This window comes from Bicyclus anynana, chromosome 1 (assembly GCF_947172395.1).
Source record: "Bicyclus anynana chromosome 1, ilBicAnyn1.1, whole genome shotgun sequence".
Lineage (NCBI taxonomy): Eukaryota > Metazoa > Arthropoda > Insecta > Lepidoptera > Nymphalidae > Bicyclus > Bicyclus anynana.
In genome coordinates this window covers 9,193,090-9,337,268 of record NC_069083.1, presented here as the reverse complement: position 1 = coordinate 9,337,268, position 144,179 = coordinate 9,193,090, and the positions used below count along the sequence as shown (strand labels likewise).

General features: G+C 35.9%; 8 protein-coding genes and 2 long non-coding RNA genes across 13 annotated transcripts; 5 read left to right on the top strand and 5 right to left on the bottom strand.

Moving 5' to 3' along the window:
- Positions 1-27,712: 27,712 nt before the first annotated feature.
- LOC112053473 (uncharacterized) lies at positions 27,713-32,435 on the bottom strand. Its single transcript, XM_024092885.2, has 6 exons — positions 32,228-32,435; positions 31,409-31,571; positions 30,176-30,420; positions 29,049-29,207; positions 27,880-27,969; positions 27,713-27,805 (listed from the first exon to the last, which is right to left on the bottom strand). The coding sequence occupies exons 1-6, from the start codon at positions 32,312-32,314 to the stop codon at positions 27,713-27,715; spliced, it is 837 nt and encodes a 278-aa protein (XP_023948653.1). The 5' UTR covers positions 32,315-32,435.
- An 877-nt stretch (positions 32,436-33,312) lies between these two features.
- LOC112053465 (cilia- and flagella-associated protein 161) lies at positions 33,313-42,424 on the bottom strand. Its single transcript, XM_052881780.1, has 8 exons — positions 42,413-42,424; positions 38,481-38,570; positions 37,475-37,547; positions 36,965-37,124; positions 36,381-36,465; positions 35,647-35,805; positions 34,515-34,604; positions 33,313-33,568 (listed from the first exon to the last, which is right to left on the bottom strand). Exons 1-8 carry the CDS (start codon positions 42,422-42,424, stop codon positions 33,464-33,466), a joined length of 774 nt encoding a protein of 257 aa, XP_052737740.1. The 3' UTR covers positions 33,313-33,463.
- A 674-nt stretch (positions 42,425-43,098) lies between these two features.
- On the top strand, positions 43,099-45,101 carry LOC112053464 (cartilage-associated protein). The gene is made up of 2 exons (XM_052891182.1): positions 43,099-43,561; positions 43,632-45,101. Exon 2 carries the CDS (start codon positions 43,839-43,841, stop codon positions 44,928-44,930), a length of 1,092 nt encoding a protein of 363 aa, XP_052747142.1. The 5' UTR covers positions 43,099-43,561; positions 43,632-43,838; the 3' UTR covers positions 44,931-45,101.
- A 1,114-nt stretch (positions 45,102-46,215) lies between these two features.
- On the top strand, positions 46,216-50,579 carry LOC112053461 (zinc finger protein 532). 2 transcript variants are annotated; one of them, XM_024092870.2, is made up of 3 exons: positions 46,216-46,438; positions 46,899-47,042; positions 47,122-50,579. In XM_024092870.2, the coding sequence occupies exons 2-3, from the start codon at positions 46,912-46,914 to the stop codon at positions 48,929-48,931; spliced, it is 1,941 nt and encodes a 646-aa protein (XP_023948638.2). In that variant the 5' UTR covers positions 46,216-46,438; positions 46,899-46,911; the 3' UTR covers positions 48,932-50,579. The 2 variants fall into 2 exon arrangements, with proteins under 2 accessions (XP_023948638.2, XP_023948637.2); XM_024092869.2 differs by having other exon boundaries at positions 46,220-46,387.
- A 573-nt stretch (positions 50,580-51,152) lies between these two features.
- Positions 51,153-53,441, bottom strand: LOC112053470 (uncharacterized). The gene is made up of 3 exons (XR_002887388.2): positions 53,237-53,441; positions 52,885-53,117; positions 51,153-52,350 (listed from the first exon to the last, which is right to left on the bottom strand). It is a non-coding gene; the product is annotated as an uncharacterized LOC112053470 (long non-coding RNA).
- Positions 53,442-55,814: 2,373 nt separating this feature from the next.
- Positions 55,815-58,705, top strand: LOC112053462 (E3 ubiquitin-protein ligase RNF4). The gene is made up of 3 exons (XM_052881549.1): positions 55,815-56,037; positions 56,157-56,389; positions 56,923-58,705. The coding sequence occupies exons 2-3, from the start codon at positions 56,249-56,251 to the stop codon at positions 57,217-57,219; spliced, it is 438 nt and encodes a 145-aa protein (XP_052737509.1). The 5' UTR covers positions 55,815-56,037; positions 56,157-56,248; the 3' UTR covers positions 57,220-58,705.
- A 231-nt stretch (positions 58,706-58,936) lies between these two features.
- LOC112053459 (uncharacterized) lies at positions 58,937-61,577 on the bottom strand. The gene is made up of 3 exons (XR_002887385.2): positions 61,044-61,577; positions 60,571-60,735; positions 58,937-60,293 (listed from the first exon to the last, which is right to left on the bottom strand). It is a non-coding gene; the product is annotated as an uncharacterized LOC112053459 (long non-coding RNA).
- Positions 61,578-63,104: 1,527 nt separating this feature from the next.
- LOC112053472 (patj homolog) lies at positions 63,105-82,496 on the top strand. The gene is made up of 16 exons (XM_052887537.1): positions 63,105-63,649; positions 64,569-64,725; positions 65,284-65,456; positions 66,292-66,421; positions 66,877-66,989; positions 67,470-67,606; positions 70,517-70,665; positions 71,331-71,408; positions 71,976-72,177; positions 74,207-74,362; positions 75,034-75,176; positions 76,467-76,652; positions 77,160-77,308; positions 78,172-78,307; positions 79,294-79,460; positions 79,882-82,496. Exons 1-16 carry the CDS (start codon positions 63,560-63,562, stop codon positions 80,035-80,037), a joined length of 2,322 nt encoding a protein of 773 aa, XP_052743497.1. The 5' UTR covers positions 63,105-63,559; the 3' UTR covers positions 80,038-82,496.
- LOC112049616 (long-chain-fatty-acid--CoA ligase ACSBG2) lies at positions 82,497-119,986 on the bottom strand. Of its 3 annotated transcripts, none has more exons than XM_024087577.2 (16): positions 119,845-119,986; positions 107,101-107,194; positions 104,684-104,888; positions 102,756-102,890; positions 101,020-101,221; positions 100,256-100,357; positions 97,007-97,156; positions 95,440-95,549; positions 92,338-92,478; positions 91,422-91,487; positions 90,038-90,256; positions 88,745-88,979; positions 87,075-87,215; positions 86,607-86,732; positions 86,174-86,294; positions 82,497-85,692 (listed from the first exon to the last, which is right to left on the bottom strand). In XM_024087577.2, the coding sequence occupies exons 1-16, from the start codon at positions 119,875-119,877 to the stop codon at positions 85,616-85,618; spliced, it is 2,157 nt and encodes a 718-aa protein (XP_023943345.1). In that variant the 5' UTR covers positions 119,878-119,986; the 3' UTR covers positions 82,497-85,615. The 3 variants fall into 3 exon arrangements, with proteins under 3 accessions (XP_023943345.1, XP_023943347.1, XP_023943346.1); XM_024087579.2 differs by lacking the exon at positions 119,845-119,986 and adding an exon at positions 119,457-119,690; XM_024087578.2 differs by lacking the exon at positions 91,422-91,487.
- A 5,291-nt stretch (positions 119,987-125,277) lies between these two features.
- Positions 125,278-143,177, top strand: LOC112049608 (Golgi phosphoprotein 3 homolog sauron). The gene is made up of 5 exons (XM_024087562.2): positions 125,278-125,729; positions 125,817-125,964; positions 126,774-126,872; positions 127,999-128,174; positions 132,099-143,177. The coding sequence occupies exons 1-5, from the start codon at positions 125,544-125,546 to the stop codon at positions 132,345-132,347; spliced, it is 858 nt and encodes a 285-aa protein (XP_023943330.1). The 5' UTR covers positions 125,278-125,543; the 3' UTR covers positions 132,348-143,177.
- Positions 143,178-144,179: the final 1,002 nt, after the last annotated feature.

Here is a 144,179-nt window from a genome sequence, read left to right as displayed (position 1 = left end):
AAATCACATAACAAGTTACGGATTTAATCTCGTACAAACTGCTCCGAGTCGATACTAATTGAACTCCGGGTCAGTTGCACACATGATGCGAAAATTACACGTATTGTTATGAAGTAATAAATGCAAAAATTTTAATTTGAAACTGTAAAGGTTCTTAAAAAATGATCATTCAACTAGTCTATTTGAATGGTCCTTTACAAGGCAGAACTTACTCAATAGTCCTTATACGAGAGGGGATTTGAAGGATAGACCCACCTCGCTGTTCTAGGTTAGGTTAACGGACTAAGGGAGTAAATTTGTATACGCACCCAATGTATATCTGAAGTGGCAGTGGGCAGGCCACATAGTTCGAAGAGCCGATGGACGTTGGGGTCCCGCACCGGAAAGCGCAGTGTTGGTCGATCCCCCACTAGGTGGACCGAAGACATTAAGCGGGTTGCATAGAGCCTCTGGATGCTGGCGGCTCGAGACCGTTTTGTTTGGAACTCCATGCAAGAGGCCTATGTCCAACAGTGGACGTCCATCGGCTGACAATGATGATGATGAATGATGATGTATTTTGAATGCAAGGATAGATAAATGCGTGTTACGTGGATAGTCGGAATAATTTGAATTACTTTGTATGAAAACATAAAAAGTTTTTATTTTTTTAGTTAAGAAAATATTAGTTATGCAGTTCGCCTTCTATAGGTCTCGTCAATACCTTGAAGTTATGGGAAATACTCCAGAGCACCTTGTATAGCCGTGAGAGCCGTGATAGCCCAGTGGATATGACCTCTGCCTTCAACTCCGGAGGGTGTGGGTTCGAATCCGATCCGGGGTTTGCACCTCCAATTTTTCAGTTGTGTGCATTTTAAGAAATTAAATATCACGTGTCTCACTTCCACACACTTTCTCAAAAAAAATCGTGAGGAAACCTGCATACCAGAGAATTTTCTTAATTCTCTACGTGTGTGAAGTTTGCCAATCCGCATTGGGCCGGCGTGGTGGACTATTGGCCTAACCGCTTTCATTCTGAGAGGAGACTCGAGCTCAGCAGTGAGCCGAATATGGGTTGATAATGAAGACCTTGTATAGCTCAAATTATGAGCTCATCGTACCGAAAGGATAACATTGTTACAAAATCACGACAAAAAGGTAGTTGCAAGGGTTACGAGTAATTTGCTTTTTTCTGTATACGAGTATTAAACAATAGAGAAAATACGTCAAGCGCGGACAATAGCGTTGATTGTAGCTTACTAAGCGCAATGTACCTACGTGTAGCTATAGAACATTTTCGCTAAAGAATAAAATTCCGCTGCTTGTTTTTCAAAACAAATGAACGAAATTCCACAGTATACATGTCAGCTTTGAATTCATGTCAAACGAAATAATATTACAAATAAATAATCGGTCAAGTTCGAGTCGGGTTCATGCACTAAGGGTTCCGTACCATTTTATATAAAAACAGCAATATAATAACGTTTGTTGTATGGGAGCCCATTTAAATATTTATTTTATACTGTTTTTTTAATATATATGCTAATATTATAAAGCTGAAGAGTTTGTTTGATTGAACTCGCTAATCTCAGGAATAACTGTTCCTATTTGAAAAATTCTTTCAGTGTTAGATAGCCCATTTATCAAGGTTATAGGCTATATATTATCCCCATATTCCTACGGGAACGGGAACCACGCGGAAGAAACCGCGTGGTGTCTGCTAATTTGTTGATAAAGCAGCAACAAAAATACATCATCTTTGAAAATTCAATTGAAAAATGACGGTTCATGAGATACAGCATGGTGATAGACGGATGGACGGACAGACGGACAGACGGGTAGCGGAGTCTCAGTAATAGGGTCCCTTTATATACAGAACCGTAAAAATAAGAAAAATAAAAAGGATCTAAATGAAAGAAACGTAACGCAAATTGCCAATAGACATTTTTGTTTCATCATTAATAACTTTACTAAATTCCAAATCGATCAAAACTTGTATTTTAGAACCGTTTGTAAATCCATTGAATTTAATCACTATTGAGTCACTCGAACTAAATAATGCTTAATATTCTGTTAGTTGATACGTCCGTAGGATATTACAAGTTAGATTACTTAAGTGGTTCTCCTCTGAGTACGGAGAGATTGGGGAGTTTCCGATACTAAGTAACGTAGATATTAGGAATAACTTTGTGATTGAATTTGTAATAAACTATCAATATACCTTGGGGAGTTATTGATGCACAAAACCATGGTCTGAATGTACTCGTAATAATAAAGTAACTTTAAACTTTGTTCTACTCTTTGAAGTGCACGAAATATGTCCCTATTTTACAAAGAAGTCTTTTTTTTATTCTTTGCAAGTTAGCCCTTGACTACAATCTCACCTGATGGTAAGTGATGATGCAGTATAAGATGGAAGCGGGCTAACTTGTTAGGGAGGATGAGAATCCAAACCCCTTTCGGTTTCTACACGACATCGTACAAGAACGCTAAATCGCTTGGCGGTACCAGCCATACCTGGACCGATTAAGAAAACCTCAATCTGCCCAGCCGGGGATCGAACCCAGGACCTCCGTCTTGAAAATTTACAGCGCACACCTGTGCCACGGAGACCGTCAAGTCTCATAGTCACATTAGGTTGTCTTTTCCAGTAAAAAGTGAAGTCAAGTCAAGTATCTCCGGAGAAGATCCCGCCGTTAAAAGAGAGGCCTGTTTATTTCAATTCCAATTTTTTTTTTATTTCAAAGTAGCAGCAATTGATAAAAGTAAACAAATTTAAAAATTACTGTTTAAAATCTTAATATTCACATGTCTCCTTATACAATTTAAAAAAAAAAGTCGTATGAGCGTGAATTTGTCTACTACTACAAGCTGTTGTTTGAGCATAGAATAGCATGCTTCGGACCGAATTGTTTTTTTTTCGGCCACAGCGACCAAAATCATGTTGAGATTAACCGTACGAAGGAGATATTATAGTGCACAAGTGTGTGCGCTAGCACAGATGCACTCTCTATTCCCTCACTGTCATAGTCCATTGGGACGGCAGACCAACACGACCGGTGAAAGATCAGGCGCAGGACCGACGGCTTTACGTGCTTTCCGATGCAAATAAACTTACACCGCTAACTTCCTAACTCCAGGCTGCTATTATGATTGTTCTTGTCAGAAAACTCTCAATGACGTATATTTCTTTGTCGACCTGACCCGGGATTCGAACCCCGGACCTTGTCCGTAGCTAACCACGGAACTAATGATATGATGAGGTTTAAGCATAGTAATAATGTATAAATACAGTATACTAATTTAAAAACAATCCCTTATCCCTCTTCTGCAAACTGCAACACTTATTAAATACTCAAGAGGTGGATTGAGAAATTGCAAATAAATACCTATATTGTATTCTTTCCAAACCACAAAATTCAATCTAACAGTAAATGATAGATAGTTATTAGTCCTTCGTTCAAATGAAACCCGGTTCGTCTAACATCAGACAAACCCTGTAGAGGTAGCCCTTCTATTGCGAGGCTGCAAAAGCATTCACTTTGTGTCACACGGGAGTCAAAGGGCTCATTGAAAACAGACACTCCTAACGTGACATATGGAATGCATTGACTGTATCTAGCTTTCAACTTACATGCCTTTCGATCAATACATAGTCGAATTCAAGCTTCCTTTGAACATAATAATTGTTACGAAAAGTTTAGGTTATAAAAACGATATAGGTAGACAGTAATGTAAAAAAATATGCGTTTGGGGACCCCCATCTAGAACGGTGTTCTTCTTCTTCGATATTAAATATAAATAGAGAATCAAAAGTTATACCTATATAAAAGAAATCCCTTGTATCTAAATTAAAATTATAATAACAATGCCCTTTGAAGCTAGCCTAAATGTTACACATACATACAAAAACAAAAATAAACAAAAAACATTCTAGTGAGTGTATAAATAAAGCTTGCACAGGGTCGATTACAGAACCCGATTGTCGATTGTCGATTTTTTAAGTCGATTAAAAAGGGATTCGTGCGATAATTTTCTATAGTTCATAGATAAAGAAAATTTCACATAATCTTACTTTACTGACTGTACTGTAGACGTTAAAAATGATCTGAGAAATTCTTTAAAACATATCCAGATAATACCGGGAAAGACAAAATATCGTTTACACGGAATATGTGGGAACCGCGAATCTATTTTCAAGTAAATTGCACGTTGCAATGGCAGGGGATACCTCGACGGCGGCGCCAGCAATTTTAACTCTAATAGGACCCCGTCTTCCCTTTGAGACTCTTTCACGCAACGCTTTGTCTGAATTATTCATACGTTCCGACAGATATTTGTGAAATCGAACGTCGAGAAAATTATAGACAAAGGTTGTACAGACGATCTGAAGCAGCTCCTTCATTGTGTTTTTTTTTGTTTATTTAACTTTCACCTTCTGAGTTTAAATGCGACCCGCTTCATACAGAAAATAAACTCTTCATTATTCTTTATAATCATTAAAATATTACTGCCATTATGCTGCTGAATATCGAGTTCGAAGTACCGGCGACCTATATGTGGCTTCTGGAAACTAACTTAAGTCGGGTTTTAGCACACATTAATTATTCTCTTTTTTCGATATGCCATAATTTTTTTTTTTTTTTATTTTTTTTTTTTTTATTTTTTTTTATTTTTTTTTATTTTTTTTTTTTTTATTCTTTACAAGTTAGCCCTTGACTACAATCTCACCTGATGGTAAGTGATGATGCAGTCTAAGGTGGAAGCGGGCTAACTTGTTAGGAGGAGGATGAAAATCCACACCCCTTTCGGTTTCTACACGGCATCGTACCGGAACGCTAAATCGCTTGGCGGTACGTCTTTGCCGGTAGGGTGGTAACTAGCCACGGCCGAAGCCTCCCACCAGCCAAATTCCTTCAATACTAATTTGTTTTTTTGAGAGGTAACCTTAGTTTCTCTATTTTTGAGGTGTTTCTTTAATATCTCGTAAATAACTTCACTTTTAGTAATTTGTTTTCAAGCTAACATATTTTGTAAGCATTTCGCGATTCAGTTTTTACAATCCCCTTAAACATAAAATTAATCAGCTATCCATTACGACGGAGCACTGCCATCAATTTATATTTTGTAACGTGAGTATCATTGACAAATGAACTACGTCACTAATAGCACTGCAACCAATGAACCGAACATTCAGAGCGCTGTTCGTCATTTATTGGAGAGCAGATCGAAAAGCGCCACTGTTCAGCTTTTCAGATTCCAAATGTATACCTGTTACAGTAACATGTGTATTGAAATGAATAGTTACCTGTTATAGTAATGCCTCTTTTACACGAGCGGCACGTTGCCTACGGCACGTTGCCCACGGCAGCCGTCGACTTGTCAGCGTCAATGATCTGATGCAACTGTCGTCGACTATCTTTATAAAAGAGCCAGTTGCAAAATGGATTCCGAAAAAGATACATTGTTATCTCTTTTTTCTATTCTGTAGAAATATACTTAAACAAAATCGAAAAAGGTACATTGTTATCTCTTTTTTCTATTCTGTAGAAATATACTTAAACAAAATCGAAAAAGATACTTAATTATGTTCATTTTGGACATGCAAACAACGTGATGGATATTTTGAATTCTATCCACTCTTACGAAGAAACGAGCAAAAACTTTTCAATTATTTTCCGATAATACAAAAATTAGCAATTCAACATCAATTCCGTCACAGGAGATCATTTTTTAAGTCCATAAAGCGTGCTTTCTTGAACTATTTGCAGGCTATCGAAAAAATTGCGGACGTTACACGCTAAAACTGCAAGCGTCGATGGCTGCCGACGGCAGCAGTTGCCTCTACCGTTGGCTACGAGCCGCCTGTGTAAATGAGCCCTAACATGTGCATTAAAATGTACCTGCAGGTACATGTTACAGTAACATGTGTATGTATAGGTAGTAGGTTCCTGTTATAGTTTCAATACACAGGTTGTGTATTGAAAATCGGGGCGATGATGAGAAAACAGTGCACCGAGCGACGCTGTATTATTGTATTTAATACTCTGAAAATTAACAAAATTTGGTGTAAAATTACTTAAAGAATTTTCCAAAATTTTTCGATCCCCTTGGGTCTTCCAGTAAGTAGGTAGGTATCATACATCATTTTCTTTAAAGCAACTAATTTATTTTAAACTTTAGCTATCTGATAAGCCGCTGTAGCAAAGACTTTTTTTGCTATCGACAGATCACGTAATAGCTTAACATCTAAAGCGGTTTTCTTGTAACTTGTAACCAACAAATTCATCATAGTTCACGTTTTAAGTAATCCCTACTTATATTATAAGTCATTTTAATTTCCGAGAGAACAAAGTGAGCTGCGGAACTACTAACAGTAATAAACAACTCTCAAAGGCGGTCATGCGAAAGGGAATCCTCATTTCCCTCTGTAGGTGACGGTGCGGCGACGCGGGTAGTTATTTGTAATAGTAATAAATTTTCCGACCAAGTACCTACTCGAGTAAATTGCGCCCAAAGTTAACGGTTTAGAATATTAGCAACAATGTGTTTTACATATCTATACCAATATTATAAATAGGTGATATTATATTATAAAGAGCTCAGGATCGTGATGTTTGGAAGTCCCTACAAAAGGCCTATGTCCTGCAGTGGACATAGGCCTTTTGTAGAGCTGATATGATGATGATGATGATGATGATTATTAGTGTATTGAAAACAGAAAGATAGACGCAGCGGAGGATGTGTTATACTATATGTATGTATCCATAGGTATATGATAGGTGTGTATCCATAGGTATATGATAGGTATGTATCCAAAGGTATATATCCAGAATATCTATACTAATGTTATCTATACTAATCTATACTAATTTTATAAAGCTGAAGAGTTTGTTTGTTTGAACGCGCTTATCTCAGAAACTACTAATCCGATTTGAAAATTTCTTTCAGTGTTAGATAGCCCATTAACCGAGGAAGGCTATAATTTAATTTAAGTCTAAGGCTATAATTTGTCCCCGTATTCCTACGGGAACGTGAACCACGCGGGTGAACCCGCGTGGCGTCTAGTAGTAGTAGATAAAAATGGAACGATCCTATATGTGATGAAAGGGCACCCATAGAATTATTTGCTACAAGTAAATACTTAATTTATAATCATGGTTAAGTGAAAACAATGTGTACATGTAACTAAAAATGATATAACCTTCGATAGTTTTCTTACTGAATATTTTACATAGTTCTCTTGCCTCTACTTGACTCAATATCTAATAATAAAATAAGTAATCCAGCGCCCTGAGTGTAATATAACTTATGATAAAATATCCCTAAATCCATGCATCGAAATGGATGGTAATACGCACTATCGTACCGAAAACGTGTCAGTTGGGAAAATATAAGATACTGAATGAAAATATACTTTTCTTCTGAAAGCCCTTTCGTTATTACAGTATATTTACATGTATAAATACTTACTCGTATTTAAAGTTTAAAAACATACCTTAAAAATGTTATCTGTGCCAAGTATCTACTATCTTTATAATGTACCTAACATTTTAATAATCCTAAAATACTTAGATATTTAGTATAATTTCAACTGATGAATAAAATGGGAGTTTATAAACTTAAAAATGAGGTATTAGGACTATTGTCTTGTGTATGTTTGTTAGTCTAGAAGTTTTTTTAAATAGATTGCCAGATTTGGATGGTTTTCTTACTTTGGTTGCTAAATAGTAAGAAGAGTGGACATAAATTACAAAGTCTTCGAATTAAAAAAATAAAAATAGTAAACAATAATTATAATAATAATTAGCTATTTACAAAAATAAAAAATGAAAAAAATAAATGTCAGATAAAATAAACAGCAAAAATTTATTAAAACTCTATTTTTTGAGATTAATTTTCTAAAACAGTTAAATATACAAGCACAGGTTCGCAGTAAATGAAAAGCAAGAAAAGCTTTTCACGATGTTAAAATTAGTGTTGTGCTAAAATATACAAAACCATTTTAAAAAGCACTCAAATCTTTGCATAAGAACAAATTAGTTTGTTTTCCTTTAACTTGAAGTCGCCAAAAGCTTTCAATTCAATTTAGAATTCAAATGAAGTAGGTGTGGAAATTTTATTAACTAACTTCCTTACACTTCCCTTTTTATATGGATTTCTGTGTGCACATTCCTTACATTTACACATTTGGGTAATAAAAAATATTTGTATTTAGGTAAATCAATACATTTGTATTGTTTTCACAACATTTTCTTTTATGTGTTTTTAAACAATAACAACTCAATATAAATTAAACATGAATAGTAGAAATAGTTACAAAGACATTCATGAATAGTTAAATACAATTAATAGCAGAAGGAAATAATTATTTATTAAATAAATTAAATTTCTAAGTAAAATATTTCTGCGAAGGAGCAAAGGCTCGCAATTAATTTGTAATTGGATTAAAATATTAGCACTCGCGGCCGTTGATATTGAATTTTTGATTTCCATCTTAATTAGCTGAAAATAATTGTAGGTAGGTAGACGGTTTTATAAAATATCTAATTAAATTCGGACTTTGAAGATTTTCTGGGAACAGATAAAAATATTAAAGTATAGCTATTTACAATACCAGATTATTTTGGAGTGTCTACCTACCTACTTCACTATAGTAATAAATCTAAGTTAATTCACTGTATTATTTTATAGAGAGCCGTTGATAGCCCAATGGATACCTCTACCTCCGATTCCGGAGGGAGTGGATTCGAATCCGGTCCGGGGCATGCACCTCCCACTTTTCAGTTGTGTGCATTTTAAGAAATTGAATATCACCTGTCTCAAACGGTAAAAGAAAAACATCGTGAGGAAACCTGCATACTATTGATTTTTCTTAATTCTTTGCGTGTGTGAAATCTGCCAATCCGCATTGGGCCAGCGGGTATCCTCTCATTCTGAGAGGAGACTCGAGCTCAGCAGTGAGCCGAATATGGGTTAATAATGATTGTTTTATAAAATACTGTACTGTATATTACATGTATATACCTAATAATGCCACCGACAGAATTTTTTTCTTTTTGTTTTTTTGTTTGTTTGTATTGAATAGACTCCGAAACTACTGAACCTATTTGTAAAATACTTTCACTGTTGTAAAGCTACACTATCCCCGGGTGCTAAAGGCTTTATTTCATCCTCATAATTCAACGGGAAATACAAACACTATATACGTACTCCATACTACTATGATCACTTCTCTGCTGCTTGAGGAGGCTTCTTTAATAACTCCTGCTCCTCAACAGTCAATCTTTATCTTGAGATCCAGATGCGATTGTGGTGGCGATAAATGTCAACAGTATGGATTGGAATCCTATATCAGATGAGCAAAATGTATACACACTTCATCTATTCTCTACATTCGAATCCTACTAGTATCAAACCCTATGTAGGTAGTTCTTTAAAAACCATCTCTTATACAGTACAGTGGAAATAACCTCTTTAAACTGTTGTATTACATAGATAGATTCCCATAACTGAAACAAAATTTTGAACTTGTAATATAGTTGCCGCCTGTTTTATACATAGTATCCACAGTACACACCAATAACAAAGGGTGAATCTAAACAAGAGAACTTTATTGCATTCGTAGACAGTCATAATAAAATGTAGCGCAAACTTCTACGCCCTGACATTGTGCTCAGCCTAGCTATGCTTAGCTATAAGCAACAATCTCATTCGTTTAATTTGTTTAACTATTGATCTATATAAATTGATCACAAAGAATATATGTTAGGTTCTTCCAACACAAATCTACTAACCCATCAAAAACTTTCACGTTGACATATAATTAAATTAGTCATCTGCAAGTGACTGAATCGAACATTTTCACCCAAACGCAAAGCGCTTCAGCCCTTGGCTTACTTTACCTTAGTTTACCTTGCAATTAAAATAGGCTATGATCATAGAAATGACAATGAAAGAATGGCGATTAGGCACACAATTTTTTTACTTATTCACTAGTTAAAAGCATCAATATAGCCTGAACAAAATGTGAACAGTCCATATATAGAGCCGTGAACTAGGTGGCGGTGCGGGAGGCAGAGGTAGGTATCCCCGCCCTCTATTTGCACACGTTTGAATGTCATTGTCGGGGTGCTAATTGCCCACGACTGTGCCAGACGCCATGCCTCATGCCTCATGCATTCACTAAAACCTATATTTAATTTAATTGAAATCTCGCTTTCATTTTGCTTTTTCATTGTGAACGCAATTTGGTTAAAAACTTTTTTACAATGTACGTGTCTGTACTTAAGTAATACGTACGTAATATGCTATGAAGTATTTTATGTATTTTTGCTCCTTTGTAAATAAAGTATTATTTACTGGGAAATAAAGATTTTTATTTACGTCCTATAACATTCAGGGATACTGTTACCGATAAGTTTTTCACAAGTCACAAGTTTTTCTTCATTATACATATCAGTCGCTAAACGTCCATTGCAGGATTTGCTTTATGTAGGGACTTCCTAATACCTCGGTCCTGAACCACCTAAATGCGATTCTAGATGTTATCGTAATTGAGTTTTATTATTACTAATTTTCTACCCAAAATATTTTTTCCCCTATAGTTGTGTTATAATCAATCAATCACCAAAATCTCAGAACCTCATAGCGAGTCGATAATTTATGTATCACAAGACTATTAAGCACCTATTTTTTTTTATAATATCATTCGCAATTCCATCTACAGATATAAATAGGTATATTGATATTTGTCTTTATTTTTTAAAAGGACAAAATTGCATTACATTCACAAATAGGTATATTCCAATCAAGAAGCAGCCCAGACGTCGCTCTATTAAATAGCTTCGACATATCCAAAGCAATTTCATATTTCCGGCAAGCTTATTAAAGACTTCCGTGCGTTGGTATATCTAAATATTTCTCGAATCGAAATATTATATTCGATTTGCGCTTTACCTTTATAACAACTGTAATAGAGTTTGGAATGTTATTGCTAGATGACCATTCGCAAAATTGATTTTCAAACCAGTTCTCATTTTTATTCTTGGTAAATGAAAAGATTTTTTAACTTATTTCACAATGATGTTAAATACTGTTTGATTTATGAAAAATGAGGCGCTCAAAAGAGGAAATTTCCACATCTCAATATTAGGTGTGGTCAACCAAAAACGTTATTTAAACAAATACTGCCTAAATATCTACAATGCCGAGTTGTGTGTTAAGGAAGTGTAAAAACTATATATACATAAATAAATAATGGAATTGAAGACAAAAATGTGCATGTGTGCGCTCGGTTTTTCAGCCTATTGTTCGGATCAATTTGCGGTGATTTTGTATAGACGTAACCGATCTATAGTATAAAATTATCAGTGTCATTTCAATTTCAGAATATTGTGTCTAATGTGTAGTCTTAGAACTTGTAATATATATCTAATAACAAAACTGTGAACTCTTGAATAAGGCTTCGTCTTGAACGTAATATCTCTTATTAAGTGTAATTATAGTATACGGAAGTAGGCAAAGTTGCAAAGGGTAAGGCTTGCAACTTCGCAGGTTGCGCGGCGCCGTACGCCCTATTTTCTGCGGCAGCTTCAAATTAATTTTTCCAACCAGTTGACTTTGAATGTATTCCTGGCTTGACTTTACTCTACTCAAAAGCAAACTTTTCGTGTTCACTTTAGTTTTGCTTTCTTTACAACTCTTAGCTTTACTCGCACACTTCTAGCAGTGTCATTTGCAAAGTGTATTTTGTTTTTGTACAACCGAAATTACTTGCTTAAGTACTTGTACCTACTAAAATGTACTTTGTACTTAAAACATCACTGTTTAAGATCATACTTCCACATAACGCCTCTATTCAAAATAATTCAAACTTAGTATTTTTAATAAATTAAAGAAGCTCATTACATTTATTAAATCTAGCAGAATATTTTTAGTCCATTGATAAAATATTAAAACAGTAGTCTTCTCAAAATGAATATATATGCAATATCGGCTAAACTAGGAAAACCCTGAGAGCTTTAAGTTTAGGAGAAAGTACAAAAATAACGTATAAGCCGAAAACACCCCACTTGGAAACCAAACAAAAGGCTTTGAGGCATAGCAATGAAGAAAAGAATTAGTGTTCACGTTTTGAATTTCATTTTCAAAGATTTAATCACATTAAAGAGATTGTTAGATAATATTTCTTGAATTAATATCTTAAGCTGACAAAGTTACCTTAGAAAAGGGACAGTCATAATTTGCATGCAAGTTGTCATCCGTCCAAACTTGAGACGTCATTAAAACTTATTACGCAGAAAGTTCCGTTGATAAAAACAGAGGGTATTTCAGCGAGGGGAAAGGGATTTACGAGAATCTTAAAATGTTATAATTATAAAGTGTGACTGAGAGGAATATGTATTTTACTTACGTATTTGCTGCGTTTAATATTTCTGTATATATTTTTTTTCAAGCACATTATTTTTAAGAAGTACTGCCAAACTGAAAGTATTTTTAGATTAAAACATTCATATCAACAAGTATTTTTAGATTAAAACATCATTCAACATCAATAACAAACGTAATTCTGTTTTCTGTATAGTGTAGTGTTATTTTGTAGTGTTTTAAATCATTTTATAAAAAAGCATGTATCTAAAATTATGGATTATGAAGTATTTTAGACACGATGCAGATCAGTGGACGCATTTGTATGACTTTCTATACAAAGAATATCCATTCAAAGGTATACGCGATGGACTTACAAGACGTAGGTCCTGGGTTCTATCCCCGGCTGTGCCGATTGAGGTTTTCTATTGTTCAAGGTATCGCTGGTGGTTCAGCCGTGGCCAGTTAACACCCTACCAGCAAAGACGTACCGCTAAGTGATTTAGCATTTCGGTACGATGTTGTTAAACCGAAATGGGTGTGGTTTTGCATCCTACGCCTAACAAATTATTCCGCTTATATCTTAGATTGCATCATCACTTACCACCAGGTGAGATTGAAGTCGACATGAAAATAATGAAAAAAATACGTACGATGCGGACCTGTGGACGCCTACTATATACCTACCAACCTGTATTGTGATGGTGTAACATACTATAGTCTGGCAAGTTCGTTGATGACACTCCCATAATATGCGGGCGACGGGGGAAAGACTGCGTGGGTGTGAAATCGGGCATGCAGGGAAGGGAGTTGTATCAGTCTTGGGTTTTTCATTCATCGCTACACGTCCCCGGCCCGCGCGGACCATCGCGAACGTTACGAACGAAGTTTCCAAGCTTTAATAGTCCCCCTGTCATAAAAGGAGGGAGGTTTAGCCCTGTAGTGATGATACAAAATGGCGGATTAGCTTATTAGCTTCACTCGAAACAACTGTACCATGAATCATTACAATCCCTTCGCTTCTGTTAGTTATAGATCGATGGGTTTCAAAGCGGTGCGGACACAGCGAGGATTTCGCTAGTTTAGCCTTAATTAGCGGGCTCGCTAATGGCTGCCAGTCAGCTTTTACCGCGGCTCACAACTGCTGCTCGAATCTCGTTACAGTAGCGCAGCTGTTCTACAATCTATGTTAACATAGAAACTGTAGGTATCGTTTGTCAAAAGATTATTATTAATCCAGTTCCTCGCAACGTTTTTCCTGTAAAATAGTCTTCATTAATGGTAAGGGCAGTCGGACTCATCACTGAGGGGTGGTGGTTCGATCCCCGCCCCGTTTGTCTATTGTCGTACCCACTCCTAATACAGTCGTTCCCGACTAGTTGGAGGGAAATGGGAATATTGGTCAAATTTAAAAATATGGCAAATATTCTTTAAAAAAAAAAATCTTAAAATGCACACAACTGAAAAGTTGAAGGTGCGTGCCCCGGTTTCGAACCTACGCCCTCCGGTATCGGAGGCAGAAGTTATATCCACTGGGCTATCACTGCTCGGTCGGTAAAATAGTATTCAGTTATAATTTTTGACGGCCTCCGTGGCGCAGTGGTATGCGCAGTGGATTTACAAGACGGAGGTCCTGGGTTCGATCCCCGGCCGGGCCGTTTGAAGTTTTTTTAATTGGTCCAGGTCTGGCTGGTGGGAGGCTTCGGCCGTGGCTAGTTACCACCCTACCGACAAAGACGTACCGCCAAGCGATTTAGCGTTCGGGTATGATGTCGTGTAGGGGGTGTGGATTTTCATCCTCCTCCTAACAAGTTAGCCCGCTTCCATCTTAGATTGAATCATCACTTACCATCAGGTGAGATTGTAATCAAGGGCTAACTTGTAAAGAATAAAAAAAAAAATATATTATAGCTGTTGCTATTGACGCGATCTTGCTCGACTATACTTAGAAGTTGTTTTTCTATTCCTCAATGATTCCTATTTCCGAGTAAAACATCCTCCTTATGTTTTCTTTTGTAGACATGAAATGACTGACCCAGAAATATTTCAGGGTCGTCCATAGAAAAAACAAACTCCCTTGCGCGATCATAATATCAGGAAGTATAAAAAATAAGTATGTAGGTATCTATTTCATGTTTGTATAATTATAACCATAATATATCTATTTGACTAGAATTTTAAATACTGGTTGTCGAGTTTTCATGCACATTTCATTCCGTATAGCAAAATATTCAAAAATCCTAAGACAATTCATTGTCCAAACATACCATAGCTCTCATCTAATTGGCATAGGCTAGCTACGGCATTTTCTATAAATTATTCTGTATTTATTCATTCAATTTCCCTAAACAACTTCCTGTATAATTAATTTTATAGTTGTCAGTTGCTCCGTCTGCTCTGTTTAGTCTAGAAGTTCGCGACTAATGTCTAGCACGGTAAGAAGTTTAATCAACTTTCAGCGGAAGATTAAGCAATGAATGCAAATATATTTATACAGGATGTTGCTAAGTATATCCCATAACTTCAACTTCACTTATTGGAGGAGATATATTTTGTTTTAACTAAAAAAACTTTTTATGTTTTCATACAAAGCAATTCAAATAATTCCAACTATCCATGTAACACACGCCTTTCCTTGCATTTTAAAATACATAATCTATGTATTTTAAATGCAGACTGTCGATATCGAAGAGATATTGCAACTGGCACTCCGCTCTTCACTAGTAAGCTACTTCATGATATTTATCAATGAAGTTCGGCTAGGTCATATAAGGATATAAGGGATCATATAAGGGACACAATTTAAGATCTGTAAACAAAAGAAATATTTTTTACTCCGAAAATATTCATTTTAGAACACATGTTCCTTAGACATTTTTAATTAATTTTCCTTAAATAATATAACCCTAGAGTTATGGAAAATACTCCCGAGCACCCTGTATAGACGCAGTGTCCGTACTCGCAGTCTGTGAAGTTGCAAGAACAAAGGATGCGAAGACTCGGAGCAAACAAGTTGTAGTAAGTTAGTACAAAGCTTGACGCCTGCTGCATTTCTCTGCCGCACTCGCCTGCTAAATGCTGTTAACAAATAGTCAAATAACTAAATTACTAAGTGATTACCTACATTGTGCTCTAGATTTAAGTTTTAAAGCCTCGGTCGCGTAGTTTCAACTTTTTGTAAAAAAGCACGAAGCGCGGGAGGTCTTTTACTATCATTATAATATTGACACAGATTATTAACTGGAAATGATAGTTAAAAACTTTAAATAGTTTAAAAAACTAATAAACACTCTTTTAGCACGCACTAAAAATTACAAATATTGGATTTGTATTCCTGACAGCAAACCCTTTCATTTGATATCCATATCATGGGGGTGGATTTCAAACAGCCAGTCCGCCATATTGGATTTCTAATAACGTGTCTTGTTTCGTAGCTAGTCATGTATTGTCATCAGAGCGTGTGCAAAATATCATCCTAATCGAAGGTCGGGAAGTAGTGATAGTGTAGTAAGTGATTCCAAGATTTGATTTTCTTACATACATACAAGTGAAGCTAATATAAGCGTGTTGAAAAAAAAACGGCGCTGTTTATTGCTACTCGTATTTTGGAAGACAAATTTCTTTTTTTTTTCCAATATGCTAGAAAATTAAGAACGATAATGTGAAAACGTCACCCCTAATATCAATTTTGGTAGAGGCTGAAGAAAGTGGTATAAAAGTGTGTATAATAAAAAATAATGACACCTAAAAAAATCCAATTTAGTTATTTAGTAGGAAGTAGCATAACGGGTATATTGAAAAAAAAAAGTATATTGGTAACTAACGGTAGACCGTGACTTTGTTCGCATGAAATTCAGTTTTCCCGCCTGATCTAAGGATTTTTCCGGTTTAAAGAATCAAATGTTGCTCAATAATCAACTCTATCTTCCAATATAAGTACCATCAAAATCAGTTTGACCATTCTAGAGATTTGCTAAAGACAGACAAAAATTAAAAATAAAGTGTTTTAGTGTTGTGTTAACAACTATAATAACAACGCTTGAGAAACACAGCTTTCTTTTTAAATCACAGGCACACACTTCAATTATATTTATATACTAGCGGACGCCCGCGACTTCGTCCGCGTAAATTTCGATGTCAACTTTACTACTATCTCTACCCTGCCCCTACCCTACCCTACCCCTACCCTACCACTACCCCAACCCTACCCTACCCAACCCTACATCTACCCTACCCCTACCCCTACCCTACCCTACCCTACCCTACCCTACCCTACCCTACCCCTACCCCCACTCTACCCCTGCCCTACCCCTGCCCTACCCCTGCCCTACCCCTACCCTACCTACACCCTACCTACACCCTACTCCCATCCTACCCCTACCCTCCCCGTACCCTATCCCTTTCCTACCCCTATCCCACCCGTACCCCTATCTCACGCCTATCCTACCCCTACCCTACCACTTCCCTATCCTACCCGTACCTCTACCCTACCACAACTTTACCTCTACCCCTACCCTACCACTACCCTAAACCCGGCCCTAAACCTACCCTACCCCTACACTACCCCAACGCTTCCCTACCTGTACCCTACCCTACCCTGTAACTTCTCTATCTTACTCCTACCCTTAGCAAAATCGGTCCAGTCCTTCGAGAGTGGTGGTATGACCAAGAAAAATAGAGACTTCTATGCTAATAATATAAAGAGGTAAAGTTCGTGTGGTTGTAGGAGGTAATCTCTGGATCTACTGGATCGATTTGGAAAATTGTTTTACCAATAGAAAGCTACGTTATTTTCGGGTGTCACAGGCTATGTTTGATCCTACTTGGCTATGTTTGATTTGACTACGTAAATGAAAGCGCCGGGCGTCATATAGCGGAATTTCTGCGTCTTTTAGAAATTTTGTATTATCTCCGAAACTATTTAAGTAATTAACATACTGTAAAGGGCAAATCTTATCTCCATAATATCCTTGTGATTATTAAATAATTTATTTTAATAAGGATTAAAGTTTAGTTGTATAAATAATGACGTAAACCTAAGTATATAAAATTAATAATGTTTAAAACACAAAAGGTACTATATCTGCTAATATATAGAAGATAGATATATGGTGTCGCGGACTTTTTTGTAGAACTTTTAAAGATACATAAAGTTTCCATACATTAATTTCAATTTTACCCAATAGTTAAGGCAGCGCATGCGAATAAGTCTGTTTAAGAGGATTTTCAGTCCGACCTGTATGACAAAAACTGTGATAACTCGGCTAATATATATGATACCAATATAAAATATAGCCTATAGCACTCCCCAAAAATGTAGCATTCTACTGGTGAAAGAATTTTTAAAATCGGACCAGTAGTTCCGAAGATTACCCCATTTAAAAAATGTGACAAACTTACAAACTTACAAACTTTACCTCTTTATAATATTAGTATAGATTGTATTGATATAGGTAGGTATAATTAATTCATACGCTAGTGCTTTAAACTAATTCAAAATACGCAAGCACTAATTCAAAGTATTTCGTAGAATTCAACATTCGGAATTTTAAAACTGAATGGAAAATCTACGTGCGACAAAATGAAAATTCACTTTTAGTTCCACATTGGAACGTGACCACATAATATAACTACATCACTACCGTACACGTACGTAGGCGTAAATCCGCAAAGTATCATATTATCATATTCTATACTAATATTTGCCTGTATGTACATTGTACATAATCATATAAGTTACTAATAAAACCTTATTGTTACCTATGGACTTATACCCACATAATCAACTTATATCAAATGAATATCTAATCGACTGATTTTTTTTTCATTTATTTATTCTTTACAACTTAGCCCTTGACTACAATCTCGCCTGATGGTAAGTGATGATGCAATCTAAAATAGAAGCTAGCTAACTTGAAAATGATGGTTATGAAAATCCACACCTGATCGTACTAGAATGCTAAATCGCTTGGGGGTACATCATTGCCGGTATGGTGGTAACTAGCCACGGCCGAAGCCTCCTCATTAGGGATGTAGTACCTATCTACGAATGTGTGCTCTCACCCACGCTATAACATGTTAACTTATTAAAAGTCCAGAGAAATACAATCAATCAATAAATACTAGATACTTACCTAATACTGTTCCAATCTAAACAAATAGATACCTAGTAAGTAAATAACTTGGTAGTATCAATACAAAATAATTTATTCAATGAATAGTACATACCTAATACTATACTGTCCTAATACTATACTGTCCCAATATAAACAAGTACTAAGTAAATAAGTAGGTAGGTAGTATCAATACAAATTAATTTACAAACATTCAATAAATAGTAGATACTTAATACTGTTCCAATCTAAACAAGTACTAAGTAAATAAATAGGTAGGTAGTATCAATACAAATTAATTTACAATTATTCAATAAATAGTAGATACTTAATACTGTTCCAATCTAAACAAGTACTAAGTAAATAAATAGGTAGGTAGTATCAATACAAATTAATTTACAATTATTCAATAAATAGTAGATACTTAATACTGTTCCAATCTAAACAAGTACTAAGTAAATAAATAGGTAGGCAGTATCAATACAAATTAATTTACAATCATTTAATAAATAGTAGATACTTAATACTGTTCCAATCTAAACAAGTACTAAGTAAATAAATAGGTAGGTAGTATCAATACAAATTAATTTACAATTATTCAATAAATAGTAGATACTTAATACTGTTCCAATCTAAACAAGTACTAAGTAAATAAATAGGTAGGCAGTATCAATACAAATTAATTTACAATCATTTAATAAATAGTAGATACTTAATACTGTTCCAATCTAAACAAGTACTAAGTAAATAAATAGGTAGGCAGTATCAATAAAAATTAATTTACAATTATTCAATAAATAGTAGATACTTAATACTGTTCCAATCTAAACAAGTACTAAGTAAATAAATAGGTAGGTAGTATCAATACAAATTAATTTACAATCTATCTATATATATAAAAATGAATTGCTGTTCGTTAGTCTCGCTAGAACTCGAGAACGGTTTAACGGATTTATCTTATCTTGGTCATGAAATGTTCGTGGAGGTATAGGGAAGGTTTAAAAGGTGAGAAAAAATCAAATAATTTCCGGGAAAACCCTAAAAATTGCCCTTTTCTATTTCCCATACAAACGTTTAAGAGTCAAGCAGTAGGGGTAGGGTAGGGTAGGGGTAGGGTAGGGTAGGGGTAGAGGTATAGAAGGGTAGGGATAGAGAATAAGTGCACTTATGTCAAAACAAAGCTTGACCGGGTCCGCTAGTCATTCAATAAATAGTAGGTACTTAATACTGTTCCAATCTCAACAAGTACTAAGTAAATAAATAGGTAGGTAGTATCAATACAAATTAATTTACCAGACCAATTCTCAAGAATAAAGAATGTAACACAATATAGCTACGAACAGTAAAGAGATAAGCCATCAAATAACCCACATTCAATTTGCCGCCACTATCTGAAGCGTCTGCGAAAAGATTAACCTATAAGCTTCAGACTCTGTGCGTACGGCGTAACCCCCAATCTAATCAGAAAGCCTGCCCTACTCTACGAATCTTTATTGGATGAATATTTTTGTTGTTTTTCACTGGAATATTTGAATCAGCTTACTTCCGAATGTAAATTTTGTTATTGCACAGAATAAATGTGATAAAAGATGGTACTAATATTAGGGAAAATAAAGTCAATAAGTCCATCACCTCCCATGGCCTCCCATGGCAATACAGTTATTAGGGCCGAACCGGAGAAAGGCGAGCCGAGTTCGGTTCTTGAGGCGTGTTACAGGGACGCCTTTTACCCTACAATTTATTTCCTCCAGCTCAACCACTGGGCCTTAAGCAGTGGTTCTGGGTTCCATTTCTAGCTTGAGTTAGTTTGGTATTTTCATATTGTCTTTGACTCAGGTCTGGTGTTAGGTATTGGCATAGGCGTATATAGGGGGAAAGGCCTGGTTGCGCCGAGCCCACTCTAGGATTCTGGGCTACCGATATGGAATTCTATTCTTAATTAACCAAAAAATAAACAGTTATTCATCATTAACGACCCATATCCGGCTCACTGTTGAACAAGAGTCTCCTCTCAGGATGAGAGCCGGGAGAGAGAGAGATTTTTATCAAACATGTATAAGAACACTCTCGCATAAGTCACCTATACTACAAAAAATAACTAAATTGAAATTGTTTTATCCGTTCCTGAGCTATGGTGCCACAGACAGACTGACAGACAGATAGACACGTTAAACTTCCCTCTTTTTGCGTCGCGGGATAAAAAGGCTTCGCTAACAACATAATAATACTTCTAGAAATAATCCTTTTACCCATAACCCCAGCCGGTAATTTTATGCCATTTGAGTTTCATGTGAATTTACTATAACCGATTAGATTTTAAGAGAACGAGAATTGGATGGTTTCAAAACGAATTTGAATTCAATTTGAATTAGAAACAGGAGATATCGTGAGCGGATCATTTTAGAATACTACCGCTCTACGGCCGTAGCATTTGTAGCGGAAAATTAAATTGTAACCTCCACCTCGTTATACGTTTTAGGCGTCTATTTGTTAACCGCGCAAACAAAAAATTAATTAAAACACTCGTACCTATTATTTTTTATTTGCAAACACAGACAAAAGGTTTAAGTACAACTAGCGGACGCCCGCGATTTCGTCCGCGTGAAAATTAGTTTTTCACAAATCCCTCGGGAACCACGGAATTTCCCGGGATTAAAAGTAGTCAATGTTAATCCAGAGTAAAATCTATTTCCATTTCAAATTTCAGCCAAATCGTATATCAGTGGGTATACGGGGATACAATAGCCTATGATCCTCACAAATAACGTGGCTTTCTATTGGTAAAGAATTTTAAAATCTGTTCAGCGGTTCCAGAGATTACCCGCTACAACCTCACAAGCTTTACCTCATTATAATGTATACGTATAATAATAACTATATACATAAAATAATAATGTGATGAACTTTTAAAACAATATAAATTTTAATAATTTATACGATATTTAAAATTATCTGGCACATATTATCGTCGGCAAACAGCTGAATTTAAAAGTATTCAAGATTTTTTTAAATTCCATAACAAAGGATAAATCCAAACTAATTAGAAACATCATACCTATCTTATTTTACAATAGGTTCGTTTTTCTGAATGAAGAATCGCGTTACAAAGACGAGGAGGGGAACTTTCCGCATCCTCAAAGGGATTTTCCAGACCGATTGTTGACGTTTACGAATTATTTCAATAAGAATTTAGAAGCTATTAGTATTTTTTTATAATTAAAAAAAATATGAAGGAAACTGGCAATTACTTTTTTTTTAATTACATTAGTAAAATAGTAAAGAAGTAGAGTAAAATTTTCTTTTTAATTAGTAAAAGTCAGTGCTATACAAGTCGTTCCTGAAGCTAAAGGTTTGTAGAAACAATTGCTGTAAACTACCAATTCCAGCAAGTTTATATGCCTAGTTATAGTTATATGTAGATTATATGATTTATGCGAAGGCGAAGGACTGCAACGAAGCTATACTTTATAAAATTTAAAAATAATAAAGTAAAAAAAATAATAATAAAAAATCATTTTTTTTTACTTTACCTTCCAAATGATCAAACCAATGATCTAAACTTCATAATTGCTTACCGTACCTATCCATGGCAAAAGCATAAGCATGGGCAATTAGTCAAATTGACTGTCTATCTGGCCATCCAATAGTGTACAACATTGAATTTTTTCAGAATATTTTAGTATATCATTAAATACTCATACACTATGCCGTAGCCTCAAATTATGTAACACACGTTTGGCCATATATGGTACATATACATAACATTATGTAGTGAACGTGCCATACATACAAAATGCTGATTATTATAAATGGTCGGATTAACTAACAAGGCGCCCAAATCGAAACTGTTTCATGCCTTATAAACTGTTATCAACTGATTCCTCTAAATCTTTAATATAATAAAATATTCCATTAGATAATATTTACTTATATTGAATTATTCAAGAGCTGTTAAAATTTATTTTTAACCGACTTCCAAAAAGGAGGAGGTTCTACGTTCGGCTGTTCTTTCAGATCAATGTTTCAAAGAATTCATCAATTTTATTATTTTCCTGAGTGAGTAGCTAAAGAGAAATTAAATATCAAGTGTCTAAAACGGTGAAGGAAAAACATCGTGAGGAAAGGTTTCCTCACGATGTTTTTGTATGCAGGTGCATACCAGAGAATTTTCTTAATTCTCTGCGTGTTTGAAGTCTGCTAATCCGCATTGGGCCAACGGGGACTATTGGCCTAACCCCTCTCATTCTGAGAAGGTACTCGAGCTGAGCAGTGAGCCGAATATGGGTTGATAATGATGACAACTGGGCCAGTAGCCATGTGGCACATCGGTTCTCTTTCTACAATCGCAAAAGCTTCGGAAATTAAAAAAATGTATGGGATTCACATTTGTTAACAACAGGACGTCACGTAATCAAGTTAAAAACGTTAAGTTCAAAACGTTAGCGTAGAAAAAGATTCGACGTGTCACGTGGCTACAGGCCCAGGTGTGATCTCCGTCAAAGGCTAACTTACCAAAAAAAAAGTAAAATTAATAGTAGATTTTATCTGGCTTAATGTAATTTGTATTAATACAGTTGTTTAACCTTTGTGCCGGTTTATTCCGCCCCTTCGCCATCTGTTCGCGCCTCCTTCAAACCGCGCTTCCTCGTGTCCCGAGCGACACTTTTGAAATATTAATTAAGCACGCGGTTTAGGATAGAGGACAAGAGACCCTAGTTAGTGTTCGTAATATACAGGAGCTTAATTGGATATATTTACCTTCAGGTTTAAAAAATAGTTCGTATTTGTATTAGTTCATAATGAACATATGAATAACCATTCATTTATAAATTGATTTTTTAAATAATGAACACTTATACTTCTTAACTTCTTAACTTCTCTCCTTATAGGGGAGGGATATTGAACTTAGACCCACCACGCTTCTAAAATATAGCTTGGCGGGCTTAGGATGATGTTTGATTCTGCTGATCACTGTCAGACTTCCATGATAATGACTTTGATTGATTGATTGATCCACGTCACGCGTGACTTCGAGGCAACGGGAAAATCAAAATTCATTTATTACAAGTAAGCTTAATAGTTTACAAGCACTTTCAAACGTCAATTTTGACTATTTGTAAAGAAGGTGAGCTGAGAATAGATAAGAAGAAACTCAACAGTTACACATTATTATAAACTACAATCGTTACAATTTATTTTACTTTTACTTCCTGTCTAGGTGGAAGTTGATCCAACGGCCTCCAAGCATTTACCTACCATTAAGGAAATCATCAATAATTGTGAAGTAACCACGATTTGGACATCTTGAACTTATAGGCAGGTCTGTAACCACCATGTGGATCATACATAATCCACTTTCTAGCTCCAGGCCGTCAATTTTATAGAGAAAAAAAGAAATGTCAGTCTGCGTCTTGTGTTACTGACTGTAACTTACAGCAGTACGATGGGACTAAGTAGATACAGTGCTCCAACCAAGTGGAAGTGATAAACCGAGTGATCAAATTGGTGATTGAGTAAATCACCAGACTGTGGGCGATCATTACTTTTATTTACAGCCACCTCGGCTAGCCACTGGACAAAATAAACAAATCAAATACTCAACGCGTAAGATATATGATATACTTCCATTTCACCCATGTGCATTGTGTGATACGAGTTTATGTATGTATGCCTCAGCGGCGAACAGTTTGGGAACAATCTTACAAAGCATGTTTACAGGCAAACATTTTGAAATTTTCCCGCAAGTCTCGCTTAATAGCTCTAGTTGCTCTTTTTTTGTGTGGAAAGGAACTACCTATTAACAATATCCATAATTATCATTGTTATTTAAAATTAACTTTTCCTGATATTTAAATGATGATGTACCTAATCGCTAACTATGGGCCTCATTAGAAGGCCTCAGTAGAAGTTACTCAGTGGGCGATGGAGTGAGCTATGCTTGGAGTTTCTTCTTGAAGAGCCGATGGACGTTTGAGTCTCAAGGTGCTGGAATGAAAAAAAAGGATTTTTTTTTTATATTTTTTTTTTTATTCATTACAAGTTAGCCCTTGACTACAATCTCACCTGATGGTAAGTGATTATGTAATCTAAGATGGAAGCGGGCTAACTTGTTAGGAGGAGGATGATAATCTACACTCCTTTCGGTTTCTACACGACATCGTACCGGAACGCTAAATCGCTTGGCGGTACGTCTTTGTCATTATGAAAATGGAATGGTTGCGTTTTTCAAAATAAAGTTCGTATTTCTAAAATACTGTTTAATAATCTTCATAGACCAGAATACTTATACTTTATTTCTTGTAAAAAACAGAAGTGGCAATGGGCAGGCCACATAGTTCAAAGAGCCGATGGACGTTGGGGTCCCAAGGTGCTGGAATGGCAACCCCGCACCGAAAAGCATAGTGTTGGCCCCCCCACTAGGTGGACCAAGGATATGAAGCGGGTTGCAGGGAGCCGCTGGATGCTGGCGGCTCGACACCGTTGTCCATGGAAGAGCCCTATGTCCAACAGTGGACGTCTATCGGGGTATCGGGGGAAGCGTCGCATTAGTAATTTTCAATATTTTTCAAGAAAAATGGAGTCTTGTGTTTTTAAATATTTTAAAAACTGTTCACAAAAAGTAAAGAATTAAGATGGAGTATTTTTTTATTGGTACATTATATTAATTTACGTAATTGTTGTTAGCGTTAAATTTTTTAATACAAATAATGAAAAAAAAATGTATAATGCGGATGTCAACGCGACGCGTGACGTTTGTTTTTTATGGGTTTCACCGGCTTTACCACGCTGCTTATAAAGACTCATTCTGGATCATTCTTTATTCTGTGAGCTTACATATTAAATAAGTACTTACACGAGAAATAATTCACAAAGCGCTTGTAAGTTACAAATATTTGTAAATTTCAGAGCCCTTTTGTCCAGTGAGACTAGCTCAAAGACGTGTCTCACATGCTTTCATAACTCTGCGCTGTGCGACGCTTTTAGCGTAGATTAGTTAAACTCTAACTACGTAGTTACCTACTTCAGTAACTACGACTACACGTCTCGTACAGAACTTAGATCAAAGAACTATCCAGAATATTTAACAACAACGTCGTCATCAACCCATATTCGGCTCACTGCTGAGCTCGAGTCTCCTCTCAGAATGAGAAGGGTAAGGCCACTAATAGTCCACCACGCTGGCCTAATGCAGATTTGCAGACTTCACACACGCAGAGAATTAGGATAAATCTCTGGTATGCAGGTTTCTTCACGATGTTTTGAGACACGTGATATTTAATTTCTTAAAATGCACACAACTGAAATCCGAACCCACACCCTTCGGATTCGGAGGCAGAGGTCATATCCACTTGGCTACAGACCCTACTAGTCTTGCAGTGGACCGTATAAATGGCTTGATAATGATAATGATGATTCAATTAACTCTGGCATTTATTTTATTAGATGACAAAATGCATATTGATTTTATTAGATGACAAAATGCAATTGAAAACATCAACAATGCTCCTGACTGCATTGTTTCTTTTTTTCGGCCACGGTGAAATTCATGGTGAGATTAACCAATTAAAGTGCACAAGTAAGTAAAGCAAGATTTTTCTTGTAAAAAAATCGTATTTTTTTGTTGGCCTGGCCCGGGATTCCAACCCTGGACCTCATTGTCCTAGCTGAACCAGCTAACCACGGGACTAATGAGGGAATAATATAATTAATGAATATATGTATTGAATATTGAGCTTTTTGTCGGCTTTTTTCAGCAAACTCAGCCTTTCGAACCATACGGTTAATTAGTGCTTACTATCTAGTGGTAAATCTCTATACAAATACTTGACGTGACAGTTAGCAGTGACAGTGATTGTACCATTATTTTTATGGTAGAGGAAACAAATCGAGCAGGTCCCAGGACTTGTGAGACCTTTAGAATGCATAAACACTCACCTTCCCTGCCCGACTGTTCTCCATGCCCACTCTAAAAAAATTATGATCAATTATTACCTACTACACAAAACAGTATCAATAACATCAACACAAAACATGATTGCACAGAAACTAACGCAACTGGCAGCGTGACGGTGTCCACGCTGTCTAACAAACAACTGAGCTCAAGTCATCAAATACCCTCTTATTTACACCAACACTAACAGCTCCCTTCCACAAAAACATAAGTAATGAACGGGCAATGGAGAAACTTGTAACACTTACAGCCAGTTTCTTCATGTAAAGCTAAAGTAACAGTAAAAGTAATAAGTAGTAAAGAAGACTTTATTTTTCCGTGATTAAGACCGTCACTTTTACTTTATGACGTTACTTTGACTGTTACATATGATGAAGAAACTGGCCGTAAGTCAAACTTGACCTTTCAAAATTGCTCATAGAGTTAAACTACTACTTGAAATAAACGAATTTTATAACGAATAAGATAGAATTGTGAAAACACCTCATAGAAATTTAAGAAGTTTCGTTTTTCACACAAGGTTTACATCTTTTACGTATTTCATAAATCAATAGTCTCCGATATTCATGATACTTTCAGCTCAATTATAATAACGAGACACTATGACTTATTCATGATCTAGAAGGTGAAACAGTGATTTAAATAATTGTAGACCATTAGACATTGTATACTAAATGAGCCAATAACAAGTAAGTATTCACTTATAATTTCTTAAAATAGTACATCAAAATCCTTTTAACCGACTTGTTTTAACTTTTTAACCGAAAAGGAGGAGGTTCTCAGTTATTCTACGCGTATGTTTTTTTTTGTAATGTATACCTCCTAACCTCAACTTCGTCATTTAATAACCAATTTTGAAAATATTTTTTTTTTTATGAAAGAGTTAGTTAGTTAGTCAGTTATGTAGTTAGTTAGTTAGTTAGTTAATAACTTAGTTAGTAACTTAGTTAGTTTATTAGTTACTTTGTTGGTTAGCTATTTAGTTAGTTAGTTAGTTAAATAGTTAGTTAGTTAGTTAGTAAGTTAGTTAGTTTATTAGTTAGTCAGTTAGTTAGTTAGTAAGATTGTTACTTAGTTAGTTAGTTAGTTAGTACTAACTAACTAACAATTCGTTACTTGGTTGGTTAGTTAGTTAGATTTCAGATTGCTTGGGTTTCATTTTCATGAAAATCGGCCATGTGTGAAAATTAAAATTAAAATAACTAAAACACGTCTTTAATGTTGGTTCAATTTTTATTCTAAAAAGATTATTAATAATATGATTTGGCTGGATTGATTTCATTAAATTTATATTACAGTTCTAACTAGCTATAGGTAGGTATATTTGCCACACATTATTTGGTAATTCTTTTCCATAAACATCTAAGCATGTCTTCATCAGTGGGGCACACACCTGTAACAAATTAAAATAAAAAAATTAATTAAATTAAATTAAAAATTTACATTTAATTACTACAATTTACGTACTTTTCCATAAAATCCCATAGACCAGCATCCTACGTTAATGCCTAAATTCACATTTGTGGCACAATGGTTAACTACAATATCCGTGTTCACCTGTAACAATAGTAATTATCAAAAGTCAAATAAATAAATACACATCTATCTATCTATCAATCTATATATTTATCAATCTATCTATCTTCTATACTATAATAAAAGAGTAGAAATCGAGTGTCTGTACTTTGCCCAAATTTAACTTAAACCAAGTCAGGGCGATTAGAAATGAGCAATAGAATACGAAAACATTTTTTTTAATTTTCTTGTCTGTTCGCACTATTCTCTGGTTCTACTGAACGGATTTTGATGCGGTTTTCACATATAGATTAAGCAAAGTTCAGGGCTTTGGTTATCTTGAAAAAACCGAATTGCTCAAATTGATTCACAAGGTTATTTGGAGAAACGAGTTTTCCACTATAACTGTGTAATATCGATATTGAGGCATATATTCTATACTCAACTGACCAATTTGTTTGTTTATTTGGTTGAACACGCCAAGCTAATCTCCTTAAATAATCTCCTCTTAAAATACAACTCCTGAAGGGGTTAAAATTCAGGGGTTAAATTTTGTGAAAAAATACGATTAGTCATTTATCAACTTATATTTGTAAAATTGGTCTTCATACGCTTTGTCTAACATCAAAAGGAACTTCAAAAAATTCACCCCTAAAGGGTTAAAAAGGGTTGACCTTTTTTTATGAAAGTCCGTAATTTCTCAAATTTTGTTCACGGTAATATTAACTACCTATCAATATAATGTGAAATGCAATAGGAATAATATATTTAAGAAAAATCATCTAAAAACGGTAGGTTTAACATGAAAAAAGAACTTTTCTGTTTTATGGGGTTTAATAGAAAGCCCAGAAGGCAATACGGCCTTCTGCCGGGAGTTTGCTTGTTTTATGCGTTTGTTTGTTTCATAGCTCATCATACAAATATTTTACAGCGCTAAATATAAAAAGCGATAAATAAGATCATAAAATGCTACTTTCTGATCACTTTGAAGGCGGTGCCAAGCACTGTCTTGGCACCCCTTTTTTAACGTCCGTTAAAAAAAGCTCTCGTGCGAATGATGACTAAGAGATGTTCATATTGAAGTTAATACTAACTTATCACATAATAATCGAATTTCTTACGTTCACAGGTTTTCCCTCCTGCTCGAATCTCGTAGTATTCGGTCCCTGAACAGGCAGGATGCGCCATCTAGTGTTTGACACGGGATGTTTGCTGAGAACGAGTGGGAACATGCCGTTCAGCCCGGGTATAGGGTTCGGATCATATCTTACGTAAAGTGGCTACAATTAGACATAAATATTAATTGTAAAAAATATAAGTATCCTGAATTTCACCGTTAATCTAAATAAAAAATAGCTTTTTTTTGTCTCAAATAAACTGGATCGGTATAAACTATAAAGACAAGATACTCTTGATTTTTGCGTCTATTAAATGTAAATATTAGATCCAAGCTATCAACAGAATTATTATTTGTATTTCTGACTAACATAGAATAAAATATCCTTCCGAAACTATGATGTTTTAATCTTGTCGAAAGGGCCATCTAGTAGCTAATGTTCTTGTTATACGAGTACCTTTGGGTTCACATGAGGCCCGTACCTCCCTATCCGTATTCTATGTACAAGTACTCGGTACACAGAGGGCAGAGAAGAGATGACCCTCACGTCTGCTATTCAGTAGTTCTTCATTATCATGCTAGCCACCCACCATCCAATAAATCCACGTGCCTGCAGCGCTAACAGCAGGACATCCGATAAAAGTGATCGTAGGTTGTTTGTGGTCCTGATCTGCATGATGTCATGCACATCGCGACCCTTAGCGCTGCAGGAACGTGGACTTATTGAATGGTGAGCGGGTAGCATCAGTCTATACAAGGCCAGGGTCTAAGGGAATTTTTCATTTTGTACAATTTGTAGGTATAATGCTTACCCTTGTTAATATTTTATGAACGCCACAGATGATGTGATTACTGTTAATGTTAATTATTGTTTTCTTTTAGGTGCCGTTAAGTTATTTATACTAATATTAAAAAGTGGGAAAGATTGTGGTATTGTAGGGGATAATCGCTGCATCTACTGAACCGATTTTGAAAATTCTTTAACAATAAAAAGCCACGTTATTTATAATGTCATATTTTATGCCCATATTTTTGCAGAAGGAGAACTACGCGGTTAAAACCACGGGCAAGTGTTACATAAGATCAAACAAATTAATTAAATAAAGTTTCCTCATATTAGGTAAATCCTACCTTATTCTTTTCAATAGAAGAAGAAAGTGAGAGTAGAAATTCTTGGTTGTATTTCAGTGTTTCGCCCTCACGGTCGCAATAGTCAGCGCTTTTTATTACGAAAGTGTTTTTCTGAGCAGGCTCTAGCTCTGCAAGACCAACTATAGAGCAGCCGTCTTCTAAATCTTGCGAGTAGACGATCTCGTTTGATGATATACGACCGCCTAGAAGTAAACCTTTTTTATCCTCAGATGGTGGATCCGATGCTGTGAAAGATGAATAAAAATTGGATTCTATGAATGTTTGTTTTTAATACGTTTCTTATACTATAAATTATAATCTTAATATTTAAAAGCGAAGGGCCACTTGTCACAAAATCTCGCAAACCACTGGACCTACAAAGATGGAATTTAGCAGTGAGGTAGTTTATAGTTAGTGGACGTCACTAAGAATGGATTCTGCGATTAGGGACCGGATTAAGGAGGACTAAAGGTGGACGAAATCTTGGGCGTCCGTTAGTTATTGTATACGAAATTCGACTTCTCTAAATGTTTGTTTAGTTATTATGTTATTTCCATGTAAACCAAATAAGTAGATAGTATTTCTTATTTTATAACGATAATCCTGTAATATGCAATGATGTGCACTAAAACGTCAATGTATAGTATACCTTTTCTCCTCAGACCAATTACTTTCTGTTGGACTCGTATCGCACTCAGATTCACCAACAAAATTGCCGGTTTTTGATTGAGACGAGGTAGTCTCACACATCGAAAATATTAACACCAATAAATACATTGTGTCCTTACACTACGCACAACTATAAATTATTATTGTGTTATACACACACGTGTAATTTTAACACAATGAAACATCATTTCTACAGATACAGATTGTATGAACACATTTGATCATGATCATATATTTTAGACAGAGAGGTAACCTCTAGCGAGGCAACTCTTATAGAAGGCAATTCATCTAAGCTTCTCTCCTAAATTCGCATTATGATGGCTTCTAGCCAACGGGCTGCTAATGATACCTAATATAGGGCCTAGTAGCAGTTTGATACTGTGACGATCGCGTTAACGTAAACGCGAATTTCTAAGGAATTGAAACAGCGCCATCTAGTGGCCCTACTGCACAACTGTTTCAATTCCATATAAAATCGCGTTCACGTTAACGCGATAGTAACAGTATGAAAACATTGAAACTCCCACTAGGCACACTGAACCCTGTGCTAATTTAAATGCAAACCTGGCACGTAAGGTGCTAGCAGAGCAATCTTGGCACCGAAGCTGGTAGAACCTGACGAGGGAGTCAATACCGTTGGCTTGTTCAGATTGTCGCTCATCTTCCTAAATCTGGCCAACATCAAATCACCCTTTTTCATTTGTTCAAGGAACATATTTAATTTATACTGAAAAATAATTATAATGATGTCTATTATTAGGTAGGTACTTACTGCGTCCAGTTGTTATAAAAATCCCACCCCGGAGTTGGAAGTTAAGTGTCACACCCCGTGCCTCGGAGAGCACGTTAAGCCTTTGCGGTCCCGTTCATATTATCATAAACATCTGATAGTATTCAACGTTATACCGCCAACCCGCATAGAAGCGGCATGGTTGGTCTAAGCTTCATATCCCCTCTCCTATAAGGAGGACTGAGGCTGTAGTAGGCCATTAAAACAGACTTATAATGATGAATGATCATATTCATTTATTAGTCCTTTTGTGTTATTTAGGATAGAAGAGTAGGGTAGGGGAAGGAGTAGGGTAGTGTAGGGTATGGATACACAAAAGTCAAAGCGAAGTTTGACCGGGACCGCTAATCTATATCTATACAATCCCCGTATTCCTACGGGAACGAGAACCACGCGGGTGAAACCGCGCGGCTACAGCTAGTACTATTATAAACTTGCTTAACTTTATTAGGCAAAACAAAACGTTTCCAAGTTTAGTTTGTATTCTTATCTATTTGAGATTTTTATTCTGTTACTTATTAAGAAAAATATAATTATTAATAATGAAAAAAATAAAGCTCATTAATTTGTTATCATGTTTATTGTTTACTTACTTCTTCAAGTTTAGAAGCTTCGTACCAATTCCCGAGGCGCACGCGATTGCAGTAAACAATACCTTTGTCTTCCTCCAATTTCGACATCACAAGTTAACAGTAAAGCAGTACAATAATTAAATAGATAGCGTAGCTTAGCAAAATGAGCGATATCCGTGGAAACCCGCAATAAATGTGGAACCGGGTTAATATTTGTAAAATTAATTTGCGAATAAAATGGCTTGTATTAAAATTAATAGGTTGACAGCAGTCATAAAGTTTATATGAATGTCTTTTGTATGTCAAAATATTGACGTAAGTACCAGAATATAATATTACAAATTCCTAATAGTAGGGGAGCCCGAGATTCTAAATTTGCAGTTACTAAAGCGTCATGGGGTCGATTGCATTTGGTCTTAGACCATTAATGGTCTAAGCATTTGGTAGATTAAATAATAGGAAGAATAAATGGTTATTTACTTTTTTCGCTTAGGTACCTACTTGTACCGAATCGTTGAAATTAGCGGTGGAAAAAATTATTTTGACTTACTGAAATTGTCAGAAAATTTTAGCGATTTATTAAGAGACCATTTCCTTCGAAAAGTTCAACGGGCGGGGATCGAACCACCACCTCTCGGTAACAAGTCCGGCCCCTTTACCACTGAGCTATTAAGGCTTTTTAGTAGATACTAGATATTGTAGATACTTAAGTTAGAATGAGAGTCGAGACACTTAAGTTACAAAGTAACATTGTAACTTAAATGAGTGTTAGTCCTGAGTGACGGCGCGTAGCGGAATCCGCACGAAGTCAAGGCGCCGCTTACACTCGGGACAAATTAAAACTTGTCAAGTGTTTGTTTGGTACACCGCGGATTCTTAACTGTCACTCGGGACTCATTAAAGTCAGCCACACATGATCAAGCCTACAATCAAGTTTACAGCGCGCTTAGGTATTTGAAAGTGAAAATAAGCCTCGAAATATGGTTATGGTTATGGTTTTGATATTTTTTTTTCACTTTCACATCTCTAAGATGAAACTTAATGGTAAATTTGACCGTGTGTGTCTGGCGTTACAGAACAAATAAAAAAACATTTTTTAACACGAAAAAATTTATTAATACTAGAGGACGCTCGCGACTACGCCCGATTGAAAATCAGTTTTTCACAAATCCGGCGAGAACCATGGATTAAAAAAAAAATTAACACAAAAAAATTATTAATATAAACGCAAAGTTAACACAAGTCTTATATAAACTACTATGCCTTCTTCTTCACAGCAACGTCGCTGACTAAAGTGAATACGTTTCTCGCAGTGAATCTTTTATGAATATCGATATAATTACGACACGTGACTCCACATTCCTGCAAATATCAAATAACATTATCTAGATAAGTTTCTTCAAGTTCTGAACTAGGCCAATAGAATAAAGTGTCTTCAAGTTGAGAACTAGCCAAATAGACTAAAGGATTAACGATTTCCGAAAAAAGTTCATTTTCATAAAATCTACCTAGATTTGCTTGGATTTGTTGCATTTTTCAGGTTTTATGGCTAAAATAAAACTGTCATATTATATGCTTTTTCACATGCAATTTAGAAATCAAAAGCTCCTTTTTATCGTTTGCTTAGAGTACGAAACTCGGTAATACGCTATTGCATCTGTCGAAAACTAATGTTTATGAAGTTTCAAAATTAAAGATTTGTTTGTTAGATTTCAATCTTGACAACGACCTATCTACATTAAAGTAGACCTATACACTAAAATGAAAATTACTACTACTATTATTACTAGATAAAGTCCGAGAAAATATTTGACTCCAAAACCGAAACATCCTCAGGTGATTCTGACTGTACAATAACTTTGCATAATAAACCTCAGCAAAACCGTATAAATTCTACGTAGTATTACTGATATTTTAACCAAACTTTAGTTAAATTATAGATCAATGGAGTATAGCTCGTAATTAGTCGAGCACCTACTTCAGTTTCTCAAAAGTTTCAACAGTAAAGGTTAAGATAATCGGTGCCTACCAACCACTATAGCACAAACTTGGTGGCTTATAAATCTATACTGATATTATAAAGCTGAAGAGTTTGTTTGAACGCGCTAATATCAGGAACTACTGATCCGATTTGAAATATTCTTTCACTGTTAGATAGCCCATTTATCGAGGAAGGCTATAGGTTATATATAATCTCCGTATTCCTACGGGGATAGGAACCACGCGGCGTCAGCTAGTTTATTATAAGCTCTTTCTTCTGATAAAGTTAATACTTAAATTACTGGAAAACATATGATAAACAACTCACAGGCCCAAAGAATGTTTGCATCCAATTTTCATTCATAACGCATAAGCTTTTGTCAGCAACGCAGTTCTTTATGATCAGCCTCTTCCCTGTCTGATGGAAAATGGATCTATTTTTAAAACTGTAAAGCGACGTCTTGATGCTTTATTATGCTTTGATGCTGATTTAAAGCTGATGATGATTGTACCAGTCAATGACATTAGAAACATGCGATCTTTGAGTGTACGAGCTGCGCTAATCTAAGGCCAAAGGCCCAGGGGCCAATGGGAAAGGTGGAGGCAAAACCTCATTGCACGCATGCTAACAGACGAGGAGAAATGGAGGATGTACTCACAGATGCTGAGAGCTATCATGATTAGGAGAGAGAAATGAAAAATAGAAAGTCAGTACAAAGAAATACTCTACGGTTTCATACTGACTGACAGATACGAAAAAAAAATTACATTACAGAATTATATACTAGAGATAGGGCACTAGCGCATCAAAACTCTAATGATTCCTACACTACGCAGTATCATACCAGCCCCCCTAGCCAAGTGGCATGTCGATTCTCTCTACGATCTCTAACGACAGACGGAATGACAGATCTTGATCACGTGACGTGTAGGTAGCAAATGTCATTCCCATACATCTTTCTAGTTTTCGAAGCGTTAGCGATTGTAGAAAGAGTATCGACGTGCCACTTGGCTAGGGGGGCAGAACGTTAAATAGCTTGGCGGTGCGGTACGTCTTTTCCGGAAGGGGCGGTAATTAGCCACCCACCCACACCGTATCAATAACTCAGCAAAAAACTAAGCTTGCCTAATACTCAGTTTCCTTACAACTGAGCACAAAACTACGATCAAAGTCTGTCTTAGAAATTAGAAGTAAGCACGACAAAAATAAGAGAGTTTAGTTAATTCAATCAAACAGTCAGGTGGGTAAAAAAAAAACATTAAATGTCACGTGTCTCAAACGGTGAAGGAAAACATCGTGAGGAAACCTCCTACCAGAGAATTATCTGCGTGTGTGAAGTCTGCCAATCCGCATGGGGCCAGCGTGGTGGACTATTGGCCTAACTCCTCTCATTCTGAGAGGAGACTCGAGCTCAGCAGTGAGCCGAATATGGTTATCGTAGCTATTGTAGTTTGTTTACCTGTATAGGACTGCCCAAGCCCTCGAGGTGATCGCGAGGAAGTAATGGCATAGTGGTCCAACGACAGTTGGTGTCCTTGGTACTACTCAATCGTATCGGCATTCGGTCAGCCGGCTCGGGAACCCCAGATGGAGTGTATCTGACATACAAAGGCGCCGCCTAGAATAAATAACTTACACATTTTTTTTTTTTTGTAAAAAGAATATTTGCCATATCTTTTAAATATGACCAATATTTTCTTTCCCCTCCAAGTAGTCGGGAAAGACTGTATTGGGAGCGGGTACGACAATAGACCAACGGCGGGGATCAAACCACCACCACACGGTGATGAGTCCGACCGCTCTTACCTCTGAGTTATTGGGCAAACATTATGTTATGAAAGTAAGAAAAAATTGAAGCGTTTTGGTACTAAGTCGTGTAGAAACCAAAAGGGGTGTGGATTTTCATCCTCCTCCTAACAAGTCAGCGCGCTTCCATCTTAGTTTGTATCATCACTTACCAATCGTCAATCGTCATTCATCAACTCATCACATTCAGTCTAACAGCAGTAGGTAAGGTATTTTATATTTATTCAAATTATTTCATATATTTATCTATTCAGGTATTCTTACACCCAAAATATAGGTACAGGAATTTCCATATTATTAAAGTCAAAATAGACAGCGCAGTCAATATGATGTGTTAAGGAAAAATATCACCGGCATAAACTAGTCATTTATCTCGTAGACCCTTACCTGAGGATCTCCATAATTTTCAGCTTTCAACAGAAATTCATCTCCATAATTCAATTTCTGGCCATGGATTGTTTCATCATTGGCACTATAACATTTATATGTTTTTTAAGTAGGTTGATACTTGGTACATCATCTTTAGATACAATTCAAAGTATTCTAAAATTCAAACGCGAGTTATATATGTAATACTTCTTTTTCCTAAAATTCATCATCCTTAATCGGCTCACAGCTGAGCTCGAATCTCCTCTCAGGATGCCAGTAATCCACGCCGGCCCAATGCGGATTAGCAGACTTGCATATTCTAACATGCGTTGTTTTGCTATATCCGAGGAAAGGATTACATTATATGCAGTATCGATGAAAGCTGCCAGGATTGACTCTGACACTTTAAGGATTCACTCTGAATTTACTTACATGAAACTTTGCCAAACATACTTTCCTATCACTAATCACTGCCTACTGGAGAAAACTGAATGAAAATCCGTTCAGTTATATTAGAGTTCATCACGATCAGACGCGGCGAAGGTCTTGTTTTATAACATATGTTTAGATATTATAGACCTAATTATGCATTTGAGGTATACCTGAGTAAAACAAAGGAGTTCCTGCAACACGGCGTAACAATCGGCGACAGGGTCATAAGACAGCCGTCATTGATGTTCTCCATGTAGTCCACTTGTCGTTCGCTCACCAAGCTTGATAGAGCCAAGCCGTACTGTGGTTTGTCTCTAACACTTTTCCCTGCTAGAAAAATTTACAGCGCAAGTTAGTGCAAATACTAACGGACGCGACTTGGTCCGCCCTTAGACTTCCTTAAATACCCTGTCAGAAAAATCCGTACTTAACGGATGCACCTCTAACTTTACATTTCAAGATATTAAATATCACGTGTCTTAAACGGTGAAGGAAATACATCATGAGGAAATCTGCATCCTTGAGAATTTTCTTAATTATCTATGTGTGTGAAGTCTGCCAATCCGCATTGGGATAGAGCGGTGGACTACTTAATTACTTATTAGGCTAACCCGTCTCGTTCTGAGAGGAAACGAGTGATTAACAGTGAGCCGAATATGGGTTGTTATATGATGATATACCTGGCATATCTGAAGCCACGACTTGTACATTATAACCAAACATTAGGAAGGTTCCACTAATTGCAAGCGTTTTCTGAAAAAAAAACTTGAAAAATAAATCAGTTTTTGCTGTTACTTATACACGTCATCTACCTAATAGGACATAGGCACAAGGACACCTATTTCTCTCTAGTCTCTATCCCATTTAAACGGTAATCGGTAGTCGATGAGTGTTGTAAGGCTAAGATTGTAGGACCTATTGGTAAGGCTACACATATGCTAAAAGCCCAGTTTAAGTTGGTTGCCGTAGTATGCTACGGTTTACAAACGCCCCTAACGACAATACAGGGCACCCGAGGTAAGTCTTGGAGGTAGACATTCAGTTCGTGGTTGTGTATAAAAACGTACCAGCCACCAAACGGTGGAACACGATATTACCTCTACATATGGTGTGGTGACAGAGCTGTGTACCTACCTACATAGTTTTTAGTTATAGATATAGCAATGACATCAATCACAATATATAGAAATCACACATATCTACTGGAATAATTTCTCTGAAATACTCGTATAGCTTGTACTGCATTCCCAGGGTAGACAGTAGTGTAGGTAATCAAGTTGGTGCACTGTAGTTCGGACACACCCCTAACGGTTAACTGTTACGTCGTTGTGTACGAAAACGTAACCACAGAATATATACGTAACTGTGCATCCGACGCCAAATGGTAAGTAAGATGGAACGCTATAGGGGTTACTTTACATCTTCCCGTGTGATGACAGAGCCATTCACAAGGATTTTAACTAGGGACGGCAATAGACATACAGATTATGCATACCTACTGGAATATCTTCTTTGTATGGCTTGTAATGCGTCCTCAGTTTGGTCTTTTTGCAAGTATGAAGTGCCCTAAGTTATTGCATGTATCCATAAGGAGGTCCCCACATTAAAAATGAGTGGTTTCTATCTAGCTGCAGGTCTAATTAATCTTATATGTATAATATTTATAATTTTGAATTATTATTATACCTCCTTTAGCAAGTTGCTGAATAAATTCCTTGATCGCTGTAGTAACAGCTCGCGTCGATCACGTTTACGCAGAAAAAGCTTAAACTCATACTGTTAAAGAAAATAGAGTCGTGAATAAACACTGTTGAGCTGAAGTATCAAATAATTAGTCGGTGAAATAAAAGTTGAAGTAACAGTAGGGGGAGCTCTGCCCTGGAACTATTTATCCCACGGCTGGGTGTGATTGACGAGACAGGTGGGTGCACAGATATATCATATAAGAGGTAATATATTTATAAAGTGCCAATTCTTTGTATAAAAGCGTTAGCTTTTAGCGTTCTCTATTCTGTGGGTGGGTATAAGCGATATAATAATGTGGTTCCGGTCGACCTGGGCTGGGGCATTAAGTTTAAGCCTTCATCATTATCAGCCTATTTTTACGGCCAGGCCTCCCTCCTTATAGGAGATGATTATTAGACCCACCCATGTTGGTCCAATGGGTTGTAGAACCCCAACCAACGGGTTAATTAACGGGTGATAATGTTAAATTCATTAACGACCACTATGTTAATGATAATGATCGGGGCCGGGGGGTGATTTCACTATTTTCCCAAAGCCGGCCTGAGAATTTTTTATGAAAATTTATTTGCAGAAAGAAAGCTCAGTCTCTCATAAACACGAGCCAGGAGGCAGTATAAGCGTCTAAGTGTCTGTCATTTCACCAGCGACCATACCCTTCCGATTGAAAGATTGGAACAGCAGCATAGCGGTAGCACATCCGAGAGCTACTAGTAGCTCAGTAGCTCTATTGCAAGAGCTCACTCGTGGTTTTTAGTTAATCGAGGCAGTGTTCAAACTCTACCACGAATCTACATGTGAATCGATCGATGCTCGTATATTGTTCATTGCCAGTAATATCCTGTTTATAATAAAATTACTTTCGACCAATTCTCAAAATATGTCATTAAATTGGTAGGTAACCTCATTTTTTAATCTCTCCTCGCTCCAGTTTCCCACCAAAACAGAATTATTATAGGTCATCTGAAAAATTATAAAATGACTTGATTAAATTGAATGAAATTATAAACAAACAATTTTTTAAATCTGACAATGTATTTGACATAGGTACCTACTATATGTCAATAAGCCAAAGAGGTTCAGATTCCACTAAATTAATTTTCAAATAAAAACTTAAACCAACTTCAAAAACATAATTATAATAGGTATGGTGGTATGGTCTAAAATCTATTAGAAATAGGTATGTACTTACCCTAATATGTTAATTAATTATTAGTGATAAATTATAGAAAATATTCACATTGATTTCACATGGGTTTCCTAATAAAATTGCGCCCGGTGATGAACTTTAATAATAATACACAAAAACCTATCCAACGATATCCCACCCTGTGCGATAAAAAAAATATATCCATTTTACATCTAGGGAAGGTACGTTAAAAATAAATGTTATCGCCGTTTAGTGTTGGAAATAGTAATCTGTGACGGATATGACGTCGCTCGATCTCGTGTTAGCTTCAGTGTGCTCATGGCGTTCGAGCCGTCCACATCTCTTGTTGTGTAATTCTTAATCGGTTACTTAGGATAGACGGGGAGAGTGACTTGAGTGGAAAAGGGGAGTGTTTGTATACAGTCAAAGGTACCTTAAACCCTACACACATCGTTCACAAGTACGTGACTCCACTCAAGGTCATTCTCTGCCATTCTAGGATCTTATTTTGGTTACAGTTTGATTTGTTAATTAAGTTGTCCTGACAAGTGTTGTGAATCATAACCTTTGTTCGACAATAGTTTTCTTATATTTGTAATCACTTTTTGAGTCCTATAATATCAGAAGTGCGATAAAGAACTTGTGCCCACATAGTGAATAAAGATAATGACTTAATTTAAAACTACCCTAAATCAGGCCAATTGTTTTTAATTTATTTGTTAAATCTAGTATGAGAAAACATTTTTCATAAAAGAGGGTAACAAATTAATCGAGAAAAGTACACCGATGTTTTTTACATTACGGTATTGTTAAATTCAAATGTAAATAGTGTGTTAATCGTGATTTCAAGTTTTAAGTATTGACGGTATAACTTTAGTATTGACGGAATAGACAGAAATTGTATTTCACGGTGTTCTCGATGAAATTTTGCGTTTTAATATTACGACAAGACGCGAAATGGTGCCGTATAGATTTTGTGTTAATAATTGCAACTTAAACTGTTTGAAATTTGTGAATTTTGGTTACCGGATTAAGTAACTGCTATTTTTCGATAAAAATGAGTCATACACAACCTTACATACAATGGTGACTTGAACTATATATAACCCTAGATACACAAGGCCCATACACACTCATTCGATTAAAAATGAGTCATACACGACCTTCAATAGTGGTTTGTACACGCTCAAGTTGTCAGTGTAAACGCAACTGCACCAGACACGGACGCGATCCAGGGACGGATGCGCCACCAGGATGGCCGAATGTTATCGCCGTTTAGTGTTGGAAATAGTAGTCTGTGACGGATATGACGTCGCTCGATCTCGTGTTAGCTTCAGTGTGCTCATGGCGTTCGAGCCGTCCACATCTCTTGTTGTGTAATTCTTAATCGGTTACTTAGGATAGGCGGGGAGAGTGACTTGAGTGGAAAAGGGGAGTGTTTGTATACAGTCAAAGGTACCTTTAACCCTACATACATCGTTCACAAGTGCGTGACTCCACTCAAGGTTTTTTCCACTCTCCACATTCTCTGCGATTCTAGGGTCTTATTTTAGTTACAGTTTGATTTGTTAATTAAGTTGTCCTGACAAGTGTTGCAAATCATAACCTTTGTTCGACATTAGTTTTCTTATATTTGTAATCACCTTTTGAGTCCTATAATATAAATATTTTTTTATTTAATTTTAGGACTTCGTCGACATTTATACTGTTCATATTCATGGTAAATTACAGCTTTCTATTAGTAGGTAGTGGTCTCTGCGCTAAAACGCGGATAGACGTACAGAAGGACAGAAGGACACGGCGAAACTTTATGGGTCCCTTGTGGAACGGAACGGAACCCTAAAAATGAGGTTTGGACATCAAGTTAAGTATAAACGCATTTATTTCATATTTTCTAGAGGAAAATATCATGAGGAATCATGAGTCCAGTTGCCAGACTACTACTATTATGTACTACTAAATTCCTGTATAAAATTACATACATCCATCTAATATGTAGGTACCTACATAATATTATAGCAATTGTATTTTTAACAAGTTTATGTTTCTGCTAAATAATGCAATAATCAGACTAACTGATAAAATAATAACTGACGTCAGACGATCATGTTTATAGGTCAAAAGTTCATTACCCGTGCCTTAAGGGCCAACGCAAACATGAGAAAATCTGTTTGAGTTAAATCATACGTGTATCATTAAATCCAGGAGCTTTCGAGTTTAAAATTACCAATGTTAGTAAAATTACATACATACTTACCATAAAAATACCCTGCATATACATACCTATATAAATATTTTACTTACTTTGAATTATAATGAGCGTACGCAAAATTTTAATATAACGATAAGTAGGTACCTAATTACTGCGCCTTCAATATGTCATGTTTTTAGCTGTGTGCTATGAAATACGAGTATACTAATTAAGCGTGTTAAACAAAATATGACCTATTATGTATTAAACATGAGCAACACTCCACTTATGTACCTACTCAGCCAACATAATTATGATTTAGGCGCCCGTATTATAGCTTTGCAATATGTAATTTTCTCAGTTGTAAAGTACAATATGGTACTTCATAAAATTACGATCTAGCATACATAAGTGACTAATTAGTAATTTATCTTTAACCTTAACGTATAATATATTATTATTATACTATGATATGTCCAATAACTTAATCTTAGTCTTTCACTGACTATTACGTCTATAAGTCACTTTGCTCACGTGATCTTCCATGTAGCACATGGAACATGCTACATGGAAATATGTATATAAATATGTAATTAGGTAAACTTTATTATGCTAGGCAGCAAGTTATTTTTGCGAGCTAAATGCCTTTGTAAGCGAAGGGTTCTAAGATTGGACCTCGAGCAACATGAGGATTTAAAAAAAAATCCCGAGCGTTGCGAGGTATTTAAGGACAAGAGAGGTACAAGAAATTGAACCGATTTGGTATAATTGGCCGATCAAAAGTAACTTATCCGAGCAAATGAGATGAAATAGGGGTCACCTACAACTGCTTGATCATAATTTTTACCTTCAAAATGTTTCAGATATCAACGCGAACGGACAAAAGAAAATACAAGTGCGAGTCGGACTCGCCTACTGAAGAATCCTATCCGTAAAAAATACCTATTCTTCGCCATAAAACTTTACCTCCTTATGTTACCTACCTATCTACCTGCCAAGGAAACATTTCCACACTCTACATGCACACGCACAGCTATCTCAATTAAATGTTAGGAACAACGTTCCTTGAATATGGACTCTTGTTCTTGCTAAACCTATTTAATTTAAGCCATGTTCTCGCACAGAATACAAAATAATACCTACAAGTTTCTAGATGGAAGGAATTTTTATTCTCTTGATTGTTGAAATATATACAGAACTACATACTTACATAGTATGTTTTTTTTGGCTTGGCCGCATCCTGTTGTTCACGTTAACTTAGAAGTTTGATTTTTGACAAACGGAGAACAATGTGATCCTTTACATAATATGGGTTACGTTCCTTTTTTCTTCTGAGATACGGAACCCTTTAAAGGTTGTTCAAAGCGGGTGCGGATCGCGACACGCGATCCGATTCATGTTTTGATTTGAGTTTTGACCCTGTTCGCTTGTGTCCAGACTCCCAGAATAGATAACATGGTTGTTCGTTATTCCTCTCGGTCGATTGTCGAATAGGTCGAGTGTTGACCCGACTCGACTATCGCGTCGCGACGTGTGAACGTGGCGTGGCACGTAGTGTCAAAACTCAAACTCTTAACTCTGCGTCTGCGTTGAGTTAATCTATACTTTATAATGTAAATTAATATAAATCAAAATAATTGTGAAATATGAAGGATTAATCTATAATCTGTGATTTTAATAAAGGTACCTTACCTACTGGTATTGTTAAGTTACACAAATTAAAGTGTGAATATTAATTAACTATTCTTAATAGGTAGCATAGCAGGCGACAGCTACTTGAACTCATCTCTTTGTACTGAAGGATGTAAAGGAACGCCGAACGTTATTTTTGAGTTCATGGAGAGTGAGAGAGTTGCATTGCACTTTTTCCATACTATCATTTGTGAAGCAACTCAAGCAACCATTCAAAAATAATATAAGTAAGTTACTTGCTTACTTGCTTATACTTACTAAAACAAAAATGTGTTCAATAACTATGAAAATTGCAATATTTTTATGTATGATAGTTTTATGCAGAAGTCATAAGATTACATCACTGGACAAAGTGTTTAAGGAAGGTGTAGATGCATATTCCAAAGAGAGATGGTCAGAATGTATTGTACAATTTGAAGAAGCTTTACATTTATATACAGTTCACAAAGCTGTGATTGTTAACTGTAGGTTGCAATGCAGATCTGAACTTCCAAAGAGTGAAATTGAAAACATAGAAGATTTAAAAATTTTCGAATATTTCATTAACGCTAGACAATGTATTACCCAATGCCAGCAAAAAGGATTTGATGATGTTCATATGTACAATAATGTATCTAATACAGTGTTAGAGTACATGCAGGCAAGAAAGCCTTATTCATATCTACACATTTGTTACTTTCAAATGAATAATTTACCGAAGGCTGCATCAGCTACTTATACATATCTAATAGGACATCCATATGATGTCGATATGAAGAAAAATTATGACTATTATATTGAACAGCCTGAAGTAGATGTAAAAGAAGTTATTGATCTTGAACGTGATGATTACCAAGTTCTTTACAAACTTGGGGTACAAGCATACAAACAAAAAAAATGGGGTGAAACAGTACACAACATGGAGGAGGCTATAGTTCATTATCTCTCATGGGAAAGCTCTTGTCGTGCTGAGTGTGACCGTCAGCCTGAACAAGAATGGTCTCCAGAATTTACAATAACTGTCTCGAATAATATTGCCTCAGTTTTAACATGCAGACAAAAGTGCCAGGAAGAGTTAAAACCACTGTATGACTCTGGCATAGAAATATTGGCTGATATATTGAATTACATACAGATATCTTATTATCATCTAGACAGAATTGACAATGCTGCAAAAGCTGTTGCCACATATTTGGCATTGTATCCAAATGATGAAGACATGCTTGAGAACAAAAATATTTATCAAACTCTCACAGATGAGAAAAAGTTTGTAGAAATACCAGACATAATATTCTACTATAAAAGAGATAAGAATGAGAAACAACTTCTTGATATTTTTCATAGAGAAGATAATAGTGACCCTAATGCCAATACAATTTAGGCATATGTATAATATGCTTTTGATAATGTAATGTTTTTTCATAGATCTCTAGTATTAAGTTAAAGTTACTTATAATACCTAATAAGTATATATTTTTTATTTTTTAATAAATTAAATCCTTTTACCAGTGCCATACTACTACAATTAAAAGATAATCCTATACTTAATTTACATATTTTTTTATTTTCTTTTTGCATAAACCTACCTTAATTTTAACATAATCCATGGTTTTAACCTTCTAAAAAAAAGAGTCAATTGGTAATTTTAAATAGCTTTTACCTCCGAATCCGATGTTGACAACACATCTACTAGTACTACCTACTACTACTACTACTATAATTTACAATTTAGTCGAGTACGAACAATTTTTGGAATTGCCGCCCAAAAATCGTTCGTACTTGTAAATAAAGTAATACTAAAGTAGTTCAAACTAGGCTCTTTAAAAAACTCACATTTTTATGTAGGTATGACATTTCTACCCACAGAATCACAGATTATTAGATAATTATTACATATTTTCTACCTGTCGTAAAAGACTCAGCAATGACACGGATTTAGATTTTATAATTTTGTTAATTTTATCATATTTTAAACATTGTACCTGTGGATGTTCAAATATATATGTCTAAATAATAGGCTTAAAATGGCTAGAAGACAGATGCTATTTTATTTATAAAGGTTTTTATAAAAAAAGAGCTAATGTAGCTAGAACTCGGAGCGATAAAACCAGTTAATAAAAAAAAATTATAATGTTGCAAGCATTGTCAAAATCTATGGTTGCAAACATTTGCGAAGGTTGCAAGCCGTTACAAGTGTTGTCTGTTGGCTACTGAAAAATTAAAATCAATTTTTTATTAAAGCATTACCTATGTACAAATATGATTACATAGTATTTCATTTAAAATAATATTATTTTTGTTTAATACAGTACATATCTGTATTAAATTTAATTTAATACAAATATGTATTAATGTTTAATACAGATTTTAAATAATATTATTTTTTATTTATTCAGTTTAGTTCCGATTTAGGCTACGCGCAAACATATGTTGTTAAGAAATTAAAAAAAAAACGTTTAGGGCGCCACACAACAAATATTTTTTATCCGTCGGTGCTTAATAAGTTAAAAGAAGAAATTAGTTTCTTTAATTTCCGAAACATGGCAAGTATTTTTTAATTTTTCTGGTAGAATATTGTTTTTAGCATAGATCTAGAGTTTTTAGACCAACCATTCCTATTCTTATATCCTCTGTGGTACTACATAGTTATGGTAATACCAATACTTTTTCGTATGGCGACACTTTCTGTTCAAGCTGTCAATATTTAGAAGGGTGGAAATTTTTACATCGTTTTGGAAAATAGCACGAGAAATAATAAGATATGTTAACGTTAGTCCTAAACATTTTTACTCACAGTTGTTAACAAAAATAATAAGGAAATATAAATGTGTGTTCATGGTAAGAAGCTTTCAGCTACTCGTCCATACTTTTGTAGGGGTATAGTAATAAGTAAGTAGGTATACTAGAAATAAGACTGCTATAGAGCTTACTTTTTTATAACATGATTGATTTTATGCAACTGAACGTTTATCTCGATACCGATTTTGGATGTAAATACCAACAATATAAGCACGTATTTACCTACCTACTTGTCGATTTTCGTCGTTACCGGCTTTAATGTGTAAATTGGTCTATTAGAAAGTTTCAGATCAGAATGCTAGTAAATACCTGCCTAAGTATGTTCCTAAATTTATGTTATTTATGTAAATCATACATCAGTTTGATGTATCAAAGTTCTTTTTCTCTAATAATGCCTATGCCTTGCAATAGAACATTAATAGACCGATGATCCTGAAAAATAGCTAGGGTTATAGTACTTACCAACTTGAACAGATACTAATATTGCTTTTAATATATGTATATACCCAAGATTAATAAAGAATATTCACAAACTATTTATTTCTTTCAGATAATATACAGCCATGAGCATAAATATAATGAATGAGAAACTTACTATAAAAGACTTGATTTTCACTAAAGCGTTGCCAAACTACAAAATTCCTATACCGACAGATGGTTACAAAATTTTTTCATGTACAGACTGCGGAGACAAGTAAGTTTTAATATTACTATGATAATAACTAAACTTGGTGAGAAATTCAGAAATTAAATAGTTAATTATCTACTTACAGGTTTCTTTTTGAGTCAAGTTATGAACACCACATAAACCGCAAGTCACTGAAGATCTCATATTTTTGCAGGCACTGCATGATAGCTATAGTGTTTTATAATCGATGTAATTTGTTATCACACATTAGGTCTCATGGATTTAAATCTGCAACAATTACTGTTACAGACTTGAAAATAGAGCCACTGCCACTTGAACATTTTAACTTGTCTATTTTACAAAAACCAAAACCCCAGCCTGAAAATAATACTAATCAACCAAAGAATACTAATTGCTATGAATGCAATAAAAACATATATAAACATGGAGTCATATATAAAGACAGAGCAGCACATTATATGCAGCAAACAAAAGAAGCACATGCATGTCCAATCTGCATGTTTGTATTTCCAACTACTTGTGGTCTGGAAGCTCATTTACGCATTCATTTAAATATCCCTCCATTCTTTTGTGCAGAATGTGGAATGCACTTGCCTAACAGAGTTGCATCATACCCTTTTGATCATGATTGTGAAGGTTTCAAGAGAATGAAATCAGCTACTAGACTGACATGCAACATAGACCAATGTGAAAACATTTTTCACCCTGATGAATACAGAACACATTTTAAAACTCATCTAAAAAGAGTATATAGGTGCTCCTTTTGTTTAGAAATGTGGTTTACTGCAACAAAGACTCAATGTACATTATGTAAAAAAGGTAACATCACAAATTATATTCAGTGTCCAAAATGTCCACAGAAGTTGTTTGCAGAGAGCCTGATAGAGAGACACTTAAACCCCCATTGCTCTCAAATAAGAGATAAATTAAATGAACAATCTTATCCATGTACAGTATGTGATGCAGTATTTAAGCAAATGTACAATTTGATTAATCACCATGTAAACAAACATTCGTCAGCAAATTTGAAGACATTTTTATCAAAATTTTCATTTAAAGATGCAAATAAGCAGCCAAAGTTTCGAAAGCATGTTTATCATCGTGTCATTAAAAAATGCAGTAAGTGTTCACGTAGTTTCACGTATAGGTGCCTTTATGAAAATATCAAAAAACTACCTATTGATTGTCCCTTTAAGTGTTCTTCAAATACTGGTACTCAAAGTACTTCACTACAGGCTAATGAAGCAAGTGATAATAATTTGGAAATAATATGTCCCTTGTGTAAAATGAAAGTTAGCCAAAATTGGATAAATATTAAAGCACATTATGCAGAATTTCATAAAAATCACAAATGTCTAGATATTCAAGTATTACTATACCAGTTGGATAGAAAAAAAATACTGTCTAAGAAAACTAATAGTAAAAAAATCAGACATGCCACTAAGAATAAATTTAAAAGGAGTACATCACAAGTAAGTAAAAAGTCTGTTAATAAAGAAGAAGATAAAGTAGATGACGTACAACCAAATTTGAAAAACAATGTAAATGTATGTACCATATGCAGTTATAGTTGTGAAAATAGAGAAATTTTGGAAAGTCACATACTGACCCACAGAGACCCTTGTATGGCATACCAGTGCTTAGAATGTGGTAAATCTTTTGTTGTTAAACCATCCTTCTCAACTCACTTATTATTAGAACATGGGATATCTGATGTCCAAGCATACATTGATAAAAAGCCATGCTATAATGAGTTAGCTTTGTTGAAAGATCAAAATGCTTTAAATCCCCCAGTTGATGAACCAGTTAAAGAAAACCAATGTAGAATTTGTAGGGAACAATTTGAAACTTCCAATGATCTAGAAAAACATTTTAGAGTACATGGTATGGCATTTCTAATGAAAAATGCACAAAAACACAGCATTAGTCCTTAACTTCATACATAGAGAGAAAACCTACTTTTTCTCTAATAATTAAGTTTGTAAAAAGTTACCTGCCTAAGTTAGATTGATGAAAAGATAAGCCATCCTAAAAATATATGCCTCTTATCCGAGTACAGGGATGGGAGGAAGGCGTTAGGGGGGCGGAAGTTGTCGTGTTTATTAAATGGGAAATCAGTGGGACTTTTTCTTCTGATTGTGGAAGTGCCGTAAGCACCCTAATGGGATCTCAGCGACGTCACCGTTTAGGTGAGCGCAGAAGCTTTGTCTGATGGGGCCCGAAGGCTGAATAGATGGGCGGAAGTCTCTAAGCGCGTTTCTTCTGAGACTTGGACCTCAGCATGAAGGGCCGTTCTAGACGGTTTTGGCCTGAGTGTATTAGTCCAGGCGCCTTCGAGATCGTGATTTAAAAACTCGTCACGTGACGTCGCCACTTCGGGTGACGTCAAATATCGAAGGCTTCGTCTTCGCCGGCGAAGACACAGTTTAGCTTGTTTTTGACTTGCCTGGGTTCCACAGACGAGGACTCAGTCAGTTGCATAAGCTAAGTTCTTACTTTAATGTTTTTAAATGTGTTTTTTGTGGTTTTTATTTAGTTATTTATAAAGCGACGGCTATAAAGGAGACCGTTAATTGCATTCTACTTTGAGTCTAGCGTCCTACCAATGCAGAGAGCGCAGTTAAGAGTATCATATTATAGGAACGATGAACACAACCTCCAAAATAAAATAAAAGGGTTTGGTGTGAACTCCCTCTTAGTGCTATTAGATTTTATTACGACTCTACACACACTAAGATTAACTATAATTATATTACAAGGATGTAACAAACACTGCAACTCTTGTCCCAGTTTGCTATGGGTACGCTCGAGCGTAACCTTTGTATTTATAAATGCATTGTTTATTATAATTTGACAGTTTAATATGTATAGGTAGACGCATAGAATAACCGGAGAAACGGTGGCTGCGCCTTGGTCTCTCATACAATTTCTTGATTCTAGATTCGTAGGTTTAGCGTACGTATGTATAGGTACCTACCTACTAGCCATGCTTGTTAATTTTAAGTAGATACATATTGTTTAAAGTTTTACGTACCTATAAAGTAGTCATATGATGCACACCAAGAAATGGGACTTGTCCCATTACAGCGGATATCTTTCATAGCATCGAATTCGATGAACGAGAGATATAATTAATTATGTAGGTAGTCCAATTATCTCGTCTTGGTCCTGTTGGATGTCCTGAAGGAATGTGTAAGAGGTTCTAAACTGGTGTCTGGTACATTTTCGGATGTTGATAACAACTTACTTCTTATGTATGTACAATTATTTACATATACTCAGAGGCACAATCATCCGTCCACTTTATTATACTCGCGTCATATTAAAGAGGGCGGATAATTGTGCCTGAGTATATATCAAACTCACTGATTTTGCAATATATAATCTATTAAATCAATTTTACTGATAAGGTTGAATATTTTTAGTGACAATTATTATTAATAATAGGTATTATACATTAATTCTTCGCATCAGTTAAGTAAGAGGCTAACTTTTGATTGTGTGATATGCCTGAATTATTAGATACCTACCTACTATTGAGTTGTAAATGTTATTCAAATAAAATATTTTATAAAGGGAAAATGTTGTTTTATTAAGTATTTTTTATCATAGGTAATAATTAATTCAAAGTATTTTAAGTCCAGGTACCAGCTAGTACTTACATTTTGTCAAAATGTCTACAAAATGCTTATTTAAATAAATAACTGTCATTAATTAATACTAACTTTATTTAGGCTATATAGACTAGCTGACACCCTAGACTACGTCTACGTGGATCCTCTTGCAGTACTACTAGAACAAGAAAAGTTCAATCCTCTAGTTTACAAATCCAATAAACAATATTTTAGATCCAGATATCAGCAAGAGTAATTTTTCTCAAAATATGGCAACAAATATAACATATAATATATATTTATTTATTTAAATTACTGTCAATAATTTATGAATACAAACTAATTCACTATTTTAGCCTAGACTAGCTGACACCCGCGACTTTAAGACAAACACTTCACCACTACAAAAAGGTAACTTTAAATTTATGGTTTACAAAGCCAAAGGTTTAAAGATAAAAAATTTATGAATTGATGTGCAACAAACTATGCATAGGACATTCTTAAGATGGCAAGGACACCTTTGAGAATAAAAAAAAAGAAATATTAAGTATAATAATTATTATTTAAATTGGATCATATAAACATTTGAATTATTTTATTCTGATTTATTTAAGAGCTTATGAAATAGGACTACCCACAACAGCCAACTTTAATGTCCAAGAAATGGAGAAACATTCGCAAAGGGGGTGCTGTGTCAAATAGTAGTTAACCTATGGTGTAAATCATAACATTGAGCAGGATGTCATAATCTATGCAAGATGTCTATGCAAGTCACATAAAATAAGTTTAAGTATAGCAATATTATTGAAAAAATATCAATATTATCTTATTGTAAATGCCACCAGTAAGCTCAGGATCAATTTTATAAAAGTTGTAATCTTGTCCATAATCCTACCATAGGCAATTACAGTAAGCAATTATAACATTTGGATGGCTTTATAAGTATGAGGTGGCAAGTTTCAAGGATTCACAGACAATCAATCAATATGAAAAATCATTGTTCTTAAGCCATCAGACACATGCTTTGTACCCATCTGCTACCTCCCCCGGCTGATAAGATTATGATGAAGATGACCTAAATACTAACACTACTATATTATCACATTAAATTGGGAGACAACACTAAATCATAAAATCAAATTTATGCAATACAAAAAGTTTAAGCTTTAAAATCCATTTAAAAAATATATACATACTAGAAGACGCCTGCGACTTGTTTTTGGAACATTAAACTATTATGATTATGAATTATGTGACTTGATTATACTATGACTTAGTCTTGTTTAACACACTTTATAAAGAATTAACGGTTAAATTGTATTTGGAAACATTTATCAAAATACATATCTATAAATTTACAAAAATACATCAGTCTTTTTGATAGTAATAAGCAACTAGATAAGAAAAATAACAAATTCAATCTCATAAGTATTCAAAAAAGTTTAAACTGTTGGTATATATAAAGGATGGAAGGATCTTTCATCCCTAAGTGCACGTCTACAAGTGGGACATTGTTTGAGTCTTAACAATGCCTGCTTAAGACATTTAAAGCAGAATACGTGGCCACACACAGTTGAAGCCAAAGGATTTTTGCCTAACTCATCCCAGCAAATAGGGCAATCACCAAATTTATTCTTTGTTATTTCTATTGTAATTTTGCTTGGTTCTGGGTTTGTTTGCTGTTTCTGATTATTATTTGGTTTTGTATTGGTGTTTGATCTTGTATTTGTAGAAATGACCTGAAACAAACAAACATTTGTAAGGCCAATCTGCAATCTGCAATTACATTTCAGATGCCTTGGAAAGTAGTTGGTCAAAACTGATTGCCAATATTTTAGGGAGAATAAGGAATTGCTTCTAAAAATACATTTAATAGTTATTTTGTTCAGGTTGAGCTGATTTAAGCAAAAAGTAATAATTATATTAAACATAAAACATACTTGAAACTACATTATTTATGGTCTGGATATATTCAGTCTACATTAGGGAGCCACTGGAAACTGGAAGCTCAAGAAGAAGCTCAGGGTGTGGATTTTCATCCTTCTCCTAACAAGTTAGCCCGCTTCTCTGTAAAACTGCGTCATCACTTACCTACCATCAGGTTGTAGTCAATTGAGTTTTTTTTTAATTCTTAAGGTAGCACCTTAAGAATTAAAAAAAAACTCAATGACATATTTCATCTTCATTTTTAATGTGAAATTATAAAGAGGTACTGGAATCTTTCTTAGCCCATAATAAAAGTGAACTTGACAAAACACATTTTTTACACTTACAATTTGCATATGACGGCTTTTTCTTGGTGCACGAACCAACAATGAAGCGTCAAAGGATTCATCACTATCCAGATTTATAACTTCGTCCCTTAATGGGGTAACAGGACTTGTGAGATCAATAAAATCTACTATGTAATTCATATTTGGTTATCTACAATGTAAAATCAGTTAAATATTTAATAAGTGGATAGTATCCGTCAGCAGGTTGTTTCTATAATACCTTCAGCGTAAACCTGCAAATACAAATTTCATATTATGTTTATTTCCATAGAATTCAGATTGTTAGCGAGCACAAATTAATGTACATTATCAGGTTAACTATCAAATACTATAAGTACATAGTTACACTTACAGTGTTTTGAACATTGAAGACGTAAGGATGTGGTTTTAACGTTTTTCTTCTTCTCGGTCTTTCAGTTTCACCTCAAACCATATTAAATTACTCTTTGCCTCAAACGGCTAAATAAATACCTTTCACAATTCACTGACGGACTGACGGTTTTTTTTCGATTTTGATATTTTTGAATTTGAATTTTCTTTTGATTGACTAATTGAAACTTGTCAAATTGACACATCAAAGACAAAATAAAAATGACAATCAAAGAGACTGTTTTTTTTTAAAGGTACATACATAGTCTGAGGCTATTATTTATTGACAGATATGCACCGTCAAAGAATAAAATAATATAGACTCCAAGGACAATAAGTGAATTTACATACTCGAAAACGTTGGACATAGCAGCGACATTAGAACCGCATACGAAATATTTTTGAATGAAAGTCAGCAATTTTAAACGTAGATTTTTGATTTTTTTTATTTTTTTCATTGAGGATATTATTATAACACTTACTTTTAATATATTTGAAGAAACCAATTGAGAAAAACAAAAAAATAACAGAAATGTTTTATAATCCGGGATCGAACTCAGAAATATTATATCGTACTTTGGTAATACACTACTAGCGGACGACCCCGACTTCGTCCGCCCTTAGAGCTCTTCAATCTGGCCCTATCGCAAAATCCGTTATTAGTAGATACTTGCTAACTAAAAACGCGCATCATCGTCATCATCATCATCATATCAGCCAATGGACGTCCACTGCAGGACATAGGCCTTTTGTAGGGACTTCCAAACACCACGATACTGAGCCACCTGCATTCAGCGAATCCCTGCGACTAGATTGATGTCGTCAGTCCACCTGATGGGGGGTCGGCCAACACTGCGCATTCCAGCACTTTGGGACCCCAATGTCCATTGGCTCTTCGAACTATGTTCCCGCCCATTGCCACTTTAGCTTCGCAACTCGTTGAGCTATGTCAGTGACTTTGGTTCTTCTGCGGATCTCCCCATTTCTGATTAGCCGGTTTCCGAAAAGGCTTTAGTACCATAGACCACATACGCTGCGGCAGGGTATACAGAAGACTCACGATTATAACCAGCCACTATGCTTAGCGTTTGTGGACTATGAGAAAGCCTTCGATTCGGTGGAAACCTGGGCTGTGCTAAGGTCATTGGACTTGGCATGGCATCAACATCAATGGCGAGTTCATCACTCTACTGCGGTTCGCGGACGATGTAGTCATCATGGCGCAGACTCTGGATGACCTTAGTACCATGCTCAATGATCTCAGCAGCGTTTCACAGGTGGCCCTGAAAATGAACATGGCCAAAACAAAAATAATGTGTGACCATGAGAAAACAGGACACAGTACAAATTGCTTTTAAAAACGATTGTGTAAGTATAATAATAAATATTGATGCTACATAGCTATGCTAATTTATTATGAGTAAAAATATATTATTTTAGAATCTGCTCACTTACACTTGGATTAAAAGAAAGACTTAAATTGGAATATTTTTTCATTTCTCATACTCGGAAAGTAGTGTTGTTTTGATCTGAGTATTGGCTGGAAAATGCTGCTTCCCACCATAGGGAGGGAATAACTCATACAAATTACTTCCCACCTAAGGGAATGAACTTTAAAATTAGAACATCAGCTGTGAAGATTTTATTTTTTTATTTGAAGTTTAGATTTTTTTTAAATATTAAATTACGATCTTTGCCTGTCCCCGAATTTAGTTGGGGAAAATTTAAAAAAAATTATTTAACTCTATGGTACTAAAGCCTTTTCGGAAACCGGCTAATCGGAAATGGGGAGATCCGCAGAAGAACCAAAGTCACTGACATAGCTCAACGAGTTGCGAAGCTGAAGTGGCAATGGGCGGGAACATAGTTCGAAGAGCCAATGGACATTGGGGTCCCAAAGTGCTGGAATGCGCAGTGTTGGCCGACCCCCCATCAGGTGGACTGACGACATCAATCTAGTCGCAGGGATTCGCTGAATGCAGGTGGCTCAGTATCGTGGTGTTTGGAAGTCCCTACAAAAGGCCTATGTCCTGCAGTGGACGTCCATTGGCTGATATGATGATGATGATGACGATGATGCGCGTTTTTAGTTAGCAAGTATCTACTAATAACGGATTTTGCGATAGGGCCAGATTGAAGAGCTCTAAGGGCGGACGAAGTCGGGGTCGTCCGCTAGTAGTGTATTACCAAAGTACGATATAATATTTCTGAGTTCGATCCCGGATTATAAAACATTTCTGTTATTTTTTTGTTTTTCTCAATTGGTTTCTTCAAATATATTAAAAGTAAGTGTTATAATAATATCCTCAATGAAAAAAATAAAAAAAATCAAAAATCTACGTTTAAAATTGCTGACTTTCATTCAAAAATATTTCGTATGCGGTTCTAATGTCGCTGCTATGTCCAACGTTTTCGAGTATGTAAATTCACTTATTGTCCTTGGAGTCTATATTATTTTATTCTTTGACGGTGCATATCTGTCAATAAATAATAGCCTCAGACTATGTATGTACCTTTAAAAAAAAACAGTCTCTTTGATTGTCATTTTTATTTTGTCTTTGATGTGTCAATTTGACAAGTTTCAATTAGTCAATCAAAAGAAAATTCAAATTCAAAAATATCAAAATCGAAAAAAAACCGTCAGTCCGTCAGTGAATTGTGAAAGGTATTTATTTAGCCGTTTGAGGCAAAGAGTAATTTAATATGGTTTGAGGTGAAACTGAAAGGCCGAGAAGAAGAAAAACGTTAAAACCACATCCTTACGTCTTCAATGTTCAAAACACTGTAAGTGTAACTATGTACTTATAGTATTTGATAGTTAACCTGATAATGTACATTAATTTGTGCTCGCTAACAATCTGAATTCTATGAAAATAAACATAATATGAAATTTGTATTTGCAGGTTTACGCTGAAGGTATTATAGAAACAACCTGCTGACGGATACTATCCACTTATTAAATATTTAACTGATTTTACATTGTAGATAACCAAATATGAATTACATAGTAGATTTTATTGATCTCACAAGTCCTGTTACCCCATTAAGGGACGAAGTTATAAATCTGGATAGTGATGAATCCTTTGACGCTTCATTGTTGGTTCGTGCACCAAGAAAAAGCCGTCATATGCAAATTGTAAGTGTAAAAAATGTGTTTTGTCAAGTTCACTTTTATTATGGGCTAAGAAAGATTCCAGTACCTCTTTATAATTTCACATTAAAAATGAAGATGGAATATGTCATTGAGTTTTTTTTTAATTCTTAAGTTGCTATCTTAAGAATTAAAAAAAACTCAATTGACTACAACCTGATGGTAGGTAAGTGATGACGCAGTTTTACAGAGAAGCGGGCTAACTTGTTAGGAGAAGGATGAAAATCCACACCCTGAGCTTCTTCTTGAGCTTCCAGTTTCCAGTGGCTCCCTAATGTAGACTGAATATATCCAGACCATAAATAATGTAGTTTCAAGTATGTTTTATGTTTAATATAATTATTACTTTTTGCTTAAATCAGCTCAACCTGAACAAAATAACTATTAAATGTATTTTTAGAAGCAATTCCTTATTCTCCCTAAAATATTGGCAATCAGTTTTGACCAACTACTTTCCAAGGCATCTGAAATGTAATTGCAGATTGCAGATTGGCCTTACAAATGTTTGTTTGTTTCAGGTCATTTCTACAAATACAAGATCAAACACCAATACAAAACCAAATAATAATCAGAAACAGCAAACAAACCCAGAACCAAGCAAAATTACAATAGAAAAAACAAAGAATAAATTTGGTGATTGCCCTATTTGCTGGGATGAGTTAGGCAAAAATCCTTTGGCTTCAACTGTGTGTGGCCACGTATTCTGCTTTAAATGTCTTAAGCAGGCATTGTTAAGACTCAAACAATGTCCCACTTGTAGACGTGCACTTAGGGATGAAAGATACTTCCATCCTTTATATATACCAACAGTTTAAACTTTTTTGAATACTTATGAGATTGAATTTGTTATTTTTCTTATCTAGTTGCTTATTACTATCAAAAAGACTGATGTATTTTTGTAAATTTATAGATATGTATTTTGATAAATGTTTCCAAATACAATTTAACCGTTAATTCTTTATAAAGTGTGTTAAACAAGACTAAGTCATAGTATAATCAAGTCACATAATTCATAATCATAATAGTTTAATGTTCCAAAAACAAGTCGCAGGCGTCTTCTAGTATGTATATATTTTTTAAATGGATTTTAAAGCTTAAACTTTTTGTATTGCATAAATTTGATTTTATGATTTAGTGTTGTCTCCCAATTTAATGTGATAATATAGTAGTGTTAGTATTTAGGTCATCTTCATCATAATCTTATCAGCCGGGGGAGGTAGCAGATGGGTACAAAGCATGTGTCTGATGGCTTAAGAACAATGATTTTTCATATTGATTGTCTGTGAATCCTTGAAACTTGCCACCTCATACTTATAAAGCCATCCAAATGTTATAATTGCTTACTGTAATTGCCTATGGTAGGATTATGGACAAGATTACAACTTTTATAAAATTGATCCTGAGCTTACTGGTGGCATTTACAATAAGATAATATTGATATTTTTTCAATAATATTGCTATACTTAAACTTATTTTATGTGACTTGCATAGACATCTTGCATAGATTATGACATCCTGCTCAATGTTATGATTTACACCATAGGTTAACTACTATTTGACACAGCACCCCCTTTGCGAATGTTTCTCCATTTCTTGGACATTAAAGTTGGCTGTTGTGGGTAGTCCTATTTCATAAGCTCTTAAATAAATCAGAATAAAATAATTCAAATGTTTATATGATCCAATTTAAATAATAATTATTATACTTAATATTTCTTTTTTTTTATTCTCAAAGGTGTCCTTGCCATCTTAAGAATGTCCTATGCATAGTTTGTTGCACATCAATTCATAAATTTTTTATCTTTAAACCTTTGGCTTTGTAAACCATAAATTTAAAGTTACCTTTTTGTAGTGGTGAAGTGTTTGTCTTAAAGTCGCGGGTGTCGGCTAGTCTAGTCTAAAATAGTAAATTAGTTTGTATTCATAAATTATTGACAGTAATTTAAATAAATAAATATATATTGTATGTTATATTTGTTGCCATATTTTGAGAAAAATTACTCTTGCTGATATCTGGATCTAAAATATTGTTTATTGGATTTGTAAACTAGAGGTTTGAACTTTTCTTGTTCTAGTAGTACTGCAAGAGGATCCACGTAGACGTAGTCTAGGGTGTCAGCTAGTCTATATAGCCTAAATAAAGTTAGTATTAATTAATGACAGTTATTTATTTAAATAAGCATTTTGCCGACATTTTGACAAAATGTAAGTACTAGCTGGTACCTGGACTTAAAATACTTTGAATTAATTATTACCTATGATAAAAAATACTTAATAAAACAACATTTTCCCTTTATAAAATATTTTATTTGAATAACATTTACAACTCAATAGTAGGTAGGTATCTAATAATTCAGGCATATCACACAATCAAAAGTTAGCCTCTTACTTAACTGATGTGAAGAATTAATGTATAATACCTATTATTAATAATAATTGTCACTAAAAATATTCAACCTTATCAGTAAAATTGATTTAATAGATACCAGTCTAAAACTTTTATGTATTACTTTTACTCAGTTTTAATAGATTATGATTTAAATACAACGAATTAATTATTATTTATATAAACCGTATAAATATTAAAATAAGTTTCAAAGATTATGGATTGTTTGTTCTGGTAAATCATAAAGATGCAAAATATAAAATTTTCTACCATTTCTACCAAGCACAATAATTAGTTAAGCTGGCAAGACGACAGACAAGGACACACAACCATTGGGAGCCCTCTCGCCAGGACCGTTTTTTGCTACCTATCACCTATAAAGAAATAGCTACCTTAAGTCAATAACAATAGATCTCATTTTAGCTTAGCAAAAATTTTAGGTGCACAGTCTTGTTATAAGTATAAGGTCTTTGGTGACAAGTAATTATTTTTGAGGCTTCCGGTAACCATGTTTGGTCTCTAAATTGAGCTAGGGCTGTTTTATCGATAATAATTAAGCACTCGATATAAAATTATACAAAATATTATGTTTACTAAAATGAAACATTTTAAATTCTATCTTACATTATTATAATATAAAATTCCATACAATTGATTTTCTCATTGAATCATTATTTAACACAGATTAATCAATAATATACAGATGGAGCGTACGGAACATGACGGTGTCGTACCCGCTACGAATATGAAATTCAAAAACGAATACGTTCTCTTGTCAGTACGATACGAACCGTCGCATCAGTAATTTTCAATATTATTCAAGAAAAATGGCGTTAATTGTTTCTAAATATTTTAAAAACTAAAGAAATAAGATGGAGTATTTTTTTATTGATTATTTACGTAATTGTTTTTATATGCAAATGTCAAGGAGACGCGTGACTTGTTTTTTTTTTTATGGGTTGCACGCACGCAGTTTGTAAAGACTCTCTGGTTACTCTGTAGTATTTAATAAACATTGTATAGTATAAATTATTTAAACTATATGTTTTGTATTGGCACTCACGAACGTTGGCCTGTGTTTATGTCTTGATTGTGTAACGATTACTATCTGATGAATATGATGTTGTCCTAGACTACCAGCCTAATACTAAACCAAGGCAATAGGAAACAAAAATCGTAATTCATCAACAAAATTTATTTATAGAAGTTGCAAAACTTACAATTTTTGATACAACGTTATACGTTATACATAACAAAACTGACACTTTTTTATAAATGGTCTTTTAAAATTTGATTATCGTTCTACTAGACAAATTTTTTTTTTAATATTTTTTTTGAGACGTCGTTACAAGAAAATTTTAGTTTTTAGATATGTTTTTGACAATACAAAACAATACTAATTATATTCCATTTTGGGAAACAGCATTGTCATGACTCTCTAATAACAGATTAAGGTTCACTTCTTGCACTTTCTTGTCTTACTTGTTGCTCAGGTGATAAATTCTGCAATAGGTAATTTTTATTCTTTGGTTACATCTACTGAAATATTACTATAAAGCAACATTAGTATTTTTATGAGTAGGTACATAAAGCAACCAACCAGCAAAATCTTTTTTTCAAATTTGTGAATGATATCTTTCTCTTACACTATTGGACACAATAAAAAAAATTATATAAATAAATGTTAAAATTAAAATTTGCTATTATTAAGATATTTTAAAATGAGGGAATTCCTATATTATCACAAACAAGAATAAATACTATGAAAAAGGATTCTCACCGGGATAGATGGGCAGGCATTGTCTTTGAGGTGCGGAAAGCATAATGTTAAATTAATGTAATCCTTCTTAAAATGATCACTACATATGCAGCTGTATCGTGATGGAAATTAGGCCTGTTAATGCTGTTTAACCATTTTGGTTTTAAATCATGATTTTTTGGAAATCTGAAAAATATAAAATGACTATACATATAGAACATAAAATAATGTATTACCTAATTTATACGTTTTCGCTTATTTCGGTGATATAACGAAACAAATCAATTGTTCATTATTTATCGATAATCTAAACAATACTTTCCCAACACTACGTATACGGTCAAACCAAAACTTGTGAAATAATTCAATTCTTTAAAGGATTGCCCATAAAACCACCTATTGTAAAGCTTTGAATTAGTCAATGGGCCTAATTAAAATAAAATACCTTTAAAATACTCAATATCAACAGAAAAATCAAAGATTTTAATACTTACTTGTGAAATGAAATTCCCGCTAGTTTTGTTTGGGTTTTGTTGGTGCAGGCAACAACTGCACACTTCACTATTGTATAATATTTAATTAATTTTGCGATTCACAAGCTATTGGTTATTATTTTCGTAATATTTCGAATACCGTTACACCGGAAACACAACAATAACCATTTTGGGTCGACAAAAACAAAAGATAATTTGGTCACAATTGACATAATTGATGTTGTCATGTAAAATATGTCTAACCTCTTTACGCAATGACTAAAAAAATATCTATCTCGCTCCATTAAGGTAGCTTTTTTTAAGTTAGAGAGGTTACGAAAAAATTTTGTTTATTCTTTAAAAAATTAAATCCTTGACCAAATTTGACGTAAATTTGTCACAGGTCCATTATATATAGGTGTCAAAGCTTGGCATTAATTATTGATATTTTGTTCTATACATAGGTAATATTTTTTTATTTTACGTATGCTGATCGGTTGATAATAATATTATTATCTAATATAAATAGTAACAATATAAAAATAGATTGAGGTTTCTTAATAGTTTTACCATTTAAAAACTAAACAAGTGTAACTCAATAAAAAAAATGAAAAATAAAAGCAAGAATCTCCATAATTGCAGCTGTTGTAGTTCTAAAATATTCCGCTTCCGGAAATAGTAGCGCTGCTATGTCCAACGTTTTCGTGTGTGGACATCTCAGACCAATTATTGTATAGGACCTGCCTCGCTTGACATTACTGTTCTGTCAAAGTATATGATCAACGATCTAATGCGATTATAAAAACCGATGTTAAATAGTCGTAATCCGTGTTCGTCGGTTAAAGAGCTCCGTAAAAATACCTTTCTGTGTAATTGAATGGTGTAAAAACGGGCAAAAACTTCTAGTTTAGTACAAGATATATACCAAATCTAAGCTCGTTTTCCTCAGAAAATGACAGACTATTTTGTTCGTGACTATGAGTGCAATACAGGTCCTTCTATAATTGGTCTGAGGTGGACATACATTCACTTCTTCTCCTTGGAGTATATATTCTTTGATCTTTGCCAGTGTCAGTGTAAATATGTTCCTTGGTGTCGTATTAATCTTCACTTTTTACAGTTGTCACTTGTCTTTACTAAGTAAAGTACTCTGTGCAAGTAACTCTGTGGTGTTTACTCTTTGTAGTATCTAATAATCTGTGTCACAGATTAATAGACTAAATAGGTAATCTAATCTATATAATTATAATCTCATAATTTGTGTATTCTGTACTTTTTGTTGTGGTCTGTGGCATAGATGATTACATTACAGTACAGAGTACATTATATATTGAGATAGATACGCAACTCTCATTTCGGTTAAAAAAAGTTATGTACCGTGATCACTAGATGGCGCATTCTAATTAGATTTATTGGCTACCCATAGATGGCGTTCTCTCTACGAGTACAATCTATATTTTAGTTGTATGACTATTGCTGTTTGTTTTCCTTAATTCTTAAATAAGAATTATTAATGAAAAAAATTTAACATAAACATAATATTTACAAAATCACCTATTTCACTATACAATACTAATGTACCCAAATATTTAAAATAGCCAAATTCTATAAATATATAGAAATAAGGAAAACAAATTGCAATAATCCTTCAAATATTCAAGGATTTTTAATCAAAGAAAGAAAAGAAGATTCTTATTATTCAACGATTTATTTTTTCTTTTGTGATTATGAAAATATCTAAATGCACTTCAGCAGCCTGATAACATTAGTGCACCAACTATGAATATTGACGTTTATGATTATAAATAACCACTGATCACCTTTAAGAATTCGTAAAATTGCTGGCGACATTTTCGCCACGCCGTTTCGCGACACACCGGGCCGCCTTCTGAGCATAATTCCGATGGTGGTCGAGCATGTTCCATGGTTAATTATTCACTATGCACACCAAATCCACAAGTAATACCCATTATAAACACTTATTTGTACCGATTACATCTTATTTTAATATTTTTCGTTCACCACTGTCATCATGTTTTAAATTAAACTCTGATCCCGATTGTGTGCTGAATTTTTATTGACATAATATAAACATCACTATAGCAACAACAGAAAAAATTCAAAGACAGCTAAACTGTCATATTTGAAACTATATTTTTTTAAACTTTCATAGACTGAACAGGAGTGATTTTAATCAAATAATGTGCTTCATGCGTGCCATCTATATTGTGCCTGAGAAAACTTCGCTTAAGTTTTTGTACCGTGAGCGCTGGAAGACAGCACTTCATACAAAATATTTTACGTAAGCGAACTGTGCGGAAGTTTCACCCCCATGGTCTGTGGACTTGAGTTGTCAAGAGTTGTCAAGTCAAATAATTTTATTTCGTAAATTTTCACATACACAATACACATTATTAATTTTTTAATTTTTAATGAGATTCTCCGCTACGATACATACCACATGCCACCGTAGTCTGTCCTCCAGCGATTAAAAAAGTAACTCAGTATTTGAAATTTGAGATTCCTCTAATTTAACAATGCATCTAGGGGTGAATTTATCAAACGCCTTGCAACAATTAGAAAGTGTTAAAGCTGCTGTGGATCAGAGTGATGATCCGAAGTTGAAGGTAAACTTACTTTTTATATGTTCCCTTCCCAATGTTATACAATAACATTGTCAATTTTAGCTATTTTGATTATTCCTACACTCAGACCAACTCCAGACCTGTAATACAAGTCCAATAAAAGGTAATTGGTCTGAGTTCCTACACATTATCATCATTATTAACCCATATTGGGCTCGTTGCTGAGCTCTAGTCTCCACAGAATGAGGGGGTTTGGCCAATAGTCCACCACATTGGCCCAATGCGGATTGGCAGACTTCACACACAGAGAGAATTGAGAAAATTCTCTAGTATGCAGGTCTTTACAATGTTTTCCTTATCATTATCATATCAGTTGATTAGGTCTTCTGAAAGACAACACTGTAGTCCTAAATATAAATTAGTATTGACCTTTTATGGGATATAAGTTAAGTGTACTTCAAGGTAATCTGTTTATTAATATAAATTTTAACTAAAAACAATTAAGTAGGAGAAAAGAGCTACACTACTGTTCAATAAAATATCCAATCTATTAACTCTCAGAAAATAATGAATAATCTGAAGCACAGGACAGTCAGTCAGAACTGGGATGGTATTATAAATTTATTGCCAAAATGAACTTAATATTTCAAACCTATAACTCAAACCTAAAAAGAATTCATAGCCACTAAACCAATGAGACAGGTTTATATTACTAAAGTGATATTTTTTCTTTTTTAATCTTTACAAGTTAGCCCTTAACTACAGTCTCACCTGATGTTAAGTGATGATGATGGAAGCTAAGTTAACTTGTTAGAAGGAGTATAAAAATCCACACCCCTTTTAGTTTATATATGACATCATACCAGAACGCTAAATCGCTTTCTTGGTATGGTGGTAACTAACCATGGACGAAAGCCTCCCAACAGCCAAAATGTTGATGAATGCTGAATGATTTTTGCAGGCAGCTACAAATGATGACCTGAACCTCCTTATTAACCTACTGGAAAGCCCTATTTTAAAGAGCATAGCCACTTTACATGACTCAATCGGAATGCTGGCCACTCAAGTGGCTCACCACCCATCAATACTTCCAGGAGACTTTGACATTACACCAGCTGGTAAAAATGGATTTCAATATTTATTTAGTGCAAAATTTTAGTAGAAAGTAAACATGAGTGTACATGCAGAAGAGATATTCAAATAATATTTATTTTATGATTTTTGAAAAGTATTTTTTTACTGTTCTGTGGATGAAGTTGTCCACAACTTCATCGCCTTAGTATGTTATGTTAAACTATAAAATATGTAATAATCTTCCTTTTGAACTATTCAATAATAAAAACCACTTATAGACAATGGGCTTAACTTTGTTTTATACTATGTTAAGACAACTATAGGTTGCAACATAATGATATCATGATAAATCATGTGATACAGTTGCTATAACAAAGCAAAGCCCAGACAACTTAGCCATGTGGTATGTTGATTATCATTTTACAAATGCTAATGCATCAAAAAGTAACAAAATGTATGAGAATGACAGATCCAGCCGACAACTTGATCATGTGACCTGTTGATATATAATATTTCTTTTTCAAAGCATTAGTGTTTGAAGAAAGAGAATGGACGAGCCGCATAGCCCGGTTTATTGTTTAAATCTCATTTGTTAACTACAGGTGATTTAGCAATTCAAACCAGAAATCTATATGGGACTCATGAGGGTGAGGAAGAACAGAGAGTCCCACAGGTGTCACCACCTCACAGCCTAGAATTTGGTTCAGGCTCTGACACTGAGCGGATTCTTGGTCTGGACTCAGCCTCAGTCGATTCTAACATGTCACCCAAGCAGGTAACAACTTAATTTTTTGAGGTCTTCATGCATGACAGATCCAACACTCGTGGATTTTAATAAATTATAAATGATTCTTTCTCTGTACTGTTCCTGTCAGCATTAATATGTTTGCCTATAACATTAGAAAACAAGGAGATTCTGTGTCAAGTATGACTCACATTCATATACATATACATCTATATAGACATAGACTGTTATAGAAATTCATAATTCTCTAGCTCGCCAAATGTGCCAAATAATTATCTTCATAAGTTACATAGTAGTAGTAGTTCTTTATCATTTATTTATGTCCTTTTTTTAATTTTTAACAATGTTAATACAAAATATAATACAAAACACTATTGTAAAATTGTGAAATGAAATGTGAAATTTATAAAAAGAAATACAACCCCCCGCTGGGGGCATTTGAGTGCCCAAGCAACTGGCGGTCAGGGGTCTAGAATGAGACACCTCCTTACCCATATGCGCTGTCTCAAGAATCACTGCCTTCTGTAAACGACCCTTGATCCAACAGTGAAGTGAAAGCTTCTTAAGATGTTTGTCCAAGGTCCAAGTATTATGATAGTTTTTCCTTTTCGGTTTTAACCAAATTATCAACATAGTGGAATAGTAATATCAACAATTATTGCACTGACCGATCGACTATCAGGTCTATTGGCTATATTCCCTGTCACTGATAATTATTTGGCTCCAGTAGAGCAATGCACTGCTATTTTCAAGAACTAATACTGGGTTGTTCCTATAGTAAGGCAGCTCAAAATTAATAAGGCCATACTGAAGAGCAATTATAGTACTACAAGTATAATAATTATAGTAGAATGTTATCTTTTAGACAAGGGGGCTGCTAGAGATGTCGCGAAATGACGATTCTCTGGTCTCTGCATCAACCAACATTGTGGCTGGAGATTGGGCTCAAGTTGAAATTATCAACTTGGTTAATGATGGAACTGGACTTGGATTTGGTAAATAATTTCCAATGATTTGTTTAGAACTCTCTTAAAATGATCTTAAATTGAATACTGGCTCTGATAATGCTTGGCATAAAATTTCATGCATTTATATGTGCAGTTATTATGTAGCCAGCAATAATTGACACATAATATAAAACAATGTTTTATTTTATTGAAACCATATTTTTAACCTGCTTCTATTTAAGAGACCTGTACAATAAAATCTCATTTTTTTTTACAAAATAGCGAAAAACGTAACAAATAAGTTTTTTTTATGTAATACTTGTTTACTTATGGAAGAAGCAGATCAGTTAATGATTTAGTTAGAAACTTGTATTGCAAAAGGCTGACAAAATAGGCAGAATTGTTCTGATTTCTGATTAAAAATCAAACACTTCACGCTTTACCCCTATTTTTTTTATCCATTTTAACCATCCCATTTTAAAATATCAACCCTTTTAAAATAGGTATTATTGGTGCCAGAACAAGTGGTGTTATAGTGAAGACCATACTAGCTGGTGGAGTGGCAGATCGCGATGGCAGATTGAAGTCAGGAGATCATATATTACAGATCGGCGATGTAAGTCGTACTAAAACTATCTTCATTGCTGTACTAGAGGATACCCATAACTTCGTTCGCCCTAAGACCTCCTTAATCCGGCCCTGCCGCAAAATCCGTTCACCTACCACACATAAACAACATACCTGCCAAATTTCATCTTTGTAAGTCAAGCGGTTTTCGAGATTTCGTGATGAGTGACCTTTTGCAATTATAGTAGAACCCGCTTAAGACGATCACGCTTAAAACGATTACTCGCATAATACATCATTTTACGCCAGTCCCTACAACTTGAGACATGTTTTCATACATTTCCTAACGCTTAATACGATTCGTCATCCCGTTTAATACGCCTTCATGTCACATACGTGTAATCCCGTCTAAGACGCATTTTTAGGTGGGTCGAAATCGTATTAAACGGGTTCTACTGTATGTATATTGAGATTGAAACACAAATAAATACTTACATTATCTAGAGCACCCCTTAAACGCCGTTTTCAGGTGAGTCTCATGGAGATGGGGTCGGAGCAGGTGGCGGGGGTGCTGCGCGCGTCAGGCTCGCGCGTGCGCCTCGTGGTGGCGCGCGCCGTCGACCCCGCGGCCGTGCACGCGTCCAACGCGCCCGTCGTACCCGCCAGGTGTGTGCTACCTGCATCATCATCGCCACCACCTACATCAGAGTTTCCCAAACTTTTTTGTGGCCCTTGCCATGTTTTTCCGTGTTGGGTAGACCCCCTACTTATTTGATATTGATTTTCTGTATCCTACAACTTACACAATTTTATAAACATATACACCGTGCTACCGGCCGCGTCTATAATCCGCCGCGACATGTATGTATCCATTACGAGAAACTCTATAGTAATATTAAAAATAAGCTGAAGCACATTCACACGCTATCGAAAAAAAAAATTAAAATTGATGAAAAAACTTCAGAACATCCTGTTTCATTCTGTTTGGAAAGAAGAAGTTAATGAACTTTAACCTAGTTTCAGAAATTTTGTTGTTTAATACCTACATACCTACTATTTTTGATACACCTAGTCGGCGGCAGTGTCTTTACTAGGGCTGTTAATAAAATATCGATATATCAAAATATCGACATTATCACTTAATAGCGATAAGTATTCATTACTAATATTTTTATGGACGATATATCGATAGTTCGATATTGAAACGTAGATATCGATACTAGATATTTTTAACAAGTTTTAATTTTTTATATCCCTCGCAAATTATTTAAACTAAAACATTATCAAACATAATCTACTTTACTTTATTTATACTTTATTACGTTTTTCATATTTTAGTTTATTTAATTGCATTTTATCGAAAATGTCACTGAAACAAGTAAAACGTAATGTATTCAGATAGTATACACTACTTTACCCTCAGACAAAACTTTAAAAATGTTTAATCGTATTAATTTACTTGTCAATTTAGTTACATAAAAAAATAGTGAAGTTTAATAAATACTTAATTGTTAAAAGTTTTCATTTAGCCGAAAAATTTATTTTGAAATTATCGATATATCGAGAATCCGATATTTTAAAAAATAGCAAGCCCTAGTCTTTTGCGGTTTCCTCTTTGATAAAGCCGCTCGCCGCCTAACCCGTAACTATTGTCGGCAATGTCCAAAAATAGGTACAGGTAAGAAATGTATCTTTCGATCGTTTCTTATAACCCAAGGTGATTGGTTGGGTCTTAATAATTCGATCATTCGGGTCACGGGTTTTCGTGTTTTGTGTATCGTTACGACTCGACTTAAAGTATGTAGTTACTTGAGTCTTAAACTGAACATCCGTAGGACATGAATCGGAACCCTTTTTTTATTCGTTACAAGTTAGCCATCGACTACAATTTCACCTGACGGTAGTGTAGTAAGTGATTATACAATCTGAAATGGAAACGGACTAACTTATTAGGGGGAGTATTTGAATCCACGGCTTGGCGGTACGTCTTTGTCGGTAGGGTGGTAACGAGCCACGATCGAAGTCTCCCACCAGCCAGGCCTGGACCAAAACACCAATCGGCCCAACCGAGGTTCGAACCAAGGACCTCCGTCTTGTAAATCCACCGCGCATACCACTGCGCCACGAAGGCCGTTAAAATTCCGAACTGATCGGATTTTAGGTTTGCTATTCTGTAGAGTGATGTTGTACGACTGACCGACGAGTATTCGATCCAGATAATTGTTACAAGTCCAATTCAGTGTGGTGAACAAAAATCGTTCGCAGATTATTTGAGGCGCTGACGGCCGCGTCACTCGCTCACGCACAAGTACTGATCGGGTATCAGAGATTCGATCAATCGCAATCGACACAGGTCTAGTACGGGTTAACACCCGTAAATAAAATAAAATTTAATTTAAAGAAATAGGTTAAAGTGAATGACCTCAAAGCTCAAAGGGACCGACGGGCTGCCGACGTGACTGCGGCGAGGAGGTAGGTAGATGTTTGAAAATACAGGATGTGTTAAAATAATCGATTTTTGAAAGTTTATTACAATTGTAACTCCTTTAATTGTACTTTGTTTTTTTTTTTAATAACACTGATGGATAATAGACATTGGGTACATTATGTGGGATTTTGGTTTAAGACGAATAACGTAGCGCGGTGTATAATGATTTTTTTTATTCATAGTTACTTTTAAAATAATGTATATGTTTTGATAATATAAGATAATATGATGTAAAAAATAGGTACTATTAGTGTCCGTGTTATGATCCACTATTGTGGAAACCATTTTCATTTAATGGACCCCCATAATTTTTTTCGCTGACATAGACCGCTTGCAGTTTGTCATAGACCCCTAGGGGTCGATATAAACCACTTTGGGAATCAATGACCTACATCAACATCATTACCACCGACCTGATCAGCCAATTAACAGTTAATGAAATGAGATGAAGCAAGCAACAACAAATGCCTCAGTGTTGTTAAGTGAAGAAAGATGTCCTTTAACAAAGCAGCACTCCTGCAAAGTGTGCTGTACGGAACCTACGAGGCAAGTTACCTGCATGCATTTTTTTTCATAGGCCTTTGTTTTATAATAACATCTCATATTTGGCTCACTGTTAAGCACGTATCTCCTCTCAGAATGCTCTCTATTAGCCAAACCTAGGGGTAAGGTTAAACTGTCTCGACGGCCTCCGTGGCGCAGCGGTATGCGCGGTGGATTTACAAGACGGAGATCCTGGGTTCGATCCCCAGCTGGACCGATTGAGATTTTCTTAACTGGCCCAGGTCTGGCTGGTGGGAGCCTTCCGTTGTGGCTAGTTACCACCCAATAAGCAAAGACGTACCGCCAAGCGATTTAGCGTTCCGGTACAATGCCGTGTAGAAACCGATATGTGTGGTGTCAATTTTCATCCTCCCCCTAACTAGTTAGCCGGCTTCCATCTTAGATTGCATCATCACTTACCATCAGGTGAGATTGTAGTCAAGGGCTTACTTGTGAAGAATAAAAAAAAACTGAAAAATTAGAGAGCATTCTGAGACTCGTGCTCAACATAACCCTTTTGTTTAGCCATATTTATATTGTTCCAGGCTCCTGTCGAGTCCCGAAGCACTGGACCGCTATCTCCTGGAGGCCGGCTTCGAGCAAGTGTTCCACACGCAACCCACGCCTGTACCACTCAACTCTAACGTATCCAGATTTGTGTTCGACGCGTCCATAACACCACCGCCAGAATCAGGTTTATACTTGTATACTAGCGGACCCCTATTTCACCACTTTTGGGGTTGAATTTTCAAAAATTCTTGAATCACGTTATATTTCTTATTTTTTTTTATGATTAATGAACAATTTTTTAAAACTGTAACTCTAAAAATGAAGGACTTTCCATACAAAGTTACAACCCCTATTTTATCCCCTTGGAGGTAAAGGTGATCAAAATCCTTTCTTAGCGGACGCCTACGTCATAACATCTACCTGCATGCCAAATTTCAGCCCGATCCATTCAGTGGCTTGGGCGGTGCGTAGATAGATCACCATAAAAGTCACCTTTGAGTTTTATATATTTAGATTCGTACAGATAGCGGTGTGTAATCTAGCACTGAACGAAACTCGAAGGGGATGGGATAGAAGCGCATAGTGAGTCATAAAAGAGTAGAAGTTAATAAAAATGGAACTAATAAACTTACTGTGTGGCAACACCACATTATCACAAAGACCTGTCATTATAGAGCAACCAATCATTATTGATAGTTTCATCAGATTATTAAAATCATAGTGGAAATTCGTTTCATTACCAGACGAATCAGATATTTTAGGGATTATTTCAAAGATATCTTTTGTTTATTTTATTTTTTGATATATGCCATACAATTTTTTTTCAATTGATAATATTTTGTTCAAAAGATGCAGAATCACCCGAGGTTGACCGGTTTACTGTCCAACTTAAGAAAGATGAAAATGGATTGGGCATCACAATCGCAGGTAATTCTTTACATTTGCATAATATGTAATTAATAATTGACTTCATTATAGGAGCAATTGAATCAGGAGTGTTTAAACAAAGTTAAGTTGTGTAATAGTTTCATAATCTACTTTATCTGCTGCTAGGCCATCTGAATTGAGTATGACGCTACTGCAATTCCGCTTCATTATGTTATCAATGGCTTTTAGGTATGCATGCGTAGTTTTGCGAGTTCAGTTAAATATACTTTAAACTCAGACTAAATACATAAGGACTAGTATCGCACCCAAATTCACAAATAAAATTTTTTGCCATTTTCTAAGGAAAACGAGCTTTCATACATATCTTATACTAAACTAGCAGTTTTTGTTCGTTTTTTACACCATTTAACTACACATAAAGGTATTTTTACGGAGGTTTTTAACCGACGGACACGATTGTGAACTATGAAACATCGATTCTATAGAGACAGTGTTTATAATCGCATAAGATCGTTGATCATATACTTTGACAGAAAAATAATGTCTTGCGAGGCAGGTCTTTATCTAATTAGTCTGAGACTTTAAAGGATTATCTTCATTCCGCAGGTTACGTGTGCGAGAAAGAAGAGTTGTCGGGTATATTCGTGAAGTCTGTGACTCCTGGCAGCGCTGCAGCAGTTAGCGGCAAAGTACGCGTCAACGACCGCATCGTGGCCGTGGACGGCGTGTCGCTGGCGGGCAAGTCCAACCAGCGGGCGGTCGACGCGCTCAAGCAGAGCGGGAACATTGTCACGCTGGAGTTGGAAAGGTAACGGGACCGGCAAAGTACGCGTCAACGACCGCATCGTGGCCGTGGACGGCGTGTCGCTGGCGGGCAAGTCCAACCAGCGGGCGGTCGACGCGCTCAAGCAGAGCGGGAACATTGTCACGCTGGAGTTGGAAAGGTAACGGGACCGGCAAAGTACGCGTCAACGACCGCATCGTGGCCGTGGACGGCGTGTCGCTGGCGGGCAAGTCCAACCAGCGGGCGGTCGACGCGCTCAAGCAGAGCGGGAACATTGTCACGCTGGAGTTGGAAAGGTAACGGGACCGGCAAAGTACTCGTCACGACCGCATCGTGGCGGTGGACGGCGTGTCGCTGGCGGGTAAGTCCAACCAGCGGGCGGTCGACGCGCTTAAGCAGAGCGGGAACATTGTCACGCTGGAGTTGGAAAGGTAACGGGACCGGCAAAGTACGCGTCAACGACCGCATCGTGGCCGTGGACGGCGTGTCGCTGGCGGGCAAGTCCAACCAGCGGGCGGTCGACGCGCTCAAGCAGAGCGGGAACATTGTCACGCTGGAGTTGGAAAGGTAACGGGACCGGCAAAGTACGCGTCAACGACCGCATCGTGGCCGTGGACGGCGTGTCGCTGGCGGGCAAGTCCAACCAGCGGGCGGTCGACGCGCTCAAGCAGAGCGGGAACATTGTCACGCTGGAGTTGGAAAGGTAACGGGACCGGCAAAGTACTCGTCACGACCGCATCGTGGCGGTGGACGGCGTGTCGCTGGCGGGTAAGTCCAACCAGCGGGCGGTCGACGCGCTTAAGCAGAGCGGGAACATTGTCACGCTGGAGTTGGAAAGGTAACGGGACCGGCAAAGTACGCGTCAACGACCGCATCGTGGCGGTGGACGGCGTGTCGCTGGCGGGCAAGTACAACCAGCGGGCGGTCGATGCGCTCAAGCAGAGCGGGAACATTGTCACGCTGGAGTTGGAAAGGTAACGGGACCGGCAAAGTACGCGTCAACGACCGCATCGTGGCGGTGGACGGCGTGTCGCTGGCGGGCAAGTCCAACGAGCGGGCGGTCGACGCGCTCAAGCAGAGCGGGAACATTGTCACGCTGGAGTTGGAAAAATAACGGGACCGGCAAAGTACGCGTCACTAGGTTCTGCATCTCATTGGACTTTATTAATGGATACGTATGAGAAACATTATAAAATCCCAGCGGATCTAGACCAGACATTTTTCCTTTTGTCCATACAAACTAAGGGAATAGTACTTGTAGAGCGTACTGTGCTGTGGGAGACTCACATTCCGAAGGACCACAGTATAAAAGTGAATAAATATTTTGACCTAACAAATGAACTAATTAAAAATGGCTATGTCGTTAGTCTGTACGCCGTATACGTGCGAGAGGATTACCAGCAAAATCTCTTTATAATTTGCTTAAAGACTTTGGCCTCTCTAGAACTTCAGCTAAATTCCATATTAGAAAGGGTATCCAAAGCTGCTTTAATAGGATCTTACCAAATTTGGCTAGGCAGGGAGAACAACACGAGCGGAGGAGAGAAGTGTTAACCAATTGTCAAGGAAGTCCTTAACCCTACATCCTGATCACAAGTCCTGGACTTTGCTCGGAGTTTTTCTCTCTACCACGCGATGGACCCGGCACCCGCACTGTAAATCCATGGATTGCTAAGATATCCGTCTCTTCAGTTTTAAACACTATTTTACTATGTAACTGTATATGGCAGCATCTTGAAAGCCTCATTACAATCTTACCCCCCAGAGTGTAAATCTATACTAATATTATAAAGCCGAAGAGTTTGTTTGTTTGTTTGATTGATTGAACGCGCTAATGGACGCGATGAAAGAATTTTTCAAATCGGACAGGTGTTCCTGAAACTACTGGTCCGATTTGAAAAATTCTTTCAGTGTTAGATAGCCCATTTATCGAGGAAGGCTATAGGCCATATATTATCCCCGTATTCCTACGAAAACGGGAACCACGCGGGTGAAACCGCGCGGAGTCAGCTAGTTAAGGATATAAAAGTAATGTAATGTTGCAATGTTGCAGGTACCTTCGTGGGCCGAAGTTCGAGCAGCTGCAGCAGGCGATCGCGGCGGGGGAGAGCGCGGCGGCGGCGGCCACTGCGCACAACCCCTTCCTGCACATGCACCGGCCCGAGCCCGCCGCCGACCAGGACATACAGATGACGCACCTGCAGAGCCCGTGAGTACGCACAACTCTTGTTGCACATGCACCGCGCTCAGACGAATTATATAGGGACCTGCCTTTTTTTTTCTTCTCTACAAGTTAGCCCTTGACTACAATCTCACCTGATGGTAAGTGATGATGCAATCTAAGATGGAAGCGGGCTAACTTGTTTAGGAGGAGGATGAAAATCCACACCCCTTTCGGTTTCTACACGACATCGTACCGGAACGCTAAATCGCTTGGCGGTACGTCTTTGTTGGTAGGGTGGTAACTAGCCACGGCCGAAGTCTCCCACCAGCCAGACCTGGACCAATTAAGAAAACCTCAATCGGCCCAGCCGGGGACCAAACCCAGAACCTCCGTCAAGTAAATCCACCGCGCACACTACTGCGCCACGGAGGCCGTCTAAACCTAGCCTCGCTAGACTTTACCCCTCTGCGAAATTAACGATCTAACCCGTTTATAAAAACTTTTTCGATAGAATGAATGTGTCATTATTGCAATCGTTTTTGTGTTAAGAGCTCTCTAAGCATGCCGGTTTGTTTATGTTATTAGTTGACTGTTTTTTTCTTTTCACGAAATATGTTGTGACTTGTGACCCGAATCTTAGACCTACCTGGTAAGCGGTTTTTTTTAAATATTATAATGACTAGCGAATTCTAAATAGTCTATGGTATGGTTCACAGAGTAGAGACAACGGTGGAGGACAGCGAGCCATCCCCACCGCGCAGCCCCGTCCCCCCCGCGCCGCGCGCCGGCCCGCAGTTCGAGATGCCGCGGACACAGGAACAGAAGGACGCCATCAAGAGGAAGTGGCAGGCCATCCTGGGTAAGACTGTGACTGTTCAGAAGAACACAGAAGACTCGTATGACAGAAGGAGGATGTCTTTCTGACATACGAGTATTCCTCACAATGGAGAGTCGTGTCTCCTAACTCTAACTCAATTTTAGGCGATGTCGCGCATTGTGGCTCGAATTCTGGTGACTTACAGAGCCTTAGTTGCTTTGCTGTCGAGAATGGCGGATTTTGGTCTAACCGACCCATCTGTCTTCGTCCTCGAGGTCTCTTTCTTTCCACTTTTCTAGTAATAACAAACTTTTGACTGACCGACTGACTACCGATGTGACTGAGGCCCGCAATTCGAGATGCCGCGCACGCAGGAACAGAAGGACGCCATCAAGAGGAAGTGGCAGGCCATCCTGGGTAAGACTGTGACTGTTCAGAAGAAGACAAAAGACTCGTATGACAGAAGGAGGATGTCCTTCTGACATACGAGTATTCCTCACTATGAACGGTCGTGTCTCCTAACTCTAACTCAATTTTAGACGATGTCGCGCATTACGGCTCGACTTCTGGCGACTTTCTGAGCCATGTTTACATTGGTGTCGAGAGTTGGGCGGATTTGGTCTAACCGACGCATTTGTCTTCGTCCTCGAGGTTTCTTTCTTTCCACTTTTCTAGTAATAACAAACTTTTGACTGACCGACTGACTAGCGATTTGACCGAGGCCCGCAATTCGAGATGCCGCGCACGCAGGAACAGAAGGACACCATCAAGAGGAAGTGGCAGGCCATCCTGGGTGAGACTGCGACTGTTCTCATCCTCCTTTTGACATACGAGTTTTCCTCACTACAGAGGGATGTGACTCCTAACATTAACTTAATTTTTGACGATGTTGAGCTACACTTGCTTTGGTGTCAAAAATAATGCCGCAGATCTCAGCTGCATAAGTTTTTGTGGTTGTCTCAACCTGTTGTCATAATTTTTACGTAATATAATGTATCAGTATAATTTAAATTCTAAGGAGCCGCTGGATGCTCCAAGAGGCCTATGTCCAGCAGTGGACGTCCATCAGCTGTTAATGATGATGATGATGATGATGATGATGATCATCAGTATAATGCTAATAACCAGCTCTGCTACTTAGAATCATGGTATAATGATGTAATTAATTACTAAACGGAATACCCGTAACTAACTATTACGTTATTGGAGTAGTAGTAGGTGTAGGCTCTTAATCCGTTACCGATAGGATTAGCAGGGTTATGAAAATACTACGTTCTACGTTCGGCTGTATGTTTGTTTTTTATATTACATTCTATCACCATTATTTTTCAGGAGACGAAGTAGAGATCATAGTCGGCGTAGTGGTCCGAGGTGGCGGTGGTTTGGGCATCTCACTCGAAGGCACCGTGGACGTAGAGGGTGGACGCGAGGTGCGTCCGCATCACTACGTGCGGTCCGTGCTGCCCGAGGGTCCAGTCGGACGCGCGGGTGTACATAAACCAGGCGACGAGCTACTCGGTAAGTCCTCTATTGTGGTTTGGGCATCTTATTCGGAGGCACCGTGAACGTAGAGGGTGGAGGCGAGATGCGTCCGCATCACTGTACAGTTCGTGTTCCCGAGGGGCCAATTGGACGCGCCAGCGTACAAAAACCAGGCGGTATGTTACTTGGTCAGTAGACTCTATTATGGTTTACGCATCTCACTAGAAGGCACCGTGGACGTAGAGGGTGGATGCGAGGTGCGTCAGCATCACTATGTGCGGTCCGTTCTTCCTGAAGGGCAAGTCGGACGCGCGGGCGTCCATAAACCAGGCGACGGTTACTCGGTAAGTTGATTTGACTTCTACGGTGCTTTTGGCATCTCATACGAAGGCACCGTGGACGTAATAAAAAAAAATAACTAAAAGAAAATGTAAAGCACATTTCATGTGGTGTAAAAATAATTACAATTTGACGATTGTAAATAAACATTATTTACTCAATGAACAAAAATTTAATTTGAATTTGTGCCTTTTCTTTACACAGAGGTAAACGGTCATCGTCTGTTGGGCATGAACCACCTGGAGGTGGTGTCGATCTTGAAGGAGCTGTCCAGCGAGGTGTGCATGGTGTGCGCGCGCCCGCGCCCCGCGCCCCCCCTCGACCTGGCGCCGCCCGCCGCCACCCTTGTCAAGGTACATCCTACTTTCCTACTAATATTATTAACGCGAAAATTTGTTTGGATGTTTGTTACTCTTTAACACCGCTACTACTGAAGCGATTTGGCTAAATTATGGTTATGATTCTCTTATAATTTTCTATTATATCTGACTATTAAAATAACATGTCTCCCTGCGGTAGATCGAAATTTCATTTGGACATATTTTCGTATAATTTAATTTCAATTATGTATATTTAAATGTCAATCTTAATTGTATTTATTTTATTAGTAACAATTATAACATTGTAAGTAAATAATATTACTTAAACAGTGCTTTATGAAATTGTAAAATTTGCACACCATGTTAATGGTAATACACTGTGACTAATTATACTTGTAAAACACCATTTGTATACGTGTATTAGGCAAATAAAATTTCATTTCATTTCATTTCATTTAAAATTTGGAATGGAAATGGATTTTACTCTGGATTAACACATAGGCTATTTTTTATCCCAAAAAAGTCCATGGTTTCCCGAGATTTGCAAAAACTGATGATCTTAATGATATGAATGTCTGTTACTCTTTCACGCCTCGACTACTTAACCGAATTAGCTGAAATTTGGTATTGAGATATATTATAGCATGGATTAACACATAAGGACTCGCGAAGGAATTCGCGGGCGACCGCTAGTAAAACATATTAACCATATCTAATTGTTCTAAGCTTATTAATCAATTTTATTTTCATTGATTTCAGAACAAGTTAATTATAATTATTATTAGGTGTGAAATGACTAGTGATTTATACCCTCATTTTCAATTTGTTTGTTGCTAAACAGTATTCGTCAAGAAAGGCTGTAGTATAGATCTTGTTAATAACTGTGAATGCTGCAGGCCAAATCGGACGGCAGCCTAGCAGGTGCGGGCGCGGAGGAAGGCAATGGTCTCGGCGCGGGCGGGAAGGTGCGCTCGCGGAGCCTGGAGCCGCTCACCGGGCTCGCCATGTGGTCGTCCGAGCCGCACATCATCGGTGAGATGTACTATACACTGAACATAGAACCTTACCTTATCAGCCGATAGACGTCCACTGCTGGACATAGGCCTCTTGCATGGACCCCCAAGCACAACAGTCTCGAGCCGCCAGCATCCAGCGGCTCTTTTTTTTTATTCTTTACAAGTTAGCCCTTGACTACAATCCCACCTGATGGTAAGTCATGATGCAATCTAAGATGGAAGCGGGCTAACTTGTTAGGAGCAGGATGAAAATCCACACTCCTTTCGGTTTCTACACGACAGCGTACCGGAGCGCTAGATCGCTTGGCGGTACGTCTTTATCGGTAGGGTGGTATTTAGGCATGGCCAAAGCCTCCCACCAGCCAGACCTGGACCAATTAAGAAAACCTTAACCGGCCCAGCTGAGGATCGAACCAAAGACCTCCGTCTTGTAAATCCAACGCTGCAACCCGCTTGATATCCTTGGTCCACCTAGTGGGGGGGTCGACCTACACTGCGCTTTCCGCTGCGGGGTCGCCATTCCAGCACATTGGGACTCCAATGTCCATCGGCTCTTCGAATTATGTGGCCTGCCCACTGCTACTTTAGCTTCGCGACTCGCTGAGCTATGTCAGTGACTTAGAACGCTAAAGCTCATATATGAAGACTCACGCAAATGTGTTTGTATTGTAAGAAAATAGACTTTAAAAACGGTTATATACAGTATTCTTTAGTTAGTACTACAACACTCTTTACTTGCACTAAAAAAGTTAAGTACTAACTAAAGTTGACTCTGTATGAGCTCTACATTATTATCTCTATATTAAAGTCCATTTTTTTTTAACGAATGGAACTGATTTGGAAAATTCTTTCACTGTTGGGAAACTACTCTGTCCCCAAGTGATGTAGGCTATATTATATCCCCGTGTTCCTTAGGGAACGGGAACCACGCGGGTATAACCTCGCGGCATCTGCTAATTAGTTATATTTTCAATCTTCAAGCATATATTTTTTCAATTTCAGAATTAGTGAAGGGTGAACGAGGTCTCGGCTTCTCGATCCTGGATTACCAGGACCCGCTGCGTCCGTCGCACACGCTGGTGGTGATCAGGTCCCTGGTGCCCGGCGGAGTGGCCCAGCAGGACACCAGGCTCATACCCGGCGACAGGCTGCTGTTCGTCAACGATCAGGTTAGCAATTCACAGTTGAAAGTGTTTTATAGTCAACTAACGGACGCCCGCGACTTCGTCTGCCCTTAGACCTCCTTAATCCGGCCATATGTCAAAATCCGTTCTTAGCGGACACCTAACTACTATGTACTTCCCTGGCAAATTTCATCTTTGTATGTTAGGGGTTTTCGAGATTTCGTAATTAGGCATAGGTTTCAAACCTTATATGCTTCTACAACAACAATAATTTACCCCAATTAGGAGCACAGTATTGTTGTACAGCCGCTGCTAAGGGTAAACTAAACTGTTAAGGCTATGCTTGTTTAGCCTTAACACTCGATCGAGTTCTATCACAAAGACTTCTACTACTAGTACTCATATAGCAGTAGTAGATTTCTAAACATATATCTTGTCGAGTAATAAAAATATATATTATCAACAGAATTTGGAGAACGCGAGTCTAGAGCAAGCAGTGGCTGCATTAAAGGGTGCTCCGCGCGGTGTGGTTCGCATCGGTGTGGCCAAGCCCTTACCGCTAGCTGACGCCCCGCCCCCGCTGCCGGCCTCCGCACCCCCTGTGTACTCCTCGCACGACTAGCTTGGACTGTACCATTGGACCATCTCCCAGTTGTGAGGATCCGATGGTAAACGTATAGTATACGGTAAGTCACAAACAGCGATGCTTCATTAGTGCGGTAGAGGGCCTTTGTGGCAGTTTGATACTGTGACGATGGCGTTAACCTAAACGCGAATTTCTAAGAAATTGAAACAGCGCCATCTAGTGGCACTACTGCACAACTGTTTCAATTACATATAAATTCGCGTTTACGTTAACGCAATGATAACAGTATGAAAATATTGAAAACTCCCACTAGGCACACATATCATTTTACAGGCCAAAACACCCTTCCCAAACGGCCCACTAAGGTCCGAGTCTCAGAGGAGACGCCCTTAGAGAGCCATCCCGCCCACGTCTTCTGCGTTTACCCAAATTCTTGGTGACGCCGCTGAGGTCCTATTGAAGAGCCTACGGAAATTACATAATCAGACGAATAAAAAAATCGGATTAACTCGTTGTATGCCACACCGTCCGCAATAATGAGGCAACGCTCTATAAGTTGGACTTTTGACGTGAAACGTCTTTAAATACACATAAGTATAGTACGCGCCAAACTTCGAGACCGCTCTGAACATGAGCGTATATCGCAGTGTATGGAAACGTATCCCAGCGGGGTTAAATTTGCTCAGTTCAATATCAGAGCGGACTCTAAGTTTGGCGCATACTAGAACTGCCGAAGCTTATTATGGCTTGTAAGGACTTATATACTAGCGATAGTAAATATTACTGAAGATTTTTTTTAAATGACAATTATTGTTTTAATAACTCGTACACATATATCTTATTTATTGTATATGATGTAATATATATATTAACTAGTACTTTACTATCGCCAGTGTAATTTATGACACCTATTATTATGAAGATTGTACTTAATAGATGTAATAATTTTAGATTATCAATTTATCGTACTCAATGACAAGTTTATCCCATACCATAAATCGATGAATATTTAAGATATAAGTATTTAGAGTTTATTAGATCGTTATTCTATTATTGTTATCAACATTCCAATAATTGTATTGATAATAAAAAATATTAAACACTTTATTGTTTATTCAATATAGGACAGTGCGGTTGACAGGTCAACGCGTATGAAGTTTTATATAATTTTCTGATAAAATGTATGACTTAATGGAATTGAAAGGGATGCCGCCGTAGACAGAAATTGATACACAACTTCAACATGCGGCGAATTCTCTCGAAAAAGAGATATACTTATGCATTATCTCTGTAAAGAAACGCGACAAGGCGATTCAATATACGGCGCTATGTTGTTTGCATTTTTCTGTCGACAAGTTGTCAGATGGTATAGAGAGATGTGAAAATAATGCCAAATTCGAATATCTTTCGAAATAATTTGACGGACAGCGGCATGCTAATCGCTGGTCCATTTCATACTCCTTCAACGGATACCGCCCACTGGTCTAAGAGTGAAATAACAATTACCGATTAACGAGCACGAACGATTAATTAGCAGGAAGTACTAATAGACCAAAATCTATCCAATAAGCCGGATCTTACAATGGAATTCATCGAGTGTCGAATTTGAACTCTATGCGTTTGAGAATTCGACACTCAGCGGGTGAATGGTCCCCTGTGGGTGCTCCTGCAACGTTTATGAATTCCACTGTAAGATCCGGCTTATTGGATAGATTTTGGTCTATTAGTACCTCCTACTAATTATCACAAAAACTTTCAACAAATGTGTGTATAAATTTTAATTGATACCTAATACTAGAGTCAGAGAATCGGTATTTAATCGGTATCTACTTTCTCAATCTTTAATTAAATGAAAGTGACACTTGTCACCCGAACTATCCTATAATTGAAAGTATTAAAGTTAGTTTTACATTAATTACTTTCACGGCTATACTTACGTAATATGCCAAATAGCAAATTATGTTACTCCCAAACTAAATATAAGTGCACGTATCTTAAGAAATTATTAAATTATGGATTTAATATTTTATCACCAATATTTCTGAGGTATTTCGTTATATTTGGACGCCAAAAACAACAACTTAATAGATTAAAATTGAAACACTGCTCAAATAAATTGACATGAAACCTATACTCTGCAATTATTCGTACATAGTCTATGGTACTTCCATGGTACATTGTTCCAAATGCGGGAGTTAATCTTCCGTTTCATAGTTTTAAATGACGTTACTTATAACATCATAGGCAATGATGTTAGAAGAAAAAAGAGGTAGATAGGACATAAACCACATTCAATATTTACAACTTGCACACAAAAATTAGTTTAACTGTGCGATGACGAAAAGGCGACTGAGCTTAGGTTTGCTAATTAGCTTAGTTTTAACGTGCCACTTTCGGTCCGCGTATACCTATTTTTTCTTCTAACGTCATTGATTATAGGTATTATTAGTTGTAAGATTGACAAACGAATTATATTGTTATTAAAACAAATGAAAGATTTTTATTTCAAACTTAGATATATATTTAGTAACAAAAATATTTACATCACTTTTATAACCAATCACAACATTTTAACTTAAGCTAATATGAGCGATATATTTATTCAAGATGAAAATGGCCTTACTCCCTTAGTCTTGAAACTTCGACGTCACACATTCGAAACTTAAGAGCGATCACCATAGGCAAATATTCGCGACACCTTGCAAAACCCATCGCGTCATTATGTATGCCATGAAACATAACATGTTATATGTTATGAAACGTGGATAGTGTATTCGCAAATACAAAATACTATAAGAAAACTACATTATTGATTACTTTTCATCAGCGCGGTACAAAATCAATGCCCGCGCTTATCAATGAAATAAGTCGTGGAACGTCAGGATCCAAATTCTTATTCAAAATTAAATATGAAATGCATAAAAAAGTCTCACATAACGTAAACAGAGAGTAAACAAAAGTAACGCCTTGTGAACACAGCCTTATGTGGCCTTATTCTTAAAAGTTTATTTTGAGAAAATACATAACTCTTATCACAGTCTGTTATCCTGGTACTTTGAAATCGTGTAACAAAGTACCAGCATAAACGCGTTTTCGTAAAAAGTTAAAAAAAACATTGTATAGTGGCTGTATAAGTCAGTACTCTCTGTTGTCCTGGTACTTTGACGCTTTTTCACTTACTTTTTTACTTTAAACCGTACAAAAGAACTTCCAAAACTAAAACAAATGAAAAATAAGTCTTCTAAATTCGTTAAATCCTCCTTCCAACCTGCACCACGCGGATGATTACTCAGTTAATGCAATTTGCCTATAGTATTCTGTATTTTATATATTATCAACATCACAAGTTAGTCCTTTTTTGTATCTATACAAAATGGCGCGGAGGGTCCTTATATAATACATTATGATTCTTCTCTTATCTTTCTTCTCTTATATATAAGTTTTTATGATATAAGTGCGTTAAGTTGAAAATTACAGCCGAGGCGATATTGCAAGCTCGAGCCTTGGCGAGAGCTATAGTAAGGAAGCAGAGGCTGTAATTATCAAAGCGCACGTATGTCATACGACGTTTCACAACACATTTGCAAAGAATCACACTTTAAACACACTTTCTGAAAATGTATTTGCATCTTTGTCTGTTTTCCATATGATGACATTTTGATACGCTTGTCATTTTTCACACAGATAGCGAAGTGCGTGAGTTATTAGACTGATGATAAAGGTTTTATATTTCACTAGCGGACGCCCGCGACTTCGTCCGCGTAAATTTCGATGTCAACTTTACTACTGCCCCTACCCTACCCTACCCCTACCCTTACCCCTACCCTACCACTACCCCAACCCTACCCAACCCAACCCCTACATCTACCCTACCCCTACCCTACCCTACCCTACCCCCACCCTACCCCAAACCTAACCCTACCCTACCCCTACCTTACCTACACCCTACCCCCATCCTACTCCTACCCTCCCCGTACCCTATCCCTTTCCTACCCCTATCCCACCCGTACCCCTATCTCACGCCTATCCTACATCTACCCTACTCCTACCCTACTACTTCCCTATCCTTCCCGTACCTCTACCCTACCACTACCCTACCTCTACTCCTACCCTACCACTACCCTAAACCCGGCCCTAAACCTACCCTACCCCTACACTACCCCTACGCTTCCCTACCCGTACCCTACCCTACCCTGTAACTTCTCTATCTTACTCCTACCCTTAGCAAAATCGGTCCAGTCCTTCGAGAGTGGTGGTATGACCAAGAGGAATAGAGACTTCTATACTAATAATATAAAGAGGTAAAGTTCGTGTGGTTGTAAGAGGTAATCTCTGGATCTACTGGACCGATTTGGAAAATTGTTTTACCAATAGAAAGCTACGTTATTTGCGAGTGTCATAGGCTATGTTTGATCCCAATATTCACACGGGAACGGGAACTACGTAAATGAAAGCGCCGGGCGTCATATAGCGGAATTTCTGCGTCTTTTAGAAATTTTGTATTATCTCCGAAACTATTTAAGTAATTAACATACTGTAAAGGGCAAACCTTATCTCCATAATATCCTTGTGATTATTAAATAATTTATTTTAATAAGGATTAAAGATTAGTTGTATAAATAATGACGTAAACCTAAGTATATAAAATTAATAATTTTTAAAACACAAAAGGTACTATATCTGCTAATATATAGAAGATAGATATATGGTGTCGCGGACTTTTTTGTAGAACTTTTAAAGATACATAAGGTCTCCATACATTAATTTCAATTTTACACAATAGTTAAGGCAGCGCATGCGAATAAGTCTGTTTAAGAGGATTTTCAGTCCGACCTGTATGACAAAAACTGTGATAACTCGGCTAATATATATGATACCAATATAAAATATAGCCTATAGCACTCCCCGATAATGTAGCATTCTACAGGTGAAAGAATTTTTAAAATCGGACCAGTAGTTCCGAAGATTACCCCATTTAAAAAATGTGACAAACTTACAAACTTACAAACTTTACCTCTTTATAATATTAGTATAGATTACGGCACATGTGCATTTTACGTTACATTACGGCACATGTGCGAAATTAGATACATTACGATATTGAAATTAGTGAAATAAGAGTTACTTTATAAGCAAATGTGTTATAAAATATTATTCAATTTAACTAATATTGATGTCACGTGGCGCCTTCTTACGACCTGCGTAATTCTGAATTCGTTGTAAAACAAAGCTAGCAGAACGTTTATAAATGAAGACAAACATTAGGTGTAAATGTGTAATCTATTATAAGGTAACAGTTATACCACTTGTCTTAAACACCTCGTAAGCAATAACGCCGACTAAAATCCAGTCAAATACAGACTTTAATGTCTTGCAATAAGGTTCTTAACAAGAACAAAGTTTCACTTCAGTGTCCCCCGATTAAAAGTAACCACAAAAATAAACAGATTTTATCTGCATTCTATATAATGGATACTGCTTAGCTCTACCAGTATTATCACAATAACTCGTAATGTTTACTCGTAATACAAGTCTAACTATCTGCTAATTTGAGCAATTTTATTACATTCGTTCCCTCCCACGCCCATATGACTAAGTACAAACTACCTAAAATTCACTCTTTGTAGAAACCCTCTATTATGTCTTTGTATTTCTCGTAGACTACGTTTCTCTTGATTTTCAATGTTGGACCTGTAAGATCAAAATAACAAGTTCATTCACTCGAATAGAGTCATCTATAGTTACAATAAATCTGTAGAGTGGTAAATTCCGTACATGAAATATATTTCCAAAATAACTATCAGGGGTGATTAGTGATCGATACTGATGCCAAAAATGCAATCAGTATGTTCGTTATAGAAACAAAAACTACTCGACGGATTTTAACGAAACTAAGTACAATTGTTCTTCATACTCCTGGGCAGGTTATAGTATACTTTTCATCACGCTACGATCAATAGGATCAGAGCAGTGAAGGGAAATGTTGGGAAAACGGGAGAAGTTACAATTTAAATTGGGCCACTCCATTGCGAACGTCAATAAATTGTTATAAAAACTAATTTTGACAATTCCTTCTAAATTATGTTTTTTTTTATTATGTGCAGGTATAAATAAAACAATTAGACTCACTAACTAAGACACTAAAAATCACTAAAATCTCATAATAACTCACCTAACTCTCCAGTATTCATAGAGAAGTCCGAGGGTAGTATAGCAAACTTCTGTATCTTTTGCGCGTTAGAAATTGCTTGTTTGTTCGCACGAGCAATGCCTTCTTCTATTGCTTTGTATACCTGAAGATACATAAATTTATTTAATTTTTTTTACATAATATTAATTTAAGGTTTAATTAACTGAAATCCCCAATTAAATAACTAAGGGATGATCTTCCTTTTTTAACAGCGGACACGACAATTGTTCAAAAGAGTTATCATTTAAAGTTAGGAGTAATTCTTAAGAAATGATAAGTGATACTAATATCCCTTTTTGACTACGACTTTCAACTTTTATTTTTACCATGAAAATGATTTGATAGACTTTGTAGAAAATTCATCAAGTTGGTTCAGGCGTTAAAACGTGAAAAATTAAGCAAAATTAATACGTACAACTGGATCTTTGGTATTGACAATCTCACTGATCTTGGTAGCCTTGCTTCCTAGGCTCGCCACCCATTTGCATGTCTCCGGTTCCAGTTCGTCCAACGCGTCGCCAGTGTTTAGGTCCACTTTTGCCTGAAGTGGAAAAAACCAAATATATTATCATCATTATCAACCCATATTCTGCTCACTGCTGTCGTCATATCCACTGGACTATCATGGCTGGAAATATATTATATAAAAAGATTTTATGTACGCATTTCCGTAGTGACATATGGCTTAAGGTATCAGCTGAAAATAAGCGCTGCATGTCCAATGCTCAAGTCTATACCTATAGAACTTGAGACCAGCGTTTCCCAAACTATTCTACTGTCGACCACCTCCCGGGTCACGACCCACCTGATGGGAAACGCTGCTTTAGACTATCATTCGCTTTATTTATTGTAATGTATGCTTTAATTATAGGTAGATACACACCTTTAGTGTGAGTAAAATGGAGAGGAATTTCCGCCTGTCTCCTATGAGCACAGCATATCCCACGTGTAGAAGCTGCGCTTGCACCGTTTGCTCGATCAGCACGGGCGCTATGTTTTCACCTCCAGCTGTTATCAGGAGCTCCTGGAAAGAAGAAATATCATCAATATATATATTGCTTGACGTAGAAAAATGAAATTTGGCAGGGAGGTAGTTTATAGTTAGTGGACGTCCGCTAAAACGTATTTTGCGATAGAGCCGGATTAAGGACGAAGTTACAGGCGTCCGCTAGTAGGTACGTATATCTAAATAAAATTTAAGCGTCTTGTCTGTGATTTCAAAATAAGTGTGTTTTCTCGAGTGCTTATTGATAATTATAATTACACAACACCAAAACACAGTCAAGCTTTTTTTTTAATTATGTCTATCTGGGCTAATGTTTGGAACCGCAGAACCGATTTTAATAGGACTTGCACTGAAGGATAAAGGAAGCTAATAGATAGAGATAGTAGAAAACACCCATCACACAAATATTTTCCAGTTATGGGAATCGAACCTATGGCCGGAATGCAGAAAGCAGGGTCACTGCCCTCAAATGGACGATGTCAAAAATAAATCCAGCTATGTTGATAAACATGTTACCCGAGATCCTATGATCCCATCTATTTAGATACGGAATAATGATTAATTTGCAATAAACCACATGAAGTGGACGGCGAAACGGTAAATATTTGTGTTTATCGGGGATTATTCATACACTTATATATATCACATAATTTATATTATACCTACGTTCAATATAAATTATGTGATCATTAAGCTTTTTTTCTGTGATAATATATTGTGTAATGTGTAACCTTAAAGAATATGACTGCTGATTGCCATGTTATTGACTTATTTTATATTTTTTGACGGCCTCCGTGGCGCAGTGGTATGCGCGGTGAATTTACAAAACGGAGGTCCTGGGTTCGATTCCCGGCTGGCCCGATTGAGATTTTCTTAATTGGTCCAGGTCTGGCTGGTGGGACGCTTCGGTCGTGGCTCGTTAACACCCTACCGGCAAAGACATAGCGCCAAGTGATTTAGCGTTCCGGTATGATGTCGTGTAGAAATCGAAAGGTGTGTGGATTTTCACCCCCCTCCTAACAAGTTATCCCGCTTCCATCTTAGACTTATATTGTAGTCAAGGACTAACTTGTAAAGAATAAAAAAAAAAGTTTTTCCTGAATGTACCGTACCTACTTATATTAGGCTCCATAATTAAATTATTGAAATCACTTAATGCAAGCGATGCTCTCAGACTAGACTAAGTCTGGACCGATGCAAGTTACTTATTACTTTATAATTTATAGTTATAGTTACTTTAGTACCTACTAATGATACGGAACTAAGTATGTTACACATACCTACTGTGATCTAAAAGGGGCCCAGTAAACAATTACACTTTTCGTCAATTTAAACGTGATCGTCAAACAATTTCAATTTGACTGTCTGCTGATTTGAAATGTTTGTCAAACATTGCTCAGTGAAGAATGTTTGACAATTGATTGACCCGTTTTATTTGACGAAAAGTTTGCCCTTACACAACTTAATAACGTAGAGTTTAATTTGGCATGCTTAAGTTTTATCTCACTTATAATAGTAATTTTTACTGGTTTCCCATTATTTGTTACCTTTATTCTGCCGGTAATGTAGAGCAAGTTGTTGCTGTCCAGCCTGCCCACGTCACCAGAGAGAAGCCATCCCTCGTCGTCGAGTGCATCTTTCGTCTTCTGTTCATCGTTGAGGTAGCCCATGAAGACATGGCGGCCTCGCATCTGAATCTCCCCCGGTCCATTGATACTTGTCGATCCACCGAATTTGGTTTCAGTTCCATCCAGTACTTCGCCGGAACAGTCCAATTTGAATCTAAAATTACATCATATAATGCAATGTCACAAAATCTAGAGTATTTGATTAAACGCAAATACTGCCCAGTTTGTGTCTAATGATCACGAGATACTGGGTTTGAATCCTAAGTCGGGCTAAGATATATCTGAAACTCATGATTTTCTTTTTATCAAAAATTCTCAATAGCAGACCGGTATATAATAATATAGGAACCTGGCAGAATTCATTGTCGGTGAGCATGTTACTAATTATTATAATGATCGGTACCGGTAACATCTATTTCAATTTTATGTTTGTCTAAAAACCAGCCTAAAATCTTTGGAGAAATGAGGTCCCTAAAGGTATATTAAAAATAGATTAGGAATTAAACATAGATGAGGTACCTACAGCTATAGGTAGATAATTGATTTTATGTAAGTAAATAGTTAAGCGGTTACTTGTACGAGTAAGTAGGTATCATTGTGTAGATATTTATTTTGCACAACAATAAAAAACAACAAGATTATTTATGAGAGATTACCCTTGGACTTTGCTTTTAAGCAACAAAAATCATAATTATATTTTATGTTAACTATTTCTTTTTAATGTAAAAACTTAAAAGTAGGTAAACATAATATGAAGATACAAATTAAAGATGAATTAAAAATGTCGTAAAACGTAGTAAGTAAAGCAGTATTATCAAATTTTTTTTAGATATAAATAAATTCCCGGGTGGTCAGGGTAGGCCAGGGCCGGGCATGACATTCCCTTTTACATCGATATTGTCGAGGACAAAGTCTCGTCATCAACCCATATTCGGCTCACCGCTGAACTCGAGTAGTCCACCACGCTGGCCCAATGCTGATTGGCAGACTTCACACACGCAGAGAATTAAGAGAATTCTCTGGTATGCAGATATACACGTGATATTTAATTTCTTAAAATGCACACAACTGAAAAGTTGGAGGTGCATGCCCCGGACCGAATTCGAAGTTCGAACCCACACCCTCCGGAATCGGAGGCAGATGTCATATGCACTGAGCTATCACGGCTCACAAGACAAAGTCTAGTGCAGTATAAACAAAGGATTTACTCACTTAGGGTATATGCTAAGTGTGTGAGCGCCGGCCGCTTCGCTCATACCAAAGGCGTCCATGATCGGTATGTCCAGCGACAGGAAGAACTTCTTGATGTCCGGGGATAAAGGCGCCGCCGCCGTCACGAAGGTAGAGCATCGGTCCAGGCCGAGGTTGACTCGCACCTTATTGAACACCACCGACTTGGCCATCTTGTAGCCACAGGAGGTGCCTGATTGCCTGTTATTATCATAATACAAGGTATAGGTAACAACAAGCAATATTATCCAACCGATATTATGTCATCCTATCTAATACTAATGCGAATGTGAGTTTCTTTGTCACCACTAAACTGTTTGCCTGGTCGGAGTTTTCAATATTTTCATACTGTTACGATCACGTTAACGTAAACGCAAATTTATATGGAATCGAAACAGTTGCAGTAGTGACACTAGATGGCGCTGTTTCAATTCCTTAGAAATTCGCGTTTACAGTAAGAGTATCAAACTGCCACTAGGCCCTCTGATCTTGAAAATTATTTCACCAATAGATAACGCCTATGTATATAGATACTTCTAATAAATGCAATTCAGATACTTTTTAATATTGCTTATGAGAAGCATACTAGCAATATGCTGAGATATAATGTAGCAATAAAGATATTTTCTTTCTTTCTAAATTGATTTCGCGCTAGAGGAAACAGCCATTGAAAAAGAGAAAAATTAGTCATGCTTATACCTACTAGACATGGCTATTTTAAATATTTTTGATGTAAGTTGAGTGTGGAAATAATGGAAGACTAGATTTAAATAATTATAACTAATAGGTATGTCATTTAATTGCAAAAAATGTTTTATGAAAATTAAAAAAAAAACAATTAAACATCGTAATCTAATAGAACTAGGATCAAAATACTTCATGCACTTTTATTGTAAGTAGGTAAATACTGGAAACAGAATCTATACTTAGAATATAAAATCGTAAAGTGAAAACCAACGATAATTTTATACTGTGAAACCAGACAAGGTTATTAAAAAAATAAAATGCATAATACAGTTTGCAAAATGCTACCTATACCTAAATAGGTTTCAAAGATTCTTTAAGCATCAATAAAGTTGCACTAATTAACCGATTTTCATGCCGTTTTGCGGACAGAAAACATTTTAGTCACAGACCAAGCTATTAATTTAAATGAACTTAATGAAAACAATGATCTGAACAAAATTCCACGCGGACAACGTCGCAGACGTCCGTTAGGCAAATAATAAAACAATAGTAAAGGCAAACTATAGGAAATACAATCGCAACTGAAGAACAACTTAATCACTATAATTCGGAACCATGCAATGTCCACTAACTACCTGTTATCGTAAATCAAACAACAATGACACCTTGGTTCACATACCAATACTTTATCATTTCCAATAGCGTGAAGTCTACTGGCAGACCAGTCATTCCGGCGGACAAGGCTCTGATAAAACGTATCAAAATATGTATACAATAAGTTTTAATTTATTGCTTGTTTGTTACGATTTTAATCGATAAATACTCGACCGATTATCAAAATTCTGTCACCATTAGAAAGTTACATCTTCACCGAGTAACATGGGCTATAAGATATCCCCGTACTTCCACGGGAACGGGAACTACGCGTAAGAAACCGCGGGATGTCTGCTAGTACTTCATAATACATTGTAGGTACTCGTAGCATGGTGAGCCAAGACTAGAAATCCAATGTGGGATATGTACCTATTCTGCAAAGCCTCTAGTGATTAGTAGATAGTAGATTAACCAATCGTATTAAATAAAAAAAAATGCCAGTATATTTCAATATTGTAAGTCTAAACAATTACGACGAAATTTGACGCGTATTTTATGTATAATATATAACAATCAATATAGAACAATATCTTTGAAACAATTCCATATAGTCACACATGGTATCCGATTTCATACTGTCCCAGTTAAACAAAAGACTGTAGTTAATACCTTGACAATTGTATAAAAAGAAGACGTACAAATTCTTGTGTGACCTGAATAGTTTCCGATATTTGAAATTAGAAAGTAATTAAGTATTTAGTTAATAGTACTACAACCAAAGCCACATAGCTCAGCGAGTTGCGCAGCTGAAGTAGCAATGAGCATATAGTTCGAAGAGCCGATGGACGAACCCTGGAATGGAAAGTGCAGTGTTGATCAACCCTGCGGGTTGCAGGGAGCCGCTGGATGATGGCGGCTCGAGAAGTCTATGCAAGAGGCATATGTCCAGCAGTGTACGTCCATCGGCTGTTGATGATGATAATGATAGGTACATTTCTTACCCATTAATTCTTGCGCAGTGATGTTCCGTGCCTTTCTCCTTAGCCCAGGTGGCTATGTATCGTTTCAGGGAGCCGCTCGATTTGCCCACTGCCATTATTTTCTCGTACATTTTCTCCCATACCCGAGGCACCGCCAGGAACCTTTTTAAAAATATTGATTTCTTGAAATAAAGATTATTTAATGTGCCTATCTCAAAATAGTCATACATGCATTTCCTGTTTTAAGTAGATATTAGATAAGATATACACTTCCTGTAGGTGCCAATTTTAAAAACAATTTTAATCATATTTTGTATATTAAGTAGATTTTAGATAAGGTTTTAGCATTTTAAAGACGGCAAATTTTTGTTATGTAAGAAAGATCATTAGGACTTCAGGAGTCTGCCCGTGCTTATCTTTTCCAGGCCCTGACAGAGGATATTTACCTACTTGATTATATTTGCTAGGCTTCGCCAGATCTTTATGAGGCCTCGGACTACATAACAGTACTTTGCAAAGCGTCGTGCAGCAATTCTTTGATCTACAGATAAGTAGTTGCTTTTCTTTTAGACGAATTAAGTAGGTCTAATTATATGTTATGCACGGCTTAGATCATGAATGGATCCATATCCAGATAAAACCAATTTTTTCGCATGAAATCAATGGTGAAATTTAAACAAATCATTGAATCTCGAACTAATCACAAAAACTATAGGTGAGATATATTGTATCGAAATACATTTATTTCATGATGGATTAGTAATTTTAGTAATCAGTTAATACCGATATGCTTGTAAGGCTAATGACACATTATACAATACAAAGTTCGATCTTTATCATTTCTTTTAATAGCGTTCTTTAATTAATTACAGAAAGCTTTTAAATTCAATTATTGAAATTCAGATAGCTTGTTCGCCTCGGCCTCATATACCTAACCTATTTCCTCTGAATTGTGATTCTACAAGATAAATTACGTCGATATTTTAAAAGAATTCTAACTATACAGGTACCTACGAACATATTTGGATGTATTGTTAGATTACTACTTTGTACTTTATTTTTATGACAACATTGTAAAAAATTAAAAAAAAGGACTAATAAATAAATGAGAGTAAATAACATATTTAATAGAATATATAGATCTAGGTATAAATATTTAGGGCCTTGCTCAATATTAAACTAGAAGGCCAAGCCAATTTGAGATAAAAATTGTGACGTTGATGGCGAGGGACTCTTCATTGCACTCATGTAGGTACATACTTTTGATTGACTTGTGTAGGTCTATTAATAATTAGCCTTAGATATAATTATAATTGAAAGAGTGAGAATTGGTACAGTGCAGAACCCTATAGATATAGACATACTCCCACTTAACTTGCTTTTATCAATTACAAATTGGATTTGATATCTTAATGTAGGTAATTATAAATATGTACATACAGTACATACTTCGGAAGGTTTTGCTAAGATAAGGGAATTATTATTGAGACAGTTATTTATAGAATGCAAAACTTCTGCATATATTATGGAATATGGAATCATTTTTGTAAGTATGTAACTAATCAAGTAGGAAATTAAAAAGACGGAAACGTTACTGGCATTTCTAAATTAACTTATATTTGCCCTCAGAAGAATTCTTGATTTTTCTTTAGGGGGGCGGATCTTATAAGATAGATAAAGTAAATCCTGATATGAAAAGGCATCAGGAAGGCATTGGCCATGCTTAGCAACATGATCACTAGAAGAAACGAGAATAATGTCAAGAAGTGATGGGGAACAGTTTGGAAAATAGTGAGTCGCGGACAGAGGAAGAAGGTGCAAATTAGCCGCCTGTACTATAGATTTTAGAGGTGTGGCACGAGAGTCATTTTTTACAAGGCAAGTATTAAAGTCACCCATTATAATCGAATGCTTATATAGTGGAACAAAACTATCTAATAATAGGTACCTCAAATTGTGGAAAAAAGTCAATAGTCAGGCTAGGGTTATAATAAGCTCCAAGAAGTAGATTGAGATTAGAAAAAATCACTTCTACAAACAAATGTTTAGCATGTGAAGCAGCCTGTGCGTGTGATGCACAAATAACGGTATACAGTAAATGCGAACGGAGATAAATAGCAACACCTTGCTAGTCAAGTGAAAACCAAGAAGAGCATATGATGTGGAAGATAAACATGGTTTAAGCCATGATTCTGAAATTAGAAAAAAGAAGAAAGCATATCGGGATAATGTGCTGGAATACTCTGAGCATTTATGTGAACGATATTGAAATTTTTAAATCATAGAAGTGCGTATCGAGTGTTTCATTAAGAGTTGGGAAGCTCTGAAAATTATCATTACTACTTATTACACTGAATCAGAAAGCGAAAAGAATGAGTCGTTTAGGCCAATTGTATTTAGAAATTACATAGTAAAGAAAGAAATAATATGTATAAATATTTATATATAATAATAAAAAAATAATAATAATAATAAATACAAATAACAATAATAATTATTACTATACTTATATAAAAATTAATAAAAACAGATGATAATAATAATTAAATGTAAAAAAGAGCAAAATAAATTATAAAATAAAATAAACAAATATAAACTTTACCTACCAGCTAGCAAAATATGACTAATAACAAAATTTATTACATAACAAAATCAATTAAAAGCAAAACTAAATCTATGATAACCATAGTATATCATCAAAAATAACTTAAAAGAAAATAATGACAATAATTCAGCATCACATATTAAAAATCCGAACACAAAGCAATTTGCCTCAAAGTTAATTTAACTTCTAATGTTCTTTGTGGTTACTAATATATAGAGATTATTTACAATTCCTTCTTACTAAACCTTGTGTTTTTTGTGAGTAATCATTAGATAGAGCCGCTATCGATTATCCGTGGATATAGAATTAGTAGATATGATATGTTTTATAATCATGACGATGAATCATGAATTCCATTTCTTTCTCTTTTGAACCTTAAACCCAACCTTGAAGACCACGTGGACCATGAAATCAATGCCATTCATGTTTAATTCTGAATTTCCGATATAAGTACTGTAAGATAGAAGTCTAATAGGATATACTTAATAGATGTATACAAGTAAAGTTAAGCTACTTACCTAGTTGGCCGTACTTCTTTCAATGTATCAATAAGGCTGCCTTTCAAGGCGTCGGGTTGTGCAAAGTATACAGCCACTGCGTTAGTAAGTGTTGTATAAATGTCCACCACCTGAAAATTAGAAAATAATTTTCAGTAAACCTTAATACTGTATACCTTAAATTAAGTTTAATGTTAACTAACACTACTATGACCCCCTTTGTGAGTCGAAATAAAAGACTTTTTTTTAAACCTTGGGCCGTGATAGCCCAGTGGATATGACCTCTGCCTCCCATTCCGGAGGGTGGGTGAGGGTTCCAATTTTTCAGTTGTTTATATTTTAACAAATTAAATATCACGTGTCTCAAACGGTGAAGAAAAAACATCGTGAGGAAACCTGCACACCAGAGATTTTTTTTAATTCTTTGCGTGTGTGAAGACTGCCAATGCGCATTGGGCCAGCGCGAGCGTGGTGCACTATTGGCCTAACCTCTCTCTTTCGGAGAGGAGACTCGAGCTCAGCAGTGAGCCGAATATGGGTCAATAATGATGAACCTTAAAACCGCGAGACTAGAGTAATGAATATCTAAATTAATATTATAAAAAGGAAAAGTTTGAATATTCGTCTTGCTGCGAAACTACTGGACCGATATTTAAAATTCTTTCACCGGTGTAAAGCTATATTATCAGAGTGTAACATATGCTATATTTTATCCCCGTATTCTCACGAGAATGGGTTTATGGGATATTTAAAATAATGTATGTGTCAAGAAATTAAAAAAATATGCATTTAAACTGACATTGCATCAAACGAAGGGACCAGTGGAAAAAGGGCATATCCTTTGACACCTATGGCATATCTATTTGCAATTTGCAGTAAGCCTTTCCAATATTGATCGATGACACGTCGTACGATGTCCATGTAAAGGTCAAGACACGCTTATATGCATGCTATTGGTTGGACCGTGTTATCGCATGTGTTAAATAGATAACTCATAACTTAGAGCGTTATACGTTGTGATAATTCTTATATGAATCAAATATTTCATACTAGCGACGCTCCGTCATTTCATCCGTATAGTTCCCGTTCGTTCCCGTTAGAATATGGGGATAAAATTTATCATGACGCACTCACAAATCACCAACCTGGACACCAACAGGTTACAATATATTAGCATTTATAAAACGACGAAGGTCTGGTGAGCTCGAGTTTCCTCTCAGAATGAGAGGTGTTAGCCCAATAGTCCACTCGCTGGCTCAATGCTGATTGGCAGACTTCACACACGTAGAGAATTAAGAAAATTCTCTGGTTTCCTCACGATGTTTTTCCTTCACCGTTTGAGACACGTGATATATAATTTTTTAAAATGTACACAACTGAAAAGTTGGAAGTGCATGCCCCGGACCGGATTCTAACCCACACCCTCCGGAATCGGAGGCAGAGGTTATATCCACTGGGCTATCACGAACATTATTCGCTCTTAAACTATTCCTCTAGAATCAATCATGACCTATTGTTGAACTACCTATTGTGGAAAACTTTAAGTAAGGTACAGAAGTAAGTATACTTAGATTAATTTCGTACGTACCTGAGCAGCGACGTGACTCAGCGGCAGGTATGAGATGAGCACGTCTACCGTCGGTTGCAGGTCTCCCACTCTTTCGGAGATGGAGAACGCGTCCCACGTGAGGTTGTCGTGGGATAGCATCACAGCCTTTGGTGGACCCACTGTGCCAGACTGAAAGGATATGAAAACCATTGATATAATATGGGCCTCTTTTAGAGATACTTATCGTATTTTATTAAACATATTATAAAATCATTATCATCTAGTTCTCAAGCTGCCAGCATCCTACGGTACCCCGTAACCCGCTAGATATCATGTCTGTAGTGGGGAGTCGACCGATGACGTTTTCCGATGCAGGGACGCTAGCACCTTGGGCAACGTCCAATGACTCATCGAACTGTATTCCCCACTCTTTGCCACTTTGCCCTACAATTTCACCTGATGGTAAGTGATGATGAAAAGTGAAAGAAGTCTAAAATGGAGACGGAGTAACTTGATAGGAGTAGTATGAAAATGCATACCACTTTCGGTTACTAAACGACATTGTTTTGGAATCTTGGGCGGTAGAGTAATAACTAACCACGACCGAAGCTTCCTACCAGCCAGACCTGGACCAATTAAGAAAACCTCAATCGGCCCAGCCGGGGATCGCAGCCAGGACCTCTGTCTTGTAAATGCAACGCGCACACCACAAGACCGTCGACTTCGACTTCGCGACTCGTTGACCTATGTCAGTGACTTTCTTCTGCAGATCTTATTTATGATTCGATCAAGCAGATACTCCAAACATATCTTGCTCCATCGCCCGCTAAATCACAGAGCCTTCTTATTAACCCCATAGTTAGCGACCAAGTCTTCTTCTAAATACCCCGAATATCAACGACAAATTTTAGCTCACGTTAAATAAACTGGCATAGAAACAACGGTGCGTTCTTAATCCTATACAAAATATTAATACCTTTTAATATATTTAATTAATTAATACCCCATATTAACTGCTGGAGATATTATGTGTATTAACAAGATTAAAGATAGTTAAGCACTACGTTAAGCATTTCAGTGCAATGCACCTAGTCCTTTCAATGTTAAATGATTTTGTGATAATCTTCTGGAATTAAACACTTATCAATAAATCTTAAAGGTAATCTGTACGTGAATTCTGTAAAGTTACATCGTTGTGACGTAGTTCGTTTCCATGGCAACTTCATTGTTAGTGACGGAAAAGTACATTTTAGTGTTGGCATCGTATAAAAAAAATTAAGATTCGAATAGGTCGTGTTTTATGCAAAAATTTCGTCAACGAGTGTAAATTAACGGAATCGCAACCCTGCAACCTTATTTTAAATATATTTACCTCATTTATTTACCTATTTACCAGTCTTATGTACTTATGTAAGTACATTGTACATACTTACTTATGATGTTTTTAATTAAATTTAAAGATTTTTTAAAATTCGTTTTTGTATTTTTCCTATTTGATGTAGATAAATAGATAATGAAAATTTTATAACTTTGTCCATTTTTAAAAGCATGCAGATATTTGTATTGCTATTGCTTTTGTAGATGATATAATTTTTTTAATCGCTTCTTATCTAATATCCATTTTATGAGCTAATAAAACATCCTTACATCTACACTTTGTTATCGTTACGTTAATGTCGGTTTTAATTTTTAATGCTGTTTATCCAATTTTATTATCTAACTCCTAGAAGGTGTCAGCTTAGGTATTATTTTCACAACAAGCAAACCCACGTGCAAACGACACGTGCATATTGGCCTTTAATTTCTCGTAAGTTATTTGTATACCTAACTGTATTTTTGATTGCCTCCGTGGCGCAGTGATATGCGCGGTGGAATTACAAGACGGAGGTTCTGGGTTTGATTCTCGGCTAGGCTTATTGAGGTTTTCCTAATTGGTCCAGGTCTGGCTGGTGGGAGGCTTCGGCCGTGGCTAGTTCACCCTACCGCCAAAGACGTACCGCCAAGCGATTTAGCGTTCCAGTACGATGTCGTGTAGAAACTGAATGGGGTGTGGATTTTCATTCTCCTAACAAGTTGGCCCGCTTCCATCTTAGATTGCATCATCACTTACTATCAGATGAGATAGTAGTCAAGGGCAAACTTGTAAAGAATAAAAACAAAAAAAAAATGTATTAAACAATGATTGTGTGAGGTAACCTATCAATACAAGATTTAAATTAGCATAAATCTTCGTCAAATATAAAATATCTAATATTACCATTAATATCGTAATCATCATTATCATTATCAGCATATTTTAACGGCTCATAGGAGATATGGAGCTTGGACCCACCACGCTACTATAATGCGTGTTGGTGGGCTTAGGGTGATAAATGATAATGTTATAATGTTAAACACTGTAACGACCACTATCAAGTGACTGGCACCGACGGCTTTACGTGCTCTGCAAGGCATCACTAATTTATCAATTCAGTAAGCCTAGCATGTGATTAACGACATATTTCGTGAAGAGAAATGGAGAAGTGTCGACTAATAGCGGCAGAGTAGACGAAAGAAATGGGACTGTGAAGTCCCATTTCTTTCGTCCCAACGCAATGAAACAGCAATATTGTGTATTGGTTGATATTTTGTCTATATTATGTATATTATGTCACTTTACAAAATATGTCGATGGTCGCATGTTAAGCTGTATGCTTAACATGGACCATTGTAGGTAAATTTCTTAATAGAAAATAGCTCGCACTATCGTCGCCCGACCCAGGATTCGAACACAGGACCTCGTGATACGAAGTAACCACAAGATTAACCAGGCAGTTGACAGTTAATATACATATGCCACAGATTAAGGAATAATAGGCAGATAGAGCGCGCCGAACACAACGGTGTCGTAGCAGTTTCAAATACAAAATTCAAAAACGAATACATTCTCGAGTCGACACGAAGCGTCGCATCAGTAATTTTCAATATTATTCAAGAAAAATGGCGTCTTATGTTTTTAAATATTTTAAAACTGTTTACAAAAAGTAAAGAATTAAGATGGAGTATTTTTTTATTGGTAAATATTGAATAATATACTTATTAATTTACGTAATTGTTGTTAGCGTTAAATTTTTAAATATGTGTGTGTAAGCGGATGTCAAGGAGACGCGTGAAGGTTTTTATGGGTTTCACCGGCTTTACCGCGCTGCTTGTAAAGACTCATTCTAGAACATTATTTATTCTATGACATATACCTACATATAAGCACAAAAAACATGTGATATAAGTACTTATTTTATAGGTACTGACCGTATAGACTAGAGTACAGCATTCGTTGACGGCGATTGATTTAAGTACATTGTTAAGTTGCGTGTCTGGCTCCTTCGCGCCCATAGCCATTATTTGATCCCACTGCAAGAAAATTAAGTAAATTAACATAACGGCAAACAACAAGAACAAAAGTTACAAACGACAACGCCACTGCTTAATACTAACTCTAACTAACAAACAATATTTACACACAAGAGGAGAGTAAGGATAAAGATGGTTGGAATGTCTAAAAGAGGATAACAGTGAAACTAAGTGTAATATGTAGTGGCGTAGCGTGCCTTGGAGGGGCCCTGTATCAAAATTAGTTGGAGGGGCTCTGTATCAAAATTAGTTGGGGTGCCCAAATGAAGGGTAAAAAATTCTCACAAAAGAAGCTAAAATTTCAATTCAATTACATTTTTTTAATTTTATGGTCGCTTAAAATAAATATGACATAGTCTTAACCTATGTAGGTTGTTTAAAATTTTTGGGCGCACGCTTAACAAGGTAAAAAAAAATTTTGGATTGGATGGACCTACATTCTATAACTACATTAAGATAATTTTTGCTTAAACGTAAGGGGTAGTGTAGTCCGCGGGCCCCATATCTTTGATACGGCTGATAGGTTAGCTACGCCCCTGGTAAAATATGAAAAGTTAACGAATGATAGAAATGAAGGGAACTATAATAGGTAGATATTGATATATTTTGCCGTAGGTATTGATAGTACTGTAAGAGAATAAGAAATTAAAAATCATCCTTACACTATAAACTCCGGGTATGGATGTGTTCACAACTCCTTCCCATTGCACAATAGCTTTCAAATGCTTCAAGCGACCCTGTACTGACAATATTTTGTCCAGTTGTTTCTTGTCTTGAACCACGCAGATGTTGGCTCGCGACGACTCCAGGCAGAAGAAACAGGCCTCTGCAGAGTTCGTTGTGTAAATACCAGCAGCGTACCCTCTAAAATAGACATTATTGTTTTTCAAAGGCTTAGACTAGATGCTAGTCGTCCGTCTAATTAATTACCGGTGCGAAAAGAATTGTACAATTTAAGCAGTAACCGTATGAATAAAATAAAATTGTTAGTAGGTAGGTACGGTATGAATAGGTTTCGTTTTTCAAAAACTAACACTTGGGTTGCCACAGTTGGGTGTTTTTTTATTTGTTTATCACCATCACAAAAAAAAGTTTAAGTTAATAATTTTTTAGGATGTCAAAAGATTCAAAGATGGTAAAAAGTTTTCTGTTCAGTGTTTTCAGAGATTGTCCTTGACAAACATAATTATCTTTTCTTTCTAATATTAGTACCCAGGCATTAGGCGTAAGTACTAGTTTGTAGATACGATATCGACTTTGTCGAAACCAATAGACAAGAATTACGTAAATACAATAAAATTATACATATACATAGGTACATACTATAAAAATATAAAAATATTGGACAAAAATACTTCTAATTATTATCTACCTCTATAGAATAAAGTGCATAACTTCTAAACTAGTGAAAAAACTCAAGGAATCGTATAAAATCAATATACGATTCTTATTTATTCATAAATTACAAAGTTTTTTCTTTTCACCCATGGACTTGTATCCAAGTAAGTGATTTGATATTACCTTTCAAATACATGGTGCGGTCAATGCTCGACCTACAAATCCGAACGGTGATAAGTGAAACGATAACACATCAGAGATTAGGAAAGTGTGACCACATACTCAACAAGATTAAATACACTTTTGCAATGTACCTGCAAAAGTGTATTTAATTTTTTAACAATATTACAAAAAATATCCCAGTTTTTTACATATAAACGTAGTGTACTGTCGTACCTACTATCTCTGAGTTTTTGAATTTAATAAAAATACTTGATATGAGTTACATTATACACTGAAGTAAGTTTTGCAACACTATACCTACATTGAATAACTTTAACTTAATGCAGTTATACACGCCAAGATCATTTCGTTATCCGTTGTTGCCCAGTAATGTCTGTGTTAGTCTACAAAAACTAACTTCGGTGGTTATGTACCGTTACAAAGATCTAATATTGATATATACCTACCTGCAAAACATGGAAAATTAGAAATAGGTAACCTAAATTAACCTACATCGTACATTGGTTCTTTGTTTTTGTCAAGGTTTAATTTTTGCCTTGACAAAAATTCAACAAAATATATTTTGTAAAATCATTTAATGACTATGATGAATTATGACTTTGTTATGATGGTTCCATGAATGAAACTAATAATGCTTTCTTCTGTATTCAAGTCAATAAACGTTTAAAATTTATTATCTAATTACTGAATTATATTAATTTGAAATTGAATCTTCCAAACCAAAGGAGTTTGGGGAGAAAGGTACCTGGTAGACAATATAAAATTAAAATCAAAAGACTTCTGAATTTCGTCAATAAAATTCATCATCTACAACAACAACAACCCACCTATGAAACTGACGCTTTGGTTATTCTAAAACTAAATCAAATTAACTTACCCCGCATGTATCGCTGCTAGATCAGAAGTATACCACTGTTCCGAGTTAAAACCTAATATGCAGACTGAGTGGTATCGTTCCAGCCCTAATTTCAGGAAACCCTTCGCAATTGTACGCACGTTTTCTTGGTACTGTCTGAAAGTAAAAAAATACATTACTATTGCCATTCCGCAATTTACCTACCTGATAGTTCTTGACTAGTATGTACACTATTGTGCAGTGGCGTAGTGTGCCTTTGAGGGGCTCTGTATCCAAAATTAGCTGAGGGGCCCAATAGACGAGTGACAAATCCCGAAAAATATTTTTAGTTTTGGATTTACCCCTTACTCTTTCACCACAAAGTAAAATTGGTAAAAAAATGTTTGTTGTAATAAGTTTTTTTGCACAAGATGTAATGAGTTTTTTTTGGGTTCGACTGTGTGAATATTGAATGAAACAAAAAAAAAATTTTTCAAATTTAATAAATTTTATGAAGGCAGTTTTTATGTCTTTTTCGGGAAGCACGTTTTGTTGTGAGAATGTTGATATTTACTATTTTTTGCTTTCACATGTAGGTAAGGGGCCTGTGTAGCCCGGGGGCCCCGTATAATTGATACTGCTGACACGGTTGTACGTTACGCCTTGTTAGTGTGTTACGTTGTCTAGTGGAATGAAAGGCTCTGTGCTCTTTTATTACACGAGACAACGTAACAATGTTCGTAATCAGGATTCAGGCTTTAGGTATATCTTAGTTAGATATAATTAATAGCCAGTTTAATTTTTTCTATATAAATAAATAAAATAAAAAAGCCTTTTATTTCCTATATAAATTTTACAATTAGGTACCTTAAACTAAAAAAAATTAAACTAACAAAAACGAAAATTATTTACAATGTAATGTATTTTTGGTTCATAATCATATTTATACTGTTAGAAACCCCTCTCAGGTGAAGGCCTCTTCCAAGGATTGCCATATCTCTCTATCTTGGGCAATTTGTTTCCATTGCGGTCCAGCTAACTTTTTGATGTCATCTTCCCAGCGTGTGTAGGGTGTGTATTATGCCTTGTGAACAGCAGCTATCATCGGAACGCAATATGTTGCTTGTAACGAAAAAAGGGCAACTGGTGAGCTTACTTACGACTCATTTCAGCCGATCCGAATCAGTGGTACGAGTAGGTCACTACAAATAGACAAACTTGAGGTTTGAAGCTTGACGTGACCACACTTTAACTATTCTACAGCCTTTCTTGATGAGTACTGTTTACCAACAAACAAATTAAAAATGAGGGTATAAAATCACTAGTCATTTCACACCTAATAATAATCAAAATTAGGACAATTAGGTATGGTTAATATATTTTATATAACATTTTTTTTTTTAGTCTCTCATTTTCCTGCAATCTGTCGTGAGACATTCAGCGGGATTTTAAGTATTTGAATTATGGCGTGTTTGGTGCGAAATCAAGTGATTTGCCCAAATATAATAATGTAGTGTATATTTCATTACATCTTGTGGTGCTCGGTCTCGTGAGCCTTTTGAAATTTGTACCGTACCAGCTCTTTTGTGTGAAGTGGGTTTCCGATACTACGCCATTTGTTTCTAAAAAATAGTTTAACTTCTAAAAAGTGGTGTGACAGGCCATTTGGGTTCCATAAAACTATCTGCTCGAATTTTGACACATGACTGTCATTAAATTGGTGAGTAGATTTGTCACGGTGCATAATTGATTCATAATTTGATTGAACATATTTATTAGTATTATTTATTAATATAAAATTTTATAAACAAACTTATTTATGATAAGTTATCATAAATATAGACCTCAGAATACAGAAAAACACAGTGTTTTTCTGTATTCTGAGGAAATGACATGTGTTTTCTACCTTCATTTCTGTGTAAACGGTAAACGGTACTCATCAGGAAAGACTGTAGTATAGTAACACTTACTTGTAAGTTGTTTTATGCCATCTCCCATCTGCCTTCTTGGTAGCGAATGCTATATCGTCAGGGTATCGAGCGGCAGTCCTGCTCAGTAGACCAGGCACCGATATAGGGGGCTCTGCGGCTACACCGCGAGACCCCATGCGAATCCTCACGTGGCCGCCAGGAGTGCAGCATGTGTAACTGTCGGCTGGGACGAATTGATCTGGACCTAAGAACAATGCAACCATCAGCATCTTTGGTGTTAGGCATAAAACCAAACGCTAGGCTGTAATCAGAAATGAAGGTGATGATGATGATGATGCAGTCTATTTTTTGTGTTTTAAAAGGCAAGCGCTTGACTGCAGTCAGGCCTGATGGTAAGAGATATTAGAGAGAGTATATTCACTGTTGACTTGAAAATACCCATATTAAATACCCATATTGAAGGTGGAATGGAAAACGGAAGCAGGAGGGGCATTCCACACAATGCTTTTTCTTAAATAGTATAGCTATTGCCGTTCTTTTTACATATAGACGGACAATAACTCAAGGTTACAGGCGGATTATCTTTAACGCAAGGCCTAGAGAAACGAGGACTAAAATATTCGCATGCACAGATGTTTCTTTATTTAAAAAAATACATAACACTGTAGTAAAGAAAGTTTAATGTTAACTTTAACTGAGAGTACAAAAAAAATACAAAAATACAATAATTAACCAGCTATTTTAGTACTTAATGTTCTCGTATGACATCATACAATGACTAATACTATTCACATATTCGTAGTTATCTAGGTTATATCTATTTTCTTCCTGAACTTGTAATTGGTTGAGTTTTCCTTTATTACTAATAACGTATATAAATCCTATTGTGTTTATTATTCAATGAGAAATACGCCAACGTAATGTTCATTGTTAATTTTTCTGTTGAAAATGAACATTTATTTTAATTTGATTGTAATAATTATATTATAACTTCTTGTCCTCAACCACGGATAAACAGCATAGCTTAAGTGTTTTATGTTCTGTGTCCTCAACAATTAAATAACGCTTCCTTGCAATTTTTATGCTAATACTTATATACTTATGTAATCACGTACTAATGACTTTAATGTACAAAAATATTATAGGTATAATAAATAACATGACTTCATAATAATTTTAAGCACAGTTCTGATAAACTCGAAAAAATCGGTCGATGGTTAAGACGGTCAATGTGTGGACTATACTGGAAATGAAACTACACCATGAAATGATAAAGAAGATGTAGCTAGGTCGTAGTTAGCTTCTATCTAGTACGAGGAGTAAGAGTAAGTAGGTGCTGGATCGTACTGAATCACGGAACACCTTGACCGCATACTCTAGGCAATAAACATCCTAACAGAAAACTAGCATATTTATAACAATCTAACAGGTGTGTGTCTTAATGAAGCAGTCTAAACAAACTAGAACGTTTTTATACTTTTTGAACATTCGTTAGCAGGTACGTATCTACCTATTCGTACAAATAACCTATCTACCTATAAAATATCTATGTCCTAGGTTAGCTCTCCCTCCTATTCCCCTACTATTCTCTATTGTTAATAACCATTTGATAATTTGCAGTTTTAACTTTTACATCAAGTAATAACTACAGAACAAAAATGGCTAAAAACTAACGCTTCTAAATGACTATACACAATACATTTTTAAATGGTCTGCTCAGTGTGTCCTTCTTTCTCATATAAGTATTTTATTCTTCTATTATTAAATAGAATCCGCCTGCATCCAGCAAATAATAAAAAACAATATTTTTCGGAAAAAAAGATAAGTACAATGTCAATTGATCATTGAACTGAACCGGTCAACGGTCTTGTGACTGACCAAAAATCAAGTCTTCACGTTAATCGCTTGTGTAAACCGTGTGAATTTTAGCTGCTTTATCTTAATAAATAAAAACAAATATTTAACTCTGTGAAATACAAAATTGTCAACTAAGATTTCTTTGGGTTTTTCCTTTCGTCTCCTATGGACAACTTTTTTTTTCTTGTAAGTTGACTTAAAGGAGTGCGCTTATTTAAAAAGTCACTTCAGACTAAGTATACTGTGCTTCAGACATTAAAGCTGTTATCTAGTTGATTAAAATAACAACAAAGAAACTTGAAATTCTGAGATTCGTTAACAACAGAACAACTTTTATGTTTTATTTCAAACTCTCTTGAAGATTTTCGTGTTGGTCATTTTGTGAGTATAACAAATCTTAACTTGTTCATTTGCAAATCTATAAGTTTGGAATTCGTTTGATATAATCTGCGTGCAACAAATTATGCGATACAAACGTGCGCAAGAGCTTTTGACTCTGCGTCGATTCATATAATAGGTAAGTATGACCACAGAAAACATATATGTGTACAAGGTATGACTATAATAATTATATTTGACTTTAAAGAATAATTACTTACCATTTAAAAACTTCTGTTGACTTATTCCGTTCGGGACTTGCATGTCTGTGACGTTGATTTGTTCGCCGTTTTCTACGATCACAGTAGATACGTTCTGAAATAAAATAATATTTTGAAAATGGATATTTTAAATTTTATTGATTTAGATACTTATAGATTATATAGTGCAGTGTTGAGTCAACCGTTATTGTTTCGATAGTCGTTTTGGTCAATGTTCTTGTTGAGAAACACTTAAAATCCTTGGTTACCTACTAGAGGCACTTTAGACTCTAGGATTTAGAAAACTAATTATATACGTAATACGTAAATTTAGAAAGGTATCTACCACGCAAAACGACTTAAATGGCCCTTGACAGCCTCGTTCTTATTATTTAACTTCGTTACGTTAGACGTTAGAACCATAGTTATACTCGTACCTAGTTGTCATCTATAATGATTGCTAACCGCACGTAACTGGCATTGTAGAGGTAAATTAACACAACAACAGATTGGGATGGTGAGTGGCATGTTGTTATTTTTTTTATATTATTACCAATACAAATGTTTTTTGTCTAGCCGTGATAGCCTAGTGGATATGACCTCTGCCTCCGATTCCGGAGGGTGTGTGTTCGAATCCGGTCCGGGGCATGCACCTCTAACTTTTCAGTTGTGTTGCATTTTAAGAAATTAAATATCACGTGTCTCAATCGGTAAAGGAAAACATCGTGAGGAAACCTGCATACCAGAGAATTATCTTAATTCTCTGCGTGTGTGAAGTCTACCAATCCGCATTGGGCCAGCGTGGTGGACTATTGGCCTAACCCCTCTCATTCTGAGAGGAGACTCGAGCTCAGCAGTGAGCCGAATATGAGTTGATGACGACGACAAATGTTTTTTAATGGTAAGCAAGGCATCTTACGCCAGCCACACACGATCCAGTTTACTCTCCACTTTGCAGCGCGCTTAGGGATGTGGGCAGTGAAAAAAATATCGAAATCAATAATCCATAACCGTCACCATATTTATTAAATTTGATCGTCTGTGACGATTCGTAGGCATTCGTCGATAAATTTGATCGTCTGTGGCAGGTGTTACGATTCGTAGGCATTTGTCGGCATTTCAGGTTAATCACCTGAAATGTTGTTCGCACTTTATTAAGGTAGGTGTGTAACTGTGTAACTTAATCAGATTGATCTGATAAGATACATATTACAACGCTTTTTTAAAAGATTAATTAATTTTCTTTTTAAAGTTTTATCAAATGAATTTGGTATGAATCGAGTGATAGACGGTACCACGAATATTAGTGAGTAGGCACCACGTAAATTAGTTTTTTGAGTATTTGATAATAAAGCGACAATGAGTCATTTTCTTATCAAGGAATTCCTTGTACCTATGTTGTTTTGTCAGGATAAATAATTATTCAAGTGCGAGTAGACTCACCTACCGAGGGATCCATACAAACTTCTAGTTATAAATCTAAAATAACACATCGTAAAAATAATAAAAAAATTTAAGCTAGTGCCAATTAAGCTCTTTCATATGTTAACTATTTGACACATTGAAATGAAAATTTAGACTAAGTACTCTGCTTTCTTTGTGAATTAAAATGCATTGCATTTTGATTCCCTTATGAGTGTCGAATTATATGTTTTTTGTGACCGTTTATACCTATCTGCACCCGTTCCCCGGATAAAGGGTCTAGAGTCTAGACCCTTTATCTAGACTCTAGACAGACAGACACAATAAAATTGATCCTAGCTGTAAGGGTTTGTTTTTCCTTTTAAGTTGTCTACGAGACCCTAAAATGTAATAATAACAATCATAATGAGTTATCTAACAAGTGTCCTACCATAGTTAAAAACATCTAACAATGTGGCGTGTTTGTAATAGCTTTATAAGTATCTAATAGAGGTAAGTACGAATAGTTATATTGTCATGCAAATAAAACGTACGAAACCAGTCGGTATGTTAGTTACATAGATAGAATCATAATTGTCCACCTGCTAATGTCCTTATGTTTTCCTAATTCAAAGGCCAAATACTTGCCTGGAAGAAATTGCTACTTAACGATAACCGTCTAAGACGTTTAATTGTATTCGTTAAAATATTAATATTATAAAATAATAAGATATCTAGCAAGACTTTTAAATCTAAATTAAACTTTAAGTCAGTACTTAACAATTAAATATTTTCCAATTTAATTGATATTACATACTTAGTTACTTCATAACAAAGTCTTTAAAAATATTTCAAATGCACTTTAAACATTTTGAATAGTTCCTACAACTGCATTCATCCATCATTGATAAATGTTATCATGTTATATTATAAAATTACTTGTAATATGAGTAATATAAAAATGATCGGTTTGATTTTACGTCTACAGTAAAACTATGAAAATCAGCCACATCTTTTATATTTTAATGAGTACATTAAGTTCAAAATTTTTTTTATTCCTTCCAAGAAGTACTTACTGATACTTACCTATACCTACTTATTTTGTTTTAGTAAATATTATCCTATTAAGATCTCTACGTAACGCCAACAACTCACGATCAAGTTTACGGTCAAGTCTACAGGAGGCTTATCGTTTAAAATATCCAAATATAGCTAAATATATAGTTTCGGTAGTGTTTTCACTGCCTAAATCGACAAGTGTCCTGCAGACTTGATCGTGAGTGGCTAGCTTTAGAGATACCTACTAGTAGTATACGAGCAGGTGTTATTCATCTATATTTTTCGCCATTTTCAGTTACATGTTTATTGGATTAACTTGGATCAGAATTAAGATAAAGAGTTAAGTAATCTTTATTATGTGCGTTATAGATATGATAAAATAAGATAAGTATGATAGTATTAGGTACTACCTACCCCCATACCAGGCTTAGTATTTAGGTGTAGAATATGTTATGATAAATTGATATGATTTTATATGGATAATTAACTTTTACTATTTAATTCGATATTATCTGATTATCTTCTGCGACTTAAAGTAGAAAAAGTGTAAAAAATCAGACAAACGCCAGTCGGTCTCACACACCGTGGGTTCCGTATATCATTGTAAATAGTTCAGGCTTGTTTTTTAAGATTTAATTATATACCTATTATGTTCAGTTTTTAGATTTTTTCTTGTGTGTGTGTTGTAAAAACAATGTCTACCTACTAGCCAATTTCATAGTTCTACGTCAATTGTATTCGTTAAATATCTATTTTTAGAATATTATAATAAATCGAGTACCTGGGTATCACTTGAGATTTAAGTACCAATTAAATATTTAAATGATATTACCTAGGTAGTGAAGGTCATATTCTTGACGAAGTCTAAGGTCATTTTCAATTTATTTAATAAGAATCAGAAGTTAATATTAAATAAAATAAAGTAAATAAAAATGGTTATTAATAGTTTGGAAAAGAGATTTATTTTTACTATTTGTCTGGTACAAATCTAACTTGAAAATGCAGGAATATTCCACTCCCTTCTGATTTTATTTTCACAAAAAAAAGTATCCTATAATGATCTAATTCGTATTATAGTTTCAAATCGTGCCAAGTTTTATTTGAATTCATTAAACAGTTTCAGCGTCATGCCCGGTCAACGAAAAGATGGACAGGCAGACGAACAGAAAGACGAACAATTATATTTTTGGCTTTAGTATCGTTTATACATATATTGCCCTCCAACAAAGTAGGTTCCAAATTGGATCTATTACAGTTTTATTATATCTATTTAATTTTACAGGATATATGGGGTACGAGCTGAAAATAAAATGGTTTATAACATTTTCCAAGAATCATTGATAAAGGTCGTTTCTAATTCAGATCCTAGACCAATAATTAGGTACATCTAATGTTTATTTTGTTCTACACTGTTATTTACAGCTCAAGGTTTAAGAAATAGCTATTAATTAACGACTGTGTGTTCTTACTATTGTTCCAATTGTGAATTGATGCTTTGTGTTGAGGGATCAGTAAGTAATTGCAAATAATTTTATTAACTCTACATTATGCAGTGTAATTATTTTCAACGGCTGGGTACTAATTACGCATGCACTGATGAACACTAAATCGAAAAGCAACATTCTTGCTACTTCCTAGCAACAAATAAGTAAATATGTTTGTGTTGGTATTGGTATTGGTATAGTAATATTATCTATTTATTTTGTATAAGTTATATACATTATCGTCATTACTACAAAATTTATAAGCAACAAATATTTATTTTTTAATTTATAAATAACATACCTCTAGTCTCTACCCCTCTATCCTGTAAAGTAACTATAAGAGTTAGTGTTTTCTTTCCCTTCAGTGATTTAGGTGATTAGGTCTCATTGTAGCTACGTATCAATAATACACGGTAATAATTCCAAATATTTATAAAAATCTTAGGTCATTTAATAGGTGCGAGTATATTCCAAATAGCAATAGTTTGGAATCCAAAATTAAGTTTTAACACAGAATACATAATATTAGGTAAAGTATTTACATACTTTACTTTACTGGGTACAAGGTTTTACATAAAATCTCTATTTTGGTAGACGTACCTACTATTTTTTTTATACTTAATAAAAACATGTTTTATGTGATACTGACTTCACGGTTGAGATGCGAGACAACTAAAAAAGATGATAATTTTAAAAACTACATTGTTTTTATTCGTACAAAAAATCACCAACGTTATTACAGAGTGGAATTAAACCTTACCCTCAATTATATAATTTTGTATTAGAAATTATTAAACACAGACACTTTACTTTAAAAATGTATTTATACAGGCACCTATATGCAATGCAAGCTTAATTTTACTAATGAAAGTTAAACTCTGCGGCTGTTAATTATAAAGAGGGAGTTTTCAGCCGGAATTAAATAGATATAGATAAGATATCGTTTGCCGGATGACGACAAAACATGTCTAAAATATTATATTATTCACCGATACGTAGGTACATAAGCCCTAGTCATTATGTTATTATTAAAACGAATTAGGTGCAAAACGTTTTTGTGTTTCGCGACATAATTAATCTTGGTGCTTACCTACACAACACGTGCATCGTATGCATTGCATGCACATCAAAATTTAACTTATCACAAAATTCGGATAAATAAGTATTTAAGTACGACTGAAGCTGCTGTACAATGATCGATGACAGTGGGTCTAGATAAGGCAAATCAGTGGTATACTGTTAATCTCACTCGGCTCAAGTTGGGTGACTAACTTTGGAAATTCACGTTTCACTACTGGATACCTACTTGGAGTTGGTTATCACATTAGGCTGTTGTTTTTTGGTTTGAATGTTTCTTTAATTTGCAATTTAATGTTCAATACACGTGGACCAACAGGTTATGCCACAAGTGAAAAAAATAACGATATATCGTTATGCGTATGGTTTCGATATTTTTTTACTGCCCACATCCCTAAGCGCGCTGCAGACTTGAATGCAAACTTGATCGTGTGTAGGTGACATTAGCTTCCTAAATATAGGTTCTTGAGTAAAGAAGCGGTCAAGCCACAAATTTTCGTGTTTGTATAGAAACGCGAGCGTTGTTTCACACAGAACTCTATTCGCTGTGAAAGTTAGAGAGTGGTGCTCATAGAGTTGGCTCTCCATGATATCTGATAACTTTTTGGATTATACATATGCATTGCCTAGCCTAATTAATTCTCTGCGTGAGTGAAGTCTGCCAATACGCATTGGGCCAGCGTGGTGGACTACTGGCCTAACCCCACCTATTCTGAGAGGACCCGTGCTCAACAGTGAGTCGATGATGATGATGATGATGATGATGATGATGATGATGATGATGATGATGATGATGATGATGATAATGATAATGATGATGCATTAGCACTGGCATCTTTTTTACAAGAAAAATTGGAGGGGATAGACATAACCCTTGTCCTACAACCCTAAAGGCTGAAGTAAACTTTAATAACTGTATTTTCTATACAAATCCTAGGTAGAGAAGATGTCGATATCCAACACTGTGTGGGTACCTATTAACTTAATAGTTCTTATCATTTAGATTTCTAAAAAAATGTTATTATACGTCTTAACTTAATTAATTACAAACGTGTTATTAAAATAGCTTTACCTAAATTAAAGCAGTGTGCAGTGTGCGTGGGAAAAAACATTGTAAGATGTTATTATATCGAGATATTTTTATAGCTTCATATACATATAAATTACTATGTGAAGTAGATATGTGTAGTGAACGTATTTAGTTCCTTTGTATCCAAACAAAGACGCGTGCATCTGTGACGTCACGCAGAGGCGCGGTGAAAGTGTGTTGAAAATATGCATTGCCAATTTCCTTCCCTTTGGGCATGATAATAATATTTTGCTAACTAAAATATTGAATTAAGACCGTAACAGAATATGACTAAACGGCAGTTAGTAGTAAAAAATATATAAACGGTCGAATTAAGAAACCTCCTTCTTTTTTTGAAGTCGGTTAATAAAGTATCGAAACACCTTGCCACATTTCTGACAAACTTCCACATTTCTGGAAGATAAATACGAGTATTAGGTACCTGTGTAAAGATATCCTACTAATATTATAAACGCGAAAGTTTAAAGGGATGTTTGTTACTCTTTAACGCCACAAGTACTGAATCAATTTGGCTGAAATTTAAAAAAAAGATAGATAATACCCTGGATTAACACATAGGCTACTTTTCATCCCGGAAAAGTCCATGGTTTCCGCGGGATTTGTGAAAAACTGAATGGGGATGATGACTAGGTTTGAATATATTGATTTTTATGATACATTCGGGTAAATAGGGTCAATGTTAACTAATTTATACATAAAAAGCAAAGATTGTCTGGATATTTGCAAAATAAATGAGATTATAAAATTTCAAAAACTATTAAATTTTTTTTATCGTAATTAGATGAAAATTCATACAGTTTTAGCTTCCTTACATTAAATGAGACAATTTTTAATATATGAACTATAAAGATAAACGCACAAATAACAAAGATATTTGTAATTTTGTTACATACAAATCTAACGATCATTACATTGCCTATGACGTCATTTTTTCGAGCCATTTCGTATGGGGCGTTTTTCAGGGATCCGCGGCAGCGCCGCAAATCTGACTCTTTAAATCCCTGTAGCTCCGAAAGTAATGATCGCAGATACCCTGTTCCTTTTACAAAATTGCTTTACTATTAGTATACTCTTAATTTATATACAATTTAAAAAACTGTCATCATCCCTATTCCACGCGGACGAAGTCGCGGGCGTCCACTAGTTAAGTTATAATACTACTTAGCACCTGTGGAAAAAACGTAAAGTAATCAAGTGTAATTTATGGTGATTATTAGTAATACTTTTATGTTAAGCCGCATGTACAATTTAGATAAAGACACGCGGAAAGCGCGTTTCCATTCTGCGATGGGTATACCTATAAGTGCGTCACGCAATACGTCTGACAAGACAACAGCGCGTGTCAGTGTGATGATGGCCACGCGATTGTATCTAGGTACTCAAACATACATACATACATGCATATATCTTCTTCTTCCGAAACCGCGTCGCGCGACCGGGATTTGTTTAGTGACACAGACTAAGCAGTGGGTCGTACGACCCGGTCACGGTCGTAGATCGCGGTCGCCAAGAACCGAATGCTACCTTTAGCCGCGATCTGCGTGAACACACGATCAGTTTTATCGTATATGTCAAACTGTTAGCGCTGCAGGCACGTGAGGATATTGGATGGTTGGTGGCTAGCATTATATTTAATTAATATCGACATATTTCGTACCCTTGATCCATGTGGCTCTGGACTTCATTGGACAGGACATTATGTCCTGAATTTGGTCCCAGGAGGTCCTATTTAACGTTCTAATAATATTGTAGAAACTTATAAACATTTGCAGATATTTTACGAGTATTTATCAATTGTTATGAACTCAATAGCTCAACGGTAAGGTTCGAGGGGTGGTGGTTCAATTCTCACCCCGTTGGTCTATTGTCGTAACCACTCCTAGCACAGTCTTTCCCGACTAGTTGGAGGGGAATGGGAATATGGGTCATGTTATAAAAAATATGGCAAATATTCTTTAAAAAAAAAACTAAGCCTACTTTCCGTTACCATTACATACATGGCATTTAGTAGTACCTTACCTAAACTTGTAGTATAAAATAACGAGTGACCATACTAAGATAAACAATAACAATTAGGTAAATAGGTAGGTCGTCTTATAATGGTTTATGTTGTAACGTCCTTATACACAGTTTTCCTTGGGTTTTCCTGAAGTAATTTTATTTGTTATTAGTCAAATATGTTGTTATTACTTGAGTTCTAATAAATTGCTTTAGAATTTGTATAATATTACGTACAATAACAATGATGTACGTCTACATTATTTAATTATTAGGTAATCTTAAAAATGGTTTTTTATAAATTGTTAATAACGTGTTGGAAATTGGAAAGTACTTAATTTTATGCTTGACTAGCGGACGCCCGCGGCTTCATACGCCTTTAGACCTCCTTAATCCGGCCCTATCCCAAAATCCGTTCTTAGTGTATGCTTACTAACTATGAACCACCTCCCTGCCAAATTTCACCTTTGTACGTCAAGTGGTTTTCGACCTTTCGCAGTTATACAGAGTGTCCCGTAAATACTTCGACATACTTTAAAGATTGATAGCAGACATCAAGGCCTACTAAAATAACGCAATATATGTTAGCCGAAATTTAGTAGGCCTTGAAGTCAGATATCACCCTTTAAAGTATGTCATAATATTTACGGGACACTCTGTATATATTGAACAACTAGTTAATTGTTAGTAATTCTTAAGTCACGTGATTTCGTGTTAACTATTTATTAATGCTATATGATTAAAATGTACTGAATTCGTATTTTATGTATAGATTCTAGATGGCGCTGTCGTCCGTTATGGCACGCTAACGTTTGTTGTTACCAATGGCATAAGTAAAATCTCAAATTGTAAATAACTATACATTTATTCAACCAGTTTTATTATAAGTATAGATTGGTAGGTAATTTAATCTATCCTTAGTAGGTACATGGCACTCCTACATGTCTACTTGTAAAAATTCCAATTAGGTCCAATTATGTTCTGTACATTGAATATTGACGGCCTCCGTGGCGCAGTGGTATGCGCTGTGGATTTACAAGACGGAGGTCCTGGGTTCGATCCCCGGCTGGGCCGATTGAGGTTTTCTTAATTGGTCCAGTTCTGGCTGGTGGGAGGCTTTGGCCGTGGCTAGTTACCACCCTACCGACAAAGACGTACCGCCAAGCGATTTAGCGTTCCGGTACGATGTCGTGTAGAAACCGAAAGGAGTGTGGATTTTCATCCTCCTTTTAACAAGTTAGCCCGCTTCAATTTTGCGCTGCATCATCACTTACCATCAGGTGAGATTGTAGTCAAGGGCTAACTTGTAAAAAAAAAAAATGAAAATTTTGTGTTGAAGGGCTGTATATAATCGATACTAAAGCCAAAAATATTTTTTTTTTCTTTTCTGACCGTATTTTTGTTGACCGGGTATCACGCTGAACCTATTGAATGAATTCAAGTGAAACTTGGCACGATTTGAGACCCTAATACGCAGACGGTTATAGGATACTTTTTGTCGTAAAAATTAATTCAATAGAGGGTGAAACAGGGGTTGAAATTTTGTATGGAAAGTCCTTAATTATTCAAGTTACACTTGTAAAAATTGTTATGTGTTACCAGAAATTGGTGCCTATTCAATGCAAACAAACAAATCTTCCATCTTTATAATATCTGGCAGAACGTCGCAGTTTCAACCGCGTAGTTTTAATTCCCGTGGGAATACGGGAATAAAATAATGCTTACCTTAATCCCTGATAATCCAATAGTTTTGAGTTTATTCGTTAAGTACAAAAATACAAATTCCGATTTATTTTAAGCTGCAGTAACACACAGTCTTTGCTTCATTAAGATTAACCAAGTGAAACAATTAAATAGATAGATATATATATAGAAAAAGTAACTCGTAAATTGAAAAGAAATTATGCTTTTTATGCTTTTGCATTATATTAATAAAGTTTTTAAGACGCCAAGTATAATGATACCTACTTGTTTTACAGAACCTTTTCAAATGTATGAAGGTAACACAGCACTGCTAACAAGTAACACTAATACTCGTAACACATTACCTACCTATCAATGCAACACCTAGATAAATACTGGAAAAAAAAATCTGCGCATTCCTTGTAAAATTAAAAATCTATAAATACTTGACAGGTGCCCACTATGTATCATCATTTGAAATCAATTAATCATTCTTTACGTTATGTTAAATAGTTACGTATACTCCTAATCATTGAGTAATCGATCTTGCAATAAAAATCAATGTATGGATGTCAAAATTACAGTGTAAGTATTATTAATGTGATAGAATGTCTGTCAAGATGTGCAGTAATTATTTACATTAGGTGCCTAATGTCCGGACGCTTAGAGATTGCGTTTTTGACAGTTCGTGATCGAATGGGCGATGTAACTTCGAACTGGCGTCCAAGGTTGTTGAACTGCGCCGTTTCAAGGTTATGCCAACTGCTTGTCTTTGTAGTGATGAGCCAAAAAACGAAGCCATTGTAATCGAATAAGTTTTTCCCATTCGATTCCGACCCGTCAGAAACGAAATCTCTGAGCGGCCTTCGAGTACCTTCGGTCAGTAAACGACCTTCCTAGAGCAATCAGTAGTGCTTTGGCTCTCAAGAAGACCTGGGTTCGATTTCCAACTCGGCTCTGGTGCACCTCAGTGGTAGGCAGCTATGGAGACTTCCTTTTTACTATTGACAAGAAGTTAAGTGTCTGGTGTTTGGGGATATGATTTCTTTTGTAACCGAATAAATTAGAAAGGGTACCTACGTTTTATAAGTAGATACTTGAACGATTAAGGTACTGAACTTTTGTTACCTCTCAAAGACCCCATCATCATCATTAGCAGCCCATTGGCTCACTGTTGATCACGAGTGCCCTCTCAGAATGAGAGGGGTTAGGCCAATAGTCCACCACGCTGGCCCAATGGGGATTGGCACATACGTATAGAAAATTAAGAAAATTCTCAGGCAGGCACCTTTCCACGCGATCGCGCTTTACCGTTTGAGACACGTGACATTTTTTAATTCATAATATGCACATCACTGAAAAGTTGAAGGTGCACGCCCTGGACCGGATTCGAACCATCGTCATATCGACTGGGCTATCCCGGTCTTTCCCGACTTGTTGGTGGGGAGCGGGAACATTGGTCATATTTAAAGAAGATGTTAAGTAATTATTGTTTAAAAAAATCCATAGTGGTACCATGAGCTTGTACCTATTATTCTCTGTCATGAGTAGATACGGACTGACAAACCTTTGAATTTTCAATCTCATTTGATGATGATGATCTCATTGATGGGATCCATAAATCCATCAAGCGAGTCGCAGGGATTCGCTGTATACAGGCAGCTCAGGATCGTGATATTTGGAAGTCCCTACAAAAGGCCTATAACCTGCAGTGATCCATCTATATCCATCGGCTGATATGATGATGATAATGATATATACAGTAAAGTGGTTGATGATGATAATGATATATACAGGTCCTGGGTTCGATCTCCGTCCGCTGGACTATTATCGTAACCACTCCTATTTACAGTCTTTCCGAATATTTAGAGGGGAATTTGTTTATATTAGTCTTATTAAAAAAAGATCTGAGAAATATTCTGTTATGTCTGTGTAAATAAATATTTTTCCTAGTTGTGTAGTTTTGAGTTTACATGTGTGTTACCAGTGGCGTTCACATCATATATGCAAAAATACACTGCCTACTCTGAGGACTTACAAACCTGTATTGTAGAAGACTTTTAGAATTTGTACGCCGATATGTTTGTAGTGCATACTCTAGTTAAACACCTTGTGCACGCCACTGTGTGTTACGTAATGTAAACAAACAAACCACATATTGAGTAAAATTCGGCAGATAACGGGCGTAACGGGTTTATCACAGGTATCTATGGTCCGAGGTGTTGTGACGTAAAGAGTCGCGTGCGCTTGCGTTATGCTTGACTCGACCGAAATAGTAAGGAAACAGCCCAGGCAATAACACCAATAGTACATAAAGTACGTACGTACACAATATAGAAATTATAGTAATAGTTGCTATTGCTAAACTCTATAATTTCTAGCCTGCTTAGTTGCCACCCGCCGTGACTCGATCCATATAATCGAATTCGCATAGTTATACTAATTATAAACAGGTAAATAAGAACATAATTACAACAATTAGGTAGTAATGATTTTTCATCACAGTACGCTACAATGATGTACAGTTATTTTTATCCAATGCTAACATTACGTAGCTAAACTTTTTTTAATGAAAACATTCTTACCGATAACTCAATAAATAAAGATGATTCAATTAATTTTCTATCTGTATTGGCACTTCGTTGCACTTATCACATAATTATTTATAGAAAAATAAACTACGATAATCAAATGTTAACCCTGAAATGTATAACCTTAAATCGTGTCGCGTTTATGTATCGAGCTGAATAGGAAAACTATGTGAATTGCGTTTTCACTACGACCGCTATGACACGAGCGCGCCAGCCAACTGGCGGCTTGCCCTATCACACCACTCTACAGTATAAAGTTCAGCATTCAGCTGAACGTCATTCTCAGCGCGTTTGATGTTCAGTTTTCCTGGATATGTACATAAATCACTTTTTACAATAAAAGTATGTATTTCGTGAGGTGTTTAATTCTCGCATCACATACCACAGCGTTATTCCTCTCGCTGGCTCTCTCCATCGCGTTGGTCTTCCTTTGCAGCACAGACTACGACCACTAAGAAGACACAGTCGACCTCGTCTGCGCGAACCGCACGCGACTTGTTAGCCCGCGGAACTGATAAAATAACTCGCTTTGCATTATCAGACGTCGATATAATTGACGCAGTACTTTAATAATTATCCTATAATATATAGGTAGAAGTAGAAGTTAATGCATAATCTTATCTTGTGAATTTATTAATGCAATTAAATCCGCTTTTTTATTATCATATATATAGTACCTAACCATTTCGTGCGTACTAGCTAAAATGTGTGGATTTATGTTGATATCGATGTAGATATCCACTACCTGTTTAATTGTTCTCAAGAAGATTATATTCATACTCATGCTTCTGAAAAGTTAACTTAGCTAAGCAGTGGGTAAGTGAAAGGGTTAAGTTTTTAATTTGCAAGGTTTTCTCACATAAAACAGACCTACCATGAGGTACTTTATGAAGTAGGCTTAATTTACAAGCACTTTTGTAACGTCAACTTCGAATGCTTTTAGTGACTCTACCACAGGTAGAGATATATAACGGTAGATCCCTAGAAAAATCCGTTAAGAAACTCAACAATCGTTTAATACGAGTACATAGCACACGTACAACTAATACAATCTTGGTTGTAGTCAAGTTGTAATCGTAAAAGTATCGAAACCAATCCAAGATAACCACGAACCTCCTCACCGAAGACGTAGGTACGTAGCAAGAGCAAAATACAAAGATGCACCAAAAGCGCAATACCTTAAGCTAAAATTAGTCTGCTTTAAACCAAGGCACCACAAAGTTAGTATTGTATTTACACCGAGCGATTCGTAAACAAAAACATTGTCATTGTTGTCATATGTAAGTACTTATAGGTAATTTGTAAACAGATTGTAAATACCTATAACCTACGCAAACCAAGATCGTACTATTCTTTGGCAACGTACCTTCTTGCTTACACATGGCAGGTATTTCCTTTTAAATATAGGTACAAAAAGGAATTATTTGACCCACGAAATAACCCAAAGGCTGTAACTCGTGGATGTGAGATATAACCATAAGACCAAAAATTGTGCTACAGAACACTCATCATCATTAACAACCCTATATTCGGCTCACTGTTGAGCTCGAGTTACCTCTCAAAATGAGAGGGGTTAAACTAATAGTCCACCACGCTAGCCCAATTGGCAGACTTCACACACTTAGAGAAAACTCTCAGCTATGCAGGTTTCCTCACAATGTTTTTAATTCACCGTTTGAGACGCATGATATTTAATTTCTTATAATGCACATAACTGAAATGCCCCGGACTGGATTTGAACCTACGCTCTTCCATTCGAAGACGGAGGTTATACCCACTGAGCTATTACGGCAATTTAACACACATAACACTAAAGCCCGGTATTTAAATACCTAAAATAAATCCATAAGCTGAAGACCAAAGGCAAAGTTGAGACCTCAATAGTATGATCACAGTTACCACCGAGACGATATGTTGGGTTTGATTTCTACCCGCTTGACCATACTTAATGTGCTCACGCGCCCGGACTGATACACTCAGGCCAAAACATCCTTCCCGAACGGCCCTCTAAGCCGAGGTTCGAGTCTCAGACGAGACGCCCTTAGAGAGTCGTTCCGCCCATCTACACTGCTTCTGCCTTCGGACCCCATCGATGCTTCTGCGCTCGCTCAAACCCCCCGGTGACGCCGTTGAGGTCCCTTAAGGAGCCTACTTACACAATCAGAAAAAAAAAGTACTACGAACTAATACGAGAGGAACGGGAAAATAGCGCATTTTTAAAAGGATATGGCAAATATTCTTCAATTATTTTCTTTAGTTTTATATTCTTCAGTTTTATGTTGATGTCATCATATTATGCAACAGAGAACACGTAAAACCATCAATTATAACCATTAGGTGCGCCAACACCTGATAATTTTGTTTAGGCAAAAATAACAAACGTCAATTACTAAAATTAAAAATATTTTTATTGCAGGAACAAAGAAACATAAACTCTGTAAGTACTGTAAAACATTTTTTCACACAAGTCAGGTTCTGGCAGTCCAAATTGGTACCTATAGAACGCAAGTAGTTAAACAATATTATATTCAGGATATCACGAGGAATCATGTCTTTAATCGCTAGATCGTTAGTTGAAGAAGCCCTTCCCAAGCCCAAGACGAGACCCATTAAGTTCTCTTAAAAGAGGGTTTCGAAAGGATTCCACTACGCTAAGTTTTTTTTTTCTTTTTGTTCTTTACAAGTTGGCCCTTGACTACAATCTCACCTGATGGTAAGTGATTATGTAGTCTTAGATGGAAGCGGGCTAACTTGTTAGGAGGAGGATAAAAATCCACACCCCTTTCGGTTTCTACACGGTATCGTACCGGAACGCTAAATTGCTTGGCGGTACGTCTTTGCCGGTGGTAACTAGCCACGGCCGAAGCCTCCCACCAGCCAAAAAGTCTTTGTTGGTACTTGGGATTCCAATTAGTATACCTAATGAGCATTAAAATCTGTAGAACATGGGAACTTGTGATTGTTCTATAATAATATTGATAACAACCTGACGTCGCGCGGTTTCACCCGCGTGGTTCCCGTTCCCATAGGAGTACGGAGATAATATACAGCCTACAGCCTTCCTCGATAAATGGGCTGTCTAACACTGAAAGAATTTTTCAAATCGGACCAGTAGTTCCTGAGATTATCGCGTCCATACAAACAAACAAACATACTCTTCAGCTTTATAATATCTATGTACAATAAGTATATAGGTATACTTGGTATGCGTAGTAATTGGACGTGTCTGATAGTGTGATAAACATCACTACAACTTGTAAAATATATTAATCTACAGGTAACCACTCAGATTAGGATCATCAAAAATTATTTCACTAAAAAAACATACCTGAATAAAAGGAACTATTTTTTGAGCGAATTTTCCGGCACCAAACGGTATAGATGAAATCGGTACTAAAAATTTTAAAAAATATATACGGTCGAATTGGGAAACCTCCTCCTTTTTTTAAGTCGGTTAAAACATTATAATAGTTATAATGTTCTATTTTTTTAGGTTACGTGAGATAGTATTCTATGTGTAGCACTAAATATTTAATATTAGCGTGATGAATGACCTTTCGCATTTATGTATTAAGATTACCTATGTATCAACCAAGGTTGACACATAGGTAACCTTGATACTGTAGATTGTAGTCTATAAATCTTCAATTTAAAGATTTTATACTATTAGACATCCATCGTAGATCGTTAGATGGGCCTCAAAGCGTCGCGGAATTGTCATTGGTTTCGCACATTGAGTAGGTACGTCATCACTCGAAACACATTTCTCTTTATTCATGTTGTGGCTTGTGTTTTTACACTTCCAAAATGAACATGAAGGCATAATTAAGGGATTCAAATGAAAAAAAAACAGTAAATATTTTTTTAAGTCCACGTCCATTTACAGCATGCGCTTGTTACGTAGGTACCTACTAAGATAAGATGTGCGTGTACGTCTTTGGGTAATGACATAAAATTGTGCGTTCTTTAATACGGAGGGCCCCACCGCCCATCTAATGATTTATATCGATGATATGTCATTTATTAGATATGTCACTAGCGCGTCGAATAATACCTAAATATTGTCTACAATCAAGGGCGTAGCTACCGACGTATCAATTGTATTAATGTTTTGTGAAAGCAAAAATTTGTAAAATGTTAACATCTATAGAAAGAATAAATATGAAAATTAGAAATTTAGACATTCTCATTGTTTATTTCAACATTCCTGCAGTATGTTACAATAAATACTTTATTACCGGCTATACTTTATGGTAAAAGGATTAGGATAAATATAAAACTACAGATCTTTCGTTTGCCATTCGTCTATTGGGCCCCTCAACTAATTTTGACACAGGGCCCCCCAAGGCACGCTACGCCACTATCTCTAATGTGGAGTTGTGTGTTCAGAAAGTGTAAAAACTATATCATTATTTTTTCATCATTATCAACCCATATTCGGCTCACCGCCGAGCTCGAGTCTCCTCTCAGAATGAGTGGGGTTAGGCCAATAGTCCATCACGCTGGCCCAATGCGGATTGCCAGTCTTCACACACGCAGACAATTATTATGAAAATTCTCTGGTATGCAAGTTTCCTCACGATGTTTTTCCTTTACCGTTTGAGACACGTGATATTTAATTTCATAAAATGCTCACAACTGAAAAGTGCATGCCCCGGACGGAATAATTCGAACCCACACCTTCCGGAATCGAAGGCAGAGGTCTTAACCACTGGGCTACTATTATTGTCAAAGACACAGAAGCTCACATAGACGACACAGCTTGAATTCACAGCCAATATGCCTAGTTCGTACTACTTTATGTAGTATTTTAGTCAAGTACGGACGATTTTTGGATTTACCGCCCAAAAATCGTTCGTGCTCGAGTAAAATACTTAAATAGTCCGAACTAGGCCTACCAAAAATTGTTTGTACTCGACTAAAATATTAAAGTAGTCTGTATGGCCTATTAGCCTCGAGTCAAATGTAGTAGTGTGTAATCAGCCTTATGTCAAAGAGCATATTTAACCGGGGTTGGCCGGTGAAAACTAATCGCAGATGGCGCCATCAGCGCTGGTGCCTTAGTATACTATAGTCTGTGGCGTTGTATAGCGGGACATTTAAAATAAGTAGCGCGTTTTAAAAGCAAATTGAATCATTGAAATTTATTATACCTTTTAAAACCCTTTTTATATATGATCGTAATCAGAATTCATTCAGTGCACAGTAAAACCAAATGTGGTTTGTATTGCGCTATGGTTAGGCTTAATTCAAATGTGTTTTTTGTAGAATAATAAATAAATGAAAAAATGACAAAATAAGACACAAAACACAAATAATGCCTAATAAGTGACAAAGGAAATAGAGTAGCATTTTTCTTCAGGAATGTGCGTTGGTTTTCAACAACTTATTCTAATGAAATCAAAAACAATTAAAAAAACAAGTAAAAAAAAACAGTTAAGCATTTAGAATTGCATAACAAATCGTATTCACAAGCAGATTACTTGTGTATTTATTATTGATTTTTCCATAATCATTTTTACATATTAAATTCATAAGCGAGCTTAATTTTTGACGACGGATAGTTATTAAACAAAGTTTTAATATATTTTTTATTTTTAGAGATTCTTTAAAGTCCAGTTTATTTGTATTTTGGAAAAGCACAGAATGATATTGAAATTTTTATAAATTACTTTTTCAAATTTTTCCATACAAAAACCATTTAGATTAAGCACCAGCGATCAACACGTCACTTTGACAGTTGCCAGCCCATATCTCGTTGTTGCCACATTAAAAAAAATTGAAAGCGGCTTTTACAGTATCAACAACCGTAATTTACAACCAATATTTTTATTAGATTTCTAATAAATACCTAATTTAGACTACCTACAGTTCACTTGTGGTGTGATTCTGGATTATTAATAAAATTTTCTAAATGGAGAGAAAGGAACGTTTGATGTTGTGTTCGGCCATGTTTTTTCTTCACAACATACGTCGTCGTGTGGCAATGGTCGACGTTTAGTTTACTCACTATTCTGAAGAATAATTCTTTTGCTGCTAAAATACAGTGTTTTGAGTTTAATACAGTGTCTATACGCAAAAATGAATCGCACCGAAGGGTTGGTGCAGCGAAAACATGTTGCAAAAGAAAATAATTCTGATGGAAGCAGAGAAAACAACGATGTGGACGATAAGAGGAACGATAAAAATTTTGATGACGGCGATTCAAAGGAAACTCGATTAACTCTCATGGAAGAAGTACTACTGTTAGGGTTAAAAGACAAAGAAGTATGGTTTCTGTTTTCGTTATTGAAAATGTAAGCAGTTGAACAGAATATGACTTACAGGTTGAACTATTTTATTCGTTTGTTTCAGGGTTACACATCTTTTTGGAATGATTGCATATCTAGCGGCCTCAGGGGCTGTATCTTGATAGAATTAGGATTAAGAGGACGTGTTGAATTGGAGAGAGCTGGCATGAGAAGAAAAGGATTATTGTCTAGAAAAGTTATTGTGAAATCAGGTAATACTACCTTGTAAACCTTTAACCAGCGAATAGTATACAGCCGGGATGGAATAGTAGAATCTGGGATATTCATAATTAATGTTGATAACAATTGTTTGAAAACCATAATTCAAGGCCCTTTTTTAACCATTATAGTTTTTTTATACAATATCTCTTATGTCTTAACACTGTGCGTTTTGGCATAGGCCTCCTTCAGCACCTTCCACTGCTCTCTATCTAGACCGTCCACCAGTTTGGTCCTGCCGTGAGTTTTATGTTGTTCTCCCATCTGAGGAACTGTTTGCCCTGATTCCTTCTGACATCTCTAGGGTACCATTCCATCACCAGTATGCTCCACTTTCCTATTGTGTCCCTTAGCATGTGGCCTGTCTATCGCCAGTTCTGCTGGTCGACACGAATTATGCCTTTGTTTGACATTTATTTATCTATTAACACTGTGACATCAAAAAATGGATGACAGGGATTTTGCTACATTTCAAACCCTAATGCCATGTACTATGCGAAATTAAATTGTTTATATTTAAATTTATGCGTCAACTACTCTATTAAGCGATATTACCCTATTAGATTTAATATCATCATCATTGTGTTCACCATTATCAACTGATGAAAGTCCACTGCTGGACATTGACCTCTTGTAATGCTATTGTAATGTTGGTGTTGACTTTCAAACAACATGGGTTTGAGCTGCCAGCATCCAGTAGATATTAAATTCATCGTAAGCTGCTGTGTTTAATATACAAAGTTATTTTAATATTTTATTTAGTAATTAGATGAAGTTGTAATATTGTTTTAATTTTTTGTAGACACTCCAACTGGTGATGTGTTGTTAGATGAAGCATTGAAACACATGAAAGATACTGATCCACCAGAGACAGTCCAAAGTTGGATAGAATATCTCAGTGGTATGTTTTAAAAATTTACCTGATTATTGTTATAAGTTTGACTTGTTTATCTGTCTGTGTGTCTGGCATCATAGCTCCCGAATGGATGTAGCAATTTCAATTTGTTTTTTTTTTGTACTAAAGATGACTTATGTGCTAGTGTTCTTAGTGTTTGATGAAAATTGATTAAGCCATTAAAAAGTTGTGGGGGGGTGAAAGTAGGGAAGGATTACCAAATATCAGCATGTATACTCAAGTGGGGTCTCGAATGATGCTTTCATTTGAGACCCTGAATGAGATTATTAATGATAAATGATAGCTTTGTTTAATGAGAAAATTGGTGGTGGGAAAATTGTGGCATGGAAATATGATTGTTTATATTGGAAAATAAACAGTTTTCTTTGATCCAACTCACATATGATGATAGAAAGAATTTCTGGCATAAAAATCTTTATTCTAGATAATTTCATGACCTTTAGGGGTATATTTTCAGCTTTGTGTCTATAAATGAACATTTCATTGGACTAGTAATGTGTTGGATTGTTAAAATGTTATATCTGTGATATCATGATACTCATTTGTGAATTACAGATATTAATTGTAAAGATCCATGGATACAGATCTTAAGTTACTTAATCAATGTCAGTGTGTATGTGAGACCTTAAAACAATAGTTGACGCTACAACCCCTACAACAACAGTCAGAACATGTTTTGACTTGCATTGTGCAGGTCTTTGTTTTATTTTGTTTACAGTTAAGACACAGACACTGGGAAACAGCTTGTGTATGGTTTTTAGTACATGAGTTGAGAGAATTTCTTTATAGAAGTAAACAATTAAGCTTAAAGATCTGTTAAATTTGCCAAAAAAGTGAAAAAAGTTCTGCTCCTTAGAATATCTGTAAATTCATATGTAAGATTGGCAAATCACTAATTTTGACCAAGGATTTTAAAGTTTGATTCCCTGATTCATTAACAGATTTCTTATTTTGCTTGTATGACCTCCTATATAAATATTACGATCCATATGTTGCGATCCGTCCAATACTTACAATGCGGATATATCAACAAATAACATGAAAAGCTATAATGCAATTATTATGAAAATAATTTAATAAATATACTACTAAACTTATTATATTTTTACAGGTGAAACATGGAATCCTATGAAATTGAAATATCAATTAAAAAATGTACGAGAGAGGCTTGCAAAAAATTTAGTAGAAAAAGGAGTACTTACAACTGAGAAACAAAATTTCCTATTGTTTGATATGACTACACATCCACTTACTGATAATGTGGTTAAGTGCCGTTTGGTTAAAAAGGTATGTGTATTCAGTATCTATTAAATTTAATAATATTATAGTAGGCTATATCTTTATATCATTCCGGGGCATAAGCCGTGATAGCCCAGTGGATATGACCCCTCCCTCCAACTTTTCAGTTGTGTGCATTTTAAGAAATTAAATATCACGTTTCTCAATCGGTGAAGGAAAACATTGTGAGGAAACCTGCATACCAGAGAATTATCTTAATTCTCTGCGTGTGTGAAGTCTGCCAATCCGCATTGGGCCAGCGTGGTAGACTACTGGCCTAACCCTTCTCATTCTGAGAGGAGACTCGAGCTCAGCAGTGAGCCGAATATGGGTTGATGACGACGATATCTTTATAGTAGTTGTGTCAGTATATAGCATTGCAATATTGAATAAATTAATTTAAACTAAAAAAATACCTCAGTTGTCTTCAGTGGTCAGCTGTATTATTAAAAGCAACTGTTTTAATAGCTATTATGAATTACTGTTATAATTACCTAAACATTTGCATAGCTAAAGAGTTCAAAAGGTTTCAGTAACAAATCCAAGACTTGCAGAGATGTATATTTCTGTGTGTGTGTGTGTGTGTGTGTGTGTGTGTGTGTGTGTGTGTGTGTGTGTGTGTGTGTGTGTGTGTGTGTGTGTGTGTGTTGTAAAAAATGTATATTGAATACTATACTCGTAGCTTAGCATAGAATATGCTCCTACTACATCAATACCATTGACTAATTCAGAGGTTCCCAAACTTTGTTTTTCTCATAGACCACTTTCTAATTTAAATGGTGGACTGGTGGACTCCCTGCCAAATTTCTATCCAAAACTCAACATGTTGAATGAAAATGTGATTAGTTTTACCTATGGAAATTATCGTTGCAGCTGAATCAACAGCCACCACGAACATTTAAAAAATAGTGAAAATTTACTACTTAATGGATTGTGCTTTGAGTGGATTATAAAAAGTAAAATTGTCCCAGGAATAAGTTAATTCGAATGGCCCACTACAAAGACAGGCCTCCTGTATGCTCCACAGAAGGTGATAATGTTTAAAACAGCACTCTCAGATGTTAATGATTATGACTGGGAGGGTTGACTTAACATGGTAACAGAGGACTACACCACCAACTTCCCAATTCTGCTGCTGGGAATTTCTTGCAAAAAAAGTTAAAATCTCATAGCCTAACCTAGGATTTCAATGAAGACTCATGACCCAAAGGCTCACTAGATTAACGGTAGACGTCCACAGATCTTTATCGTACGTATCAGACACATCGCATCAAACGGATTTTTAATTTTACTGTACATAAAATCTGTTCAATGTGATCTGTACTATGCAAATCAGTGGACACACTTGTATGACTTCTATACAAAGAATATTAAAATCCGTTTGATTCGATGCGTCCGTTGCGGATCTGAAGATGCCTGGCCTTAACACAGCAGGCTATTTCATATACATAATATATAGTGTATTATTGGCAAAATATTTGTGTCTCATGTCCATTAAGACATTGTTTGATTTAATGGAATGATAACATGCAATGATACTATTTAACAAATATTACTTTATTGATTAATGAATCAACTATTAGTGATACACATAATGTGTGTTACAAGATTTTTGGATAATGTTTACTTATCCTACCTAGATAGTATCAAATACTCGTTTACTTTTACCCATTTATGGTAAGTTTTTTTTTTTTTATTTTTTTTTTTATTATATATTCTTTACAAGTTAGCCCATGACTGCAATCTCACCTGATGGTAAGTGACGATGCAATCTAAGGTGGAAGCGGGCTAACTTGTTAAGAGGAGGATGAAAAACCACACCCCTTTTGGTTTCTACACGACATCGTACCGGAACGCTAAATCGCTTGGCGGTACGTCTTTGTCGGTAGGGTGGTAACTAGCCACGGCCGAAGCCTCTCACCAGCCAGACCTGGACAAATTAAGAAAATCTCAGTCTGCCCAGCCGGGGTCGAACCCAGGGCCTCCGTCTTGTATATCCACCGCGCATACCACTGCGCCACGGAGGCCGTCAAAGTACTACTAATACTAATATTTAATTAAAAAATACAGACGAAATTTACAAAGCAAGCTTTATAGCAGATACCACGCGGTTTCGCTAGTTTAGTTCCCATTCCTGTGAGAGTAGTACGGGAATAAAATATAGCCATGTTACTCGCTGATAATGTAGCTTTCCAATCGTGAAAGAATTCTTCGCATCGATCCAGTAGTTTCATAGCATATTCAATGCAAACAAACAGTCTTTCCTCTTTATAATATTAGTAAAGATATGGGTAAATCGATTATGTTTGTGACACTTTCATGGCTAAACCGATTTTAAAAATTCTTTCACCAACTACATTATCAGTGAATATTATAAGATAAATTGTGACAGTAATGGGAACTACATTGCATATTTTACATAAAATTATTGTTAGGTTAGGTTATGAGATAAGTTAACTAATTGCTTTAACAATGCAAAATGTAAATCGAATTTTCCATACTAAACGTTATTACTACTTAATACAAATGTGTGTATTAACATGTGGCTATTGAAGTTTAAAATAGATATATATGGTTATTGTAACACATTTGCATTTCAACAAGTAGAGATGTAGTAAACAGATGACCTTAAACTATATTTTAAAATAACAAAGTTCATGTGATGCATCATGATGAAATTTATTAATCGATGCTAAATGTGGGGCGTGTCAAATTAACAAACATTTTTTAATGGCGCCAAATTTAAAATCACCAGATGCATTGTTCCTTTTTTACTCATTTGTCCTTTATTTATTTTTTTAACAATGTTAATAACATAATACAAAACATTATTAAAAATTTATAAAAAAAAATTCTACCCTCCCGTTGTGGGTATCCAATATTTCAGTGCCCAAGTGAAGTGGTCAGGTCTCCAGAGAGAGAAACCTTCTCACAATACGCGCTGTCTCTAGAATAATTGCCTTCCTTCTGTATCCGACCTATGATCCAGCAGTTAAGTGAAAGCTTCTTAAGGTGTTTGTCGCAGCCATTGATTGAAGACCATTGATTGAAGTTCCGTTTTTAATCTATTATTTTTTTTTTTTTAATTTTTAACAATGTTGATAAAATACAAAATAAAAAGCTCCGTTTATTATAATCATCCCATTTTCAATGGCACCACTACAAGGCAAGGGAGGCCTTGTGTTTATAGGGGGGTATATTGATCTTAGACTCTCCACGCTGCGCTAACGCTGCTTTATCTACTGAATTATAATATCTAGCGAATGCGACTTCGTCCACGTGAAATTCAGTTCTTCATAGATCCTTCGGGACCATGATTTTTTTCTAGAATATAGAGTACCTAGCATATTATATGTTATACTACCGGACGCTTGCGACTTGACCGCGTAAATTTTCTTTTACAAATTCCACGGGAACCATGGACTTTTTCGGGATGAATGCCTATGTGTTAATCCAGAGTAAAATCTATTTCCATTTCAAATTTCAGCCAAATTTCTTCAGTAGCCGCATACAGACACTTACATACGGATTTGATTCCCAGCTCGAGCTAGTTTAGGATTTTATCATTTTTATTTTACAAGTATTTCTGGTCTGACGGTATAGGCATCTGTCAGGGCTGGTCACCGGCACAGATTTGCCGCAAAGCGGTTTAGCATTTCGGTACGATGCTGCGTAAAAACCATCAGACATATATGGGTAGAATGAACCTCTACATCTTCCAAGTAAACCTCTTTAAGATCTTGGACAGCATCGCGAGGTTTTATTCTCTGGATCTACTGAACCGATTTTGAGAATTATTTTACTACGTTACTTGTGACTGTCATAGGCTTTATCTTATCCCCGAATTGCCACGGGAACGGGAACTACGCGCACGCGGTTGAATCCGCAGGGAGTCTGCTAGTGTACTGACGAAGGCCAATATGGCGGTTGCAGGTGCAAGAAGCGGCGCTTCGTCGCTCCATAGTGGACGTGGCGCACGCCGACAAGCGCTCGCTAGCGCTGCTGATGCTGGCGCACTCCGCCGACGTCCTCGAGAACGCGTTCGCGCCGCTCTCCGACGAGGACTACGAGTTGGCTACGCGGCGAGTACGCGCGCTCCTCGACCTAGACTTCGAGGCCGAGGCCATGCGCCCCGATGCCTGCGAGATCATGTGGGCAGTGTTCGCCGCATTCACCAAATAGCGCCGGCGTGCCCTCTACCTCTACCTTAACGAGGTGAAACTGAACATATGAATTGTATATCAATTCACTTCAGTAAGTGGCGAAAATTTCGAGTGTACGAATTCAGTGCAATGAAAAAAAACAATTAAATGTAATATTAATATGTATACTTGTATACCTTTATTTGTACATAGATGTTAATGTGTTTATTTGAATTTTAGTTCAGTATTAAGTTGAACGATCATGTGAAATTGAAACCTCGTGTGATGAGCTGTTCATTGATGAATGATTTTGTCATTACCTACTAACAGAATATTGTTGATACTAAATCTAAACGAGGCACAAAATGTAGATTTCTTTATGTAATTAATTAAAATTATATACAGTGTCCATTGAATGCTACAAATATTAAATAACATTTACGTAAAAACTAATTATTATTATAAGTTGTTGTCCCTTGACACTGGGTTTGTCTAACAAAGGCATTTGTGGAACTTTGGGCTTAGACAATGCTGCTATAGTCAGTCTATTCCAGGAAGTCTGCTTGGCTTTGGATACAGTGGTAAAGTGTACAGACAAGAAGCTTGATAGGCAAGTTGGTGTGTAAAACTGAATGTGTGTGCGTGGGTCTGAAGCTACCTTTGGACTTGTATTGCACCCAAGTTCACCAACAAAATTGTCTGTCTATATTTGAGGGGCACGAGGTAAACTCACTCATTGAAAATATTTCACCATATATTTTACATCCTTACACTACACACAACTATAAATTTGATACGCAAAACAGAAATATGTAATTTTTTTACTGTAACAACAAACATAGACATCGTTTAGACTCGTTACACAGGATATTCAATTACTTGCTGTTTTGTTTCTTATCGTTGATTTATTGTTTTGGCTGAAGACTTGGGTCCTTTTTAGATATTGCTTTTATTGCTATAATTCAGTTAGAAATACTTACAAATTAAACGTAACTTCATCTTTTAGTAAACTAGAAGTTGTTGACAGTTTTTTATGGCATTTAACTATACCAACCTACATTTTTAGGAAACTCTTTACATGAAGAAAATGATTACAACAATGAAAAATCGATTTTATAGAAACAGTACTTATAAACGCGTTAGATCGTTGATCTTATACTTTGATAGAGGGGTAATGTCTAGCGAGGCAGGTACAATTCGTCTATGGTCTGCAGTGATAATGTTTCTTCAGGTTATACACACACGATCTTAATCTACCGTACCACTACATACAAAAGAAAACAGACTTCCCTGAATAGAATAACTATAACGCTGTAGCAGTGTTTAACTGGTACATGTCCTTGCTCATATGTCAAAGAAATGCACAAGCCAGTGTGAAGGGCACGAAGCGATACTGGCTGTTATTTTAGAATAGGTAAAAACTAACCATGAATATAGAGAAAAGGGTATGCTCATCCCCGGCCCAGGCCTACCATAACCACCCGGAAATTTATATCTAAAAAAATCTTGATAATTCTACTTTAATAATGAGATCTTTATCAAAACAGTTTGCTACAACGTATTACGACATTTTAATCCACGACAAGGACAAGCTAAGATTGACGATGAAGATGACCATACAGCCTGAGTTTTACGATCTTTTTTGAAGGCTTTTTTGTTCGTTTTCTTGTGTGTGTGTAATAAGCTTGTTGGTAACAGAAAAAAATAATACAGATTCAAATGTTACTTCGCCGCTTTTCTACACTGGCGAACATTTTGCCCTATATTATGATAAAAAAAATATTTTTCTGTAAGAAACATATTTTTATTAAGGCGATTATTTAACCACATCCTTATTTATACATCATTTATTATCATTTCCATATACTTTTTTTACGGGGGTTGTCTATGTATAGGTATGGGCCGGTGGGCAATATTCTTTAGTCAGTTTGTCTGAAATCAACAAATTATTTAATTGATTTGCATAAAATGTTCAGTTGACCATGGTTACATAATTATTTTTTATTTTATCATATCCTTAAGAGGTCTGCCTGCTCTTAAAATAACACCGTGTGTATTAAATTGTATAGTTGTATTAGAGGTGTTTGAGGTCCTTTCCATATGCGTAACTAGAGCTGCCCTAGAAACAGTTTTGTAAAAAGCCATTCACATTTGGACTATAAGAATGAAGTTAAATATTGAGTGACGACCTGGTAATAAGGTCCTTACTATACTTACGTAAATATTTTTTTTAATCCAGACTGTCGATAATTTAGATGGAATGACCATTTATGTGTCAGAAACTCTTTTCATCATAATGGAAAAATTTCGACATATTCGGATTGTTTAATGCGAATAGTTATGACTTCTATATACTATATACTATGATTACAGAATATGATATGTACATAATACATTTTAGTTTGCCTAGCGAATTGTAGTTACGCATGTGGTTTATTTTATATATACATATTTGTATATGTGTAAAATATATTGTCTATATGTTAAATGTTAGTCTGTAATCATTGCTAATATATGTATTATTAAATTAAACATGTCAAAGTGTGTCACACAATGGCACTTATTGGCATTTATGCTATGTTCATTCTCTGAGAATGAAATGGCCACAAGGAATATTCTTATTGAAATAATGTAAAATTTTAGTATACACAAGGTGCTCGAGAGTATTTTCTATAACTCTGTGGTTATATTCTTTACCGAAAATTAATTAAATACAACACAACACATCAAGTGTTCTAAAATTAATATTTTCGGGATAAATAATATTTTTTTTTGTAAATAGATTGTAATATATGTCCCTTATAATTATGACGTAGCCAAGTCTGACGTATTTCAAAATGCAAGGATAGATAAAGGCGTGTGTTACATGGATAGTCGGAATTATTTAAATTAATTTGTATGAAAACAAAGTTTTCTTTTTAGTAAAAAAATGTTCACTATGCAGTTCGGCTCCTATAAGTGGACTCGTCAACACCTTGAAATTATGGGAAATACTCCCGAGCACCCTGTATATAGATTCACCTTTGAAACTCCAAAATTTTTGTTAAGTGGCTTAATTTTTATGGTATAATGTAAAAATTACTTAGCAAATATTATGTATAAAATAAATTATACTATTTGATATAGTTATGTAACTTAAATATATCAATTATTATTAAGGATTTCTTATAGATATTGGCGTCATTTAACTCCTTCATTGTAAAGTATCTAAATTAAACTTTACCTTTAAATAAAAAAATCCTATATTTAATGTCTACTTGTACATAACCCTAAAAATTAGTTATTTTTATTATTTTCATTACTTCCGTATGTGTTAAAGTAATTTACTTGAAATAATTGTTAGTTTTACTTATATTTTGCGTATTCATAAAACAAGCAAGGCCATTGAGATGAGACATAGATTGTGTGCGAGCGAAAGTGGTAGATGAAACTGTATCTGTATTGATTGGAATTGTTAATGATAAAATTATAAAATGCTTACTAATAAAATTGTTAAGATGTAGATTTTAAATGATGTCTAAATTAATATTTGAATTAATTTAGAAATACATACTAAGTAGTAAGTATTATTAAATTAATTCTATTAAAATTTGCATGCCAAATAGGCAAGATACATTTACCATTTGCATCAATCACAAGTATATATGTGCGCATATATAAATAAATGAATATTTGCAGATATCAATTGATTTTATTTTTGATAGATTGATATCTCTGCAATTTTCTTTCTTAAAACGCGGATACGGATAACGCGTAGATAGCGCGTACATTACGCGTAGTCAGTTTACGCGTGTCTGGAACACCATGCCCATACTTGCAGTTACGCGTACAAGTGTACGCGCTATCCGTACGCACCATTACACGGGTTAAAAGTGCGTACAGATAGCGCGTCCCTGTCCACGCGTGCATTGGATACTCTTACAGCTCCTGTACGGACCGCCGCGAACCTGTACGCGAGGTCAATCGATATAAAGCGCTCCGTGAACCCCATTAATTCTGTGTCTATTCATTTTGCTGTCCAAATATAGCGTACCTGGTCGTGTGCGTTTACTTTGACGCGCGACCAAAAACCAACTGACGGCTAGACAGCTCGAGCTAGCTCGCGGTGTACGCGTTCTCCAAGAGTATATTCGAAGCTGCAGGTAAGGACATGACGGTTCCGACACGCGTAAATTAATTATGCGTACCAGTGTACGCGCTACCCATCCGCTCCACACAACTTAGTATGTTGATTATTGAGACCTTGCTTTAGGTTTAATTTATGTCACGTAATATAATAAAATTATTGTGGTAGATTAATTAAATATTCTATTGTAAAATTTAACGTAACTATAGTAACCTATAGTATTGTATATTATTCTCTGACCTGCACGAATTTACAATTAACAGTAACCTATAGTGTTGTATATTGTTCTCTGACCTGCACATTAATCAATGGCTAAGTTACAATAGTAGTAGGTCTTATCTTAGATACTACTGTTGACCTACAGGGAGTTTCTTGGATGTGACGGTTAACAAAGTTACTGTCGGTCAGATTTAAGAAACTCTTCTTACTCGTATGTAACTTAGCCTAAACTGGGGGTGCGGGTCTACCACATAACCTATTAAAACTATACTACTATCGTTAACAACTGAGTCTTAGGGCCATAAATCATTTCTCTATATCTATCTCGCTTGCACTTATGGGTCTTATGGAGCCGTCTAGTGAAGGGTGTAACAATGAAAGACATATTATCGATAAGTAAAGTTTATTATCGTATCTTGTTCACAAAATTAAAAAAATTAACAATATTTGATTTAATATAATACATATTTCATATTATATAATTATTAACTAAATAAACTTTTCAATTCATTGAGAAACAGGAATACGTTGTGAATCAGTGTTCGAGCTTGAGGGCTAATATCGCCATGTAATTTCTTCAGATCAACGTTAGAAAATAAAGTATCCATAGTGCGCAACGAGTAACACATGAATGTATTTATTTAATTGCAGTAAACACATTTATAGCAAATAAAATACGCAATGCAATTACATTAGAAACCGACCAATCAGAATCGTCCAAATCATTATTGACTCATCATTAGCACGTGCGCAGGTAGCCGTTTATCGATAATTAGGGTGCGCAGGTAGGCGCGCTGCACATTCCTATCTTTTTTGACTTTTATGACCGGACGACTCAGATGATAACGCGCATACTATAGACAAAGTATATCTATAATTTTGTTGGTTCTTATCCAACAGAGTTAAAAATTAAAATAAATGCCACGATCGGTGTGAAATAGGTTGTAAAATATTTAGTTATAACGATATGTAAGCCTGCCACGGACCTGTATATAGTTAGATACCGCGTGCCGTCCATCTAAGCGTGCCAAGTATACACTGCGCCTATTCAACTCTTCGTCTTATTTTAGTTTCTGTATTGATTTTTGAACAATTTGAACAATGTTTTTTTTTTTCAAAATCTGTCATTCTAAATACCATGTCGATGGAAATGATTTTTGACCCATGCGGACACTTTAGATTATAATTTTCGCAAATTATGCTCATATTTATAAATAATTATAATAAAAGGTATATATTAATCTTGGGAAAAGTTATGGTCCTTAAAACAGGTATCGTCAATCTACTTGAGATAGCGTAGTCCAGTCTTTGATCATATATGATAGTGAACATGTTTGTAATAAGTTGATCATTTGATTTGATTTAAACTAGCGGCGTCTACTAAATATAAGTCCGTGAAGTTGACTGTCTAATTCACTAGTAAGCAAAGCGTTAGAGAGTTTTATGTAATAAATCGTAGAAGTTTTTTTTTCTTTGTTTTCTCAGTGATCCTTTATATTATTTTCATTTAAATTATTAGGTGTGAAAATACTAGTGATTTTTACCCTCATTTTTAATTTGTCTGTTAGTAGACAGTATTGTTCGAGTATGGCTTTAGTATAGATAATTTCCCAAAACCTAAAAGAAAAAGTGGTTGTATTGGTTTGGTATAAAAGTAATTAACTATTGTGAAATATTTCGTCTCCGTGTGACCTAATATCTCAGTCAATTCCCACAGCGAATATTAAAAGGATTTAACTACTTAGAAATGATAAATATGTTTTAATTAAATATACCTATAATTTTATTATCTTGACTTTTTTACCACCATATTTAAACGTTTTGCACATCTATGATTATTCATGTTAAATGTTATTTATAGGCACTTTATTATTGTGACCTCACGTGCTTCGCTTCATACACTATAGCGTGGTTCTACTGTACTGGTTCACTGGTGGTTAACTGATCAAGTGTCAGCTAATAATTTCTACATAATTATGTAATTATTAAAATTAATATAACTGTAAAGAAATTACACAGACTGTAAAAAATGCCATAGTTCCGCTTATTTTAATTTATCATATTTTTTCGTCTGCCTTTATCTTTGTAAGTAATTCAAAAGTTGTTATGAATATATTACATTTAGAACACAATATTATGTTTCCTTTCCTGATTTGTTAAAAATTGTTGGTATATAAGTATTGTTATTTAATTTATGGTCTAAGCTAAAAGCTTGTGAAGGTCAAACCATCGTAATTTTTAAATATATTAATGCTGGCTCTACAGGCCTTTCAGATGGTTGGTTAGGCTGTCTACACGTTGGCGACATTAAGGTTTCGTTAGTAGCTGTTGTAACAAGATGAAGAGCGAGGGCACGATGCGTTGCGGCGCCGGAGCGGTGTTCGCTGCGTTATCTTACATAGATTTATATGTGGCATGTCACTCCGGTGCCGCACCGGACTTGCAACCACCGAGACGAGGCGGGGAGCGGTGAATGCGTTGCGACGTCGGAGCGGCACTGCTCAGTTTATGCGTTTCAAGGATTTACAGACTGAGCGGGGGCTCACGATGTGTTGCGGCGCTGCATCGCAAAGATTTCACCGTATCAGTGGGCACACGAGCGGTGTGGCGCGCTGCAATGTTATTATGTCGCAGCGGCGCCGTTGGCCAGTCTGTTAATAAAGTAATGTTGTGACGCATAAACAACTGACCGGTGCCGCTCCGACATCGCAACGCATGTCCCCCTCCCCGCCTCTTCTCGGTGGTTGCAAGTCCGGTGCGGCGCCGGAGCGCATCGTGTGACATGCCACAGATATTTCTGTGTAAGATGACGCAGCGACACCTCTCTGGCGCCGCACCGCCGCTGCCTCAACGCATGCCCCTGCTCTGTCAAACGCTGCGACATAACAACGTTTCGGCGCCGCGCCGCTCGTGTGCCCGCTGATACAGTGAAATTTTTGCGATGCGGCGCCGCAACGCATTGTGTGCCTTCAGACGGACTCGTAAGCTATTGCCGCTGTGTCAGGCCATCACAAGCTATCGCTGTGATTTGTAGTTTGTGTTATGCTAGCAATCCATGGTCCGGTATGACCACATGCCGGCAGCGCTAATGGCTTGAAATCCGATGAAACTGATCGTGTATTGGTGCGATCTGTATGACGTCATGCACATCGCAACCAACCCACTATCAGTTTTATCGGATGTGTCAAAGATTACTATTAGATATGTTACGTGCCTACAAAATCACTGCAAAAAGTGATCCGAAATTAGTCACTCCACTGAGCGCACACATGCCCTATTTTGTGTTTACTTACAGACAATATTTAGGTATTATTTGTTTAACTAACTTTCGTAGTTCTATTTAATTGCTTGGATGGCTTGGCGCTGCCGTCGCTTGTGTCGGAATTCGGAACCTTTGTCGGTCTTTTCACAAACACTGCAAAATAGTGTGCCTGAAAGATCAAAAGCAGACGACAATTAGCCACTTTTATCCGCCTTAGTTTCGACGCGCTGAGTGACATATCTAATAGTATAAAATCTTTGGATGTCAAACCGTTAGCGATACAGGCATGGTGGCACATTGGCCGGTGGGTGGCTAGCATTAAATTAATAACTTGGTTGTAATTATGCAATACCAATGCTAGCATATTTCATTTTGCCTTGCCAGTAGGCCTACGATGCCCACCACGTCATATCTCCTGAAAAGAAAAAGACGGTCGACCAATAGCGCCAAATCGTAAATATCGCTTTCTCTTTTGTTGCGATAGGACGAAAGAGATAGCGATATTTGATATATTGGTCGACAATAAGTCTTTAATGTCTTCGCGATGTATCTCGAGGCGCATAACTTAAGATATGAAAATACACTTACTTATTTTGTAAAAATAATTTCTATAGATATTTTTATACAATTAATCTGACTTGAGAAAAATAACTGAACGATTTTATAAACCAAATGATGGATTTAATACTAAAATTTGAATTAATATACTCGTACGAGTATTTGTATTAATTAGATTATCTGTCATTCAATTATGAATTAATATAAAGTATTATTTTATGTTTTAATATTTATTATAATTTACAACCTGAAAAATAATTTTCAAGGATCGTGAGAGAGATAAAGCTATATAGCTATACACATAGAGCTCCACAGATTATATATTTAGTTAGCTACATGGCTTAATATTTAATTGACGCGTTCTCCAGTAGGCCTAGCATGCGTCAACGACATACTCGTATCTGGTGCAATGAAAAAGACATGTTTTATTAGACCAATAGCAGCGGAAATATTTCAGTCAATTCATTTATTTCAATTAGACTTAGTTTACAAGTACCTACTTTTGTAATGCAAGGTAATGTTATTTTATTTATTTGTTAGATATTGGTGATAATTAGTCGAAAACTTAAAATTAAAGGTACGAAGGTCCCAAGCCTCGCACGGTGTAGCTCTCTCTTTCGTAGGTACCATCGCAAGAAAAGACAGCGATATGTTGATTGTTGTATATTTGCCCCGCTATTGTCGACATTTGTCTTTTTCTTGTCTCAGGATATTATGTCGTGGTGTGTAGGCTTACATAGTGTAGAAAATATTATACGAGTGTAAAATAAGAATTATTCGTTTCTAATACAGCAATTAAATATCACGGTCTGGCCTTAGTTAATAGCATCCGGTACAAATTTAGATAAAATAGTATAAAAAGTATGAAATTATGCTGCCTGTATATGGTTTTCCGTTGTTTTTTTTGCAAAAGCTCTTGATAAGTAGGTATAGTCAGAAATTAACAACGAATGAATCATAAAATTGGAAGTGAAAAAATGAACTTTTAATATGTACCTAATATGAATTGAAACTCATATTGAGATATTGTAAAATGAAGTCATTGTTTATCTACACTATCAGCCATGATCAGCCATGATGGACGGCCACAGAATGAAGCATGACTGTCATGATCATTGTCAAATTTTGGCTGAAAACCCCGGTTACGCTGGGTCATCGTTTTCGACCTCAACACGCTCGGAATCGCTTGTATTAACCTACAATGGCAGATGCCGTAAGCAATAAAGTAAAACCCAGTGGCGTTGCTAGATAACCAAGGGCTCTGGTGTAAATAAAAACATGGGGCCCCACTACTACCTAAACAGTAAAACTAAAATAATTTCGCATTATACAATGACTAGCCGTTATATACATTTGACATGATTTACTGACGTAAAGGACATCAGTATGAGTGGTACTAAAATGAAATAAAATTTAACCACTTCATAGACCCGTACTAAATAGTTTATTGACATTCGACTTACTCCTGATACATCATTCATTTTTTAAGTGGGTACTCGAAAAAACCACGATGCCCATAATTATCGATAATGCCAGCATCGAAGTTGTTCAGGAATACAACTACCTCGGTCAAATGATACAACTAGGTAGGAATAACTTCGACAAGGAAGCTGACAGAAGAATTCAGCTTGGTTGGGCAGCATTTGGGAAATTGCGTCGGGTCTTCAATTCGTCAATACCCCAAAGCCTGAAGACAAAAGTCTTTAATGAGTGTGTCTTGCCTGTTATGACGTATGGAGCGGAAACGTGGACACTGACTATTGGCCTTATCCACAAATTTAAAGTCGCTCAGCGAGCTATGGAAAGGGCTATGTTAGGAGTCTCTCTGAAGGATAAAATCCGGAACGAGGAAATCCGTAGGAGAACGAAAATAATTGATGTAGCCCAAAGAATTAGCAAACTGAAGTGGCAGTGGGCGGGCCATATCTGTCGTAGAACAGATGGCCGCTGGGGCAGACGTGTTCTGGAGTGGAGACCGCGTACTAGCAAACGCAGTGTAGGACGCCCTCCAGCTAGATGGTCCGACGACATCAAGAAGGTAGTGGGAAGTGGCTGGATGAGGAAGGCGGAGGATCGTGTGTGGTGGCGCGCTCTCGGAAAGGCCTATGTCCAGCAGTGGACGAATACAGGCTGTTGATGACTCGAAAAAAATCACGACTTCGATTCACAGTTTTTCGAAAGTTTAGTAGGTAAGGATTCAAGGGCGCCCTGAGCTTAAAGGCGCCGGGGCATTGCATCGTCCTGGGTAAAACCGAAAGGTCCAGGGCTCGCACTTTTACCAATATAAAAAAAACATACCAATGAACTTGAGATGAGAACCTCCTCCCTGTGAAGTCGGTAAAAAATTTAATAAAATTATGCTGTAAGTAAGCGACTTATAACTAGAAGTTTCACGTAAATTGTTAAGCTAAATGATTTTGTTCTTGGAAATTCTATGTAGGTAGTATAGATTAAACAAATAATGATTTAAATAAAAAAATATATTTCCGTCATATCGTGCTAGAGACAAGAGAGAACAATTTTTTAATGTGTGTAAAACGTGTAAGATCAAATATATAGTAGGTTTAAAATTATACCCTATCAAAATATTGCAAATGCTTACATTATTCTGTAAACATGTGTATTGCTAGTACCTATTTTTCTGTAGGTATAATACGAAAATGTTAATTATAACCAGAACTATAATTTCAAGTTAGGTAGGTACATGTCACTAGCTACAAAAAAATCTATATCGGTAAGCTTAGGAAATAAACTATTATCCAATCATGAGTAAAATCAGCTATATAAATAAAATCATTAAGCTACAAATTGGTAGTAAGTATTTACAAATATTATTTTAAATGTATATAGGTTTAGGTATTAGGTAGGTATGAGTATATTAATAACTGAGCTTTCATAGGAAGCTCTTATATTATTAATTCAACCGTATAGAAGCTTCGCTTCAATATTCGTATTTGTTTCTATGTGACATTAGCGGACGCCCGCGACTTCGTCCGCGTGGAAATCAATGTAAACTTTCAATCCCTATTTCATCACTTTAAATGTTGAACTTTAAAAATTCTTGAATCACATTATATTTCATATTTTTTATGATTTATGAACAAATTTTTAAAACTGTAACTAAAAATTAAGCACTTTTCACTCCTATTTTTATTTTAAGGTCAAAAAGTACTAAAGGTAACAGACAGACAGATCTACTTTAGCAATTATAATATTAGTATAGATATATGCATCTAAACATGAACTTTCTCCTTTTTAGTAGTCTGTCAATAAAATAGCATTTTTTTTAAAAACATTAGTCGATGTACATGCCAAAAAGCTGTTTTCTTGTTGTCTCTAGGTCGAAAACTTAATCAGTATGTTTGTTATTATAAGTTTTTGTAGATCAATGTCATCAGCATTATTGTAAACCAATCTTTTGTGGGGTAATTTAATTAATATTTATAAATGATTATAATTTAAAATCGATAGTGATGCTGATAATAAATGTATAAAGTTAATATTAAGATAATTATGTACACACTATTGAAAATTATTAAAATATAATATTCCTTACATATTGTTGTGCTATTATTTAATATTTCTATACTAGCGGACGCCAGCGTCTTCGTTCGTATTTCGTTCGTTCGTTCGAAATAATATAAACTCTTATTTCACCACTTTAAGGATTGTATTTTAAAAATTCTCGAATCACATTATATTTCGTA

Bases quoted from the DNA above. Each gene is read 5' to 3' on its own strand.
- LOC112053473 (XM_024092885.2), bottom strand. From the start codon at position 32,314: ATGTCGAAATTGGAGGAAGACAAAGGTATTGTTTACTGCAATCGCGTG. The intron at 31,572-32,227 runs GTAAGTAAACAA...ATTATTTTTCAG, and splicing joins AAGCTTCTAAACTTGAAGAA to TATAAATTAAATATGTTCCT. The intron at 27,806-27,879 runs GTACGTAAATTG...AATTTGTTACAG, and splicing joins CTATGGGATTTTATGGAAAA to GTGTGTGCCCCACTGATGAA.
- LOC112053465 (XM_052881780.1), bottom strand. The intron at 37,548-38,480 runs GTATAATAATAA...TTTTTTTTTCAG, and splicing joins TCAGCAACTTGCTAAAGGAG to AAAACGCTTGCAATTAGTGG. The intron at 33,569-34,514 runs GTGAGTTGTTTA...TGATATTTGCAG, and splicing joins TGCAAACATTCTTTGGGCCT to GAATGTGGAGTCACGTGTCG.
- LOC112053464 (XM_052891182.1), top strand. From the start codon at position 43,839: ATGTGTTCAATAACTATGAAAATTGCAATATTTTTATGTATGATAGTT.
- LOC112053461 (XM_024092870.2), top strand. From the start codon at position 46,912: ATGAGCATAAATATAATGAATGAGAAACTTACTATAAAAGACTTGATT. The intron at 47,043-47,121 runs GTAAGTTTTAAT...ATCTACTTACAG, and splicing joins TGTACAGACTGCGGAGACAA to GTTTCTTTTTGAGTCAAGTT.
- LOC112053462 (XM_052881549.1), top strand. From the start codon at position 56,249: ATGAATTACATAGTAGATTTTATTGATCTCACAAGTCCTGTTACCCCA. The intron at 56,390-56,922 runs GTAAGTGTAAAA...TGTTTGTTTCAG, and splicing joins AAAGCCGTCATATGCAAATT to GTCATTTCTACAAATACAAG.
- LOC112053472 (XM_052887537.1), top strand. From the start codon at position 63,560: ATGCATCTAGGGGTGAATTTATCAAACGCCTTGCAACAATTAGAAAGT. The intron at 67,607-70,516 runs GTGTGTGCTACC...ATATTGTTCCAG, and splicing joins GCGCCCGTCGTACCCGCCAG to GCTCCTGTCGAGTCCCGAAG. The intron at 79,461-79,881 runs GTTAGCAATTCA...TATTATCAACAG, and splicing joins TGCTGTTCGTCAACGATCAG to AATTTGGAGAACGCGAGTCT.
- LOC112049616 (XM_024087577.2), bottom strand. From the start codon at position 119,877: ATGGAGAGAGCCAGCGAGAGGAATAACGCTGTG. The intron at 92,479-95,439 runs GTAAGTAGCTTA...ATTTTTAAAAAG, and splicing joins AAAGAAGTACGGCCAACTAG to GTTCCTGGCGGTGCCTCGGG. The intron at 88,980-90,037 runs GTGAGTAAATCC...ATGTAATTTTAG, and splicing joins ACACTTAGCATATACCCTAA to ATTCAAATTGGACTGTTCCG.
- LOC112049608 (XM_024087562.2), top strand. From the start codon at position 125,544: ATGAATCGCACCGAAGGGTTGGTGCAGCGAAAACATGTTGCAAAAGAA. The intron at 125,730-125,816 runs GTATGGTTTCTG...CGTTTGTTTCAG, and splicing joins TAGGGTTAAAAGACAAAGAA to GGTTACACATCTTTTTGGAA. The intron at 126,873-127,998 runs GTATGTTTTAAA...ATATTTTTACAG, and splicing joins TTGGATAGAATATCTCAGTG to GTGAAACATGGAATCCTATG.